Source organism: Vigna unguiculata, chromosome 6 (assembly GCF_004118075.2).
Source record: "Vigna unguiculata cultivar IT97K-499-35 chromosome 6, ASM411807v1, whole genome shotgun sequence".
Classification (NCBI taxonomy): domain Eukaryota; kingdom Viridiplantae; phylum Streptophyta; class Magnoliopsida; order Fabales; family Fabaceae; genus Vigna; species Vigna unguiculata.
In genome coordinates, this window is record NC_040284.1 from 9,830,218 (window position 1) to 9,974,396 (window position 144,179).

The following is a 144,179-nucleotide window of genomic DNA, read 5'->3' on the forward strand; positions in this document are numbered from 1 at the left end:
ATACTCCTTACCATATCCTTAAGAGTATGGTTTCGTCTCTCAACTACACCATTCATATTGGGTGATCCCAGCATGGTGTACTGTGGGACAATTTCACACTCCTCTAGGTACCTGGCAAAAGGTCCTAGACGTTGTTCACCTGATCCATCATATCTGCCAAGTACTCACTACCACGGTCAGATCCAACAGACTTAATTCTTTTGTTGAGTTGATTTTCAACTTTAACTTTAAAAGATTTGAACACATCCAAAGACTGTGACTTTTCATGTATAAGAAATAAGTATGCATATCTTGAGTAATCGTTTATGAATGATATAAAGTATTGTTGACCATTCCATGAAGGTGTAGGAAATGGCCCACAAATATCCGTATGAATTAACTTTAAGACGTCTGAAGCTCTATATGCACATAATCTCTTCGCTTTGGTCTGTTTGCCCTTAATGCATTCAACACAAACATCAAAATTTGTGAAGTCAATGGACTCTAAGATTCCATTTGACACAATTCGTTCAACTCTACTTTTAGAGATGTGATCTAAGCGCTTATGCCATAATGCTCCTGATTGAGTATTGTCAATTTTACGTTTAGTACCATAAGATTCTGTATTGAGGGTTTCATTATAGGTGGTCACAGTATCAAGCAAATATAGATTATCATAAGCCAAAAGTGAACCAGTTCCAACAATATTTGAATTAAAAGACAAACTAAATTCATTGTTTCCAAATGAACAAGAATAACCAGATTTGTTCAAATAAGAAACTAAAATTAAATTCCGTCTAAATGACGGTACAACAAAAGTGTCTTTCAAATCCAAATAAAAACCAGTACATAACAATAATCTAAAATGCCCAATAGCCTCCACCTCCACCAATTTGCCATCTCCAACATATATCCATCTTTCAGAATTAGTTGGCTTCCGATAGTTTAGGCAACCGTTCATAGAAACACCGATGTTAGTAGTAGCACCTGAGTCTAACCACCAAGTGTTACTAGGTTCTAACGCTAAATTGACCTCTGAACAGACTAAAGTAAGAACATACCTTTCTTTGCATGCCAAGCATGATATTTGGCACATTTCTTCTTTATGTGTCCAGTCTTATTGCAAAAGAAACATTTGCTTTCCTGATATTGTTTCTTTTGTTCTTGACCCTTAGCAGCTTCCTTCTTGGGATCCTCTGATCTCTTTCTTTTGTCCTTAGCCTTTGATGTGCTTGCAAAATGAGCACTTTCCGTCTTGTCTTGCTTTAGTCTTTCCTCTTCTTGCACACAATATGAAATGAGCTCATTAAGAGACCATTTATCCTTCTGACAGTTATAAAATACTTTAAACTGATTAAACTGTGCAGGAAGAGAAATCAACACCAAATGAATGAGTAAGTCTTTTGAGATTTCAAGCTTTAGTGCCTTGAGTTTGAAAACAATATTAGACATGCTCATAATGTATTTCTTGATATTTCCTTTGCCTTGATATTTCACGGAGATCAAGTTCTGAAGAAGAGTGTTTGCCTCCGCCTTATCGCTTTTTGCAAAGCGCTTCTCAATCTCAGCAAGGAATTCTTTGGCAGTTGTAATGTCTTCAGAAACAGTGCCCCTAAACACCTCTGGGATGCCACGCTTAATGATCATTATGCTCATGCAGTTTGAGCAAACCCACTTCCCAAGATCCCTCTTGTCTTCAGGAGTACTAGACACCGTAGGATTAGGGGGTTGCTCAGTCTTTAACGCAAGATCCAAGAAGGAATTCTTTGGCAGTTGTAATGTCTTCAAAAACAGTGCCCCTAAACACCTTTGGGATGCCGCGCTTAATGATCATTATGCTCATGCAGTTTGAGTAAACCCACTCAGCAAGGAATTCTTTGGCAGTTGTAATGTCTTCAGAAACAGTGCCCCCAAAAACCTCTGGGATGCCGCGCTTAATGATCATTATGCTCATGCAGTTTGAGCAAACCCACTTCTCATGATCCCTCCTGTCTTCAAGAGTACTAGACACCGTAGGAGTAGGGGGTTGCTCAGTCTTTAACGCAAGATCCAGATCCATACAGCCAAGGATAATTTCAATGTTCTCCTTCCAATCCTTAAAATTTGTTCCATTGAGGATCGGAACAGAATTCACATTGGCAGATACAGAAGCAATTGTAGCTGAATTTAAAACAAGAGGAATTAACTTATTATGCTCACATAATAAAATAAATCATTATAAATATATATTCAAATAATGATTTAACCCATCCCACAACACCCAATGACCATTAATATCAAGTCTTTGGACAATAATATCAACTGCTAGGGGTATCTTGTTGTAATGATCAAATATTGATAATAAAGCATGTCCAACAACAAACCAATCTTTTGATTAATTTATCATCGACAAAGCAAATCCTTATAATTATCACATGTTTATCATCACATGTGTGTATGCAATCCGGCCAAATATTAATCTTCCTTTGGGCCGATCAATACCTACACGAACGTACATAAACACCAACATTTAACATTTTTCACGAACCATCTACTCAAGAGAGGTCACTTTGGTGACCTCTTGATTCAATTAACTCATTTCAAATGTTAAATAAAACCAAAATTTGATTATTTATTTATTCCAAAACCAAATATATTTATTTTATATATTAAACAACCAAAATTGAATAAATATTTTATATATTTTGACTATTTATAGCGTTTTTATAAACTTTAAAGTGTTAAAATTTTTGCATTTTTAAGAAATGGTTTGATAATAAAGGAGGTATATTTATTCCAATACTTGTTATTTTCCTTTTTTTTAAGTAATATCCTACCGGAATGTTACAAGTAGAGTTGTGTAATATGCATTAATAAACTCATATAATATGTGTATAAAATGTATAGTGCTAGACTCATTTAATTAGTATATGGACAAACTCATCTAATGTGTGTTGCAAGACTCGTTTTATTTGTGTATGATGGCCCACCTAGTGTGCATTCCTAGACGCACCATTTCTTAAATTGAATAGGATATTACTTAAAACAAAGGAAAATAACAAGTATTGGAATAAATATACCTCCTTTATTATCAAACCATTTCTTAAAAATGCAGAAATTTTAACACTTTAAAGTTTATAAAAATGCTATAAATAGTCAAAATATCCATAATTCACTTTTACAGTTTAAAAGTCCAAAACAGTAAAGCCAGTAATTAAATTACATGAAAAAAAACAAATAAAAAGTCTTTATAATTTCCCATGTACTTTGCACCCACTCTCCGCCACTAAGCAACTCCCTGCCCACCTGTAATATCATTTGCTCCTAGATAACAAGTTACCCGATCATCACCACACACAAACAGATAGGGTGAGCTATGCACATAGATATAAATAAATATGAAATAAACCCACCCGACAAGTCATAAACATGTATCTATTTATAATAAACACCCACTTTCCACACTCATAACCATTATGAGTTCATGCATGCACTCTTAAATCTTGGGACTTCATGTTGATGAAGGATTGACCCCAACCAAGGATGGAGGCACATGCTTAAGAAGACTAAGCATGTTTAGAAAGGAAGTTCACTAATCCTTCATCCCTTTCATTTGTGTTTGTTATTTTTTATTCCCTAAGTTGACTTAGTTGAATCAACTTTAGTTAACTTGTTGACCTTTGACTAGGTTTGACTTGTTGACTATAGTTGACGTGGAGGAGAGAGTAAAGCAAAGGCATAAAGCATAAAGAAAAAGGCATAAAGCAAGTGTACCTATGTACCTTTGGTCTCCTTTGAATTTAGCACACTTTGGCCACTTTTTGGATACATATGAGACACATTCTTTGTCTCCTTTTATGCTAGAACGAAATTAGCCTTGCACACACCATAGTTGGCTCTTTTGTCTCTCATTTTTAGAAACCTTATTTGACCTAGTTTCTAGAAGCTAGGGTTAGGTTTTTGTAGAGACATCCTTAGGTATCTTTTATTTGCTTAGAGACCCCTAAACTCTTCTATATAAGGGGTGCTCCTAGACATGTAAAAGGGTTGAACATTTTGAAGTAAAAACACTCTTGTGTCTCAACCATTTGTGAGAGTTTCCTCCCTTGGGAGTGAATACTTTTAATCCTTATCTTGCATAGCAAGTGGCGGCACACATCCACTCATCTTCAAGGTTGCCATGGCTTCTAGTCTAGCCTTGTAGTGGCGTGCTTCTCACATTTTTTTACCATTTCTTTCCTTTCCATTTTATGTTTTCTTCTTCCTTTAATTGTTCTTGGTTTTCTATGGTTTATGTGCTTTCCATTTCCTTTTTGTTTTTGAATCAATCCATCATCTTCTTCTCTTGAGCTTAGTGAAAGGAACCTTCACATCTAGATAGCTTGCTATCTTAATGTCCAGTGGGGATTTCACTTAGCTTTCTTAATCAACTCACACCATATTCAATAATCTTAAAAGAAAACAACATAATCCTTCATCACATGTGCTTCCACGACCCTCCTCGCTCGTACTTCACGGACTCCCTCGTCCATCATCCAAACTCCTCGCTCGGACCCGGATCCGCATACCCGTCTTTCCTACTATGAACTCCCTTGCTCATAGCATTCTCAAGTTTGAGCATGAAGTGAACTCCCTCGCTCACTCATCCCAAACAAGAGTACCTCCGATGAACTAAACCGTTCATGTTCTACATGCGGTCCAACCATCATGAACTCCTAGCTCGTGACTCAAGCCAAGCACATCCCAGATTCTATGGACTTAGTCCTTAGAGCCCAACATCACAAAACACATGGATATAATTCTCGTAATTTCGGAAATATAAAACAATCTGCTCAAACAATACACGGAACATGAAACTTCACTATTCTCGCTTAGGCTAGGAGTCTTCGCTCAAGCGAGTGTATTTGTCTCGCTCAAGCTAGACCCCCTCGCCTAAGCGAGTGTGATACAATGGCTCTCCACGAGCTCTCGCTTAGGCGAGACCTTCTCGCCTGAGCGTGACCCTTATTCACCCAAACCCACAATCCCTCGCCTAGACGAGGATTCAAACGAAAAATGTGACATGTTTCATCGTGACCTCGCTTAGGCGAGCCATTCTTGCCTGAGCGAGTTAACGTGTCGCTCAACACCAAAATTGGTCGCCTAAGTGACACTCGTGAATAAAAACCCAAGATGAGATTCTGTGATTTTCGCTTAGGCGAGAGTGACTCGCTTGGGCGAAAATTATAGAAGTTCTCCCTTGTTCACACACAAAATCAACCAAAGTCATACCAAAACACAGCCTAATCAGTACCATGCATTCCATATCAACAAGCAACTCACACGAACATGTTTATATCCATTTGAACCACCAAAACTCGAGATTTAATCAACAATAATTATTCAATTACCAAAACCCTCATCCTAATAATATAAGGCATAAAAGGCCTTTGCAGACAACATCAAACAAATCAATTCTCAATCTCATCACACATAACACGAAATTCCCAACACATAGGAACCAAATTGAGAAGAGCAAAAACGCAAAAATCACAACCCATTTAATTTACACACACATGGACAACTTTCTCTAACGTAGAATCCTTGCACAAAACTTGTAGCCTTTGAGGGTTCTTCTCCAATTCACCATTTCGCCTAGTTCTTCCTCTCAAGTCCACTCTCAATGACATTCAATTCTCTCCTCACACTCTCAGAATTCATGCTCTGGTTTCTATGCCACAAAGATAGCCCCAAAACAACCTTTTCTCTCCCTTCCTTAATCACTAAATATGGCCTTAATGAGAGGTAAATGGAGCAAAAGGAAAATTTACCTTTTATACCTACTTAATGGTCATTGAATTAAGGTTTTGTACTATTTTTGTAGCCCCACCCCCCTTTGGGGTTCCTTACACTAGGTTTTGTTTTCCCTTGCCCTTTCATATTCATGCCCAAAGCTGATTCTAACATAAAAAATAAGGTTTAATTCATGTCTATCAAGGTTCGAACACACAACCACCAAATCATCAATCCAATGTACAACCATTTAACCAATTCATGTTTCGTGATAATTAATATAATCCTATGATTATACTATCACTCAACATGCTAAAGTATATTATCAAAAATAATAATAATACTTTTCCATACCAAGGACTTGAACCCAAGTCGTCTCAAACAATCAAAGTACTCTCAACCACCTAACGTAATACTTTTCCACACCATGATAATCAATATTTAATGCCATAAAGGCTCCCACTACCCGCATTTATTAATTAATTAATTATTTATTTAATTAAATTTCACGGGTCTTATACTATCCATTTCCTGATTAGACATACACATTAGATGAGTCTGTATGCACCAAACATTAGACCAAATTTCCATACACTGATTTGTATTTATAATGAATATTTTTGTATAGTTTATCCTTTGTATTTTCAGAGTGTTTATTCCATAATTTTTAACATGTTATATCTTTTTTTTATTTTTAAATAATCTACCCTTTACTTTTTTACATATATATTGACTTTCTAAACGTATTATGAATAGTTTTCAAATAAAAAGAAACATAAAAATGGAGATGCGGGGTATCGATCCCCGTACCTCTCGCATGCTAAGCGAGCGCTCTACCATCTGAGCTACATCCCCACATGTCCATTTTTTGAAGTTATTTAATCCTCTAATCTTCAATCCTCCCAAGAAGCATATCATACGTAAGATTTTCTCGTATTTGTACTATATTAGGTTATATAACATGAAGAAGGTCATGAAAGACATTTTTGAAGGATTTGGAGGCAAAGCAATTTGGTATGCAATAAAATCAATATGTTTAAGGATTCAACAAGGGTAAATGAATTTGTGTTAAAGTTTTCTAGATTTGAGAGCTCCACCAATCCTAGTTACAGGTGTAAATTTCAAGAAAACATTATCCATTCTTCAAGCTCATGGGATTTCTTTTATTTGTTGTTGTAACTTTTCTACCTATCTTAAGAAGTTTTCATTTTTTTTCCTAACCATTTTAATTATTTCTGAATCCAAAATTAATGAATTTTCATTCTCATACCAAAAACATAGGTGTTTCACATTCTACCTCATAAAGCTTTGTATGGATTCATTGTTATGCTTGAGTGGAAACCAATTTTGTAAATAAACTCTATCAATGGTATAAAATTATCTCAACTTCCAACATGTTCTAAGATACCAACTCTCAACAAGTCATCTCTACAAATTTGATAGTCCTTTTAGATTGTCCATCAGTTTGAGGGTAATAAGCAAAACTAAGCCTAACTTTTGATCATAATTTTGTAAACTATCACAAAATCTAGAGGTAAAACAAGGGTATCTATAACTTACGAAGTTCATTAGACTTAGCTTTTATATGACCATTAAAATATAAGCTTAATCAAGGTTGAACATACATCATATTAGGGGTGGCAAAACGAATCAGTTCGACTCATTTTTGGCCAATGAAAAATGGGGTGGGATAGGCCAGCCCGTTTTGATGAAGGATTGACCCCAACCAAGGATGGAGGCAAATGCTTAAAAAGACTTAGCAAGTTTAGAAAGGAAGTTCACTAATCCTTCATCCCTTTCATTTGTGTTTGCTATTTTTAATTCCCTAAGTTGACTTAGTTGAATCAACTTTAGTTGACTTGCTGACCTTTGACTAGGTTTGACTTGTTGACTATAGTTGACTTGACTTAAGCCAACATGCTAATCTCTGTTTATTTGCTTTGTAGGTTAATTAGGAGTAAGAAAGCAATGCTAGGTGGCACATGGTGATTGGGGAGCATAAATGATGTGGATGAGAGAGTAAAGCAAAGGCATAAAGCATAAAGTAAAAGGCATAAAACAAGTGTACCTATGTACCTTTGGTCTCCTTTGTTTTTAGCACACTTTGGCCATTTTTTGGAGACATATGAGACACATTTTTTGTCTCCTTTTGTGCTAGAACGAAATTAGCCTTGCACACACCATAGTTGGCTCTTTTGTCTCTCATTTTTGAAACCTTATTTGACCTAGTTTCTAGAAGCTAGGGTTAGGTTTTTGTAGAGACATCCTTAGGTATCTTTTATTTGCTTAGAGGCCCCTAAACTCTTCTATATAAGGGGTGCTCCTAGACATGTAAAAGGGTTGAACATTTTGAAGTTAAAAAACACTCTTGTGTCTCAACCATTTGTGAGAGTTTCCTCCCTTGGGAGTGAATACTTTTAAGCCTTATCTTGCATAGCAAGTGGCGGCACACATCCACTCATCTTCAAGGTTGCCATGGCTTCTAGCCTAGCCCTGTAGTGGCGTGCTTCTCACATTTTTACCATTTCTTTCCTTTCCATTTTATGTTTTCTTCTTCCTTTAATTGTTCTTGGTTTTCTATGGTTTATGTGCTTTCCATTTCCGTTTTGTTTTGAATCAATCCATCATCTTCTTCTCTTGAGCTTTGTGAAAGGAACCTTCACATCTAGATAGCTTGCTATCTTAATGTCCAGTGGGGATTTCACTTAGCTTTCTTAATTAACTCACACCATATTCAATAATCTTAAAAAGGAACAAGATAATCCTTCATCATTTGGTATCAGAGCTTTGGTTGTCCTTGAATATGGTGTTTTCATGTTCTAACCTTGTCTTGTGTAGCTATCTTTGAATGGTCCACATAAAAACAGTGCTGGCAACAACGTGTGCGTTTTTGAAAAAAATACTGCAGCTATCTCAGTGGTCCAAAAGTAACGTTCTTTATATCAAAAGAAAGCTCCGTGAGTCTAGTAACACATTTGGAGTTCTGTGGAGTGAGTTATGATCAAATGAGTGAGCAAAGGTCAGAGCTGCCGAGAATACGAAAAACACCGTTTTCAGGTTATGTTGTGGCAATTTTGGCTTCGGTTTTGTGACTCTTTTGCTCCTAAATGTGGTTGGATAACATGTCTTTTGATGCTTACTCTTTGAGTCTCAAATCCATGAGTTTAAATGCATGATAGCTACGTGTTTGTGTCTTTGTGTATGTCATGTTGAGTCTTTAAATGTGTCTAACTTTTTCTTGAGTCTCTTGTCATATGCTTCTTTGAGTTTTCTTGTTCATGTTTCTAAGTTTTTAAACTATTGCATGAGATCTATGCCTTGTGTTGTTGTATGCTCCTTGAAATTGATTTTGACCTAATTTTAAGGAACTAAGTGTTCAAGACACCCTAAAACATCCTTCTCATCATTTTAAGTACCTAGTTTTGAAAAGAAAAAGTGTTTTCAAGACCAAAAACAGTTTGGCCGAGAGCTTTTACAATGCTTGGTGAATCCATTTGGCCATTTTTACTAGGTGTTATGCTACCAAAATTTATACTTGGATTTTGGGTGATATTGGCAAATTAGTTCCATGCTTTGACTTGGTTATGATCTTTCATGGTGTATGCATAATTTGAAGTATAATCTTGGCTTGTTCAAATGCTTTCCATAGAGTCCTTAAAAGTCTTTTTCATTGTTTTAGTCTTGTTCAAGTTTTGTCTTTAAAAACAAGTTTCCTTAGAAGTTAAACTTTCTTGTTTTTGTGCTTTTCTTGCTTGTCACTAGGTGTTCTTTGTTGTGTCTTAGTAGTTTTCTTTTCTTGAAACTCTTGGGATGTTGTGGCCGAATCACTTGTCTTGCATTTGAAAGGTTTTGAACAATTTTTTAAAAGTGTTTGCTTCATTCCTTTGGTGGATTTTGAGTGCTAGCCTTGCCTTGTTACTTTGGGAGAGTGATCTAAACACTTGGGTTACAATTTGGGTTGGATTTGGTCTCGATTTTCATGTTGTCTAACCCCTAATCCATTTATTTTGTCTCGGATTTGAGTGTTTTTGTTGTAGGAATCATGGCAAGTTCATCAAATGCACCTACACCAAACAAAAACAATACATTGATGAGATTGCTTCGGGATTTGGAGTTGTCCAGGAAGGAGGCCTTTGAACAATTAAGAAAAGACAAGGAGCAAAGTGACCTAAGAATCCAAGAGCACATTCAAAGGCTTGAAGCTAAAGAGCAAGAAAGAGAGGCTAGGAAAAGAGGGCATTCTAGGCGCAACCCATCACAAGAGAAGCAAACTCCAAAGATTCCTAAGTTCTATGGAGGAAGTGATCCCAAAGTCTTCCTTGATTGGGAAGCTAAAGTTGATCAAATTTTCAATGAAAATCATGTAAAGGATCAAACACAAGTTGATCTAGTAGTTTTAGGATTTTTGGAGTATGCCAATACTTGGTGGCATAAAGTTTGTAAGAATTATGACCAAGGGCCACCCGCGGCTTCTTGGATGGACATTAAAACTCTTATGCGCGCTAGATTTGTTCCTCCCTCCTATAGGAAGGAACTTCTTTTGAAGCTCCAAAGGCTTCACCAAGGTTCTATGAGTGTGAGTGAGTACTTTAAAGAATTAGAGTCTCAAATGCGTAGGGTTCAAATAAAAGAGACTAACAAAGAGAAAATAAAAAGATTTGTGAGTGGTCTTAGGAGAGACATACAAGACCAAGTAGGGTTGTATGAGTACTCCACTCTTGAAAATGTTTTCACACTTGCCCTTGGGATTGAAATTCAATTGAAAAGAAAAAGAAGGGCAAGGAAGAGTTACTCACCCAACCACTACTTTAGTCACTCATGGAAGGGAAAGGATAAAAAGAAACATGATAAGTTCCCTTCTAACTCTCATCAAGAACCACCAAGTAAAAGTAAGTCACCAAGTGATCACATTCAACATTCCACTTCTCAAAGATCAAGTTCCATTAAATGTTTTAAATGTTTGGGTTATAATCACATTGCTTTAAATTGCCCAACCAAAAGGACCATGATCTTAAAGAAGAGTAATGATGTTGAAAGTGAACACTCATCTCCCCATTCTCTTTCAAAAGAATCTTCTTCCTCTAGTAAATCTAAAATTTTTAAGAAAGACCCTATGTTATTAAGGCGCATGATAGGTCAAGATCAAAGTGAGCTTGAGCCAACTCAAAGAGAAAACATTTTTTAATCTAGGTGCAAAATTAACAAAAGGGTTTGCTCTCTAATTATTGATGGAGGAAGTAGTACCAATGTAGCTAGCACAAGGTTGGTGGAAAAGCTTAGCTTGAAAACTATCCCTCATGCCAAGCCCTACAAGCTATCATGCCTTAAGGAAGAAGACATTAAAGTAACTCAACAAGTCCTCATTAACTTTTCAATTGGAAATTTTAAAGATGAGGTGTTATGTGATGTCATGCCTATGGAAGAAACTCATATTTTGTTAGGTAGGTCATGGCAATTTGATAGAAAAGTCTTTTATGATGGCCATGCTAACACCTATGCTTTCTCCTTCCAAGGCAAGAAGTTCACACTCCTACCTCTCTCACCCAATCAAGCAAATGAGGACCAAAATAAAGTAAAAGATAAGAGAAAAGATGAAAAAGAAAAAAAGCAAGTTACCTCCAAAGTGTTACTTGCCTCTAAAAAAAGACTTCCAAAGCAAGATGTGCATCACTCTTCCTTCTCTTCCCATGCCAAAAAGGAAGGCCCAAAGCATAAGCCAGAGAGGAAGAGTAGTCTAGAAAATAAAGATGGCTTAACAAAAGCTAGGGGTAATACCCTTAGAAAGGATGGAACAAAAGCTCATAAAAGGAAGGCGCAAATCCTCCCCCAAATCAAGTCAAGTTCCATCCACAAAGGCTTCAAGAATTTGTGGTCAAATTCTCTCCAAGAAGGGGAGGATGATGAAGTATTGACCCCAACCAAGGATGGAGGCAAATGCTTAAGAAGACTTAGCATGTTTAGAAAGGAAGTTCACTAATCCTTCATCCCTTTCATTTGCGTTTGCTATTTTTGATTCCCTAAGTTGACTTAGTTGAATCAACTTTAGTTGACTTGTTGACCTTTGACTAGGTTTGACTTGTTGACTATAGTTGACTTGACTTAAGCCAACATGCTAATCTCTGTTTATTTGCTTTGTAGGTTAATTAGGAGTAAGAAAGCAATGCTAGGTGGCGCATGGTGATTGGGGAGCATAAATGATGTGGATGAGAGAGTAAAGCAAAGGCATAAAGCATAAAGTAAAAGGCATAAAACAAGTGTACCTATGTACCTTTGGTCTCCTTTGTTTTTAGCACACTTTGGCCACTTTTTGGAGACATATGAGACACATTCTTTGTCTCCTTTTGTGCTAGAACGAAATTAGCCTTGTACACACCATAGTTGGCTCTTTTGTCTCTCATTTTTGAAACCTTATTTGACCTAGTTTCTAGAAGCTAGGGTTAGGTTTTTGTAGAGACATCCTTAGGTATCTTTTATTTGCTTAGAGGCCCCTAAACTCTTCTATATAAGGGGTGCTCCTAGACATGTAAAAGTATTGAACATTTTGAAGTTAAAACACTCTTGTGTCTCAACCATTTGTGAGAGTTTCCTCCCTTGGGAGTGAATACTTTTAAGCCTTATCTTGCATAGCAAGTGGCGGCACACATCCACTCATCTACAAGGTTGCCATGGCTTCTAGCCTAGCCTTGTAGTGGCGTGCTTCTCACATTTTTACCATTTCTTTCCTTTCCATTTTATGTTTTCTTCTTCCTTTAATTGTTCTTGGTTTTCTATGGTTTATGTGCTTTCCATTTCCTTTTTGTTTTGAATCAATCCATCATCTTCTTCTCTTGAGCTTTGTGAAAGGAACCTTCACATTTAGATTGCTTGCTATCTTAATGTCCAGTGGGGATTTCACTTAGCTTTCTTAATTAACTCACACCATATTCAATAATCTTAAAAAGGAACAAGATAATCCTTCATCACGTTTGAACAATACGGGTCTGAAAACACAAATCGTCTCGTCCTATGACGAGCTAACGGGCCAACTCGTCCTTTTTTCTTAAAAAAAATTATGTTTTTTTTCTAACTCATGTTCCTCTTGTTCCAGTGATCCGAACAAACAAATTTCTTCTTGACTGAGGGGAAATGATGCAAAATAATTTTTCTAACTCATTACATAAGTTCTTATAAATATTTTTCCATCTTTCCAAACATAAAAATAAAATTAAAATACATGTAATCCTTTTCCAAAATCAAATTAAAAATATCTATAATTCTCTGCCACTCAAAATCCCATATAACATCTATACCGAAAGTCATATAAAGCAACAAAAACATTATGCAATCAAAGTTTTATTTTCCAGAATTCACCAGCATGACGATGTTCATCATGTGCAACATCCCAATAACTCTGAAATCCAAGCATTATGAGACCATCATGTTCATCCTTATTATAACTGCACCTAGAAAAATGAATAAGCAGTAAGAAAAGGCAGTATGCATCACTAAATTCAAAAACACGGTTCATTCATACAAACACCCTTTTCCAACTATAAATCCTCAAAGAAAACCTCAAATTCCAAAAATCTACATGGTTACAACGATTCAGATCAAATACATAAACTATCAACAAACATCAAATATAAACCATTGTCACTCCCCTGAAATCAAATGCCAAAAGTTGGGGACCAACGATTCGATTAGAGAAAAAAAGGGGAAAAGTTCCACAATTGTAAATGGACATGGGTCTTCGTCAGTGACCATCAGTGGTCGCAACTCCTTCTTCCTTCTGGGTTAGGACACTTTGTGGGTTGTATTGCATTGTGTTTTTTAGTTTCTCTGTGCTGTGAGAGAAAAAGAAAGAGGTGATGCAATGCAACAAAACTTCTGAAATATTAAAACGAGCCAGCCTTTTTGAATTGATTAAATGGGTTACTAGCCAGCCTGTGGCTAAGCCATCCTGCAACCCAATAGGCTGACATGTTAGATGTGTAACACCCTAGAGATGCCACAAGTAATTTTTCTTTCCAAAACCTAAAACACACCCTCTGATACTATCCTATTAAATATGAACTTCACAATTATTTATTCTCAAAATGACATATGTCAGATTAGTTATATGAAACAACTTTATTCATTAAAATAAAACATCTTTCACAAACCAACTGGTTTAGATCGTCAAATTGAAAGTGCCACAAAATCCTTCAAGTCAAATGTAACACAAAAACCACTAAACTATTATATTTCATTCAAAAGGACATTTTCAAATGTCTTAAAACTCCCAAAAGCTTCTCCAACAGTATCTATATCAATATCTACTCTCGTATAACATAGGTCATACGATCATTGTAGGTGGAAAGCACAACCATAAATATGCAAGGGTGAGCTAAACATGTATCTCATCACATAACATGCATATCAACATACAATCACCTAGCATTATCATAATGTAACATAAACTCATTCATAATATCCACCATGTCAACATCACAACATGAACCCATCAACATATTACCATAAAGTAATACCAAACAGTATGATATTCTCTCATAGCCAACCATTATACCTTCCTGGCACCAACGCCTTCTGGAAAAGTTTCTTCCCCTGCTTTCCATAGACTTACTAGCAACAACTTCATCTACTCGACAAAGCCTTAGGTGGGAGCACTCTTGCTAAACTCATGGTAAAGACTTACGGAGGAACAAAACCCTTTTACCTTGACTCGATAAAGCCCTTTGGGGTAAAAGAACCATCCTGGCTTTACAGCTATCAAAAAATTCATATTGTCCCACCGCAGACGTATACTCATTCATGCAACATCTCATCTCATCATCCCATATCATACCATTCCATACATATGCTCATATAATTCTCATGATGACACGATTATACGCATTCATGATCGATAACATGTACACACATCAAGGCCTCATCATCACCTCTATCACAACACATTGACATCATACAATCCTCATCATTGTATTTAACATACATCAATCATTAGGTCCCACATTCAATATACTACAAACAGATCCTATCACAATTTATCACAACAAAATATCAACACAATGCAACCATGAAAAACCAACAATCATGGGTAACATAATCTCTAACTACAGACCTACAAACTAAGATCACATCGTTCAAACTAAAGAACAATATGTTATGAACCATTTGTCAAAATTGTAGCTCAATCAAATGATTAATGAATTAGGAAAAGAAATTTTACGAAAAAAAGGGCTAGAATAAAGGGCTAATGAGAGGTTGGATCAAAGAGTGTTACTCCTGATTAGGCTTATGTGTGGATTAAAGAGTTAGAGAAAATCTTTGAGGCTATCTAATGCCCCAAGGATAGGAAGTTGATGTGTTGCCTACCTTTTGGCTAAAGAGACCGAGTTTTGGTTCTTAGGATTAAAGCAGATGTTGAAGTCTAGAAGGGAGGCCTTGAACTGGTTAGGTTTCACGATAAGGTTTCTAGAGAAGTATTTTATAGATAAAGCAAGGTTTGTCGAGGCGGCTAAGTTAATAAGGTTGGTGCAAGGAGATATGTTGGTTCATGCATATGCTTGAAGGTTTGATTTGTCAAGGTTCTATACACAAGCTACTTCTATAGCTTGAAGACGTAGAAAGTTTGTGGAGGGCTTGAGGATTGAGTTTTAAAAGGGTAGTGGCCCCTATGTTTTTGGAGGAGTTCCACATTTTGGTGGAGAGGGCTAAGATGATGGAAGACCTTAAGCACTAGCCAAGTATGGTGGTGTGTCAAGAAAGAGGAGGCTCATCGGTTGGAATAGGTAAGGTGTCTTAGAATCCTTATGACAGGCCCCTTAAGTAGAAGAGGGTAGTTGGATCTTCGCAACAACAATGCTCGGGGAAAGGCAGGTGTTTCAAGTATGAAGGTCCAAATTGGAAGAACGATAATCCTCAGGATGAGTTTAAATGTCTTAAGTCCCATAAGGAATGACATATTGCTAAGAATTGTCCTCAAGACGAAGGGCAAGCTAGTGCTGCCATAACACAACATAGGAAGGAAAGAGGTGGAAAACCTTAAGTAGTTCAAAAAGTGCTTGTGATGACTGTTGTTAAAGTTGCTAACACATGTAATCTTATTCACGGTATATGTTACATAATTGTAGTTATGTTAGAGTGTTGTTTGTATTGAATGACACATTCCTTTTGTGTCACACACTTGTATGGATAGGTTAGGGTTGCCTTTGAGAGAGTTGGAGTTTGAGTTGGGGGTTTCTAATCCAGCTTCAAGTCTAGTGAGGACTGCCTTTGTGCACATGGCATGTTCAATGGAGGTCAAGGGGTGCATATTCAAAGTCAATTTGGTTTGCCTTCCTTTGCATGGGAGAGATTGTTGTCATTGTTACCGAAGGAAAACACTTTGTCTAGGGTTTCGATGCGTGTGAGGTGGAGGAAGGGAGTGGAGACAACAGAGGGGAGATCGTGATGGAGGGGGTTGCTAATGTGGTTAAGGCGATAGAGGATGGTGCGGAGGGAAGGGTTGCAGTCAATGAAGGTGCCTGACTTTTAGTTCTTATTTTGGGTTTTTGAAGAGCTAAGTTTTTAGCTTCACGTGTGTTAATAGATTTAGGGAGAACAACATCAAAGCATTTTTTAAAATCTTAATTTATTTCTATTTAATCTATGGAGTAAATAATATTACCCATGGATTTTATTTTTCCCACCCATCATTCACTTGGATCCATCTTTTTATTCGTGGGAAAATTCTGTAGATAATAAATATTTACATACAGATTTTATTCTATGGGTAATTTAAGTTTTTCATATAATGATAAGCCTGGTGGTTTGTTGCAACAATTGGAGGTTCCAATTTGGAAGTGGGATAACATCATTATGGATTTTGTTACCCAATTATGAAGGTCAGCGAGAGGACACGATGATATATGGGTGGTGGTGTATAGGTTGACCAAGAGGGTCCACTTCTTGCTAGTGAACCAAAAGCTACATGTGGCTAAGTTCGTTGAGTTGTATATCAAGGAGATCGTAAGGATGCATGGTGTAACATCCCGACCGGATATTACTTAATTAAAATTAAAATAATAGAAATAATAATAAACCGCATTTATTACTGAAATACTTTCCCAAAATGCGGGAAAATTTAAACTTTATTACAAGCGTCAAAATTCCAAAATCCCTAAATTTGTACGCCACATTCCAAAATTATTAAAAATAAGTCACTTATTACAAAAACATCACAAGGATGAATTCTTGAAATTTCCCCATGTTGGCCCCTCTCTGGCTCTAAGCATCCACATGCTCACCTACAACAACATTTTCTCCCTTGTAACAAGTTACATGATCATCGCCAAACACACATAGATAGGGTGAGCTCAAAATAAAATTATACACCACAAGGTACATTATGACAACAAATTAAAATCCCTAACACTTCTGCTACACTCTAATCTCAAAGTCAAACATTCACATCTTCCTATGATGCCTTTTGATTCTACACCCTTTGATGATTACATTGATCGATCCTTGCTGCCACGAGTGTCTACTCGCCCCTCCAACTACAGGCCACCACCTACAGTCCAAACGTGGGCTCTAAGCATCCACATGCTCACCTACAACAACATTTTCTCCCTTGTAACAAGTTACATGATCATCGCCAAACACACATAGATAGGGTGAGCTCAAAATAAAATTATACACCACAAGGTACATTATGACAACAAATTAAAATCCCTAACACTTCTGCTACACTCTAATCTCAAAGTCAAACATTCACATCTTCCTATGATGCCTTTTGATTCTACACCCTTTGATGATTACATTGATCGATCCTTGCTGCCACGAGTGTCTACTCGCCCCTCCAACTACAGGCCACCACCTACAGTCCAAACGTGGGAATGATCTTGTCACGACCACAATCCGCAACACCAAATGGAGTTCCCTAATATGAACTACAGTCCGTATTTGTTCCAAGACTACCAAACTTATCGGATAACATCGAGGGCAATCTTCTGAAACCCATCCATACGAGCCACGATCTCGCACACTCCACTAAACTTCCAAAACCACCAGGCTACAACCTTGAGTGGCCATGTGTTACCCCAATACAAGCTACACTCGTAATTGTGCCCCCAACAAAGCATCGCATCAAAACCTCCATCCAAAGCTGTGTAGAATCCTCCACGCAATCCAACTTTGCACCTGAAATCGTTTGGCGCTTAACGCACGTCGCCAGGCGGAAACTGGTTCTAGACTGCCTGACAGACACCTCATGCCGTCAGGTCTTTTCTGCCTGGCGGGATCACCCTTTTCGCCAGGCACCATGCATTGCAGGCTTCTCTGGTTTTCCCTTGTCGCCTTCCAGCACACCCCAAGCCGTCAGGCGCCACACCAGTAGTGTCACTGCTACTGGTTTTTGGCACCTTGGAACAAGTTCTAAAGAACCCCAAACACTTAACATACAATCCATAACATCAAACATGATTATCCAGTCATAATCACATGACTAAATCACAGACCAACACAATCATAAACAACCAAACAATATACAAAACCAAGAAGAACACATAATCATTGTCCCAAAATATCGCACGGGTAATAAAACAATAATAGTGGTAACAATAAAAATAACAAGAACAACAAGAACAATAATAATAATAATAATAATAATAATAATAATAATAATAATAATAATAATAACAATAAAACAAAAACAATAAAAATCAAAATAATAATAAAATGAAATAAAATGAAATAATAATAAAACAATAATACTAATAAGATAAAACAATAATAGCAAAATAATAATAATAACAATAATAATAAAACAATAATAATGATAATAAAATTATAAATAAAACAAAAAATGATAATAATAATAATAATAATAATAAAAGAATAGTAAAATAAAATAATAATAATAATAACAATAATAGTAATAATAATAATAATAAAATAATAATAAAATAATAATAAAATAATAATAATAATAGTAATAATAATAAAAATAAAAATAATAATGATATAATAAATAATAATATCAATATAAATAATAATAATAATAATAAAATTAATAAAATTAATAATAATAGTAAAATAAAATAATAAAATAATAATAATAGTAGTAGTAATAATGAAAATAACAATAAAAATAAAAATAATAATAATTGTGCCGCATTTAGAAGAAAAACTCTAAATATCACGACAAGTCAAAAAAGAAAGAATCATAATAAAATCATTAAAACAGGAAATGGAGCGTAAAAAGGACTATTTCACACTAGTCAAGGTTTGAACTCAAATCCACCTAATTATTAAGCATATGCACAACCATCAAGCCTATATATGTTTCTTGAGATATCATGCACACATATACTCATAAAATCATGTCACGAGTTCATATATACACCCATGATAAATTAAATAATTAAAACATCACAATTATAACATACTCAAATGCACTAAGCGTGTTTAACCACTTGAGCTACCATTGCTCCTTTCTCATAATTCTCTGCATTAATTACTTTATAGATTCTTTCCCTCACATTTATTAAATAAATATTTATTTATTTACTTAATTTTCCCGGGTCTTACACATGGGGGCTAACTAGCATAGTGTTAAATAGACACTAGAGGTTTACCTCTAGATTTTGGCAACATTGTAGGAGGCAATGGGAAGTAGTTTGAGGTTAAGTTCGACTTATCATCCTCAAATTTATGGTCAATCCAAGAGGATCATCTAGACTCTAGAGTATATGTTGAGGGCGTGTGTCTTGGACCATCTAGGGAGTTTGGATGAAGTGTTGTCTTTAGTGAAGGTCATAATGTCTGACGCTCACCACACACACAAACACACACACACACACACACACACACACACACACACACACACACACACACACACACACTAACTCAGACATGTTTGTTAGCCCCAAGGCACCTCATTGTTTGATGCCACACTCGTCTAATACTCCATTAGATGAATCCACCTTGTCTTGTCCTCCATTAGGAAATTCTATTCCCTTTGGTCCTTACATTGTCTCTAATGATACATTATATTCCAGGATGTAATTTTTCTCACCAGATACAATTTTATCTTAAAAAATTTTCTTATTTTCAAGATGTGAACATTAAAATCTTATTTTAATTTCAAAAAGTGCTCAGATATATAGAGTTGCAACTTGTGATAGGTTCCTTACATGAGAAAGTACTCTCATATTAATAATCATATGATGAACATGAAGAGTCAAAGACTAAGGTAGACTCAAAGGTAGACTTAGGGTTTGCATCTATTCCAATCCCAACTATTTCACATAGATTAGTCTTGTCTTCATATGATGCATATCTAGAGCTTAAGTCTAACTCATCCTTAGTTATTTCAATATATTTCTCTTTAAGGAATTCTATATCTCCTTAATTGATTTTAGTATGTAGGTTTCATTTAACTCTTCTTTTGGTAAATCATATATTATAATATACTTAGCTTTTTCATTTAGTTCCCTCTAATTGAACTCAACTTATGTCTAGTCTTCCATTGGAGTCATTATCTTTATGCCTCCTTTTGTTATGATGTACCATAATTGACACTGAGTGGATTAGATGTACATCTTCATTTTATCCTTCCAATAGTATTCTCTGGATAAAAATAGACATTGTGTAATGGATGTTCCCTCTACTATCATCAGTTGTGTCATCCTTGTTGTGTTGAATATGTTTCTCTAAATGCTAGCAATGGCCTAAATCTTTAGAGGTTGAGCTCTGAAACTAACTATAAAAACAGGGAAAACACAAGAAGGTAAGATTGAATTGTGATTTTAAAATCTTTTACACACCTTTCGCAAATATCATTTAATAAAGAATATTTAAAAATTAGTGAATGACAAATGCTTTTGATGAAGTACATCAGTTGAAGCTTTGATGCATAATTGATTTACTTGATTAAAAGTGTCATGATTATTCTTGGTCATACAATGAGTCTCCTCCTACGTTAATGCAGATAGATATAGCACACAAAGTAAAAAGATAGAAAAAATAGATCATACACATTGTATTTTTATAGTGGTACATCTAACCATGCAAATAGATATAGCACACAAAGTAAAAAGATAGAAAAAATAGATCATACACATTGTATTTTTAGTGGTACATCTAACCATGCAAACTACATCCAGTTCTCAATCAATTTATTGAGTTTTACTATGCTAAATAATATTGTGAAGTACAATCTCTGTATTTTTTCACAAGTCATTCTTGACTTGAACATGTATTCTTTCAAACAAACTACTTCTAGTTTAATGACTATTGTTTTTTATAATTAAAATAGACACGTTAAAATAATTGTAAGGATTTTACTAAATATTTCTATGCATGATAGATGATTATTTATTATATCATAAAAAGATATATTTTCATTCATATTAAATTAGTATTTTATTATAATAATTAAATTAATTTGGTAAGTGATAAAAAGCTCAATATAAACAAAAATTACAAAAGTTTAGATTGTTTGTAAGAACTTACCATTGAAGACAACCTTATGAAAAAAAAAAGGAAAAAAGGCAACGTTAGTTGCTAATGAGTGATGAGAAATGGTGGGATTCCTTTAAAGTTATTAAAGAACATTTAAGAATTATTTATGAGAAAAAAATAGAATCCATTATTTTGTCTACTATTTATATAAGAAACAATTGATATGAATTTTTTTTCCACTTGTTATTTTTATTATCCTTATATTAAACTCAAAACACAAATGCAAAAATTAATCGCCAAGCATCCACACTTCAAGATATAATTTTCAAGTACTTCAATCACATCAAATACCCATTACAATATTCATAATTACGAAAATGGTATTTGGACAAAACTTTTTGACTTATTTTTTACAATATTGACGTGGTAAGGGATTTTAAAATTTTTTATTGCAAATGCATTAATGAGATAAACCATTACACATGCGGGAACATTTCTTAGGCAAAGTGATGAAGGATTATGTTGTTCCTTTTTAAGATTATTGAATATGGTGTGAGTTGATTAAGAAAGCTAAATGAAATCCCCACTGGACATTAAGATAGCAAGCTATCTAGATGTGAAGGTTCCTTTCACAAAGCTCAAGAGCAGAAGATGATGAATTGATTCAAAACAAAAAGGAAATGGAAAGCACATAAACCATAGAAAACCAAGAATAATTAAAGGAAGAAGAAAACATAAAATGGAAAGGAAAGAAATGGTAAAAAATGTGAGAAGCACGCCACTACAAGGCTAGGCTAGAAGCCATGGCAACCTTGAAGATGAGTGGATGTGTGTCGCCACTTGCTATGCAAGATAAGGCTTAAAAGTATTCACTCCCAAGGGAGGAAACTCTCACAAATGGTTGAGACACAAGAGTGTTTTTACTTCAAAATGCTCAACCCTTTTACATGTCTAAGAGCACCCTTTATATAGAAGAGTTTAGGGGCCTCTAAGCAAATAAAAGATACCTAAGGATGTCTCTACAAAAACCTAACCCTAGCTTTTGAAAATAGGTCAAATAAGGTTACAAACACAAGAGACAAAAGAGCTAACTATGGTGTGTGCAAGGCTAATTTCGTTCTAGCACAAAAGGAGACCAAGAATGTGTCTCATATGTCTCAAAAAAGTGGCCATAATGTGCTAAAAACAAAGGAGACCAAAGGTACATAGGTACACTTGCTTTATGCCTTTTTCTTTATGCTTTATGTCTTTGCTTTACTCTCTCATCCACATCATTTATGCTCCCCAATCACCATGCGCCACCTAGCATTGCTTTCTTACTCCAAATTAACCTACAAAGCAAATAAACATAGATTAGCATGTTGGCTTAAGTCAAGTCAACTATAGTTAAAAGTCAAACCTAGTCAAAGGTCAACAAGTCAACTAAAGTTGATTCAACTAAGTCAACTTAGGGAATCAAAAATAACAAACATAAATGAAAGGGATGAAGGATTAGTGAACTTCCTTTCTAAACATGCTTAGTCTTCTTAAGCATATGCCTCTATCCTTGGTTGGGGTCAATCCTTCATCATCCTCCCCTCCTTGAAGAGAATTTGACCACAAATTCTTTAAGCCTTTGTAGATGGAGCTTGACTTGATTTGGGAGAGGATTTGCGCCTCCCTTTTATGAGCTGTTGTTCCATCCTTTCTAAGGGTATTACCTCTAGCTTTGGTTAGGCCATCTTTATTTTCTAGACTACTCTTCCTCTCTTGCTTGTGCTTTGGGCCTTCCTTTTTGGCTTGGGAAGAGAAGGAAGGGTGATGTACAACTTACTTTGGAAGAATTTTTTTGTAGGAAAGTAATACCTTAGTGAAAGCTTGCTCCTTTTCTTTTTCTTCGTTATCTTTTCTTATTATATTTCTATCCTTATTAACTTCTTGAGGTGATAGAGGTTGTAAAGTGGTCTTTTTCCCATTTATGAAGAAAATGTATTGGTTGGTATGACCATCATGTAAAGTTTATTTATCAAATTGCCATGGCCTACCTAGTAAGATATGTGTGACTTCCATGGGAACAACATCACATAGCACCTCATCTTTGTAGCTTCCTATAGAGAAGTTAATTAGGACTTGTTTGTTGACATCTATTTCTCCCTCTTTACTTATCCAAGCAAGCTTGTAGGGCTTAGCATGAGGAATGGTCTCTAAGTTAAGCTTTTCCACCAACCTTATGCTAGCTACATTGGTACTACTTCCTCCATCAATAATTAGAGAGCAAACCCATTTGTTAATTTTGCATCTAGATTGAAAAATGTTTTCTCTTTGAGTTGGCTCAAGTTCACTTTGATCTTGACCTATCATGCGCCTTAATAACATAGGGTCTTTCTTAAAAATTTTAGATTTACTAGAGGAAGAAGATTCTTTTGAAAGAGAATGGGGAGATGAGTGTTCACTTTCAACATCATTACTCTTCTTTAAGACCATGGTCCTCTTGGTTGGGCAATTTAAAGCAATGTGATTATAACCCAAACATTTAAAACATTTAATGGAACTTGATCTTTGAGAAGTGGAATGGTGAATGTGATCACTTGGTCACTTACTTTTACTTGGTGGTTCTTGATGAGAGTTAGAAGGGAACTTATCATGTTTCTTTTTATCGTTTCCCTTCCATGAGTGACTAAAGTAGTGGTTGGGTGAGTAACTCTTCCTTGCCCTTCTTTTTCTTTTCAATTGAATTTCAATCCCAAGGGAAAGTGTGAAAACATTTTCAAGAGTGGAGTACTCATACAACTCTACTTGGTCTTGTATGTCTCTCCTAAGACCACTCATAAATCTTTTTATTTTCTCTTTGTTAGTTTCTTTTATTTCAATCCTACACATTTGAGACTCTAATTCTTTAAAGTACTCACTCACACTCATAGGACCTTGGTGAAGCCTTTGGAGATTCAAAAGAAGTTCCTTCCTATAGGAGGGAGGAACAAATCTAGCGCGCATAAGAGTTTTAATGTTCATCCAAGAAGCCGCGGGTGGCCCTTGGTCATAATTCTTACAAACTTTATGCCACCAAGTATTGGCATACTCCAAAAATCCTAAAACTACTAGATCAACTTGTGCTTGATCCTTTACATGATTTTCAATGAAAATTTGATCAACTTTAGCTTCCCAATCAAGGAAGATTTTGGGATCACTTCCACCATAGAACTTAGGAATCTTTGGATTTTGCTTCTCTTGTGATGGGTTGCGTTTAGAATGCCCTATTTTCCTAGCCTCTCTTTCTCGCTCCCTAGCTTCAAGCCTTTGAATGTGTTCTTGGATTCTTAGGTCACTTTGCTCCTTGTCTTTTCTCAATTGTTCAAAGGCCTCCTTCCTAGACAACTCCAATCCCAAAGTAATCTCATTAATGTATTGTTTTTGTTTGGTGTAGGTGCATTTGATGAACTTGCCATGATTCCTACAACAAAAACAATCAAATCTGAGACAAAATAAATGGATTAGAGGTTAGACAACATGAAACCCGAGACCAAATCCAACCCAAAATGTAACCCAAGTGTTTAGATCACTCTCCCAAAGTAGCAAGGCAAGGCTAGCACTCAAAATCCACCAAAGGAGTGAAGCAAACACTTTTAAAAACTTGCTCAAAACCTTTCAAATGCAAGACAAGTGATTCAGCCACAACATCCCAAGAGTTTCAAGAAATGAAAACTACTAAGACAAAACAAAGAACACCTAATGATAAGAACATTTTAAAGACTCTATCGAAAGTACTTGACAAACATTTTCAAGTCTTAAATCATGCATACACCAAGAAAGATCATAACCAAGTTAAAGCATGGAACTAATTAGCCAATATCACCCAATTCTCAAGTATGAAAACTAGTAGCATAACACCTAGTGAAAAACACACTTTTAGTTCACCAAGGAGCAAGGTTGCTCTCAGTTTTTAGGCAAAAATTGGTGCAAAATTTTCTTCTTTCATAACTAGTTTCATAAAATGGTGAGAAAGAGTTTTAGGTGGCTTGGACACTTAGTTCCTCAAGTTTTAGGCCAAAATCAATTTCATGGAGCTTACATCAAGCAAGACATAAAGTGCAAGCAATATTCAAATACTTGGAAAAACAAGAATCAGAAAACTTTAAGTTAACATATGACATATGACTCAAGCAAAAGTTAGGCACATTTAAAGACTCAACATGACATACACAAAGACACAAACATGTAGCTATCATGCATTTAAACTCATGGATTTGAGGCTCAAAGACTAAGCATCCAAAGACATGTTATCCAACCACATTTAGGAGCTTAAAGAGGTGCAAAAACTGTAGCCAAACTGCCACAACAAAACCTGAAAACGCTGATTCACGTATTTTTGGCAGATCTGACATTTGCTCACATTTTTTATCATAACTTTCTCCATAGAACTCCAAATGCGTTGGTTCTTTTTTTTCTGGAAACTAGACTCAAAGAGCTTTCTTCTGACACCAAAAACGTAATTTTTGGACCACTAAGATGGTGTAGTTTAATGTTTTAAAATCGTCACGTTTTCTGCCAGCACTATTTTTGTATGTAATGGAAGTGGATTTGAACCATACAAAGATAGTTACAACAAGACAAGGTTAGCACATGAAAAACACCATATTCAAGATAACCTAGGCTCTAGATACCAAATGATGAAGGATTATGTTGTTCCTTTTTAAGATTATTGAATATGGTTTGAGTTGATTAAGAAAGCTAAGTGAAATCCCCACTGGACATTAAGATAGCAAGCTATCTAGATGTGAAGGTTCCTTTCACAAAGCTCAGGAGAAGAAGATGATGAATTGATACAAAACAAAAAGAAAATGGAAAGCACATAAACCATAGAAAACCAAGAATAATTAAGGAAGAAGAAAACATAAAATGGAAAGGAAAGAAATGGTAAAAAATGTGAGAAGCACGCCACTACAAGGCTAGGCTAGAAGCCATGGCAACCTTGAAGATGAGTGGATGTGTGCCGCCACTTGCTATGCAAGATAAGGCTTAAAAGTATTCATTCCTAAGGGAGGAAACTCTCACAAATGGTTGAGACACAAGAGTGTTTTTACTTCAAAATGCTCAACCCTTTTACATGTCTAGGAACACCCTTTATATAGAACAGTTTAGGGGCCTCTAAGCAAATAAACCTAACCCTAGCTTTAGAAACTAGGAACACCCTTTATACCTAAGGATGTCTCTAAAAAAACCTAACCCTAGTTTTAGAAACTAGGTCAAATAAGGTTACAGACATGAGAGACAAAAGAGCTAATTATGGTGTGTGCAAGGCTAATTTCGTTCTAGCACAAAAGGAGACCAAGAATGTGTCTCATATGTCTCCAAAAAGTGTCCATAATGTGATAAAAACAAAGGAGACCAAAGGTACATAGGTACACTTGCTTTATGCCTTTTTCTTTATGCTTTATGTCTTTGCTTTACTCTCTCCTCGATATCATTTATGCTCCCCAATCACCATGCGCCACCTAGCATTGCTTTCTTACTCCTAATTAACCTACAAAGCAAATAAACATAGATTAGTATGTTGGCTTAAGTCAAGTCAACTATAGTCAACAAGTCAAACTAGTCAAAGGTCAACAAGTCAACTAAAGTTGATTCAACTAAGTCAACTTAGGGAATCAAAAATAACAAACACAAATGAAAGGGATGAAGGATTAGTGAACTTCCTTTCTAAACATGCTTAGTCTTCTTAAGCATGTGCCTCCATCCTTGGTTGGGGTCAATCCTTCATCACAAAGTGAAAGAGAGTGAGAATGAAATACAAAGAAAGAAGGAAGTGGTGCAAAGGAAGAAGCATTGCAGCCCTCTCTTTGGGTAACAGGAGATAGCGGCCAACTGAAGTGCTCGCCGGCAACCATTTGTTAGTCCACAAGGAGGCCACTTCCACTATTCCCATTCAATAACATTCATCGAGACCACTGCATTGTGACTTCGCTGTGATTTTCTAGCAGTGTTGCGGAGACTACGGTGATTTTCTAGAGTTGTGGCTCTTTGGAATATATGAAGAAAGCACATTTGGGGATATCCATATTTGTGTGCTTGTAGTGGTCTTAATTAATTTGAGCGAAGTGTGATATTTTGGTAAAGTTATTTGTTTTGTTGAGTAAAAACATATGGTAGATCCCCTGATTTGTTTATAATTGGTGCCCACATAAAGGACATAGGTGTTATTGAAGTTCTGCTGAATATTAATTTAGAACTCTGTTGTTCATTTATATGTTGACAGTTTTTATAAATCTGCAACTGCAGTGTAGAAATTGCAACAATACTCCCCACATTTTAATGCTTAAGTCCCCACTTACTTAAGCTTTGACGTAATTTATAATTGAAAAGGACCAATAGCACCCACGTTAGTCAATATACATGTTCAGGTTATGGAAATTGTATGATGTAAAATGTGTGTAAGTGAATGCATTGTGTGATCACAAAACCTAGCCTTGTAGTGGCGTGCTTCTCACATTTCTTACCATTTGTTTCCTTTCCATTTTATGTTTTCTTCTTCTTTTAATTATTCTTGGTTTTCTATGGTTTATGTGCTTTCCATTTCCTTTTTGTTTTGAATCAATCCATCATCTTCTTCTCTTGAGCTTTGTGAAAGGAACCTTCACATCTACATAGCTTGCTATCTTAATGTCCAGTGGGGATTTCACTTAGCTTTCATAATCAACTCACACCATATTCAATAATCTTAAAAAGAAAACAACATAATGCTTCATCAAGTAGCTCCCCCGTATCCCACCTGTTGGATAAATATTTTCCCCGTACCCGTACCCATATCTGTCGGGTATCCGTTATGCGGGTACCCACCTATTTTTTTCATATCCGCGAGTATCCATGGGTACCCGCGGGTATTTACAAAATTATAAATTCAAATAAAATAAAATACATCATTGTCATAAATTTTAAATAAAGTCCAAATAAACTCAAGTTCAAACAATTCCAAATAATTATAAAAGTAAATATAAAATGATGTTCAACAAAATGAATATTCTTTAATTAGTGTTTAGATCAAAAAGTCCAATTTTTCCAATTGATTTCTAAAAAATAAACAAAATAAACAAATAATAAACCTCAATTGTCACGTGCCAAGTATTCTTATTTTGATTCCATCATTTGACAACAAGCATACCATAAATGTCATTGTCTATATTGGATTTGATGTATATGCCCAATTTCAAATAAAGAAAAGAGAAGAATGTCAAGGGTGTACTTGGAAGAAGACAACATACCAATACTTGAAGTTTGAAGAATGAAGACAGAAGACAAGATGTGCAACTTAGAAAAAATTAGGCCAGAATGTTTTTTACTAATATATATATATATATATATATATATATATATATATATATATATATATATATATATATATATATATATATATATATATAAGGGTACTTTTGTGAATTAAAGTTTAGTGGGTACGAGTATCCACGGGTACGGATACTATGATACCCGTATCTGCCCCGTTAACATGCGAGTATCTAAAATACTTGTACCCGCGGGTAGCGGGTTTCCATTTTCTACCCGTTACGGGTTTTATCCGTAGATACCCGCGAGTACGGGTTTTTTTGACATCCCTAGATGAGACCAAAGGATGGAGTTCCTTTAATGTGTGTGTTTTGTTATATAAATTGTTGCATAGGTTTATATTCCTTTAGCTCACCCTATCTGTGTGTTTGGCAATGATCCTGTACGCGGTACACGGGAGTAGATGATGTTGCATGTGGTACTGGTGGAGCGTAGAGCCGGAGCGTGGGCGAGTTGGGAAACTTTATGGCAACATTTTATCATTCTTATAAGTTTTAAGGATTTTCTTGTAATCATTTGAATTACAGAACTTGGCTTTATAATGAGACTGAGTTGATAATGTATTGTGTTTAATAAATATTTGGATTGGATTTGGTTTTATTAGTGTAATAAATTTTTAAATTCCCGCGGTTTTTGGGAAATAATTTATAATAAATGAAGTATTATTATTATGTTTTTGTTTTATTATTTAAATTCGTAATATCCGGACGGGATGTTGCAAAAAGCATCCACGTCAGTGAATGAAAATTGGATGATTGAAAATTTGTTTAAGTCAGTGAATTGTGTGATCTCAATATGATATTTAAATTAGTTTTATAAAGATCTGCAACCTCGAAACATAATGTTCAATTTAACTCCCCAAATATTAGTGCTTGACTTCCCACTTACGTATGACTTGAGTATTTTGTCAATTATGAAGTAAGAAAACACCTCCGTCAGTGAATGGAAATTGGATGATGGAAAATTTGTTTTAGTCGGTGAATTGTGTGATCCCAATACGATATATAAATTAGTTTTATAAAAATCTACAACCTCGAAACGTAATGTTCAACTTAACTCCCCACATATTAAAGCTTGACTCCCCACTTACGTATGACTTGAGTATTTTGTCAATTGTGAAGTAAGAAAGCACCCACGTCAGTGAATGGAAATTGGATGATGGAAACTTTGTTTACGTTGATGAATTGTGTGATCTCAATACGATATTTAAATTAGTTTTATAAAAATCTGTAACCTTGAAACATAATGTTCAACTTAACTCCCCACATATTAATTTCTGACTCCTCACTTACGTATGACTTGAGTATTTTGTCAATTGTGAAGTAAGAAAACACCCACGTCAGTGAATGGAAATTGGATGATGAAAAATTTGTTTAAGTCAGTGAATTGTGTGATCCTAATACGATATTTAAATTAGTTTTATAAAAATCTGCAACCTCGAAACATAATGTTTAACTTAACTCCCCACATATTAATTCCTGACTCCCCAGTTACGTAGGACTTGAATATTTTGTCAATTGTAAAATAAGAAAGCACCCATGTCAGTGAATGGAAATTGGATGATGGAAAATTTGTTTAAGTCGGTGAATTGTGTGATCCCAATACAATATTTAAATTAGTTTTATAAAAATCTGCAACCTCGAAACTTAATGTTCAACATAACTCCCCACATATTAAAGCTTGACTCCCATTTAAGTATGACTTGAGTATTTTGTCAATTGTGAAGTAAGAAAGCACCCACGTCAGTGAATGGAGATTGGATGATAGAAAATTTGTTTAAGCGGGTGAATTGTGTGATCCTAATACGATATTTAAATTAGTTTTCAAAAAATCTGCAACCTCCAAACATAATGTCCTACTTAACTCCCCACATATTAATGTTTGACTCCTCACTAACGTATGATATGGGTATTTTGGCAATTGTCAAGTATAAAAGCACTCACGTCAGTCAATTGAAATTAGAAGATGGAAAATTTGTTTAGATGAGTGAATAATGTGAAACGAATACCATATTTAAATTTTTTTAAAAAAAATCTGCAATCTCGAAACATAATATCCAACTTCACTGCCACATATTAATGTTTGACTCCCCACTTACGGATGACATGTGGATTTTGATAATTTTAAAAAACCACAAATACCCACCATGGTCAATATTCGGTGTTTTGGTGACTGCATGGTGTGATCAAATTACTGCAATTATATTTCTTTACAACCTATAAGTGCAGTCCACATTTTTCACCTGTACTCCCCACATGCTAATGCTTTAGTCCCCAAATATGGAAGATTTGATGAATTGAAAGAGCCACAAACACCCATAATGGTGAATATTCAGTGTTTATTAAATGGACCTTGTATGGTGCAAAATTTGTGTAAGTGACTGCATTCTATTATCACAAAACCATATTTCAGTTCTTGTAAAATCTGCAACTTTGCTCCACAATTTGTAACTTGACTCCCCACACATGTAGTCTTTACTCCCCACTTACGGATGACATGACAAATATAACAATTTGAAACTGCCACAGACATCCAGTTTACTCAACAACCTATTCAAATATGAAATGACATACAATAGCAATAAACAAACTTTTGCATGTTCAAATTTTGGGTCCTCTGTTCCAAAAAATAAAACAGACAAAATAAGGGTTTTTTTAGGAATACCTTTCGACGAATACGTAAGGGGAAATAGGTGTAATAAACTCACAACAACGGTTCAATGCTACGGTGGGGACGATGAGATGGTTGCCATCAAGGACTTTCGGTAACTGTTGTCTCCGCTAACCCACACACACGGGTGCAATGCTTCACACTTTCCGGCACTTCTCTCTTTGTATGTCTGCAATGCTTCACTTTTCTCTCTCTCTCTCTCTCCAATGGTTCTTCCTTTCCACCACTTCCTTCTTTCTTTGTATTTCATTCTCTCTCTCTTTTGCTTTGTCTAATGTGGATTTGTCTCATTAATGCATTTGCAATAAAAAAAATTTAAAATCCCTTACCACGTCAATATTGTAAAAAACGAGTCAAAACGTTTTGTCGAAATATATTTTCCTAATAATTAAAACAAGTGCACACACTCATACCAACCAAACTCAACTCTTCACCAATCATACGATGATACAGACATGCTTAGTAGTAAAGTTCGGAAAGAAGGGGAGAGATTGATCGTTCAATTCTATCTACTAACATTTATAAGTTATAAGATTGATTTAAATAATTTGAAAGAGAGTAAAAAAGTTGTAAGTTCAACTTCTTTGTTAACAAAATAGTATATACTAACAAATACCCATAAAAATAAAATAAAATCGACCAGTACAAATATTCTGAAACTATGATTAGCACTTGTCAAAAATCAACAACTTCCCGAGCTTATAGGAGTAATATGCATCAACACAAGCATACTGCACTTGGCCAGAAGAGAGATACTTGAGTTCCCAGTTACTCAAGGTAACATTCTTTGGCTTCTCAATTTCCTCTCCAATGAGATTCTCCACCAAAGTCTTCAACCCTGCTCTTTTGAACTCCTTGTGACCAAACTCCTCAGCCGCCATAGCAGCAACATCAGTGCAATGTGCAACCTCAAGCCCATAATCTTCCTTCAGCCGTTTTGCATCACCAGATATCTTCACCCCACTGAACATTATGTTGGGGTTGCAGAGGGCTTTGTAGAGAGACCTTGGGATGGAAGAAGCTTGGTAGAGTTGGAAGATGAGGCAACGGTGTTTGATGCAAAGTTGTAAGATGGCAACAGGGTTCTGAACCCCTCTTCTGAAACTTGGACGCCATTCAATGTCGAGCCCAACCACCTTCTTGTGGAGGTTGCATGGCGCTTGAAGATGGCATTTGATCCATGAAGAAACCACTTTTGGACATGAGGTGACCATGGTTGTGATCACACGCCTGTGAATGGTTACTCTATAGAGGGATACTGATCTTTTTCGATTGTGCAGTTTCTCAATGCAGATTCCCATTGCTGGTGTAGGTAAAAGATGATACAAGATGTTTATAGGAAACTTTGCAGGGATTTTTTGTTGATGGTGGTGAACGTTTGAAGAATTGGGAAAGTTATATATATTGATCAATAATTTGTCCAGATACGGATAAACACAAAGATACACTTAAATTAAAAAAATATAGAATACGAAGACACGATTTATATATATATATATATATATATATATATATATATATATATATATATATATATATATATATATATATATATATATATATATATTAGTTTGAAATTATGAACTAATATATTATCAACTAATAAAAAATAATTTAATTTATTTATATTTAATATTCAAAAAGCAAAAATAGTAATTATATATAATATTTATTCTTTATTTTAATAATTTGTTAAAGACAAAAAGAATTATATTTTAAATTAGACAAAAAAATTTCTTACAAATATTGTATGAATATCAATGTCATTTGATACATATTTATTATTACAGTATTATAGTTACTGATGGTGAAGAAGAAATTATGGATAAGAACATGTGGACCATATTTAACTAGTCACAGTGTAGGAGCCTATAAGATGAAGCAGCTTCTCCTCTAAGGAGATTAAAAAGATGATTGTGACTCTGCTAAAGTGAACAAATTAGTTCAGGAAATAAAGTGAGTTTAGTTGTTTTTATTAAATCTTGAATGTGTAAACATATTAACTGTTGATTTTTCTTTTTTCATTTTAGAGAAATTAGTCCTAAATTGGGAAGTGTTTGCTTAGTTAATTACTTCAGTTCATATTTGATGACAATCAATATGAGGAATAAACTGACTAATGTTATTCAAAAATGTTTTGTAGAAAAAAGGGGATTCATTCTGGGTGAGCTGAGTGTTGAACAGGTATTTGAAGGAAAAAGCGGTGAATAGTTACATTGTCAATAATTTGTAAAGGTAAAGTTGGATAAGAAGAAGGTGGGGCATAAATTATCACGCGATAGCTATAAAGCCTGTGAAACTTCTCCCCTAAGGCGGAGAAAATAAAAATTGTAAAGTGTTTCTTTAGTTAATTCTAAAGATGGTAATGCTTCAAATTTTTAAAGTTGTGGTGGTAAAATTAAATTTATGATATTGGTTTAAAAATAAAAATAATTATATAAAAACAATTGAAATGGTTATCTACATTATAAAAATAAACAACAAATAATAAAATATTAAAAAACATTGAAAATAATGAAATGTGTCTTAAAAATATTTGTTATACTATTTAACAAAATCACAATAGTTTTTTTCAAATGAAACAAAGACTAAGAATCAAAGAGAATAAAAAGACAATTTTTACTTGGGCAAGGATAATAATAGGAGTGAATATTTTACTAAGCATAACACAAAAATAAATAACTTTATAAACTAAAATTAGTTTTTGATAAAAAATAATTCTGAATACAACTCTATTAGAAAAAACTAAGCTTGTATATAAATTATTTTTAACTCACTTTTTTCTTATTTTTCTATTCTGTAAGTATTCTTAAAAAGGTTTCTCCTCCTAAATCTCGTACAAAAAATATAGATAAGGCAGAAAAAGAAAAAGTTGCTTGGCAGCTTTGAAATTCATTATAGAGCCCTAAGGCCCACATACCATGATACCAACTCAAATTACTGCAAGAAAATACAATTATCTTCATTATTACCTATTGAATAGTCACATTTCAATAGACTAGAAAGGGAATAACAATCCCTGAAAATCAGTAACAGAATATAGTGTCAGTTACAGCAGACATGTCCGTTTATTTGGGGAACAAATCAAATCATGCTAATTATTGGCAGCAAATCCTTGGAATTCAAATCAGAAATAATTCCCAAAACTTTGATTCTAACTCTAAACAGATTCTCTGACAAAAACAACAGCCAAAATTTCAGTGCATCTATTATATATTAGACTGGTATAACTAAAAAACAATTCAATTTTTCCTCAGTTCTTGTTTTTCTTTCTTCCTTTCACTTGTTTCTCTAAACGTTTTAGTCTTTGATTGACATCAGAAGATGTCTTTCTCTGTTGATGTTTTGATGGTTCAACAGGCAATGACTTTGGTGCAATTCTTGCTGCTGTAGCTTGTTTCAGTGCTGGAAATATAGAAGAGGGAGATTGTGCACCACTGGTGGCTGCTGCTTCCTGTATTATGGGGATACCCAAAGCTTTCTTTACACCAGGAGCTTTAAGAACTACAAAAAATTAAAAATAAAAAAGATAAATCAAAGGAGTTTATGGCTATTAAAAAATAAAGACTACATTTAACAGAAGTTCACTTTAGGTTTTGTAGCATAAAGTTAAAAATGGAAACTAAGGCTTTTGACACAGAATAAGAAACTTAGACAGAGAGAAACAAATGTTTTATATATAAGAAATAAATATATATTGAATTATAAAGAAGCCAATGACTTAGATGCAGACTGTGAATAATGTAGGCAATGCATTCACAATGACAACCAACAAAAACACGGAATGTATATGGATTTTGGTGTTATGGATCATCATACACTTGTATGATAATAGTAAATACCAAAATGCTTAGTGCACTATCCATCATCCTAGGCAAATACCACTATTAATCTCGTGGAGGAATCAAAGAATTACTGCCCCCAGATGATATGTACTTTGTGAAAAAAATAATCCATTTTCTGCTTATTGAAATGGAAAATGGTGAAAAAAGACAAAGTAATATTGCATATGAAAAACTTAAAAAATGAATTGCCTTACCGAGTCCATATCCAAGTGAAAACAAATTTGATGTAATCCAGTAACAAAATATAGCCTGCACAGTTATAAAAATACAAAAAGTTAAAACTGTATAGAATGATAAAACAAAAGTAAATAGGCAAATCAACTAATCCATTCACAATCATATATATATATATATATATATATATATATATATATATATATATATATGTTAAATATGTTTTTTTTCTCTTAACTTAGCCAAAATTGAAATTAGTACCCCCTCTTTAAAATGGGTTAGATTTAGACTTTTTAACCAAATTTTATTAACTTTAGTTGACATTTTAAACGTGTTTCTTAGCAAACATTGAAGCAAGAATGAGTTAAACAGTATAAACAACTCAAATATTATCATGAAACACGTTTGAAATGTCAAATAAACTTAAAAAAATTTGGTTAAAATAACTAAATACATGCATTTCTAAAGTTGAGGAATTAAATTAGTCCAAAGTTTCGAAGAAATTCAATTTTCACTTAAAGTTAAGGAAACAAAAACATATTTAACTCTACATGTATATTTGTTTAACGTATATGTCCTATACCAATAATTTAGGATACTTCATCAATCAATACTTTAGGATACATGAGGTCTCATTAATAGAATTAGTTTGTAAAATTTATAAAGCCTTTATATCCAATCAAATAAAACTACAAAAAAGAAAAACACATTGGTATGTCTAAGTGATGAAGGATTGACCCCAACCAAGGATGAAGGCACATGCTTAAGAAGACTAAGCATGTTTAGAAAGGAAGTTCACTAATCCTTCATCCCTTTCATTTGTGTTTGTTATTTTTGATTCCCTAAGTTGACTTAGTTGAATCAACTTTAGTTGACTTGTTGACCTTTGACTAGGTTTGACTTGTTGACTATAGTTAACTTGACTTAAGCCAACATGCTAATCTATGTTTATTTGCTTTGTAGGTTAATTAGGAGTAAGAAAACAATGCTAGGTGGCGCATGGTGATTGGGGAGCATAAATGATGTGGATGAGAGAGTAAAGCAAAGGCATAAAGCATAAAGTAAAAGGCATAAAACAAGTGTACCTATGTACATTTGGTCTCCTTTGTTTTTAGCACACTTTGGCCACTTTTTTGAGACATATGAGACATTCTTTGTCTCCTTTTGTGCTAGAACGAAATTAGCCTTACACACACCATAGTTGGCTCTTTTGTCTCTCATTTTTGTAATCTTATTTGACCTAGTTTCTAGAAGCTAGGGTTAGGTTTTTGTAAAGACATCCTTAGGTATCTTTTATTTTCTTAGAGGCCCTTAAACTCTTCTATATAAAGGGTTGAACATTTTGAAGTAAAAACACTCTTGTGTCTCAACCATTTGTGAGAGTTTCCTCCCTTGGGAGTGAATACTTTTAAGCCTTATCTTGCATAGCAAGTGGCGGCACACATCCACTCATCTTCAAGGTTGTCATGGCTTCTAGCCTAGCCTTGTAGTGGCGTGCTTCTCACATTTTTACCATTTCTTTCCTTTCCATTTTATGTTTTCTTCTTCCTTTAATTGTTCTTGGTTTTATATGCTTTATTTGCTTTCCATTTCCTTTTCATTTTGAATCAATCCATCATCTTCTTCTCTTGAGTTTTGAGAAAGGAACCTTCACATCTAGATAGCTTGCTATCTTAATGTCCAGTGGGGATTTCACTTAGCTTTCTTAATCAACTCACACCATATTCAATAATCTTAAAAAGAAACAAGATAATCCTTCATCACTAAGTCTAATTTCTACATAGAAATGTCTCTTCATAAACCAAAGATGGAGATTTTTGTTTTAATGTTCAACATTTCTCATATTACTAAAATAATGAAAATGAAACCAAGCTAGCTACATCATGGGAGGACCAAACAAAAGCCCATGTAAATCAACAAAATCTAAACTCTAGGAAACCACCGACCAAAACAATTCCTCCATAACACCAAGTATTTGGCTAAACAACAAGACCCAACCCGACCCAAAAACAAAATTCAACTAGGTATCACCCTTTTGTTCCTCTAGGGTTCCCAACCATCGCAGAAATCAGAACTGAAGGAGACTCACTGACAACAAACTTTACTAGATAGAACTATTAGACACTCATATCTCCCCACTTTTTTTCTTTTCTAAGTTTATACAATAAATTATTTTACATGCTGCCAAGATGGAAAGCAAAGAGAACTTGTTCCTTGTCAAACAAGATAAGGAAAACCCTACCTTCGGAAATCCCATTGTGAAAGGAACTGTAAGGATTGCAATAACCCTCGAGAATTTTTTCATGGTGGCAGCAGCTGGATTTCCTTCCAAGCCTTCTTGCATATTGCACTGGAAATAATGTGAAATCAATGAATATAAATTGGGTAAAAAAAACTAACAGATAACACCACTCTTTCCTCTTCAATTGAGACTAGGCTTTTCAGGTATTATAAGCAGCTATTCTTTTTAGTGCTTTGGTAGGATAAATTCATAACAGAAAACTGAGGTCACACGTACAAAGTGAACTGAAATGAAAGGTTTTGAAAAGAAAATGGTCACCTCTACTGTTATTAAGAATGTCAATGCAGTCAGAACTGGCAAAATGTACAAGGCATCTGGAGTAGTAAGATCAACAAACCAGTAGGCTCCCCCATGCTTGAATGATGGCATCTTTTCAGCCATGTTTCTTATCTATTGTCAAAACAAAAAAATAATTATAATGAATTGAAACAATATATAGGTTCCTCAGACTCCTAAAGTTAGAGAAAATACAAAATTAAAAGCCAGCTTACCGCAAGGAAAAAACTAATAAAGACAGGACCTTGAATAAAGAGCCCCTTCAATGGAGTAAATGGACTTGCACCATATCTAGATTATCAAACAAGTGAGGAAATTAACAGCTAGTGAAAGAAAAGATCCATGAAATTTGAATAGTGAAAGAAAAGAAAAAGATCCAAGAAGTTTAAATTAGTACCTAAAACACTATGGTTCGTGTGACATGCAGGCCAGTTATGTCAGTTTTTAAATATTAGCAATAACTAGTCTTAGTACAAAAACCTTAATTCCATTAATTTTGTTTGAATTCCATTAATGATTAAGTAATTGAACATGTCTTAGGTCTTTAGTAATTGTCATGTGTATTTATTAAAGGAAAAATATAACATTAATATGCAATTAACCTTGAAAGGAGTCTTTTACCCTTTCCTTTCTCGTTTTGTAAAAAATCCTTAGTGGTTCCTTGATAGTTATTAAAAACCAAACATGTGCTCAATTATACTAACCACTCAGAGAGTTCAAACAAAACTAATAAAATTAAAGTTGTTGTATTAAGATTGTAGTTTTTATCTTATTGTACTAAAAAACGAAATATGTCAATATTTGTTACATTGAACTGACTATTTACCCTATTTGTTTGTCCTGTTTATCTTCTACTCTCATTCCTAAGTCTACAGGTGAGGCGTTATCTCAATAGAGGAACAACAAGCAATTATTGATGACACGTATGGCCCCTCAAAGTAATGGTGCATGGCAGTTAATTCCTCTTCCAGTTGACAAATAAATTGTTGGGTGTCGATGTTGTACACTCTTAAAATAGAACTAATGGTATTCACAACTAAACTTTGTTTCAACTTTGACACTAAAAATGCATTTCTACATGGTGATCTTGATCAAGAAGTCTACATGCAACAACTATTTATTTTGTTGTTGAGGAGGAGTCTAAGATGGTATATCCTCAATGTAGGTCCCTATTTGGCCTCAAGGAATCACGCCATGGATGGTTTGGGCTTTTAAAGAGTGTTATACAATAGTTTGAAATGACACAAAGTGATGTTGATTATTCTCTGGTTTATAGTCATTATCCTAAAGATATATCTATCTCCTTGTATAAGTGAACAACATTGTTATTACAGGAACTCATAAGGAGGGTATTGTACAACTCAAATGCACCTTATATGTGTCAAGCAGACAACATTACACATTGCCTTTAATCCTATCTTTCATGAGAGGACCAAACATATTAAGGTTCTAGTCTCCCTCTTTCCTACAGTCTAACAAGAGTGTTGTAGTCCCTGACAACCTATAAACAATTATGTAAGTTGGTTACTAACATCTAACTACTTTCCAACTCCTATGCAATGTCATACCCTTTTTATTACTCCTAACATACCTATCTAACAAGTGGCATGATATAAAAAATTTCCATTTAATAAAGAAAAGAGTCATTATACCACTCCATATTAGTTAACAAAAGGGAATTTTACTGATTTCAGTTAAGTCTATCACAACTCAAATAAAAGATTGCTCCTCTAATACATCATATCACCAAACAAAGTAATTACATCAATAGGAGGATCAAACATGACTAGTACCAGCTAAAGCCTAAAAAAGGCCAAGAAAATTGAAAAACAACTTACTCCTTAAATAGCATCTTCATTTTTTTCTGACCTTCAGCAACAGCAATGGGATCCATAGCCTGAAAGATGAATCAATGATGTGATTATAGAAAATGTGGTTTCTGGTACAACAATCTATAACATACATGTAAGAAAATCCAAAACTTCAAATTTCAATAAATTAGGAAAATACCAACAATCCCAACAGGCACAAGGAATTCACATCCAGCAACTAAAGTGATTGTTTTGAAATACAAGTAGTGTATAACAATTGAATGATAAGGTCACCTATAGATTTTTCTGCAGAACAGAAGATAAGACCACACTAGAAAAAAAATTGGAAGTTAAGTTTAGGCATTAGTTTATGCAGTACAAATCATGTCATAATCTTGATGAAACCACAATTATACAATATCTTTCAAGAATATGGTACTGAGGGGCAACAAAACCATGCATACACCATATGTAGGGAAATTTTAGGCCTAATTATATTTTCTCCCTTGATAAATTAGTCAATTTTTGGCTATTAGTCCATACAAAAAAACCATGCATACACCATATGTAGGGAAATTTAAGGCTTAATTATATTTTCTCCCTTGATAAATTAGTCAATTTGGCTATTAGTCCATACAAAAAAATATTCCATTTTATATCCAATTTTGTGAAAATACATGGTTGTAATTCTTATCATTATTTTTTTTCTCTATTAAGAGATGACTTGGTAAACATATCAACAATGTCTGGCATAAACTGACTCTGCCACTATTACCAATTGCACAGCATATATCCACTATTCCAATAGTTAAAACAGTCTCAACAGGAAAAAACAAATGACTGGAAGATGTATATCTGTATTACCTTATCTTCCATCTCTTCCTTTATTTTTTCCATGTGAGGCCTCATCAGCTGCAACACACATGAAATAGAATATAGAAAAAGTTATAATCTATTAACAACTACAAGCTTGAGGACCTTCACAGGTAAAGGGGCAAGAGTGATAGGGAGAGTACAGCTGAGAACTAATTAACTAACTTGTGTTAAAAATATCAGAAGTCAAAGCGAGGAGAGGGGACAGAGAAGAAACAGTTACATCCGAATGTTTAACATTTACCCCCTCCAACCAAGACATATGTGAAAGAAAGGCAAAAGAAACACAAAAAAACGATTGCAAATACATTAATTTAGCAAGAAAAAGTGATGAAGCTACAGGCCGCAAACATACTGTAAGCTTAGAAGTGGCCTTAAGTTGATTTATTAAGAGTGGAACTGTTGCGCTTCGAATCAAGAGAGTTGTTAGAACTATGGCTGCCCACCTGAAACAATCAAGTAATACAGTGATGTGCTTTCTTGGATTTGTACCATATGCCACCTATCTTTGTTGAAATGTGAAGACACAGATCACCAGATTTGGACCCAGAACATGAATTTTGCATGGTACCAATCCAAAAACAACCTTGCTAGCATAATCCCAAAACCCCTTAATTATCAATAAGCTTTGAAATGTTATGAAAGAAATGTATTTCGATTTAAAATGGCATTCAGTATTTTAAGATGACGGAACAACCTATATGGATACACATACCATGTACTTACAAAGGAAGAAAAATTACACATAAAGTAACTGTGTACTCTCATAAAAGAGTACTTTTTAGGCATACAAGGAATCTTGAAAATTAATATTTGGGGCAAATCTTTTGCTTTAGTACTTATTATGCATGGTAAATCAAACTTAGTAACTGAGAAACCACAGAAGCTGATAATTAAAATCAAAAACCCACAATCTCCTAAAAGCAAACCATCCGCCAATGACAACTTGACATGCATGCAATTCTGTAATATTGTGGACATTCCTCAGAATTAAAGCAGATTTTAGAAATGAGAATTTACTTCATATCCCTTGCTGAAATTATAGAGGTAAGTATAAACTTACCAGTTCAATCCAGTGCAGGAATGCATGGCATCTATAATGTACTGCAAGGCCTTCACAGGTAAAACAGAATCAGCAGAGGCAATTGCAACTTCTTTAAGAATAGGAGCCTGAGAATTCACAGCATCGATTGCTTTGTCTTTGAGAACATCTGCTATGTCAGTCACTATTTCAATATTATCGGAACCCGGATTAGCTGTTGACATATGTCGACATAAATTATATCCAGAGCTCGGAAAAAGGAATCTGTTTGAATACATTCTATGTTCAGTGTAGGCAAAACACCTCACTGGTCCATCAACTGAGTTCCCAAACATCCTTTTTTGGATAGAATTACTAATCCCCGCTGAAGACGACTTTTCACTAGTGCATTCACGTTCCCCTTCATCACTATGGAGAACATAACCGAAAGACGGGTAGCACTTTCGATTCATGAGGTTCCCTCTTATCAAGAGGCAACGCCTGTGGGCCATTTGTATTATTTGAAATTTCTGTCAAGCAACAAAAAGTAACCAAAATTACAAGTGCAATCAAGGAATATCATGCCACGTCAAGAAACAGCATTTTTGAGAAGTTTTGTTGGTTTACAATTCTGATACCAAGAGAAAGCTAGAACATCTTATTTTCACTATTTTCCTATTTTCTACCCTTAGACCCACTGGACTTATAACTAACAAGCATGACTACAATTTCCTAGGTTGGTGTGGACGATGAACACTCTTTCAACTGGACACTCTGAGCCTTGGATAATTCACTATTAGTGTGCGTGGTGTTTTTTTAACAATTGGGTGGTGCACTGAACAAGAATTGCCTAAAACCTAAAATCCTTTTTTTTTTCATTTATTTTACAGAACTCTAAACAACCGAACAAGGAGCTATGAAACGAATAGGTCCCCATCTACTTCATCGGATGTAAACTCAGAAAAGATAAATGGGCTAACCCCATAAAACCTAGATCAAAAGAAACAACACATAAGAATGCAGCAATAAGAAAAATAAGAAACAACACATAAGAATGCAGCAACAAGAAAAATAAAAATACACACTTTATTTATCAGGGCTCTGATTCGTGGACGAAGAAACAAAGCACAAACTCTATAAGGCAGAAGACAACATAGTAAGAAAAACCAGACAACACAAAGGATGAACCAACAGACCTGGCGACTGGTGAGTTATTGATGCTTCTGCTGTAGAGACTTCAAAAGAAAAAAACGAAAAACTGTGAACTCTGTTTTGTTTGTCCAATGGAACTTGAGATTTATATAAAAAAATAATAATAATAAAAAATAAAAACATTAAAATGTTGAATATAATTAGGACTTCATTTAAAAACGCTATTCTTAAGCTTTTACTCAGTTATATATTATTATGTATAATAATAATTTGTGTTAATTTTAACACCGTTGTTATATAATTTTTCTTTATAATTTTTTAACCAGTAATTATTGATTATGTATATGAAAATTGTTTTATATTGGTAGTATATTCAAATTAAAAGAATTATAATAAAGATCATAATTCTAATCATATACAATACTCTGTGATGAGAAATTACTTTTACGTTGGTAGTATATTTTAACTATTATTTTTATAGTTAATATCAATTTATAAAAATTATTTCAAATATATTTTTATCTCCAAAAATACTAAATATAAAAATCTAAGACCTACATATCACTTCCAATGATATGATTTTTTTTTTTGTTTATTTAAATTGAATTTGTTTAATTATCTAACTAATGATTCAAATATATATAATTAGCAAGGTTACCAAATAAATAAATACGCCTATCTGATTTGCACTCAAGTTAGGATATAAAAAGAGTTTTGTCCAATGTTTCATACTTTGAATTTTATACTGCAAAAAACAAAAGTACTTAAATTTTAGCCCGTTATTCTAGTATATTTTGTCAAAGTAGTTATTATACTTTTCCACTTTCTAATATTTTGGAGATATATAAGTATATGAATTAAAATAAATCGATAATTGTTAAACAAAATAGTTATATAAGTTCGATTATTATTATTATTATTATAGGTTTAATTATTCGGATATGTGTCAATCTGGTCTCTACTTTTAAAAAAATGTCAATGGCATCCCAACTTTTAAAAAAGTGTCTCAATTATGAACAGTAGCAAATTTATAAAGATGTTACTTGGTAATAAAAATTATAATGGGATAATTTCTTTCTTATGTAACTTAAAACTAAAAAAATAGAACATTACATTATAGTATTCAAAATAGGTAATTCAATGTATAAAAGTCATATAAAAGATATGACTATAAAAATATCTTATTTATACACTCAAACTAAACCAACAAGCTTTATGCAAAACTAACCATTTACTAAAAATTCCATGAGACCTCCACTAGTCTAATTGATGGCTTATCATCTTTTAGAGGTGCCTCTATACCTGCAACTTCATTTGCTCACAATACAAGACAACCAAGAAAACAAACAGGGTAAGCTAGTTGAACAAAGGACATAGATAAATTTTAAACATTTCATATATATATATATATATATATATATATATATATATATATATATATATATATATATATATATATATATATATATATATATAAGTTTCATGTTGAATATAAAACACAACTACTCAACATATCACATTATCAACCAAATTCTTCTAGACTTGATATTATCTGGATTCATCACTTGATTCAAACCTATGAAGCCGAGCATTTATGGTGATATAAATTGCTCTACCGAGCTACTACACACAAGGTTAATCCCTATTATAGTCATAAGAATAATTGAATTACCCTTATGACAGAACCTCCTACTACTCTCATCATTTAACCATTTTTCTCCACATGAGTATGAATAGCTAGTAGACTTCAGGATAGCCTAACAAAATGACACAGTCATAACCTCAAGGCACACCCTAGTAAAACACATCACCCATGGGATTTCCTCCTCGGGAAATACCCTACAACAACTCAAACATACCTATGTTTCATGATATAGATCAATCATAGAACTGCACAAGAACGAAACTAATAACACTGAATGGTATCATAATAACACCCAACGGTATCATAACAGTGCCCAATGCTGATGTTCTAAGGGCTTGGCGCTCAGTGGTGACGTCCAGTGCAATTCTTCTCGCAAAAGGTGGCGTTCAGCGTTCAACCTCTCATAAAAAGTGGCACTCGGCGTCATTACCAGCACCTAACGATCTAGAGTTAAAATTTCTCCCAAACCTGCTCAACACAATCAACGCCCAACGCCACCCTACTACGTTATACCAATTCTGAGAGACTTAGGACCTAGTTAATTTCTCAATTTGGTACTTCTCTTTCAATATTATAGCTCATAAGAGTTTCATCAGGAAGGAGTAAGTACAACCTTGTTCAGTTATTGAAAGTTTGCTCAGCTCAATCACAGATCAAAAGCAAACAATCAACTAAAAATTATCAACTAGTCACACAGAAGCAATCTAGTCATACTCACATCAAAATCAGATTCATAAATTCGATTCAGGACCAATATCATAAACAATCAACGACACAAGATCAAAGCTAGTTTCCTTTACCTAAGAAGATGGCTCAAGAGACCCAAATAGCTCTAGGAACTCCAAACTACCCCCAACCACACAGAATGCTCTATCTACACTAAAAAAACATCGCAAGAATGATCAAGACCTACTGTTATGATCATTTATCAAGAGAGACTCATATTCATGATTAAAATCTCACATGCAACCAGAAGAAGGGTCACATGCAAGCCATGTCAGAAAGACCCACAAGAAAAATGGGCAAAAAACAACTTACACTTGAAACTAATTACTATGGTTCATTTGAAGTACACATTAGATGGTGTGTGTATTTTCCAAGTTTTTAAAATCTTGTTCAAAAAGTCCTTTGCAGTTGCCCACTTATTTGCACTGGGCTTCCTACACATGTTTGATAGCAACTGCAGTGGAATGTTTTTTTTGAGACAACAGTGAAGGCACTTCATACTTTGGGTTTATAAACACTTCAAATTAATTATTATTACCAATAACAAAGTAATTTAAGTTGGTGTTGTGACATTATTTTAAGATAGAAGGCAAGGCACATCAACGAAAAATCGAAAGAGAAATATTAACCAATGATATAGTGCACACATAAAACATCCACGAAAAAATGAACGAGAAATGCGAAGAAGGAGATGAAACCCACACTCAAACAACGGGCAATGCTTCCAATTTCGCGATGAACTCGATAACCTAGAACAACCCATACTCAAAAACGGTCGAAGGCCCTACCATGAAGGAATACGAAGACATTACATGAACCACCAATGGAAGAAGTGTGAATGGTTGTAGGAAGTGAAGGAAGGAATGCCCTAGATAAGACGAAGGAATGCCCTACTTTTCACCGTTTTGAAAAATGTATTCTCTCCCAAATATGAAAACTTTTGGCCCCAATACCACACATGTGAGCATTGAAAAAAAAAATTGGAAAATCAAATTCATAAATGACACGTAGGCATAATAAAAAAATGAGCAAAAAAATTGTGTCAAAGTATTGTTTTCGTAAAACTTATCCTACACATGTAGAGAAAGAACCATTCATAGAATAAAATGTCGATATTTCAACACATAAACATTAATAAGTTGCAAGCAAAAATATTCTCTAACATGGAGAAACATAAAGCCATGTAATCAAATTTGTTCCTAGTGCGAAAACGATATTTTGACAACTTATTTCTCTTATAACTTTTGACAACCTTACATGGCATATTACATGGCATTAGTTTTTTTATTTTTTAAAGTTGAATTTTTTATTCCACGCTAACCGCACTTGGGAAGGGGTTCAAAAACATTTTTCACAAACTGTATTTAGGGAAGAAGTCCTGTCTCACGCTGCTTGCGTTTTCTTTGGTTGTGCTTGCGTTTTTGCTCGACCATGGTTCCAACCGGTTCCAACCGAAGGTGGTACATTTTCATTTTTCAATCCTTCGGCGTCCACCCTTGCTTGGATGAGGTGATGGTAATGTTTATAGAATTTTTAGTTTGTGGTCTAGAGTTTCACGATTTGTATTACTTTTTGTTGTGTTCAAATTTGATATTTGGGCTTTGGATTTTGGGGTTAGCATATTTCCCCCATTTAGGATTTGAAGTACTCTTGGTGTGTTGTGTTGGATAATTTATTTGGTTTGTATGAGGTGAGTGTGGGTTTTCCCTTTTTGATTATATGGTTTCTTGCATTTTGGGTTTAGTTCATTATTACCTCTATTTTTGATTGGTTGGGCGGTGTTCATGCATTTTTTATTTTTTTATTTTTATGGTTTGAGTTTGACTATCACAATTTGTTATTGATCCATGTTTAGAATCATGAGTAAGTGTAATGAAGTTAGATATTGTAGTAGTTCCACTAAGGTATGGATGTTTGTACTGTACAATTTATGTGATTTAAAATTTTAAAAAGTGCCATATTTGTAACTATTGTATGATGTTTGTAGATTTCTTTTAGGCATCCATGCCAAACGAAATTAGTTGGTTCCTTGAATAAGAACTTAACACGAGAGGAGAAGTTGTGTACTGAAGGGACACCATTTAAGTGGTTCACTATGTTCAAGGACTCACTGAAGATATGAAAAAACCTTGTTAGTGAGTTGTGTAGTCAATGGATGGAAAGGAATGGGGTTTTTACTAGGGTAAAACTACAAGTGTACTAAAAAAAAAAACTCCAAATGACCTAAGATTTTGTAGGAAGCACCCTAAAATCATGAAAGACTAACACAAAAATTTCCAGCTCAAAACTCAAAGTCTAACTATATCGCATATTTTTGCAAAAGTTGAAAACACAAGAAAAACAACAAAATAAATTGTCGAAAAATAGGAAATGGCCACTTCTTTGGAAAATATAGAACAAATAGTTGTCAGTGTAGGCTATCAAGGGTCTTGGAAATGTTTTTCTACCCCAAAGCGATATATAATTATAGCAAAACTACAAATCAGAGCACAAGTTATGGTTGTTTGAAGTTTTACTAAACTTGAGTTTCAAAATAATTTTTAAACTTCAAACAGAGTCAAACTAAGTTCTCTTGGGGTTTTTCTTACAAAATATGGGTTCAAAGGAATGACCACACAATTTTTTAAGCAAAAATAATAACCATAGCTATCAAAATCAAAAATTTCAACTAAATAGGCAAAAATTGAAACTATTCACTACTACTAGAACACTATTCATGCGACGAAAACACTATTCACTACCACACACTATCAACCAACACACATACTACACAGAACACACACTACCACTACCACAATTCACATACCCAGCATATAACACAACACATCATAGAACAATTGATGTAGGTTCATTTTAGTTTTGTGAAATATGGTGCTTGATTTGTTAAGAAAACCTAGAGAAGATCCTTACTGGACATTAAGATAGCCATAAAAGGAGAAGCCGAGAGACAAGCGGAAGAGAAGTGGTCTTAGAGATTTTAGGGTCCTATAAGAACAATATTGTTAAAAGAGTATTGATATAGCATATTTATACTGACATATGGTAAATTATTTTTCTTTTTCTTTTCTTTATCTTATTATGGGCTTAGGTGTTTTCTTCATTTCTTGTTAATGTCTCACTACAATTGTATTGTTTGAGGGTTGCAAAATTAATGTAATTTTCTTGTGAGAGCATGAGCTTTAGGATCGTAAATGTTGGGAAATGATTATGATGTTATCTGAACTACAATATTAGAATTATGAAATTTTGTATGTAAAATTAGTTGGATGTGTATACTTGAATAATTCTTGTCACCCAATCCAAATTTGTCTCCACCACTACACTACAATAACATGCAACTTAATTAATAAATAAAATATTTAACTTTTATTATAACATAATAACTAATTCAAAATACATTAGATTGTTTCTAAAAAATAATTTTATAAAACTAAATTTATTTTATCTATCAACTCAATTAAATCTACCACAAGATTTTCATTTTTTTTTCTTGGTTTATTTTCTTTTCCACTCACCCAACAATGTTTCCTACTACAATTAAGACAAGTATAGCAAACAAGTATAGCTATTACTTGTATCTATCTCGACATCATCCCTGATATTATCATAATCATTACCCAATATACATTATAATTACACAAAATCACAATAAGTAAATAAATCACTTATCATAACATATAAAATAAAATAGACATCAAATTCAACTATTTAATTAATTATGAATTTCTCCAAAATAAATACTATTGTAATATGTAACGCCCCAATTAAATAGGTAAATTCAATTTAATAAAGCGTCACACATATATAAATATCAAAAGTGCAGAAATTGGATAAGAAGATACACAATACCCCAACAATGTTCATAACAAAAGAGAGGAGGCACTACACTGCCTAACCTAATCAAAATGTATCAACAACAACACAAGTTCTTGTACAGAAAAATAAATCTAGATAATAAAACTTCTTCCGCTGAGGGCCCTATAATGAGCCCCATACCCGTCCTTAACCATGAAGCTGTAGCATCCCTATTGCCATTACCACTGTCACGGGTTCTCACATCTTCTCACATCAATAGAGTTGATGATCATTGCAAAGGAGGAAAACCACACACACAACCATACAAACAAGCAAAAGGGTAAGCTGGTGCACAAAATTCATACATCATAATAATCATCATTCAATCATACAATCAGGCATATATACTGAGAAGCCACACATGACATACCAAACCCTCGAAACTACAAGACCTGACTATCCGGATACGCATAATGAGGCACCACCACAAGACAGTGGAATTAAGTCCTAACAGTGAGGCATCACCACGAGGCCTTCGCGAAATTACACCCTTACAAGAGGCACCACCACGTGGCCTACGTGGAATTACGTCCTGACCTTGAGGCACCACCATGATACTCGCGTGGAATTACGCCCTTATGTTGAGGCACCACCATGAACTCTCACCACGAGGTTCATGGAATTAAGTTCACTAGGTGAGGCACAACCAAGCACTCCCATTAGGAAGGTCCATGGGATTACGTCCAACAGATGGGGCGCCACCAAGAGCTCTCCGTACAAGAGCTATGGAATTATGCCCTACCACACTTAGTTCATGTTTCACCAACCAATCAGAAAGTTCTCGAAATACTAACATCATGTATAGACAACCAATCATACAACTCATGCTTTCCAACTCATACAAAATGAAGCAACATATCATTTCCACCTCAATCTTATATATATATATATATATATATATATATATATATATATATATATATATATATATATATATATATATATATATATATATATATATATATATATATCATGGCATCATCCCTCCAACCCTCCTAGTAAGGTATTTAGATCAGGCAAGAAATCCACACATCAGTAAACCACTCAATGATAATGCCAAACCTGCCCGCAGTCTCGCTCAAGCTAACAGGGCTCGCTCAGGCGAGAGAGGCTCTCTCGCTCAGACGAAACCCTTCTCGCCTAGGCGAGAGCACGAAAGGGGAGCAGTGGATTCTGCGAGGTCTCGCTCAGGCGAGCCCCTTCTCGCCTAGGCGAGACCACTCATCGCTCAAAAAGAACGCACGTCGCCTAGGCAACAATTCGAGTGGCAGATTCTGGGCGAGCATATGATAATCTCGCTTAGGCAAGTCTAGCTCGCTTGGAAGGTTGACGGCAAAACCCTAGCAGAGCGTCGTAGCTGCTTAAGGAGGCAAGGAAGCATTGTTTCTAAAAGTGAGGGGAATGGAAACGTTAGGACAGATGGGATCTGTTTTTACTCCTTGGGCTAACCCTTAGGCCCATTAGGCTAAGGGCAGCCCTTAAAACATTAAGGCAGAAAATTGGGCCTTACATAATATACAATCACTTTTATTACTTATGCATTCACCCAAATATATTTATAATGATTAAAATTTATAAAATAAAAAATCATTTCGTATAACTCTACTAAAATAATAAAAAAATTCATATAATTTTACCAATGTTACGAAAATAATTTTATATAAATTTACCAAATTATATAACATTATCGTATTTAAAAGGGGCATTTGCATTATTTTCAAATATATTATTATAACTATAAAAGTATTTAACAAAAATAAATAAATCACTTGTCATATTATATCAAAGAAAAATCATTAAAATAAAATTATTTAGTTGAATAATTTAATCAGAATATATACTTAGTTATGATGACGCGTAATAGAAATTATGTTATTATGAATTGAAAAAAAAATGATTACTTTTAGACTACAGGTCAAAGTGAGTCAATTTAACTCACAGATTGGTTCATCACAACTTAAACTAGAAAATGGTCAACTCAACCTATCTCACTATTTAATGAGTCACAAATTTTGTAATCCGGTCTGACCCACCACAGATTGGTGAGTTAGTGGGTTAATGGGTTAGCTCACTTATGAATGTTTTTTTATAATTTATTTTATATATTTATTATATTACAATGAAAGTGAATTGACTTAATTTATTTTTTATGTATTCACTTGATTCCTGATTCTCGAAATATTATTACAAAGATAATAGTTAAAGATTAAAGTATTAACGTGTTGACAAACAAATTGATTAAACATTCAAATTATTCAAATGTTATTGAGCAATATTCGAGCATTTAAAAATATGAAAATGTGAACCTATATAATTAAAAATAATAAATAATTATAACAAAAAAAATTGAAAAAAAATATTGGTGGGTTAAATGGATCAACCCACCTTCAATCCAACTCGAACCTGTTTAACTCAGGTTAAGTGAGTTGAGTTCAGTTCAACCCACTTTTTTTAAAAAAAAAATTGAATTTGACTCCACCCAACTCGACTTGAATCCGTGGTGAGTCGGGTTGGCTCACGAGTTAAAACCCATTTTGACATCTCTAATTTAGACATAATAAAGTCAATGTCACAAAACATTTGTCCAAGTTGTATAAATATTCTTTTATAAATTAAATATATTAAAACCAAATATAAAGTGAATTTGATTTCAAAATAAGAGACACCTAATTATAAAACATAAGTTGATTATTAATTGTCCACCTGCAGGTTTTTTTACAATTTTGATGCAATTTACTTTTTAAATTTGCAAAAGTGGTGCAAGTTTTTAAAAAAATTCCATAAAGGGAAAGTCGTGCCAAAATGGTACGACTTCACTATCAAATTTGAAGTCATGCCAAAATAGCAAGACTTTCATGTAAAAGTAAAGTCGTGTCATTATCTTACAACTTTAATTAACTTCTTAAGCAAAGTCGTGCCATTTTGTCTTGTAATTTTAAAGAAGAAGTCGTCTAAAGACGAAACGACTTGAGTGCCAACATAGTAAATTGTAAAAATGATTTTTTTATTTATTTAAATAATAAAAATGAAATAATAAAGCATAGTAACTAAATCTGAAATATAATTAGCGAAAATATTTTATTAAGATTTATTCATCATAAAATGGTGTAAACGTTATCTATGGGACCCCGTGCCACAAGGAGGTCTTCTTCTTTGTCGTCTAGTTCTAATCTAAGGGGGTTGAGGTGGATCGCCATCAACATTATCTTCATGTTGTTGTGTTTGGTTAACATCTTCCAACATTTGTGGTGACATTGTAGGCCGATAATATTACTGAAAGAATGTGGGAGATGCAAATGGAGATGTTGATGATGAAGTTCCAAATTGAGTAGACTCCCAATTACAACAAAAATATGAGCCCATGCATGTTGGAAAACAACCTCATCAGTTGCATCTTGTGGTAGTTCTTGAAACATGTTGTTTAACCAAAAAAAAATTATTGACTTCCCTTTTAGGGATTGGGCAGGGGGGGTGTTATCAACCCCAACAACAATCCCACCCATGGTATCAAGTTCGCAGGTGATGTTTCACCAGTAACAAGTTCACCATCGGAAGACCCAATTGCAAAGCAACATCGTGTAATTAATTGTGGTTTCTCCATGCAGTAGATGAATCGTATGACTCTCTATTCTTCACCTCTCAACTAATGTAGTTATTAAGTGACAATTGATGTCCATGTTAGAAAATGGCAGTAACTGACCAAATCTGGCAAAATTCATTATTGTCTTAACTTGTGGATGAATTAAGTCAACATGGGCTGTAGCCCAAATATAGTATTTTCTTAATCGTTGCAGTATATCATTACTTGCCCAAATTGCTTTAGTAACATGTCTCTCTTACAATTGTAACACATACATATCACGACGAGGGAGCCTTTGGTTATGAACCATTGCTTTTATGAATACCTACAATAACCCAAATAAGTCACCAAATTAACAATAAAATGATAAAGCGATTTTTTTAATAATGTGAACATCCCGTGCCACTTCACAAATCATAATTTGTCAAATGTGTTAATATCAACATTGGTTAATGCATACTTTGCATTTATTGTAACATGTATAAAACTATATATGACAATTTTAATGCAGAAATCCATTAAGTATCAATATATTACCAAATAAAATTTATAATCTAAATCCAAAATATCTATGCACTATAAAACCTATTTCCTTATATCCTATTTTATCTTTCAAATCTATACAATAAATAAATTTTCTAGGTTATAATAATTTGAAGTTTTTTATTTATGCTCACTTCCGTTATTAAATCATAACATATACTCACTACATATACAAACGTTTATGTATATATAAATATATAATTAATAAAAAATAATTAATGGTATCTAAAATTTTAAAAATAGAGAGGACCTATCCGTATACATCTTACAAAGGGTTTTATGGTCTTTTAAGCCATGTATTGATGGATTCAACTATTACAAGCCAGTAGTGCAAGTTGATGGAACTTTTTGATGGGAAGATACAATGGTACATTATCGACAACAATTGGTCAAGATGGAAACCGCAACATCTTTTCATTAGCCTTTGCTATTGTTGAACGTGAAACAAAGGAAACTATGATCTTGTTCTTCCAACTATGACACCTCAACCAAATATATGTCTGATCACTAATAGAGGCACAACCATACCTTCAGCACTACAATCCCTAGAAGTTGCTTGGGAAGGAAATGGACTCACATCCATTTATTACATTTGCCATGTTTCCTCTAATTTCAATAAACAGTTCAAAAATGCAGAATTGAAGACACATCTACTAAACATGGGTACCTACATTAATTATTTTCAATTTTCTAATGCAATAAAACACTGTTATTTTCTAATATCGAATTTGTCACAGGTTATGAAATGAAACAACCTACACTTCAAGCAAAGATATCTACTATGAAAGTCGAATTTCAACAAGCAACTTCTTGGATAGACCAAATATCATTGGAAAAATGGACCTAAGCTTATAATGGGAAAAAAGATATGGCCACATGACAAAAACTTTAGCCGAATTTATGAACTTCTTTTTGAAGAGAGCAAGATCATTGCCAATTTGTGCTCTTGTTAAATTATTTTTTGAAAGAACAAAAAATGGTTCATGGAATGAGGGACAAAGATTGAATGCATGTTACGAGCTGGCTACCAATATCCAGAGGATATTTATGCTTTGTTAAGAAAAAATGAACAACAATATGTCATGTGTCATGATTGCCATAATTCAGTCTTCGATGTTCGGGAGATTTCCACTCCTCAACTTGGACGTCATCCAGTGTCATACATTTGTTAAGTTAAATAATTGGTGGTGTGATTGTGGGAAGTTTCAAGCTCTTCACATACCTTACTCTCATGTAATGGTTGTTTGCTCAACCTCCCATTTAGAGCCTATTACATTTGTGGATCCTATTTGTAGCCTCCAAAGTATTTTCATAGCTTATGAGGTGCAATTTTAGCCTGTTCAAAATAAAGATTATTGGTCTACTTATATTGGTCCAAATTTAATTCCCAAACCTCACATGCAACGCAAACAATTAGGAAGACCAAGTACAAGTTGTATCCATAATGAAAAGGATTAGTCAATTCTAGACAAACCAAACAAATGTTCGTTTTGCAAAAATATTGATCATAACAAAAGAAATTGCCCAAATAGACATTGTTCATTTTGTGTAACTCTTGTCACTACATTGCATCAATTTTGTTTATTTTAATTTCAATATATGTCACCCACTAATTATTAAGATGTTTCATTTCATGTACTTTTTATTAAGGAAATCTTCCTTTTTCTTTTTTCATGTGCGTTTTTACTTTATTCTCCTATTAATTACTCAATTAAATTTTTAATTTTTTAAAAATTTTAATAGAAACAATTGAGAATGCAAAAAAAAAATAAAGAATAAAAAAGTTCATTGAAGCTATGTCGTCTTCAGACGACTTCTTCATTAAAATTACAAGACTAAAGTCATGCCAATATGACACACTTTGCTTAAGCAGTTAATTAAAGTTGTATGATAATGGCAGGACTTTACTTTTAAAGGGAAATTTTGCCATTTTGGCACGACTTCAAGTCTGATTAACAAAAGTCTTCTTATTTTGGCACGACTTCTTCATGGTGAAGTCATACTATCTTGGCACAACTTTCCCTTTGTAGCAATTTTTTAAAAACTTGCACCATTCTTGGAATTACAAAACTAAATTGCACCAGAATTGTGAAAAAACCTCTGACTGTTTTCCAACTACTCGACTAATAAAGAAAATAGCCATGTTACTACTGGGAAATGAATGTTTACTGATTTCACAAGTCAACTCAAACTTCAAAGATTGCTCCACTACTACATTATATAACCAAACAAAGTAATTCCATCAATTGGAGGGTATATCCTTTACAAGCAAATTGAAAAACACTTACTCCTTGATGCATCTTCAGTTTTTCTCTGACCTTCAGCAACAGCGATGGAATCTATAGCCTGAAAAATGAATTCATGTTGTGATTACAGAAAATATGGTTGCTGACACAACAATCTATAACATACACAAATACACGAACATCCAAAACTTTCAAATTTCAATAAGCCAGGAAAATACCACCAATCTCATCAGACACAAGGAAAACACATCCAGCAACCAAAGTAATTGTTTTGTACAAATACAGGTATTGTATAATCAATGAACGACAAAGTCACCTGTATATTTATTCGGAACAGAAGATAATATCATCAAATCTAAACCTTACACACTATAAACTAAATTGTGTTTTGAGTTATGCATTAGTTCATGTAGTACAGCTCATGTTATAATCTTCTTGATGAAACCACAACTAGGCAATATTTTTCAGGAATATGGTACTGAGGGACTACAGACCATGGATCCACCATATATAGGCAAGATTTTAGGCTTAATCATATTTTTTGACCCTGAAAAAATAGTCAACTTAGCTTTTAGTCCCAATTCTGTGAAAATATATGGTTGTAAACAGATCAACAATGTCTGGTATAGCCTGATTGTGCCACTATTACCAATTGCACAGCATATGTCCACTATTTCAATAATTAAAACTAACTTCAAAGGAAAAAGATACAGAGACTGGAAAATATATAACTGTATTACCTTATCTTCCATCTCCTCCTATATTTTTTTCATGTGACGCCTCATTAGCTGCAACACACATGAAATAGTTAGGTAACAGGGCAGAATACAGAAAAAAGTTCTTATTAATTAGTAACTACAACAAGATTGAGGACCTTCACAGATAAAGGGGCAAGAGAGATAGGGGGAGAGTACAGCTAGAAACTAATCCACTAACTTGTGTTAGGAATATCTCAAGTCAAAGAGAGGAAAAGGGGCAGAGAAGAAACAGTTTCCTTCAAATGTTTGACATTTATCCCTTCCAGCCAATACATATGTGAATGAAAGGCAAAATAAACACGAAGAAAAATTATTGCATATATATTAATTTAGCAAGAAAAGGTGATGAAGCTAAAAGCTGCAAACACACTACAGGCTTAGAAGTGGCCTTAAGTTGATTTATTAAGAATGGAATGTTGCACTTCGAGTCAAATGATCCGGAAAAATGGTTAAGAAAAAAACAACTTTCAAATTGTACAATACGGAAGTCATTTGGCTTTGCACAATCCAAAAGTCATTTTTGGCTTCCAAATTGTACAATTTAGAAGTCACTTTCGACTACCAGTTTCTAGAATCTGGAGAGAAAAAAAATGAGAATTTCTTAATATGGAGTGCAGGGGAAAATATATAGAGGTGCAGGAAGAATCGGCCCATGCATGGTACCAATCCAAGAAAAATCTTGCTATCATAAGCCAAAAACCCTTAATTATCAATAATCTTTGAAACGTTATGAAAGGAGTTGACATGCCAATATCTCACTAACACTGAAAAATAAATGTATTTCCATTTAAAATGGCATTAACTATTTTAAGATGAAGAAACAACCTATATGGATGGATATGCATACCATGGAGTTATCATTGAAGAATTTTTTTACCGAAATTATAAAAAATATTATCATAGTTATAAGGAACATTAACATTACTATTAAATATATTATTATAAGTATAAAAGTATTTCAAAAACTTAAATAAATCACTTATCATATCATATCATATAAAATAAAAATTCCTATAAAATATAATTATTTAATTGATTAAATTGATCAAATATACATAATTGACATTAGTCTTGGCTACCTTGATCATCAACCCGAACCTTAGTCCCACAGCAAGCCTTTTTGGTCTGCTCTTTAATTACTACCTTTTTCCCGCAGCAACCTGCATCATTGTTACCAAGTTCGGACCTCCTCTCTAGGAACTCACTGTTCTCCTTCCAAACCTCCCCATTTGAATAGACCTCTTTTTTCCAAATAGGAACTTTGGCTTTTATCTCATCTATCAAAAATCTACATGCCTCCAGTGCATCTGCCCTGTGGACAGATGAGACAGCTATGAAGACACTTGTTTCACCCACAGGCACTGTTCCTATACGATGAGCAACAGCAATGGAATGTAGGTTCCAGGATGCTCTAGCAGATGAACAGATCAAGTTAATACAACGTATTGCCATTGGAACATAAGCTTCATATCTCAACTCCAAGACTGTTTTCCCTTCAAAAGTGTCGCGAGTTGTGCCAGCAAATGTTGCTATAGCACCAGCTTGTGGAGCACTAACAAAATTCATGTATTTAGCAACATCTACTGGATTCAGGTTTTCCAAGATTTCAATAAGATTTTTATCATCTTCGGCAGCCATTTCCACAAGTTCAGACACAATGATGATGGAACAAAATTCCAATGTGATCTGTACACTTTCTTCCTTCGAAAATTAAAGTAGACAAGTCCAGCAGTTCAACCTTCAAACTGATTATAGCCGCTCATAGTTCCCAAAGACCTGGTGAAAAGCTTCTATAATATTAGGTTATAATGTCAACATCAAATGACATATGACATATAAATAACATTTAAACGAGCAAATTCCATATATATGTAACTTGTTTCCTAGGAACTTTGAAGGCTAGAAAGAAACCTTGGTAATTACAAAATATTAATAAAGTAATAGTATTAATAGTAAAATATGATGGACTCGGCTTCCTATAAACTTCACCAAATGGAAACAATCAAAAAGAAAATAGCAGCAATGCTAGTTTCTAGAGTTGATGTAGGGAATCACGATGATTGATTAATTGAATATTGAAATTGAATATTGAAAATCAGAGATATTTGTATGCAGTTAAGGGGTGAAAGTACTTGAATTGTAAATACAGGAAGAGGAAAATGGAAAGGTAATACATTTCATGAAGTGATTTGAGAGAATGATCTTTCTTCATCCACACTGGTTAAGATTTACGAAATTAGTAGTTCTACTTCTGCAATAACACCAATTTCCATTCTTTTATTCTGATCTAGTTTCAATCTGAAATCCAACTAGTTGTCTAACTTTCAGAATTTTGCTACAGAGTCTATTAAATATGAATGGAGTGGGAAATTTTAAAAATTATACTAAAAAAGGCACAATTTAGATTTCACGTGGGGTTCTACTGCTTTGTGTCTAAGTGATAGTCTTGACCTACCTAGCTGCTATCTTCACAGTGTTACATTCTCTCACATTAAAAGACAGTGATACTTCAAATAAATTTCGCTCCCTTTCCAAGTTAGTTTAAATCGGCTTGAGGGAGGAAGGAAATATTTTTCAAAGACATCAATACCAATATTCAAACTTAGCCTAATATATGACAGCATACAATCTTCAGTAGGAAGACCATGCATCTCTTTCTAAAACTAGTTTTAAAATTTTAATAGTTTTAGAGATTAAAAAAATGAGATTGTACTACAATTTCGAGCATATCAATCAACCTACCCGTTTGTGTAACGTAGGATATCCATTGCTTCCACGGATGAACTCCCTTTTTCATCTTCTTCCAATTTGCAACCTCACCACCTGCAAACACATTTTATCAAACATTTTTCAGGAAAAGGTCAGATAATTGAAATTCATTGTCAAATTTGAGCACAAATCAATGTAAAATAGACAATAACTTGCAGAGTTAAGCAACAGAAATCTAAAAAATTAGCAAATTTTTTGGCAACCATCAACCCCTTAAAATTTAAAAATAGAATTTTTGCCTTTTCATGTAGAATTTCAATTAAACAAAAAACTGATCTTTCAAGTGAATTTAGAGAAAAAGTTTCTGCACTTACTGGAGGTAAATTATGTTCAATCCAATTGCTGAGCTTCGACGCTAGTTGGATTCAATTCAGTGATTCAGTCGCAGAAAGAAAGAAGAAGGGGCTTTTAGGTTTAGGTTGAAGCTGCTGCTGCAATGATTAGGACCAAATAAAACTAACTAACTGATGTCATCTCGTAGGTCATCTCTTTCTTTCTGCAACCCATAAGCGTCAGCACCACCGATGGGGTGGTTAAAAGATTGGACTGTTCCTTTACTGTTTTTAAAAAAATATTTTAAATTGTTTAATAATAACAAAATTATTTGATAACTAGCGTAACACAGGCGCTATCGCGCCTGTGTGTATGTACTTTTTAAATATGCGTGATATTATATTAGTATGTGATAATATTATAATGTTATTAAGTTAAAAATAAAGAAGAAATATATCAGAACAAATAAAAATAAAGTGAAATATATCAGAACAGATAAAAGAATAACCATTGATAAATAAAGAAGAAGAGAAGAAGCATAGACATCCAATTTTATAAAAAATTTGTAAAAGTAACGATCAATTTTTAAAAATTTAATAAATTATTATATTTAAAGGATAAAATCGGTATTTTGAAAAGTGGACGATGATAGAGAGTTGGCCGAAATGCGCACTAAAAACTTTTCGGGAAATCTCCTCTAAATCATTAGTATGGCTATCAAAATCATGAGCGTCAGCATGTAGGTTCCAGATCCAAGTAGTAGTATCTGGTCCCTTAGCTATTGTTCTTGAGAAATGACCAGGTTTTGCCCATTCCTCAAAAGAAGTTTTTATAGGATCCCTTTATAACAATATATAAAGGGGAATCCCCTTTATATATTGTTATAGATAAAAATAAAAAATTTAAGTTATAATTTAAATTAATCCTTTAATTTAATATTTTAAATATGAATTTGTTTAGATGTATTAGAAATTTTGTTTCCTGAACTAAGATAATTTAAATTGAATTTAAAATAAATACTAAAATATCATTTATAAAAAAAATCACAAATTCAAATTAGGAAAAAAAATACAACGATAAATAAATTTAAAATTAATTAATAATAAAGACACATTGATTATTTAATTAATGTTAATTATTTATTAGTTTATATAAATTTTATTGACATTTAATAGTTTATATAAATTACTCTATATGTAAAATTATTGTAACTCTAATATAAATATATGTAAAATTTATTCTTTTCATATAGTAAATTACTTTATGTAATGTCCCATTTAATTAATATGTATAATTAAAAGAAACGCCACGTATAAATATTATAACAACGTAGTCCTGGGATCCTTAACGCCACCCCTACAAAACTAGGCACACCATGGTGCCAACAGAAACATGATAACGATTTTACGAAAAATATATAAATCTAAGAACAACAAATACATGGGCCATAGCCCTAAAGAAAGCCCAAAAGAAACTAAAGTCAAAATAAATAAAAGATTAATATAAAACTCATGAGCTTATCAAGATTAATATATAAGAGCTTAACCTCACTCCCCCTTACCTGATTAGTTGGAGGGACACACTAGTAATACTTCTAGAAGACCAAGATCTCTTTCAAATCTTTTGCTCTAATTCTTTCTTTCTCACTTAACTCACCTTTCCTTTAATTCTTTCTACATTTTTCTCTTTCATGCCATCCTTTTATAAGCAAACCATGTGCAACTTCATTAATGCAAAGATTCTCTTCATTAATGAAGAGATAAGCTTCATGCTTTCCTTATTTCTCTTACGTAATCACCCTTCCATCATTTCTTCCATGTATTTACATATTAAGATAAGATTCCTTTCATTAATGAAAGGTAATCCAAAACTTTCCAAGTAATCCATGTAATACATGTGGATGATGTAATCTTAGGTCATCTTTCTTTCATCATTCATTTCTTTCATCCATTTACAAGCCATGCATGTGCCAACTTGCCAAGTAATGAATGGATGCATTAAATGTAAGGTTATCACTTCTAATTATTCTTATCTTCCATGTATTTAGATATAACTCCTTTAAATCTCCTTATCTTCTTTCTTTTTCTTTTATTTCTTTTCTTTTCTTTGTTTTTCTTTTTCTTTTCCTTTTCTATTTTTTTTTCTTTTAGAAGATTCTTTATTATTATTATTTTTTTTACACACACCTATTTAATTAAAATATTTTTACCTAATATATATATTATATTTGTTCTGTTTTGTTCTTATTGTTATTTTCAATAAGTAAAAATTACATCATGATAAAATATATTTTTAATGTTTAAACTACATCATAATAAAATACGAAACATTAGTAAACATAGAAGATTTTCTAAGTGTTTTATTTAAAATAAATAATACAGTTTGTTAAAAATAGGGATGTTACAGATCTCGCTTAGGCGAGACCCCTCTCGCCTGGGCGAGTTGTTCGCTCGCTCAAAATAATGAGCTGGCCGCCTGGGCGACCTTTGGCGAAAAAGGTTTGGGTGAGCCTCCGCCAGACTTGCTTAGGCGAGTCCGACTCGCCTGGGTGAGATTACCAGTTCTCGCCCTGGTCTCAACTGCAGCAGATGCGTTTTCCAAACCAACCATTCATACCAAGCATTCCACGCACAACCAAATAGTGATCAATCCATACAAACATAAAGCAAACTCAAGGACAAGCTACTAGCAACATACACTCGAATCTCTAACTTCCCGTACCTGAAAAGGGTTAACAGAACCTTGACAACACGAACGCGAGCACTGTAGCTCTAGGAACGAACTAATGAGCTGAAAATAGAAGGTACACAGAACAAAGGGGCGGATTAATACGAAACCCTAATTGTGAAATACAAAGGAAAAGCAATGGAACTCATACGATCTAGAAAGGGGCACTTACATGGAGTAGGAACTGGTTCAGAGCTAGTTCGAGAAGGCTTGGGACAAAACCCTAGCAGAACGTCCTGTGAGAGCAAGGGGGATGACGACTGGTTTCTGAAAGAGTGAAAGCGTACACATTAGGGCATACTAGGATGAGTTTTATCCTTTGGACCAGCTCTTAGGCCCATCAGATTTGGAGCAGCCCTTTATGTTAAAGGCAGAAAAAGAACAGGGCCTTACACTTTATAATAACAATATTAATTTGTAAGTGATAATAATTAATTAAATTAAAATATTATAAATATGCACATATTTCAAGTAATATAATGTGTATGAATTAATTTTTTAAATTATCTTTATTTAATTTTTAATTTTAAAAAAATGATGGCCAATCACGTTACATTCTAATTTTTTTGTATGTTAATTTGACAAATTAGATAAAATTAGATAAAATGACAAATTAGATAAAATTAGATAAAATGAGTCGAATTGAATTCACATGATAATTACATATTTTGAGTATGAAGTGTACTAAAAAAAACTTTATAACTTAACTAATTTATATTCAAAGTGTTTATATATATATATATATATATATATATATATATTATGAATTAACTTAAATTTTATATGTTAATCGTATGAACTTAATCATGTTTTTTTAGACAAAAATAGAGATTATCTATATTGTGTCATATGTCAGATGAAACTTTTGTTCAATACTAAATCAAAATTATGGATTATTGAATTTTTTTTTTCTAACACATTATTTAGTGGGATGTTCATAATTTGATGTTATTTTATTACTTTATGTTTCTTCATTAATAATGGTATATTAATATTCCATTAATAATAATTTAGAGTGATGTGTTCCATAAATTAATTTAGAATACAAATGTGTAGATGATAAATGAAGATAAACTATATTTATATTTAGAAATGGGATAATTGTTAGTTATATGTAACTTATTATGGTGATAATTCTTAGTGCATTCAAAAGAACAGTAATAATAAAATTAATTTAAAAAATAATAATAGAAATAATAATAATATTGAAATAAATATTGGAAATGAACTATAGTTAAAAGTTTGACTTTTGAAAGAGTAAATATTAATTAAGATGAAATAGTATCTTTCTTATTAATAATAAAACTCATTTATTTCTACTAGTTATTTAAAAAAATCAAATATTTTAAACATAAAAATAAAAACAATTATGTATAAATAAAAATATGAATGATATATGTAACGTCCCATTTAATTAATAAACGTAATTAAAAAAAACGCCACACACAAATAGTACGATCGTGCAGTCCTGGGGTCCTTAACCTAACCCCTACAAAGCTAGGCACACCACGATGTCAAAAGAAAAACAGTTGAAAGGTCTAACAAATACAGGTAGAGTAATAAAGCATATAGCAATACATGGGACAAAGTCCTATAGAAAGCCCAAAGAAACTAAGATCCAGTCCATGCAGATTATGCAGCGAAACCATCATCTCCCTATTGCCTGCGGGTGTTCCTCACATCTGCTCACACCAACAAGTTGATGATCATCGCAAAAGAGAGTACCACACAACAGAACACACAACAAAGAAAGTAGAGTAAGCCAGAGCACAAAAGAATTCATCTATACAATCCACTATATATATATATATATATATATATATATATATATATATATATATATATATATATATTCACCATACCATACCCACATATCAACCAAGTATGTTATGACTTCTCAAACAATACACGACTCGACTCATCCAGATACATATAACTTGGTCGGATTCAACGGATGCTCACACTTGTGGTGGATACCTCTGCTCACCCCCGAGCTGCTCACCCCCAAGCTATGTGTTACAAGTGTTACAATGAATCAATTTCCCTCACCACAAGGTTAGCCCTTAATGAATTTCAGGCCTCCTGCTACTCTCACCACAGGAGTCAGTCCGCTCTAGGTGAGACTAACTGACTCTTTAGAGTGTCAGGATGCAACCTTACCTTGAATCCTTACCTATTTATACAAATGGGGCACCACCATAGACACCCACTAACAGGGGCCATGGAATTACGTCCCGACCATTGAAGCGCGACCCCGAAAGTCTCACCTAGAGACTCCAAGGATTTATGCATTGACATGGACTAAACATGCTCAACCAATCAAGAAAGATTCATCATACAGATTTATACATACACATCGCATACTAGTTCTTCATAGTCCATCCCTTTCATTTTCCAATGAATCCATACTAGTTCATCATTCTCATCCAACATAGTGGAATTTCATCTCATGCCAACCATGTCAATTTAATACCAACCACCCCATTCCTTTCACATGCGAAGGTTCACGCCCAAACCATCATTTATAATTCATGGATCACATCACTCATGCATATTGATTTGTCTCATGCATTTAACATAATAATCAACACCCAAACAAGCATAAACCATTTCAGAATTTTAGAAATAACCACACAATGCACTGTCTCGCCCAGCTCCTCGCTTAGGCTGAAGGCTCCGCTCAGGCGAGAGGCTCTCGCTCAAGCGAGACCCCTCTCGCTTGAGCGAGATGCTCGCTCACTCAAAAGTTGAGCTGGTCGCCTGAGCGACCTTTCGCGTAAAAAGGTTCTGGGGAGTCCTTGTCCATCTCGCCTAGGCGAGACTGGCTCGCTTGGGTGAGATTATCAGGCCTCGCCACTGTTTTCCTACAACAACCACACCCACCAGTCCAAACAACATATTCATGCGTTCACAACTAACATAACATCACACCAACCACATAATCTCGAAATAACAGCCGAACAACATGGAAAAACGGGATATATGAGTAAGCCTTAGCTTCCCTACCTGGAAATGGCTAGCACGAGACCTCGACCCTAAACAGCGGAAAGCGACAGCTCAAGGAGCGACTTAAGGTGCTGGAAAGAAATGAGAAACAGCGGGAAATGAGTTACCCATCGTAACAGTAGCAGAACTATGAGCACAAATGAAAGGATACTTACGTAGAGGAAGAGAGCTGGTTTGAACTTACGTGCCTGCGGTGGTACCAAACCCTAGCAGAGATTGAGAGGCAGTTGCGGCTCTAGGACAAGGAACAATTTGCTGAAAAGTGAGAGGGAGAGTTAGGGTTAGGGCAATCTTAGGGTCTGAATTCGTTTTGGGCTAGTCCTTGGGCCCATTCGATTTGGGGCAGTCCTTACAAAAACAAGGCAACAGAAAATTGGGCCTTACATTCTGCCCAACAAGAATATTTTCGTCCTTGAAAATAAAAACTTACTAAGTAAAAAGGATGCGGGTGCGATTTCCTCATATCTTCCTTCAACTCCCAAGTTGTGTCACCTGTCCTCCGATCCCAAATGACTTTAACAAGGCAGGCTGTCTTTCCTCAGCGTTCCTCAACTTTGATGTCCTCTAACGCAATGGGTGGCACCTCTACAATGAGATCCTCTCTGATCTATATATCCTCAGCTTCCAACACATGAGATGGGTCGAAAACATATTTCCTCAACTGTGACACATGGAATACCGGGTGAAGATTCGCCAACTGAGGGGGGCAACACTATCTCGTATGCCACTAGTCCAATCCTCCTCATGATTTGATATGGGCCAAGGAACTTAGGAGAGAGTTTCCTTGAGCGGAGAGCCCTTCCCACACCAGTGGTTCAAGTCACCCTCAAGAACACATGATCGCTCGTCGCAAACTCTAAGGGTCTCCTTCTGTAATTTGCATAAGCTTTATGCCTACTCTGAGAGGCCTGCATCCTATCTCTCACCATCCTGACTTTCTCAGTAGTTTGCTCTAACAATTCTGGCCCGACAAGCATTGCTTCCCCATCTTGATACCAACATAGGGGAGTCCTACACTTCCTACCATAAAGAGCCTCATATGGCGTCATGCCAATGCTCACATGAAAGCTGTTGTTGTAGGTAAACTCGATCAAGGGCAACACCTCATCCCAAGCTCACAGGTGATCCAATATACACGTCTGCAATAAGTCCTCAAGTGATTGGATGGTCCTCTCTGATTGGCCATCAGTCTGGGGATGGTAGGTTGAGCTCATAGTCAACTTGGTCCCCAAAGCCTCTTGTAAGGTTTGCCAAAACTGGGATGTAAACCGTGGGTCTCTGTCAGAAACTATGCTCGAAGGTACTCCATGCAACCTCACGATCTCCTTAATGTATAACTGGGCTAAGTTGGCTATGGACATCCTCAAGTTCATCGCCAAGAAGTGGGCACTCTTGGTCAACTGATCCACTATAACCCAGATGGTGTCATGTCCTTTAAAAGTCCGTGGCAAATGGGTCACAAAGTCCATCGAGATGTTGTCCCATTTCCACACTGGTATCTCTAAAGGTTGTAGAATCCCACCAGGCCTCTGGTGCTCCACCTTCGTCTTCTGACAGGTCAGACAGGCTGGTACAAATAGGGCCACATCTTTCTTCATCCCCTGCCACCAGAAGGTCTCCTTGAGGTCCTGATACATCTTAGTCATGTCAGGATGCAAGCTAAGACGACTTTTGTGTCCTTCCTCAAGGATCAACTTCCTCACCTCGGCATCATCAGGTACACAGATTCTACCCTGAAACCTCAGTATACCATCATTACCCAAGGCAAAGTCTCTAGCCTCATCCGACCCAAGTTGTTCTCTGATTCTATTTAGACTGGCATCCAACAATTGTCTCTCTCTGACTGAGTCCAAAAAGTCACTAGATATAGTAAGGGCACTACACTTAATGGACTCGGACCCCAACTCCACCTGTAGCCTCATGTCTCTGAACTTCTCCAATAGTTCCACCTCTTTAATCATAAGGTGTGCAGTATGCATTATCTTCCTACTCAAGGCATCTGCCACTACATTCGCCTTCCCTGGATGATATAGGAGCTCGAAGTCATAATCCTTCAAGAATTCCATCGATCTTCTCTGTCTCATGTTCAGCTCCTTCTGGTCAAACAAATACTTGAGGCTCTTATGATCGCTGAACACGCGGAACTAAGCACCATAAAGATAATGCCTCCAAATCTTCAAGGCAAACACTATGGCTGCTAACTTAAAGTCATGAGTGGGATAGTTTCTCTCATGAACCTTAAATTGCCTTGAAGCATAGACCACCGTCTTCTTTTCCAGCATTAACACACAACTAAGCCCTAGATGGGATGCGTCACAATAGACCTCGAAAGGCTTCCCTATGTCTAGGATCACTAGTATCGGCGCACTGGTCAATCTCCTCTTCAACTCCTGGAAACTTTCATCACACTTATCCGTCTAGGTGAAGGGTTGGTCCTTCCGAGTCAGTAGTGTTAGAGGTGCCACTATCTGGGAGAATCCCTCTATGAATCTCCTATAGTAGCCCGACAACCCCACAAAACTCCTGATCTTTGTGGCAGACTTAGGACTTTCCCACTTAACCACCGCCTTAACCTTCGCTGGATCCACAACTGGTAGCATCTATTGGTGAACTAGAGGTGTTAAAGGTCAGGTTGGGGGTTCGATTCCCACTGGCAACAACCCACCAGTATGAATGGACGGAGAAGGGTGATGGGTTGGAGTGCATTGGGCTGTAGTAATCTGACAGCCTCTAGGGCCCGAGGAGGGGTAGCCAGGGATGTTACAAACAGCACAACTGGTAGTATCTGCTGGTGAGTCAGAGGTGTTAAAGGTCAGGTTGGGGGTTCGATTCCCACTGGCAACAACCCACCCAGTATGAATGGACGGAGAAGGGTGATAGGTTGGGGTGCATTGGGCTGTAGTAACCTAACAGCCTCTGGGGCCCGAGGAGGGGTAGCCAGGGATGTTACACTGTTCATGTAGTCCATGAACACTACCGGAACATTGGTCACACCGAAAGGCATAAAAGGCGTATTATGGACAAAGAGGTAGTGAACATGGGAAGAAACAGAAAAGGGGGAAAATTTGATATCGTTGTCGTTAGGCGATCAAATTACCACTACTTTAGCAACTTCAGTATTGCCAATTAGTAGTGAACAAAATAGTTAGGGTTAAGATAACCCTGAGTCGTCTCACAACGAATACGGAATTGATCTCAAATATTTGATTCTTAAAAATGCAATTAAAACTAGCAATTATAAAAATATGGGGGTTTTGATATGCAAAGAAAATGACACGGAAGATTGTAAACACAGTAATAGTAAATAGGTCAATTCCACTGCTTTTTCTAAATCAGATTCTTCATTGGTTATCTAGAGATTATTGTTAAATTAATTATTATTGTTGATTTACAAATAAATCAATGTAAAGACTCAATTCATTTGTTGGCATCCTCACTTTTAATCAAAGTACAGTCTCAATTAAAAGTGAGAATTATTAGATTGTCCATAGTAAATTTAATCAAAGTACAGTCTCAATTAATTTTACTATGCCTAATCATGTCTATTCCTTTGTTTCTTTACCAAATAGAAAACTTAATTAATCAAAGTAAAGTCTTGACTAATTTAGTTAAAGTAATTACCTTTAATCAAATTAAAGTCTCAATTATTGGCAAAAACTTATTTAATCAAATGAAAGTTTCTAAACAAAATCAAAGTAAAGTCTCAATTTTATTTAAAAACCTCTTAACTCATATGATTAGCATGCATGTAGATTTAAAATCATTATTTTCTATTCAATTAAGAAGCAAAGGACATAGATAAACAAAAACCACAACAATAATCAAAATAACAAAACATATAAATTCATCTAACCTCAGAATCCATTTAAGAAATTACAGTGGAATCAACCCTAAAAGCTTAGCCCTCCATGGCTTTGATGGAATACATGATGATATGAAGGAAAGAAAATAAAAGAAAGAATGAGAGATGTGGTGGAGACGGTATCTGCCAAAACCAGAGAGTTCTAAGTGTCTAAGCTGTAAGTGGTAAATTGTAAGTTCCCCCTTTCTGCTCCCTTAAGTATCTTTATATAGGCTTCCACTGGACTTTGGGCTTTATCTGTCAGTTGCTAAAATCTTTTATTTTTATTTAATTAATTAGCAACTTAATTCCTGTCCAATTTCCAATTCTGCCCCTCTCATTTAACCATATTTGCAGTTTTGACCAGTTTGACTGTCCTATCAGATGCTGACACGTGGCGCAGAGTACTCTCTCTCCAGAATTAGGGTTTGCTGCTCCTTCCTCCCTTGGCTCTACGTGACGGCGCGGCTGACGGCAATGGCGGCTGCTCCGGCTTCTTCTCCGGCGAGGTGTAATGCAGATCCTAGTGTTGTTCCGTCTTCTTCTCGTTTCACGGTGTTGCAGCAACGAAGTGATGCCAGTTCCGCAGCTGCAATGGTTCGAAGAGGTGCACGATGGAGAAGGTGGTGCGGTGGTTCTGCAGGAGATGGTGGCAGTTTCCGCTGCTGCTGCTGCGCGGAACGCGGGTGCAGGGAAGAAGAAGAACTCGCGCTTTGATGGAGGAAGATGGTGGCGGAACAAGGTTCGCGCAGATGCAGGTTCGTGGTGGTGTTGGTGCGCGGAGCTGCGATGGAGGCGAGAACGATGCAGGCGCTGCCATAGAGTGAGCGCGATGGTGGTCGGAAAAGGTGCTGGAACGTCAATGGTGGCTGCCGACGTTGCAGGTGAAGGTGGTGTGTGTGACGGCGCTGTTGGACGCGAGAAGAAGATGGTGGCTGGCGAGACGTGAAGGTGCGGTGGAGATGGCGATGGCGCGAAGGAGAAAGATGGTTGCGCCGCCGTTGCTGCAGATTGGTGGTGCTGTCGCTGCTGGTGCGTCGCCGGCAATGGTGTGATGGTGATAAAGTGGTGGCCGGCGAGGTGAGGAGGTGCGGCGGCGGCTGCCATGGTGGTGGAAGGAGAGAAGAAAATTAGGGTTAGGGTTTCATGAGTGAGATGGAGGAGATGATGACATGGCAGAATCTGAGTGGTCAATTTGGTGAGTGGAGGATTATGACACGTGGCAGCTTATGGTTGGCTAATTTTAAAAGGTGGGGATTGCCACATGGCATGATCTGGTTGAGTGGAGTTTAAGTGGTAGGAGGGGTGCAACTTAGTGAAAACTGGGGGTGCAGAACAGGTTTTTGTGGTCCACTTGAGGGAGGAGTGTGCAAATAAAATCTGGGGGTGCATTTAGCTCATGATTTATTCTTTTCCAGAATTTCTTGATTTTGGACTTATTTTGTAACTTTGAATATTTCAAAATCACACTATTAATTGACCAAAAATAAATTCCAGCTGCATTAACAAACGTTAGAATATCCAATAATATTTTATGCAACTAAAATCAATTTTTACGCCACTTTTACCAAACTTACTCAATAAATCCAATAATCACAAATCCTAATTAAATAAATCTTTAAGCACAGAAAATTCAATTAAATCCCCAAATTTAAATATTAAATGAGGGCAAAAATTTGAACTCATCAGGTGCATTGGGCTGTAGTAACCTAACAGCCTCTGGGGCCCGAGGAAGGGTAGCCAGGGATGTTACACTGTTCATGTAGTCCATGAACACTACCGGAGCATTGGTCACACCGAAAGGCATAACCACGTACTCGTAGTGTCCATACCGGGACTTGAAGGCCGTTTTCTGTACATCATCATCCTTGACCAATATCTAGTGGTATCCTGACCGTAGATCAATCTTCGAGAATACTAACAATCCATGCAATTGATCCATCAAGTCGTCGATTCTCGGGAGATGGTACTTATTCTTGATCGTCATTTTGTTTGACTGCCCGTAGTCTACACACAGACGTGAACTCCCATCTTTCTTCTTCACCAACAGCACTGGTGCTCCCCAAGGCGAAGTGTTGGGTCGGATAAACTGTTTCGCCATCAGCTCCTCTGATGAAGGATTATCTTTTTCCTTTTTAAGATAATTGAATATGGTGTGAGTTGATTAAGAAAGCTAAGTGAAATCCCCACTGGACATTAAGATAGCAAGCTATCTAGATGTGAAGGTTCCTTTCACAAAGCTCAAGAGAAGAAGATGATGGATTGATTCAAAACAAAAAGGAAATGGAAAGCACATAAACCATAGAAAACCAAGAACAATTAAAGGAAGAAGAAAACATAAAATGGAAAGGAAAGAAATGGTAAAAATGTGAGAAGCACGCCACTACAAGGCTAGGCTAGAAGCCATGACAACCTTGAAGATGAGTGGATGTGTGCCGCCACTTGCTATGCAAGATAAGGCTTAAAAGTATTCACTCCCAAGGGAGGAAACTCTCACAAATGGTTGAGACACAAGAGTGTTTTTACTTCAAAAATGTTCAACCCCTTTTACATGTCTAGGAGCACCCCTTATATAGAAGAGTTTAGCGGTCTCTAAGCAAATAAAAGATACCTAAGGATGTCTCTACAAAAACCTAACCCTAGCTTCTAGAAACTAGGTCAAATAAGGTTACAAAAATGAGAGACAAAAGAGCTAACTATGGTGTGTGCAAGGCTAATTTCGTTCTAGCACAAAAGGAGACAAAGAATGTGTCTCATATGTCTCCAGAAAATGGTCAAAGTGTGCTAAAAACAAAGGAGACCAAAGGTACATAGGTACACTTACTTCATGCCTTTTACTTTATGCTTTATGCCTTTGCTTTACTCTCTCCTCCACATCATTTATGCTCCCTAATCACCATGCGCCACCTAGCATTGCTTTCTTACTCCTAATTAACCTACAAAGCAAATAAACATAGATTAGCATGTTGGCTTAAGTCAAGTCAACTATAGTCAACAAGTCAAACCTAGTCAAAGGTCAACAAGTCAACTAAAGTTGATTCAACTAAGTCAACTTAGGGAATCAAAAATAACAAACATAAATGAAAGGGATGAAGGATTAGTGTACTTCCTTTCTAAACATGCTTAGTCTTCTTAAGCATGTGCCTTCATCCTTGGTTGGGGTCAATCCTTCATCATCCTCCCCTTCTTGGAGAGAATTTGACCACAAATTCTTTAAGCCTTTGTTGATGGAGCTTGACTTGATTTGGGGGAGGTTTTGCGACTCCCTTTTATGAGCTCTTGTTCCATCTTTTCTAAGGGTACTACCCCTAGCTTTGGTTAGGCCATCCCTCTTTTCTAGACCACTATTCTTCTCATGCTTGCGCATTGGGTCTTCCTTTTGAGCCTTGCAAGAGAAGAAAGAATGGTGATGTCCATCTTGCTTTGAAAATATTTTTTTATAGGCAAGTAACACTTTGGAGGTAACTTGCTCTTTTTCTTTTTCATCTTTTCTCTTATCTTTCACTTTATTTTGGTCCTCATTTGCTTGATTGGGTGAAAGAGGTAGGAGTGTGAACTTCTTACCTTGGAAGGAGAAAGCATAGGTTTTAGCATGGCCATCATAAAAGACTTTTCTATCAAATTTCGATGGCCTACCTAACAAAATATGAGTTTCTTCCATAAGCACAACATCACATAACACCTCATCTTTAAAATTTCCAATTGAAAAGTTAATGAGGACTTGTTGAGTTACTTTAATGTCTTCTTTCTTAAGCCATGATAGCTTGTAGGGCTTGGCATGAGGGATAGTTTTCAAGCCAAGCTTGTCCACAACCCTTGTGCTAGCCACATTTACACAACTTCCATTATCTATGAGGAGGGGACATAGTTTGTCTTTGATATAACACCTTGAATGAAAAAGGTTTTGTCTTTGAGAAGGGTCAAGTTCCTTGGAAACTTGTCTTAGTTGGTGCCTTATCATTAACAATCCACCTTCAAGGGGTTTAATCCTTTCAATTGAAGAAGAAGTGTGAGAAAAAGTACTTTTGGGGGAAGGGGGAAAAGAATGTTCACTCTCTACTTCTTTTTTAAGGTTTAAGGCCATGGTTCTTTTGGTGGGACAATTTGAAGCTATGTGCCCATATCCCAAACACTTAAAACATTTTATAGAACTTGTCCTTGTACCTTGAGAAGAATTAGGAGTTTCATTAGAAGGCCTAGACGAATTAGTCCTAGGAGGTGGGTCTTTGGAACTCTTGAGTGGTGATTTACCATGTTTTCTTTCTTTATCTTTCCAAGTACTAGAATAGTAGTCATTGTATGAACCACTCCTCTTGGCCTCTTTTTTCTTTTGCAATTGAGTTTCAACTTTGATGGCCAAATGTAAAACTTTGTCAAGAGAGGAGTACTCATATAACTCTACTAAATCTTGTATGTCCCTCCTTAACCCACTCACAAATCTAGCTACATTTTCCTCTTCACTTTCAAATTGGAGTCCTACTTTTAGAAGCATGGACTCCATTAACTTGTAATATTCATCCACACACATGGACCCTTGTTGAAGCCTTTGGAGCTTCAAAAGAGTCTCCCTCCTATAGTAGGAAGGAACAAATCTAGCGCGCATCAAATTTTTAAGGTCCATCCAAGAAGTCACGAGTGACTCTTGGTTAATATTGTCCATACATAATTGATGCCACCAAGTCATGGCATAATCCTCAAACTCTAAGACTACCAAATCTACTTGCTTTTGATGACTAACTACATGAATGGTAAAAATTTGGTCCACTTTTTGTTCCCACTCAATGTAGATGTTTGGGTCATTTTCTCCTTTGAACTTAGGAATCTTTGGAGTTTGCTTCTCTTGTGATGGTTTGCGCCTAGAATGCCCTCTTTTCCTAGCCTCTCTTTCTTGCTCCTTAGCTTCAAGCCTTTGAATGTGCTATTGGATTCTTAGGTCACTTTGCTCCTTGTCCTTTCTCAATTGTTCAAAGGCCTCCTTCCTAGACAACTCCAAATCCCGAAGCAATCTCATGAATGTATTGTTTTTGTTTGGTGTAGGTGCATTTGATGAACTTACCATGATTCCTACAACAAAAACACTCAAATCCGAGACAAAATAAATGGATTAGGGGTTAGACAACATGAAAATCGAGACCAAATCCAACCCAAAATGCAACCCAAGTGTTTAGATCACACTCCCAAAGTAACAAGGCAAGGCTAGCACTCAAAATCCACCAAAGGAGTGAAGCAAACACTTTTAAAAACTTGTGCAAAACCTTTCAAATGCAAGACAAGTGATTCGGCCACAACATACCAAGAGTTTCAAGAAAAGAAAACTACTATGACACAACAAAGAACACCTAGTGACAAGCAAGAAAAACACAAAAAAAAGAAAGTTTAACTTCTAAGGAAATTTTGTTTTAAAGACAAAACTTGAACAAGACTAAAGCAATGAAAAACACTTTTAAAGACTCTATGGAAAGCATTTGAACAAGCCATGATTATACCTCAAATTATGCATACACCAAGAAAGATCATAACCAAGTTAAAGCATGGAACTAATTTGCCAATATCACCCAAAATCTAAGTATAAAATTTGGTAGCATAACACCTAGTAAAAATGGCCAAATGGATTCACCAAGCAACACATTAGCTCTCGGCCAAACTGTTTTTGGTCATGAAAATAATTTTTCTTTTCAAAACTAGGTACTTAAGATGATGAGAAGGATATTTTAGGGTGTCTTGAACACTTAGTTCCTTAAAAATTAGGTCAAAATCAATTTCAAGGAGCATGCTACAACAAAAGGCATAGATCTCATGCAATAGCTCAAATACTTAGAAACAAGAATAAGAAAACTCAAAGAAGCATATGACATATGACTCAAGCAAAAGTTAGACACATTTAAAGACTCAACATGACATACACAAAGACATAAACATGTAGCTATCATGCATTTAAACTCATGGATTTGAGGCTCAAAGACTAAGCATCCAAAGACATGTTATCCAACCACATTTAGGAGTAAGAAGAGTAACAAAAACTGTAGCCAAAACTGCCCAACATAACCTGAAAAACGTTGATTCGCGGTGATCTTGGCAGCTCTGACCTTTGCTCACTATTTCAATCATAACTCTCTCCACAGAACTCCAAATTCATTGGTTCTTTTTTTTTGCTAGAAACTAGACTCACAGAGCTTTCTTTTGACATCAAGAACGTAATTTTTGGACCACTGAGCAGGTGCAGTTTAATCTTTTAAAATCGTGAACAGTTTCTGCCAGCATTGTTTTTATGTGGACCATTCAAAGATAGCTACACAAGACAAGGTTAGAACATGAAAAACACCATATTCAAGATAACCCAGGCTCTAGATACCAAATGATAAAGGATTATCTTGTTCCTTTTTAAGATAATTGAATATGGTGTGAGTTGATTAAGAAAGCTAAGTGAAATCCCCACTGGACATTAAGATAGCAAGCTATCTAGATGTGAAGGTTCCTTTCACAAAGCTCAAGAGAAGAAGATGATGGATCGATTCAAAACAAAAAGGAAATGGAAAGCACATAAACCATAGAAAACCAAGAACAATTAAAGGAAGAAGAAAACATAAAATGGAAAGGAAAGAAATGGTAAAAATGTGAGAAGCACGCCACTACAAGGCTAGGCTATAAGCCATGGCAACCTTGAAGATGAGTGGATGTGTGCCGCCACTTGCTATGCAAGATAAGGCTTAAAAGTATTCACTCCCAAGGGAGGAAACTCTCACAAATGGTTGAGACACAAGAGTGTTTTTACTTCAAAATGTTCAACCCTTTTACATGTCTAGGAGCACCCCTTATATAGAAGAGTTTAGGGGCTTCTAAGCAAATAAAAGATACCTAAGGATGTCTTTACAAAAACCTAACCCTAGCTTCTAGAAACTAGGTCAAATAAGGTTACAAAAATGAGAGACAAAAGAGCTAACTATGGTGTGTGCAAGGCTAATTTCGATCTAGCACAAAAGGAGACAAAGAATGTGTCTCATATGTCTCCAAAAAGTGGTCAAAGTGTGCTAAAAACAAAGGAGACCAAAGGTACATAGGTACACTTGTTTCATGCCTTTTACTTTATGCTTTATGCCTTTGCTTTACTCTCTCCTACACATCATTTATGCTCCCCAATCACCATGCGCCACCTAGCATTGCTTTCTTACTCCTAATTAACCTACAAAGCAAATAAACATAGATTAGCATGTTGGCTTAAGTCAAGTCAACTATAGTCAACAAGTCAAACCTAGTCAAAGGTCAACAAGTCAACTAAAGTTGATTTAACTAAGTCAACTCAGGGAATCAAAAATAACAAACACAAATGAAAGGAATGAAGGATTAGTGAACTTCCTTTCTAAACATGCTTAGTCTTCTAAAGCATGTGCCTCTATCCTTTGTTGGGGTCAATCCTTCATCAAACAAGTTGATGATTATCGCAAAAGAGAGTACCACACAGCAGAACACACAACAAAGAAAGTAGGGTAAGCTAGAGCACAAAAGAATTCATCGATACAATCCAATATATATATTCACCATACCATACCCACATATCAACTAAGCATGTTATCACTTCTCAAACAATACACTAAGACACGACTCGACTCATCCGGATACATATAACTTGGTCGGATTCAACGGATGCACGCACTTGTGGTGGATACATCTGCTCACCCCCGAGCTGCTCACCCCGAGCTATGTGTTACAAGTGTTACAATGAATCAATTTCCCTCACCACAAGGTTAGCCCTTAATGAATTTCAGGCCTCCTGCTACTCTCACCACAGGAGTCAGTCCGCTCTAGGTGAGACTAACTGACTCCTTAGAGTGTCAGGATGCAACCTTACCTTGAATCCTTACCTAGTTATACAGATAGGGCACCACCATAGACACCCACTAACATGGGCCATGGAATTATGTCCCGACCACTGAAGCGCGACCCTGAAAGTCTCACCTAGAGACTCCAAGGATTTACGCACTGACACAGACTAAACATGCTCAACCAATCAAGAAAGATTCATCATACAGATTTATACATACACATCGCATACTAGTTCTTCATAGTCCACCCCTTTCATTTTCCAGTGAATCCATACCAGTTTATCATTCTCAGCCAACATAGTGGAATTTCATCTCATGCCAACCATGTCAATTTAATACCAAGCACCCCATTCCTTTCACATGCGAAGGTTAATGCCCAAACCATCATTTATAATTCATGGATCACATCACTCATGCATATTGATTTGTCTCATGCATTTAACATAATAATCAACACCCAAACAAGCATAAACCATTTCGGAATTTCAGAAATAACCACACAAACGCACTGTCTCGCCCAGCTCCTCGCTCAGGCTGAAGGGTCCGCTCAGGCGAGAGGCTCTCGCTCAAGCGAGCCCCCTTCGCCTAGGCAAGGGCTCTAAAAAGGAAGCAGGACCTCACGCGGGATCTCGCTTAAGCGAGACCCCTCTCGCCTGAGCGAGATGCTCGCTCAAAAGGTGAGTTGGTCGCTTGAGCGACCTTTCGCGTAAAAAGGTTCTGGGCGAGTCCCTGTCCATCTCGCCTAGGCGAGTCTGGCTCGCTTGGGCGAGATTATCAGGTCTCGCCACTGTATTCTTGCAACAGCCACACCCACCAGTCCAAAATACAGATTCATGCGTTCACAACTAACATATACCAACCACATAATCTCGAAATAACAGCCAAACAACATGGAGAAACGTGATATATGAGTAAGCCTTAGCTTCCCTACCTGGAAATGGCTAGCACGAGACCTCAACCCTAAACAGCGGAAAGCAGCAGCTCAAGGAGCGACTTAAGGTGCTGGAAAGAAATGAGAAACAGTGGGAAATGAGTTACCTAGTGTAATAGTAGCATAACTATGAGCACTGATGAAAGGATACTTACGTAAAGGAAGAGAGCTGGTTCGAACTTACGTGCCTGCGGTGGTACCAAACCCTAGCAGAGATTGAGAGGCAACTACGACTCTAGGACAAGGAACAATTTTCTGAAAGGTGAGAGGGAGAGTTAGGGTTAGGGCAGTCTTAGGATCTGAATTCGTTTTGGGCCAGCCCTTGGGCCCATTCAATTTGGGGCAGTCCTTACAAAAACAAGGCAGCAAAAAATTGGGCCTTACAATATATATATATAATTTAATTTATTTACATATTCATTGTTCTTAATTTTTCTATTTATCGTTGTCTTGTATGAAATAAAATGGAAATCAACTTCTCTGGTAGCAAAAATCAAGACAGTTAATGTTTAGTGACCAGTTTCCTTTGGTAGCTAAATTTTAGAAACCAATTTAGAGCCCCATTATAATTTTTCATTCTTAATAATGACTATTTTAGTAGCCAATAATTTTTTTTGTAAATTGGTAATTAAATTGGTCACTTTAGTGACTAACAACTTTTAATCACTAAAATTGCTTACTAATGAAGCATTTTCTTGTAGTGTAAGTGATGTAGTTATGCATATTAGTGATTCTGTTGTAGGGATCTAAGGATCCGAAAGTGGGCCTTATTTATCAAGAGGTCTTCTTGAGCATAGTATCATTCAATTCACCAATTAGGAGTGGATATTGGTTCAAAGATTGCCTCTTAACTAACTTTTCATTAGGTTTTTGTTTTCACTTTTTTCATTTTTTTCAACATTTTAATTTCTCTAGTTTTGATTTCTCGTGCATAAATCTAGTTGTCTTTAATGATTATACTGCGTTCTTAGTTTTAATGTGTGTCATTAAAATTTTGTTTTCTGTTTGGACATTCTGGTTCACAATAAACTAGTGGTGTTATGTTCTGTTTTGTTGTTGTTATATAGGTTTCATGTAGCTTTAGCGATGTTCATGGGTTTTGCTCATTCATCACCATCATTATAGACTATTCTAAATCATCTTTGCATCCATATTCCATCCCCAATCTATTTAGTTTAGGTTCTCATGCATTGCATTGACATATTTTTTAGAGTTTAGCCTATATTATTTAAACTTTTTTGGTTCAATGTACATCTCTGAGTTGTGGATATCAGTGGCACATTTTAAATGCGTAGTTGGGCTTGTCTTGACCTGTCATGTTTTGTTTTGAGCTTGTTTACATCATGGTAGTACAATTCATGGAAGACCATGGAGTATAATTCACAAGTTAGGAGCTCAGTTTGCATTTTTCTAGTATGCCATTAAAATTCTATGTAAATTTGATTCTACTGTGCTTAAATCGTGCACTATGTCCAAGCTCTTGCATCATTCTCAGCCTACCCATAACTTTTAAGACTTGAATTCACATCTTATGAGCAAATTACTATCATGCTTTTGGTGTCAATGTTAGATTTAGCTATGTAGGTTTAGTTCTTCCTTCCATTTATCATTTTAAATTTGCACATGCATTTATCATTCATCTAGATTTTTCTCTTTAAATTCAATTCATTATTCCTTTAGATTCTACACATGAATTGCATTCATACATATTAAAATTCAACTTTAGATATTATAACTTGTGCATTTAAGTTGTAAACTCTATAGTGTTGTTGTCATTCTATCATTCCATTTCATGCATTTAGGTTAGTTTAGGTTTAGATAATTATGGATTTGTTTATATTTTATTTCATTTTCCCCCTTTTGGATTGTTTTTATTTTTTTAGCAAGGTTCAATTATATAATCTAAGCTTAATACGCACCACTTCCACGGATTTGACATGAGTCTTCTTTCCTATATAGTAAACATTCGCTTAAGTCTGCATTTTGATCTTGGAAGTTTGATACAAACTTTATTGGGATGCAGACTTATAAAATTTCATGAGTCATATTACAATATGAAATATTAGGGGTCATATGATTACAATATCAAATATTATGGTGTCAGAAATTTGTAAGGATTGTGAAAATATGAGAAATTTGAGATATAAAAATATACAATTCACATATGTTGTCAAATCCAAGAATTTGGGACCTAAGCTTGGCTAAGAGAGTATATCTCCTTGATAGTGCATCAGCCACCACATTAGCTTTTCCTTTCTTGTACTTGATAACATAAGGGAATTGTTCCAAGTACTCAACCCACTTTGTATGCCTTTTATTCAATTTGTGTTGGCTCTTCAAATACTTGAGAGTTTCATGATCACTATGGATAATAAACTCTTTTGTCATAAGATAATGTTTCCAAGTATGAAGAGCTCACATAAGAGCATATAGCTCTTTGTCATAGGTGGGATAGTTACGAGAAGGACCATTTAGTTTTTCACTAAAATAGACAATTGGATGGCCTTCTTGTAACAAAATCGCACCTATTCCCACCAAAAGCATCACATTCTAGCTCAAAAGTTTTCTCAAAGTTTGGAAGAGCAAGAATGGGAGCTTGGGTGAGCCTAGTCTTGATATCATCAAAAGCCTTTTGTTGTCTTTCACCCCACTTAAAAGATATGTCTTTCTTAACAAGTTCATTGAGGGGTGAAGCAATGGTGGAGAAGTTGGGGACAAATCTTCTATAAAAACTTGTTAATCCATGAAAACTTCTAATGTCCCCAACATTCTTTGGCACATGCCATTTTTGGATGGCCTTGATTTTTGCAGGGTCAACATGCACCCTACTCTTATTGACCACAAATCCCAAAAAGATGACACTCTCTACACAGAAAGTGCACTTGTCAATGTTAGCATAGAGTTGGTGGTCTCGGAGAAGAGATAACACAACTCTAAGATGACCCACATGAAGCTTAGAGCTTGTACTATACACCAAGATGTCATCAAAATAGACAACAACAAACTTGCCTATACAATCTCGGAAGACATGATTCATTAGGCGTATGAATGTACTAGGAGCATTGGTTAGACCAAAGGGCATGACTAACCATTCATATAGACCAAATTTTGTTTTGAAAGTAGTTTTCCACTCATCACCTTTTTGAATACGAATTTGGTGATAACCACTTTTGAGGTCTATTTTTGAAAATATTTGTGCTCCATGTAATTCATCCAACATATCATCTAGTCTTGGGATTGGGTGCCTATATTTTATGGTGATGTTGTTGATAGCCCTACAATCACAGCACATACGCCACTTTCCATCTTTCTTGGGCACCAACAACATAGGCACAACACAAGGACATAAACTTTTTTGAACCCATCCCTTGTCTAGCAACTCATTCACTTGAGTTTCTATCTCCTTGGTCTCAATTGGGTTTGTCCTATAGGCGGGTCTATTAGGAAGACTTGCCCTTGGGACAAAATCAATTTGGTCCTCAATCCCTCTAAAAGGTGGGAGACCATGAGGGCCATCCTTTGGAAAAATATCTTGAAATTCATGAAGGAGAGCACGAATGGAAGGAGGTAGATCCTTAAGAGAAGGGTGTTCAAGACAAGTAAGGATTGCTTGACAAAGTAAGAGGAAGGGAGGTTGCTCATTATGAAGAGTGTGCAAAAGAGTTTTATGAGTTAAAAGAACTTCATGAGCAACATCCTTAGAAGAAGAAACTTCCTCTACCTTTGTCTTGTCCTTAGAATCTTTAGAAGCATTAGAGTTCTTGGAACTCTCTTCCTCTCTCCTAGCTCGCATTTGAACATGATCACTAGCAACTTGGTTAGGAGTGAGGGGATGCAACACAAAAGTTTTTGAATGATGTTGGAGGGTGATCTCATTGGTGTGGCCATTGTGTAAGGTTTTATGATCAAATTGCCAAGGCCTCCCCAAGAGAATATGGCAAGCTTCCATTGGGATTACATCACATAAAACTTTATCTTTAAATTTCCCAATGGAGAACTTGACTTTTACTTGATGTTCAACTTTGAGATCCCCATCTTCATTAAGCCAATGAAGTTTGTAAGGTTTGGGATGGGGTAACAAAGTCAAATTCAACTTCTCAACCAATCTTGTGCTACAACAATTGCAACAAGACCCACTATCAATGATTAAAGAACAAGTGTTTTTCAAAACCTCACATCTTGTGTGGAAAATATTTTCTCTTTGATCATTGAGAGGAATGCTAGGTTGGTTTTAAAAGATATGTTACGAGAGAAACTTGTTATTTTATGTTATTCATATGACTGAGTTGAAAAATTCTCCTTATTTATCATCAGATCAGTTATGTCGCAACCGAGATCGCGATGGGACGACGAAATTAATTTAAAATAGAGGAGTCGCCACCATAGTTTATTATGGAAAACTATAGAAAAACATTAAAAAATAATGGTCTTCGAAACCAAATTTGGATTCGGGAGTCGGTTACGCGTGGGGAAGGTATTAGCACCCCCATAACGCCCGTCTTAAGATGATTCCTCTTTAATTAAGTGTGCAAGATAGAATTTAATTTTTAAAATATTCGTTGTTCCCCAAAAAAATCAAACAAAATAAAAAAGCACATACAAAAATAATAAAGATTAAAAACAATTTTTTTTATTTTTTTGGCCCGACGAGGATTGTACCTCGCTCCTACGTATTTCCATCTGAAAAATCAGGGATAACGTAGTTCTTTATAAAAATATTTGTTGTTTGATATTATTTTTATTTCTATAAATTTTAGATTTTAATATATATATATATATATATATATATATATATATATATATTTATATATTATTAATATCAAAAGAACACAAGATTCTACATAATAAAAGATTTAGTTATCAAGCAAATCCGAGATTTGACCTGATATTTAAAAATGATTTTTGATTTTTATTATTATTTTTCTTTTAAATTAAAAGCCTATGAATGAATATTTTGATTATCAAGCAAGTCCGATACTTGACATGATATTCAATACTTATATAAAAGAAATAATATAATTTTTTATTTCCTATTTTTATTTATTATTATCTTTTTTAGAGAGAATTAAAGCCTACGAAAGAAACATTTTTAATTATCAAGATAAAATGGCATTCCAAATAAAATGAAAGAGAAGGTTGAGTATATGGATGGCAACGGGTCGGGTCGGGCACGGATAGTGCCTACCCGCAACCCGACCCGCCAAAAAAAAATCTGCCTGCTACCCGCCCGTTTACCTGCCGGGTATCCGCTTAAAAAATATCTGCGGATATTTTTAAAACCTGCGGGTACCCGTGGATACCCGATACCCGCAAATATTTTAAAAATTATATATTTTAAAATTTTTTTAATATAAAATTATAAAAATAAAATTTAAATTAAATTTTAATTGTAATTAAATTTGACATAATAAAATATACCGTTAATTTTAATTTTAGTTAAATTTAACTTAATAAAATATAAATTAAATTTTAATTTTAATTTTTTGCGGGTAACGGGTACCTGTGGGTATGGATAGTATGATACCCGTACCTGACCCGTTTATAAGCGGGTATTAAAATACCCGCTACCCACTACCCGTAGGTAGTAACTATCCGCCGCGGATTTTATCCGCGGATATCCGCGGGCGCGGGTTTTTTTGCTATCCCTAGTTGAGCATATCAATGACAAACCCAAAATCATCTAACGTGCAAACCCCAAACACATTTAATCATACAACAGGTCAATCGATCATACATTTGATATTATAAGAGAATCACATGCTTACTTCATCTTTACTAAATGCATACACCTTTTAGGGAGATATTTATTGGAAAGAATGAAGCATCTACTTCACTATATGTTATATGGGCCAGTTGGGATTGGGATTCTTAGTGCTTTTCTATTTCTTTGATTTTCCTTCTCATTTCCCTTTCGCTCTTTCTGGTGATTGGATTGGCTAATTGATCTAAACTCTCTCTTTGTCGATGCTCGTGCAGTGGAAGGACTGCTTCCTTCTTTTCTTCGCTCCAAACGAACCTTGCCTTGCTAACGTTCGCTAGCGGTACATGAATAACATTAGGAGCAAAGAGAGTTTACCTTCCAGGGACACAAACAGAGCACAATTGATTGAAAGATAGTAAGGTGACCCCCTTTTGCGTGTGTGCTCTGATAATAAAAAAGAAGAGGGGGTTTTCAATTTTTTTTTTTTTTGTGTCTTGCATTGGAGAAATTTTGTGCTTATATAGGCACCTTGGGGTACCCCTGAAATCCTAGTCTTTAATCATAATAAAATATATGAGGAAGGAATTGGTCATGATGAAACATATTATAGAAATTAAATAGTCGCATAATATCTACGGTGTTGATTATAATTATTAACGAAATATTTTTTGTAATTACTATAATCATATTTTTCGTCACATAAAGATCGTGATCAAATCATAACATATTATTCATACAATTGATTCTAATTATTACCAAGAATATTTTTAACTATTAAAATCGTAACATTCTCTAAAAGCATTATTATCGGGAATATTTGCTTCTATTTTTTTAAAATATCTTTTTTTGACTAACAAATCAATGAGACACATCACATAAGCGTAAATGCAAGATATTTATTCAAAATATTGCTCCTAATATTATACCTTTCTCTACAAATAGAAATCATAAAATGTTCTTTTTTGACATGTCATGTGAAGAGTGTAAATAGCAAACAGTGAGGGTGAAAATATGTATAAAACATTTGGGCTCATGAAAAGGGTGTGATAATTAAAAACAAATTAGATTCTCCCTTCTTTTCCTTTTTTTCCCTTTTTTTTTCTTTTCTTCATGGTAGAATTAAAATTAAAAACCTAACATATTTTTATTTTATTTTTTTATTTTTTATTTAACAAAACAAATGCATTCACTCGGACGAAATTGGGTGTTGACAAGTTAAATCAAGCTAAGAGTGTGTTCTTCACCCTTCGTCGCATCTTACACAATGGTTAATTAACAACCATATGTGAACGAATTGAAAATAATTGTCAAATAACTTTATGTGATCTTTTCTGAAAATAAAGTCATAAAATTATTGATCCGAGAATTTTCTCTATCCAAATGCAGATTTAGGCAGGATGCAAACTTAAGCGAATGTTTGTTGTACTACATTAGGGGGAAACTTTGCTTTGTTGGCCCTTAATGCGACTAGAGGCGAGTCTAACAATATGTTAAAGGTTGTGATGTTTGCTTGAAAACCAACATGGGAGTGTAGTTATTACTCAAAGGAGTCAAACATGCTTCAAATGTTCTCTTTAATCTAATATATGTGCATTTACTTGATAATAGTGGTTATGGCAATCACTTTAGTTTTGGTAAATCGAAGCTCACTAAAGGTAACTTGGTTATGGCTAGAGGGGAGAAATACTCTAAATTGTATTGGACTAAAGCTTTGGTTGCTAAAGACAATGTGAATTCTATCTATATGAAGACATCTTTGTGGCACTAGTGGCTTTGTCATATAAGTGAGAAATGGCTTAAATGCTTAGCTAAAAATGACATGATTTTGGGATTAAAAAGTGAAGAGCTAGAGAAATTTTCTCATTGCATGGCTGGTAAACAAACTAGAGTATCCTTTAAGAAGTATCCTCCCTCAAGGAAGTCATGCTGGCTTGAATGGTGCATTATGATGTTTGTGGCCCATTGAAGGTAAAGTCTTTTAACGGTGCACTTTACTTTGCTACCTTTATATTGCTGATTTTTTTCAGGAAACTATAGGTCTATACTTTACCAAGAAAAGACTAAGTTTTGGAAAAGTTCAAAGAATTTCACGCCTTTATCGAAAGACAGTCAGGAAAAAAGCTAAAACACATTTGTACTGACAACGATGATGAGTATTGTGGACCCTTTTATGCTTATTGTAAAAAACATGGTATTGCACATGAGGAGACTCCTCCTAAAACTCCTTAACTAAATGGTTTAGTTGAAAGGATGAACATGACATTACTTGAGAGGGTGAGATGTATGCTCACAATTGCTAAATTACCCAAGCATTTCTAGGGTGAGGCACTATACATGGCGCTACACATTACTAATCTCACTCCTACTGTTATTCTAGACAATAAGAGGGGAGTTTGAAGTTTGTTGTAAAATCGTCGGTTTGAATACTATTTCCACATAGTTGTGAGGGGGAGATTTGTTGGGTACTGTGCTCCCTTTCCATGTGGAAAAAAGACTCAAATTTTGAGAAACCCACTTGATGTCTCTCTTAACCTAGTGGAGAGGGGGTTGAAAAAAAAAAGATAGAGAAAAGAAAGGAAAAGTCACAATTCACATAGAACACCAACACTTTGAGAGAGAGAGAGAGAGAAAGAGGAAAACTATTCACGTTTTTCATAAAGTTGCGACTGTAAAATCGATATATTAGATTCATTAACCATTTGATCAGACCGAAAATTTGACAATAAGTCTGAGATATCCTATTCTTCATTTTGATCGATTGGATAGTTGATAAGAGGTCTTATCAATGATCAAAAGTATGCAATAAACATCTAGATACAAAACTAAGTACAATTGAAAGAGGTTTCCAACACACTAGTGCCTAATCTATACTTAATAATTACTCTAACATACTTAGATTTAATAATTACTCTAATATATATAATTCTGTCTTATTTTTTATCTTATAAATCGTAGGAAATGAACATGCATAAAAAAAGTTTAGAACATTTTCACTTCTTAATATATCGAAATAGAATCCAATTAATGATCACAAAATATTGAAAAAGTTGTCACATTCATAGAAGAGAAAACTATTTCAATAAGTTTCTCGTTTAATCCTCAAATCATAACTTAAGTGAAAAACATAGTTGCTCGAACAACAATACTTGGTGCAAAGCTAGTCACCAGTTCAACGTTGTTTCAATGCTAAAGTGAAATATGATGAAAACTAGAACACAATAATGCATGATAGATTTAGCAAACCATCTCAACCAATTATAAGTCTCCTAACATGTTTTAAAGGTCGAAAACATGTCTTCCATACTATCTTGTGTATTAGAGAAATTCAAACCAAGAATAGTTAGTCCAAATCCAAATAGAATTCAATATAGCTATTTTTTTTTTTTTCACCACAATTCCATCAAATTCCATTTCATGGAATCTTAACATTATTCTACAACATTTATTCCATTCACAACACATCTAAGTTAAACAAATTAAACAAATACATTTTAATTAATTTTCCTTATTTAAAGGTAACTTGTAATGCAAGAAAAACTACTTCTAGAATCTAAAAGACATTTAAGAGAGCAGATAGCATTTTCAAAACTTTAACATATGTACCAACACCTCTCCTTGATTAACTTACCACTTCGCTCCCTTTCTCAATTGATAAAAGAACTAGAATGTACAACTTCCTAATCTCAGCATAAGAAAAAAAGGGAATGAAACAATAACAAAGGAATTGATGACTTACCATGATTTCAATTTGTCTATTTTTATTTATTCACTACTATCTCCTCAATGGTATAATTAATTAGAGGAAAAAATGACTCCACGATATAATTTTTTTTACATAGAATTAAAATAATTAAAATATTTAAAAATATAATGTTTTGAGTGGTTTATATTGTTTTTTTTAAAAAAAAAACATTTTTTCATTCTTTATTTTATAATTGGAATAGAAAAAAAATACACCTTTTCTATACTTTTTAATACTATTTTTTTCATACACTTTCATAGTATTTTCAACAAAACCATTCTATTTTAATTTCTAGTGAAAAAGAGTGACCACTTTAACAATTGCCCATTACATTTATACTTTGTTGTTTTGCAATAAAAAACTTAATTAATTAGATAGTACTTACTTTTGTATATATTATTTATACGTATCAATTTGATATTCTCTTTTGAAATGTGTTAATTAAATTTTAAATAATATATCAATTAAGTCATTTTAACACAACAATTATTAATATCATTAACATAATCGATAATTATATTAAAATTTAGTTATAAAAATTACGAATAAAGTTAATAATATTAATAATTTCTTTTAAAGAACTTTAAATTAAATATTTCAATAGTTAGAATTTGATTAACTTACTTTTAAAAACATATCAAACTAATACTTTTGAACAAATTTGAACAAAATTAAAATCAAGTAACATCGGACTAACTGGTTATTCAACCCGAAACTAAGCTCTCATAGATTGAGGAGTTGTTCTGACGCAGGTACGCACGCGTACCAGTAAAAAAAAAAAAAAGTGAAATCTTGGCGGCTCCCATGTAAACGGAAGAACACGTATCCCGATTCCCAAGAGAGTGACTCCGCCATTCAAACGGAATTCTCACCGGAAAACAAGTTCCGCCCACCATGACAGGTAACTCCCTTCTTCAATTTCGATTGCCGTGTACCAAGTGAAGTTTTACTCACCACCAAAATTCACTTTCCGAAGAACTCGCATTTGGGGTTTTCTTATTATTTTTCTAGTTTTTGTAAAGTTTGATTGTTTATTGAGTTTTTTTTTTTATGTTTATATTTCATTCTTTTTATGGTCCTTTGAGTTTGAGTGCTCCCACTTAATCTGAACTGAAAGTAGTTTTTTTTTTTTTTTTTCTCTCTTCTGGGTGCAGTATTTCTGGTCTTGATACAAATTGCTGTTTTTTCTTTAAGATTTTCTCTTTATTATTATTGTTGTTGTGTATATGGATTTATGATAATTATTGTATGATTTAGGGACATCATGTTACATGTATCCATGATGTTAGTCAATTTCCATTTCCTCATAATATTTAGGAGTTTGAACAACTTTTTCTTGTAAATTCTCGGGATTTCAGGCTCCACTTAGCTGTGCTTTGTTCTGTACGTGTAAACCACTAGATTTACTACATCTGTAGTTAAATATTAAATTTTTTAAATGATGCCGTTTTTTAAAGCTATTTTTCTACTATTTTTATGTTATAGGAAAGTTCAGATTAGGGGAGAGTTTACTTCCATGTAAGGTTGAAGAAGACCATCAACCTCAGCGAGGATTTATGGCAGGTATAAATGTCACTTATCAACCAGTTGTTCTGGAAGCGAACCAAAGACCTGGGCTTGCCAGAGCAGAAGGTCCACCAGGTGAGTTAACTACCTGTTGGGCACTCAAAACCTGTTTCGGAAGCTGGAAAAATATAAGTGATTATTTTCTAAGATGCCAAACTTGATTGATTATATTGTTGGTCTTGAACCTATTTGTTAGAAGGGTTGAAAATTTGCAGTAGTTGGTTCTATGCTATGTTAATATGTTCCTTAATGTGATCAAATTTTCAACTAAAGAGACAAAGATTGTTATAAAGAATTTGAAAGCTCCTTTTCATCTTAATGTGGCGTGGTTTTGTGACTTGGAGCTTCACTTAGGTTAATTTATGAATGTCACACTGGCTTCATACTTTACTGTGGCATAGCATTTGATTTTTTCATGTTGTCAAGCAGGTGAAATGTGTTATCATACTCCTGCTGTGAATGATACCTGGTAAAAAATTATCAACATAATTGTCTATTATGTTGGAATTCTATGTTTTTGCAGATATTAGAGTAAATATTTAATGAATCTAATGGTTAATTAAAAGTGGAAATTTCCTTCCTTAAGTCTATCCTGTTTTGATTATACTAATGATTATAATCGTGACAGCATTTTGTTTTCTTCAAAATGATAAGCTTTCATAACCCTTTTGAATCTATATGCTGTACTTTAAACTTAAATGTTTATATATACATCTGAAAATCGATAGTTGTTCAATTATCCATGTTTATAAATGTAGTTGTCGGTGATGCACTATGGAAGAGAGGCAATACCAGTTTTCAGTAGAGGTCGTATTGGCTGCAATGATTGCCAAAAACAGCACCTTATAGTGCACTGTAGCAGTGCTACCATGATATAGGCTTCAAAAACCCATTTTTCCCATGGAATATCATTGTTTGTGTTTTTTATTTTGGGTAAAATAATCCACAAAAGTTACCTCCATATTGACCTCCATTCCTTCACACTTTATAGGACTATTTTTTTATCTTGTGTTTTTTTCTCTCTTCTTCCTGTAGACTTCCCGATTCACATTCTTCAAATTTTTCTAATCTAATTTATGGTACATTTTCCATTAATTTCATAACTATCTTTTTTCACTTCATTATTGTGATTTTGATGCTCCTAATAGTGATTGTGTGAATAAATTATGACCTATTATTTATCATGAATTTCTTTAATTTTGGGGTTTTGTTTAGTTTTGAGTATTTCATATCGTATAAATTAATTATTTTATATTATAATATTAAAAGTAGTGACCATTCTGTTTAGTACTATTTCTGTATAGCATTTTTAGAGTTAGCTGCTGTATCTTTGTATAGCTATGTAGTGTCAGATACACAAAGTTCATTGTGTACAAGTTTTCAGCTTCTGATATGACACGACTTTATAGGATTCAGTGCATTTTTCTTTTCCTACCTTTTCACAATTGTGTGGGGGTAAGGTGGGGTTTAACCAAGTTCTTTTCTTGTCTTAATTGATTGAGCTCTATTTTTGAGGCTGAATTTGCATCCTTGTTGCTATGATGTTCTTTTCCCTTACACAAAATCCTGAAGAAAACAGTATAATCGTGTGTTATGCGGATTTTCAGGGATGCCTTCTAAGGTATACCAGACTCGTTGTTCTAGTGACAAGGAGAAACCAAAGTACATGGTTTGGACAAATAAAATGGACAAGTGCCTCACTGAGGTACTTGCTGAGCAAGTGAAAAAGGGGAACAAAATGGATAACATGTTTACGCCAGCAGCATTTTCAGGTGCACTAAAAGCACTGAACGAAAAGTATGATATGTATGTCACAAAAGGACAGATAAAAAATCGACTGAAGACATTGAAGAAACAGTTTGGGGTTTTGAAGGAACTCCTAGCTCAAAGGGGATTTATGTGGGATGACACAAAAAAGATGGTTGTTGCAGATAACTCTGTTTGGAATGACTACATCAAGGTAATTTTCTTACATGTATTACAGTATTCATTTCATAAGTTTGTAGTTTTATGTTGATTGTCGATATTCTTATGTTACCTGCAGATGCACCCTGATGCAAGGATTTTTCGGGCAAAATCTATAGAAAACTATGACCAATTATGTGTTATCCTTGGAAAGGAACAAGTAATTGCAAGCCTTTCAGATAATGTTATAGACACAGATGTAAACTTTGCTGTTGATAAGAGGGATCCAGATCTTGCCCTTGTATCTGAAGTACATCATGATGGAAACCAGACAAAAAGCCTCAGGTGGACAGTTGAAATGGACCATTGGCTTGGAAAGATTCTTGTTGACCAAGTGAAGAAAGGCCTTAAAGTAGATAAAGTTTTGCTGACAGAAGCATATGAATCCGCTGTTTCAGTAGTAAATGCAAAATTTGGGCTTCATCTGGAAAAATTCAATATTAAAAATCGTCTTAAAACTTGGAAGAAACAGTATGAACAGTTAAAGGAAATTCTGTCTCATACTGGATTTCAGTGGGATAAAATAAAGAAAATGATCATTGCAAATGATTCTACATGGAATGACTATATTCGGGTATGTTGTCTCCTTTGGAACTGTTAGATAGCAATCACTATCTGCCCCCCCCCATCCCCATGTTGAGTAAACCTTTCATATATTGCAAAAATGATTTGTTTTTTTTTAATAAATTCTTCCCAAACTCATCGACCATTGTCTTTATAGGTAACATGTGGAAACAGCCTCTAGAGCTGCTGTTTGTCCACATTTTGTTTTATGAAAATAATTTTTTTTAATACAATTAAACTTTTTGATATAACTATTATTACAATGAAAAATAATTGCCAAAATGTAAAAAAAAGTAAAATTGTAATAAAATACATACAAAACGTTATAAAGATATTTTTTTATTAGTTAATATAATTATACTATAAAAACACTTTCAACCTTTTATCAGGACTGTTCATTATGGGTAGTTTCTTCTAAATAATGAAAACTACAAAGTTAATTAGAAGACAAGGATAGGAAAGGTAAAAGAGGTAAAACAATGTGTACACAAAATAATAGCTACAGAAACCAATCTTCACTATTAATTGTGTTAGATATTGTTTGATATTGTTAAACACAATATCAAGCAATATCTTCTATTTACTCTATTTTTTAGTTACTCTTTTTAGTTGTATCTCTCTCTATTATAAATAGATTACCTATGTGTGGTTTATACATAAGGGAGATTAATCTCAAACCCTATTTTCTCTATATTCAACCTAGTATCAAGAGCCCTAAACGATCCATGATTGAGAAGGGATCATTGCAGTACTTCCTTTTTCCTAAATCCTAAGTCCTAAGCCTCAAGCCTCTCGCAATTTTTCAGATTTCACGTGATTGCAATTTTGCAATTGTTTTATGCTTTGAGGCGTTTTTGGAGGTTCTGCCATGTTCTTTATGCCATTTTAAGGAATTTGCAATCGTCTAATATTGGGATCTGTTTTGTTCATTGCTTTCGTTGTGTGATTCGCATTTTTGTTTTGTATCCAATTTATTATGGTATCCCACCGTGATAACTGGACTTGCCCTTAGGGAAAAGGGCGTCCTAAGTGTGAACATTGTGACAAGCTAGGTCACAAGATTGACAAGTGTTATGCATTACATGGTCGTCCTTGATCTGCTGCAGTTGTTCAGACCGATCTTTCCCCACCTTCGTTTCCTAGGGATCTTCCTTCTTCTGTTTCATCCGATACACTTTCTATGTTCAACAAATTTCTCAAATGGTATAAGGATCAATAGTCTTCTAGTTCCACTGCATCTGTTGCTCACACAGGTACATCGTTTGTTGGTCTGACTCAATCTTCTTCTCCTGGTCCTTGGGTTTTTGATTCAGGAGCCACTGATCATATTATTGGTAACAAATCTTTGTTCTCTTCTTTATCCTTTCCTAATCCTTTACCTTTTGTTACACTGGCTGATGGCTTTAGAGTATTATCTCATGGTGTTGGCACGGTTAAACTTTTCCCTTCTTTAACCATTGATAATGTTCTTTATGTCCTTGGGTCTCCTTTAACCTATTGTCCATCAATCGTCTAACTCGTTCTCTTGATTGTGTTGTTTCTTTTACTAATAATTCTGTGTTTACAAGACCCGAGTTCGAAATAGGTGATTGACACAGGATGTGAGTCTCATGGTCTTTATTATCTCCATCCCTCTACACATGTTGGTGTAGTTATGGAGTCTCCCTCTCTTCTTCATGCTCAGTTAGGTCATCCCAGCCTTGCCAAGTTATAGCAGCTTATCCCTGCCTTGTCTAAGTTGTCTCGTTTGGTGTGAGTCATGTCAATTAGGCAAGCATAGTCGTACTTGCTTTCCTCGTAGTGTCACACACGGTGCTTCATCCCCTTTTGTTGTGGTTCACTCTGACATTTGGGGACCTAGCCGTGTTAAGTCTACATTAGGTTTTCAATACTTTGTTACTTTCATCGATGATTATTCCAGATATACTTGATTATTTTTTATAAAAAATCGTTCTAAATTATTTCATCCTTCAAACCTTTTTTTAATGAAATTAAAACTCAGTTCGATGTTTCTATTAGAGTTTTGCGCAGTGATAATGGCTGTGAATATCTTTCTCATTCATTTAAACAATTGATGGCTTCTCACGGTATTCTACATCAAACTTCTTGTCCTTATACATCTCAACAAAGTGGTGTAGCTGAACGTAAAAATAAACATCTATTGAAACAACTCACACTCTTTTAATTCATGGAGAGGTTCCTGAATATTTTTGGGGTGATGCTATTCTTACTGCATGTTATCTCATTAATCGCATGCCTTATTTGATTTTAGATAATAACATACATCATTCAATTTTATTCCCTCATGAACCTCTTCATCCCTTATCTCTAAGAGTTTTCAGGTCTACATGTTTTGTTCATAATTTCAGTCCTGGTCTTGACAATCTCCTAGATCACTTAAGTGTGTTTTCTTAGGGTTTACAAGATCACAAAAAGGATACAAATGTTTTTCTCTTTCTCTTAACCATTATTTTGTGTTTGCAGATGTTACCTTTAATGAGTTCTCCCTTTATTTTAAGAGTCAATATTCACTTCTGTCTCCATCCAATTCTGTCATTCAACAAATTGTTATAGATTAATTGTTTATAGCATGAAATAGTTGTACTTTCTGACAGCTGCTTTTTTCTAGAAGGTTTTTAGTAATTATTTCTTATAAACTCATGTTAGGCATCACTATGTACCTTGATATCTAAGCTTACACCCCAGAGTACTCCAATCATTTTCCATCATAGTAAATTGAGCTTCAAGTTATTGAAATAAAGGATAGTGTTGAGAGTGAAATCATAAGATCATATTGTAATAAATTTAGTTTATAGTCGTGCATCACTAAACATAGTCATTTTAGTGTTTTTGATATGTTGTTTTACTATACTCAAATGTTTAGTGTCTTTGGTATCAGATTCATTGTTAGAGCCTATCATAGTGGAATTTCTTGGGTCTGTTGTTCCACTTGCTATCGGGCCACTATCGGACCACCTATTATGTCTTGTCTCACGCACGAGATGTATATACCTCGGCGTGAGGGGGGTGTGTTGGAAGTCCCACATTGACTAGAGATAAGGTCAATTTAAAGTATATATGTGGATGCAAATCTCACCTTACAAGCCGGTTTTGTGAGGTTGAATTAGGCTTAAAGTCCTCTTCTTAACAAAGTAAACTCTTACGAGTCTACTAGTAGAATCTACAAAACTCCCATGAATTTGGTTTGACTTTTGAGTTTGATAACCATTGGTGTATAGTCTTGCTCTACACTAATGTATATTTATTTATGCAAGTATGAATAATTCAAAATACTCTGAGAAATTAAAGACAAAGGCTACAACCTATGACATACTAAATACAAAAGCAACTCTATAAAAGCTATACATCAAAAGATAATCATCATTATTCAAAATATGCATAGAAAAATCCTACCCAATCAACATCACAATATCTAGAAACTTGGTTGTCCCCCTTATCCTGCCTTATCCTCATATAATAATCCTTGGCAAGAGCCTTTTTTGATATATCTAAAAATTTGTATGACAACTTTCCTATGATCAATATGAGGATTATGCATGAATTGACTAAAAGTGCCAATTGCAAAAGAAAGATTAGGTTTGGTGATTGAGGAAAATGAGCTTCTGCACTAATCTCCTATATCTCAAGATCTGAGAATGATTCACCTTGATCAACCTGTAGCTTTTGATTTGTATCCCTGAGACGATCAACAGGTCTCCATTTAGTTGTGCCTTATTCCTCCAAAGTTTTCTTACCACATTTTTTCTATGATACCACAATGCCTTGCTTTGATCGGAATCCTCAATACCAAGAAAGTATTTTAAACAACTAAGATCTTTGACTTGAAAGTGACAAAAATAAGTGTTTCTTCACCTAGGAGATTTTAGCTGCATCATTTCTTATAACAACAATATCATCAACATAGACAATTAAGTAAACACATTTCAGTTCTTTTCAGCCCAGATTTCAATATCGCATGACTAAATTTCTCAAAGCAAGGTCTATGAGATTTTTTGAGACCATATAGAGATCTCTGCAATTTGTAGAGTAAACCAAACTTCCACACAGAAAAAAAATTCAAGAGTATGCACGATATAGATCTCCTCATTTAGATCACCATGATGAAAGACATGTTTTAATGCCTTGTTGATGGGATGACCAACGGTGAATGACAACCATACCAAGAAAAATCTGAACTATTGTGATTTTTGCCACATGAGACAGGGTATCACCATATATCCAACCTATAATGTATCCCTCAGTCACTAATTTGGTTTTGAGACAATCAATTTCATCATTGGCTCGGAATTAATGGCATGAACCCATCTGCAACCAATTGGTTTCTTTATAGGAAAAAGAGGAACCAACTCCCATGTTTCACTATTCAAGAGACTACATTTCAACAATCATAATTCGTCGCCATCCAAGATGAGAAAGTGCTTCTTGAACATTTTTTGGAATAGTAAATGAATAATACAAAGGTAAAAGATTGGGTTCTGAGTAGACCGAATACCTTTTCTAATTGTGATATACTAGCCTAAATTATCATCATTAGGATCCGTAGTAGGAATATTTGACGCCAAAGGGCATTAAACCAGTTACAGGACAATAATTCAGAATGATTTATCATTCTTGCATCATATTTCAATATTTCGACTGCAGTGTGTCTGTCTGAATGTTTGCATTTTATTGCCTCCATCTGGTATAATTCGTGATGTTAATGAAAATAGAAATAATCTCTAGTTTTCTCTTAAACCTGTCGAGAATAAAGAAAATAGGGATTGAGATTAATCTCCCTTGTGTATAAACCACACATAGGGTAATCTATTTATAATAAAGAGAGGTACAATTAAAAAGAGTAACTGAAAATAAATAGAGTAAATAGAAGATATTGTTTGATATTGTGATTAACAATATCTAACAATATCTTAATAATATCAAACAATATCTAACACTCCCCCTCAAGCTGGAGCATACAAATTGTATGTGCCAAGCTTGTTACAAATATAATCAATTCTAGGCCCCCGTAAAGACTTAGTAAAAATATCTGCTAACTGATCACTTGAGTTAACAAACTCAGTCTTGATGTCTCCAGACATGATCTTTTCCCGAATGAAATGACAATCAATCTCAATGTGTTTGGTCCTCTCATGAAAGACATGATTAGAGCTAATATGAAGAGCAACCTGATTGTCACACACAAGTGTCATTTGGGTAACATCTCCAAATTGTAACTCTTTAAGTAATTGTTTGAGCCAAACAAGTTCACAGGCAGTTGAGGCCATAGCTCTATATTCTGCTTCTACACTGGATCTTGCTACAACACTCTGTTTCTTACTTTTCCATGAGATCAAGTTACTACCAATGGAGACACAATACCCAGATGTAGATCTTCTATCAGAAGGAGATCCTGCCCAATCAGCATCTGAATAGCAAACAACTCTTGTATAGTTATTAGAACCATATAACAATCCTTTTCCAGGGGATTTTTTAATACACTTCAAGATGCGAATGACTGCATTCTAATGATCTTCACATGGAGAATTAAGAAATTGGCTTACCACACTAACTGCAAAGGAAATGTCAGGACGAGTAACGGTAAGATAATTCAATTTTTCAACCAATCTTCTATACTGCTCAGGATCATATATAGGCTCCCCCTGATTTGGTAGAAGTTTAGTATTGGGATCCATGGGTGTATCAACAGACTTTGAACTCATCAACCCAGTTTCCTCCAGAATATCCATGGCATACTTTCTCTGAGATATAACAATACCATCATTGGATTGTGCCACCTCAATACCCAAGAAATATCTGAGTTTGCCAAGATCTTTGGTCTGAAAATGTTGACAGAGATATTGTTTCAACTGAGAGATGCCATGGTTGTTACTCCTTGTAAGAACGATGTCATCAACATATACTATCAAGTAAACACATCCAGCACTCGAGTGTTGATAAAAGACAGAATGATCTGCTTCACACCGAGTCATACCAAATTGCTGAACAACATTGCTAAACTTTCCAAACCAGACCCTAGGAGATTGTTTTAGGCCATATAGGGATTTGTGAAGATGACATACCATCCCAGAAGACTCCCCCTGAGCAACAAATCCAGGAGGTTGCTCCATATAGATTTCTTCTTGTAAATCACCATTGAGGAAAGAATTTTTAACATCTAGTTGATAAAGAGGCTATTGTTGAAGAACAACCATGACGATAAATAAACGAACAGAAGCCATCTTTGCCACGGGGAAAAAGGTATATCCATAATCCAACCCAAAAATTTGAGTATAACCTTTGGCCACAAAACGAGCTTTGAGGCGATCCATAGTACCATCAAGTCCAACTTTGATAGCAAACACCCACCTGCAACCAACAACAGATTTCCCAGACGGCAACAGACCAATTCCCAAGTTCCACTGTTATGAAGCGCACTTAATTCATCTGTCATGGCCTGACGCCAACCAGGATGGGCTAAAGCGTCACAGACAGTTTTTGGAATGGTCACAAAAGAAAGAAAGGAAAGACATGTATAAAAAGGTAATGACAATCGATGATAACTCAAAGCAATATAATGGGGAGAGGATTACGGATAGAATGCATACCTTTTCGGAGGGCAATGGGAAGGTCAGACTCAGGTGTCAGAGCCGGAGGAGACAGAGTAGTTGGCACTTGAGTGGAGTCACATGGTGGTGGTTGTGATCGATTACGACGACTATAAACCTGAAGAGGTGGTGGAGGAGTGGAGCAGGAACTGAGGGTGAAGAAGATACATCAAGAGGGTCACAAACAATAGGAACAAACTGTTGTAACTTGGCAAGGCTTGGATGACCTAACTGAGCATGAATAAGAGAGGGAGACTCCATAACTGCACCAACGTGTGTAGACGGACGAAGATGATAAAGACCATGAGACTTATATTTTGTGCCAATCACCTGTTTCGAACTCCGATCCTGTAAACAGACGGAATTGTTGGTAAAAGAACCAACACAATCAAGAGAACGAGTTAGACGATTGATGGACAACAGGTTAAAAGGAGACCCAGGGACATAAAGAACATTATTAATGGTTAAAGAAGGGAAAAATTTAACAGTGCCAACACCATGAGATGAGACTTAGAACCATCAGCCAGTGTAACAGAAGGTAAGGATTAGTAGAGGATAAAGAAGAGAACAAAGATTTGTTACCAGTAATATGATCAGTGGCTCCTGAATCAAAAACCCAAGGACTAGGAGAAGAAGATTGAGTCAGACCAACAAAAGATGTACCTTTGTGAGCAACAAATACAGTGGAACTAGAAGACTGTTGATCCTTATACCATTTGAGAAATTTGTTGAACATAACAAGTATATCAGATGAAACAGAAGAGATTTCAGAACTGGAAGAGGCAGCGGAAGACGCCATGGAGGAACTGGAAGAGGAGCGGCTTCGAATGGCGCATGAGGGACGATCAAAATCGTATGGTCGCCTGTCGGAACTAACACTCCGACAGTGCCGGCGGCTCCGGTGGCAGCAGCGGCGGTGTTGGCAGACGCGGAGGCAACGGCAGCGAAAAAAAAAAACCTTAAGCTCTAGATACCATGTTAAGAATAAAGAAAATAGGGATCGAGATTAATCTCCCTTGTGTATAAACCACATATAGGGCAATCTATTTATAATAGAGAGAGGTACAATTAAAAAGAGTAACTGAAAATAAATAAAGTAAATAGAAGATATTGTTTGATATTGTGATTAACAATATCTAACAATATCTTAATAATATCAAACAATATCTAAACAATATCTAACAAAACCGATCTTAATCTGTTGATGGCATCTCACTTTAATGTTAAAGTTTCTTGATATCTAGAAATTTAATTTATATCTTCAACATTCATTCTTTATTTTTTGTGTATTCAGATATATATTTAAGTAGTGTATTTTAGATCAGATTTGGTTTAAGAATTACATATGTATAATTATTAATTATTTTAACTTGAGATTATGATGCTTAAGAATATGTAAGTATTTTGATGTTGATGACTTCATGATACTCATTCTTCCTATAATGCCAGACGCATCTGGATGCAAGAACTTTCCGTGGTAGAGTTTTTGAGAATTATGATCAATTCTGCATTATCTTCGGCAATGAACCCTTGGATTGGGATGAATCTGAGCCTTGTGATGCAGTTAACTATGATATCAATGTTAGAGATCCAGGAAGGCAAATGAGGTGGACAAGTGACATGGACAGCTGTTTAAGTGCAATCCTTGTGCAGCAAATAAAACAAGGCAACAGAAGCGAATTTGACTACAAATGGAGGCCTGCTGCATTGGAAGCATCTGTGTTGGCTATTAATGAAAAGTTTCAGCTGTATTTGACGAAAGATCATGTGAAAAATCGTCTAAAAACATGGAAAAGACAGTATGATATTCTGAAGGAACTTATGAACCAGAGCGGATTTGAATGGGATGAAAAGCGAAAAATTGTCATAGCAAAGGATTCTGTATGGAATGAATATATTAAGGTACTTATAAGCCTACTTTTAGTTTCTGTATGACATTTTTTACTGCATAAGGATACTTTTTCTGCAACTTGTAACAAGGGTACCTTTTTGGAACAGAAAAACCCTGATGCTCGGCTCCTTAAAGGACGAGTTATCAGAAACTACAATGAATTGTGCATAATTATAGGTCATTGTGATCCACATGATAGTCCCATGAGTGGTGCTTGTGCTAATATGGGTATGACTACAGACAATGGTGTTATGGAGGTTCAAGAGACAAGTTGCCGTAGAACCAACTACGCAAAAGAAAAAGGAAATACTGTGACATGGACAGATGAGATGGATCATTACTTGACAGAGTTGCTAGTCAATCAAGTATTGTTGGGAAACAAACTAGAGAAAAATTTCAAGACCTCAGCATATATAGCTGTTCTAACTGCTCTAAATGAGAGATTTGGCCTAAACATAACTAAAGAAAACATTATAAGCCGATTGAACACATGGAGAAAACAGTATGGCCTTTTGAAAGAAATGCTCTCTCAAGGGAGTTTTGAGTGGGATGAGGAATGTAAGATGATTGTTGCAACCGACATAGAATGGAATGAATACATTAAGGTATATTTAGTTTTGGTTAGTATTTAATTAGTGTCGAAGTTATTTTTTATTATATTTATTTGCTATTGCAATACTTAAGCTCCTAATTGCTTATCAAGTTTAGGCCAATAAATCCAGTGATATGGTGATAATCTTCAATTGTTACCCCACCTAGTTACTTCTAGCTATTTAAATTTAACCAGAGACCCATCATAATAATAACTACAAAATACATCCACATTGCCTACGTGTCATGTATTGTTTGCTTGCATTATTAGTGGTTGGTTTCATTTGCTAGCTACTACAACCACAATCTCAACTGCATATTTGGCACCTTTATCCCGTTGCACTGCTGAACAATGTTTTCTGATTCATGTTTGACCTGGTTATTCAGAAACATCCGGATGCCAGGCATTTGAGAGACCGGCACATAGAGAACTACCATGAATTAGGTATGATTGTTGGTAATGAGCAAGGAATTGGAAATTGGTCGGAAAACTCTGAGAGGTTTGATGTAAATATTACACCTAACTATGAAGAGCATGCAGAAACTCCAGCACTGGTGTTGGCTAATGCAGATATGAGCCGTGATGATGATGCAAGTGATGAAGTGCAGGGCTCATCTGAGCAAACAAGAGCGAGACCTTCATCATCACAATCACATTCGAAGCAACCGTCAAAACGAAGGCGCACTTGTGATGTTTTGCTACAAATGATGAGTGTTATGGCCGCAGATATAAGTCGGATAGCTGATGCATTAACTGAAACTAACAACAGAGTGTGCTTAGAGGAAGTGGTGGAAAAGGTACAAAATATGCCTGACTTTGATGATGATCTCATCATCGAAGCTTGTGAGTATTTATGTTTTGATGAGAAGAGGGCATTGTTGTTTTTGAAATTAGAAGACAGATTAAGGAAAAAGTGGTTGTTGAAACGATTGCGAGGTCAATAAGGTAGTTACATAGATTTCTTTTTTTTTTTTTTTTTTTGTGTATGTAAGTTGTTAAAAGAAAATGGATGCTTGAAGATGTGTTTATGAATTTCTTCTTGGCCTGTTACATTCTCTAGGTACACCCTAGTTTAGGTTGTTACTTATGTTATAAGAAAACTAACGTTAAGGGGGAAGTGGGAAAAAGTTATGGAATGACAAGGTGCTTCAACTTTCCTTCTTCTGATGTTTGTTTATTGCCTTGCACTTTCTTGGGCAACAACTTATCATCATTGTTATTACTATGGGGTCTGATTTTGTGTTGAGTAATTTCCCTTATACAGCTTTGCACTCGCCCTATGATGAATGTAAAAATATCAATGCAAAATTTTCAATGAGAGTAAGTTGAATTCTTAAACAGGCCACCAAGTTTGTGTTTGAATACATTTTTCAGAGAAACCAGTTTGAGGCACAGATGGTAGGTGCCTGTTTAGCTCATTTCATGTAAGGTTTATTACCATTTTACGCACGACTTCAATGTAGAAAAAAGTTGTTGATCAGTTAAAATCATTTTAAAGTTAAGACTTTTAAAATAGTTAGATTGAGAGCTAGACCAAAAGTTATAATCAATAATTAAGGTATACATGTTTTTTTTACTTAATAGTATAGTAGTCCAGGTATTACAATTTAATTGTTATTTGACTCACCTTGTCTATACCATTAGACAATTGATATCACCTAAAATAAATTGTGATATTCCTTATATTAAAGTAAATGGATGATGCCTACGCATGGGTTAAAGTTAATTTGATGATGCAACTAGAGGTAGCGTAGGGCATTATGCTAGTAGTGATGGTTGAAATATGATTCTTCCGTAATTTGTGAAGTCTTTAATAATTCTTCTATGTTGCTCCAACTTCCCAAATCACGATTCAATAAGAAAACTTGTATTATTATTGATTTTAAAGTTTCTTATATTGTTTTGGAAGATATTAAATATGTTGACCTTATGATTAAGAATTGATAATAAATTTAACTTTGTTTGTTTTGATTATCTACTCACGCTAATAAATACCAAATTATTTAATAATTATTTTAATATTCCAAAATTTTGATTTTTTTAGCATTTTGAAATAACATTCTTTTTCTTTTGGAGGTTTAGTCTCACCTTCTATGTTTTTTTTTTCTTTTCTTTTTATGAAAATTCATTTGATAATAAATGATTATTGAGATTTTTTCACTATTTTAATATAATTTCATTTTAGAAATTACATAATGGTATAAGTTAAAAAAATAAATTGCACATGAACAAACGTGCCAAGCTGGCACAACTTCATAACGAATAAGTCGTATCAAGCTGAAGTGACTTCACTACAAATGACCTTAAGTGTGTCAAATAATAACGATTTCTCTAATAAAACTATCTAAAATTGAAGTTGTCTCACAACTTGAAACGATTTCAGTTTTGGAATGAAATGAACTGAACTCGTGTCTTATGGGACCACTTCAGTTCTAAATTTAGGTTATGTCATTTATAATTGAAGTCGTCACAACATAGCACGACTTCAATTTATTTCATTCATAATTGAAGTCGTCACAAAATGACAATACTTCAATTCATTTCATTTTAGAACTTAGGTTGTGCCAACATGACATGACTTTAATTTTAGATCATTTTTTGTTGTTGTGAAAGTCGTCATAATTTGACACGACTTCAATCATCTGCAGTGAAGTCACTTAAGTTTGACACAGTTTCTTTGTTACAAAGTCGTGCCAAGTTGGCACGAATTATCTGATTTTTTTTTTTAATTTGCACCATTATAGTAATTTCAAAATGAAAAACCAATTATTGAAGTTCTAGAATAGCAATTTAGTTTAGATAACTTGATAACTATACCTAACATAATATATATATATATATATATATATATATATATATATATATATATTTATATATATATATATATATATATATATATTTACAATTTCAAATGTAACTAATGCCATTTTTTTGAACTAATAGTATTAATTTTTTCTAAAATACCAAATTAATGTCATTTTTCTCAACAGATATATTAAATTCATATTAATATTCAAGTTAAAAATGTCATTCAATAAAAGAAGTCAAACAAAAAAAATCTAAATAAATAAACTAAATTGGTAATTTAATATAAGAAGAATGATATATCGTATTAGTAATTTTTTGTCTTTGTCTCTCTTTCCATTGTATGTATTGCATTCCTTGTTTATATATATATATATATATATATATATATATATATATATATATATATATATATATATATATATTTTTTTTTTTCTCTTCTATCTTTCTCTCGTTGGTCTCTATCAGGGTAATGTGAATCATCTTCGTTTAATTATAGGGATTTTTCTCAAACAAGAGAGCAAAGATTCTATGATGCAGAAGCTGATACAGATGACAGAGTGAGACATAACATTGTTGCATGTTCTTTGCCTTGTTGGTTGATCACTGAGACCAACATCAAAAGTAACATTGTTCCATGATATTCCATTCTCATGTTCCTCTTCAATTCAAACACAAACTCAAACTCCCCTCATTAACAACACTCACCAAAACCACCCGTTTTTCTTCACTCGTTTCCACTTCTCTTCAAAGTTTCAACCACACAAACCTTCTCCAACTCTGCACCCTTTGCCACACCCTTTCCCAAATCAAGCAAGTCCACGCCTTTGCCGTCTTCCATGGCTTCCTTCCTCGCAGTGTCTCCCTATGTGCCTCTCTCATTCTCCGATATGCCTCCTTTGGGCACCCCACAGCCGCCCATATTCTCTTCCAACACAGTGTTGCGTATTCCCGTAGTGCTTTCTTGTGGAACACCATTATCCGTGCCAATTCCATTGCTGGTTTCTTTGATGGATATAGCAACTATAACGCCATGGTTCGTGCTGGTGTTAAGCCTGATGAGTGCACCTACCCTTTTGTGCTGAAGGTGTGTTCTGATTTTGTGGAGGTTCATAAGGGTAGGGAGGTTCATGGGGTTGTGTTTAAGCTTGGATTTGATGGGGATGTCTTTGTAGGGAATACCCTTTCCGCCTTTTACGGGAATTGTGGGCTTCTTGACGATGCAACGAAAGTGTTTGATGAAATGCCGGAAAGGGATAAGGTGTCGTGGAATACTGTTATTGGTTTGTGTTCTCTTTATGGGTTTTACAAGAAGGCGCTCAGGTTTTTTAAGGAGATGGCTGTGGCCGTGCCGCGGATTCAACCGGATTTGGTTACCGTTGTGAGTGTGTTGCCAGTGTGTGCGGAAACTGAGGATGAGGTGATGGCGACAAACGTGCACTGTTATGCAATGAAGGTTGGCTTGTTGAGTAATGTAAAGGTTGGAAATGCGTTGGTTGATGTATATGGGAAATGTGGGAATGAGAAGGCTTCCAGAAAAGTTTTTGATGAAATTGATGAGAGGAATGTGGTTTCCTGGAATGCGATCATTACTAGTTTTTCTTTTAGAGGGAAATATATAGATGCTTTCGATGTATTTAGGTTGATGATTGGTGCAGGTGTGACACCGAACTCTGTCACCATTTCTAGTATGCTACCTGTATTAGGAGAATTAGGACTTTTCAAGTTGGGAATGGAAGTTCATGGGTTTAGTTTAAGAATGAATATTGACTCTGACGTTTTTATTGCTAATGCGTTGATAGATATGTACGCAAAATCAGGATATTCAAGAATAGCATCTACTATATTCAATAAAATGGGAGGAAGAAACATTGTATCATGGAATGTTATGATTGCCAATTTTGCTCAGAACAAGCTTGAGTTTGAAGCTGTAGAATTAGTGAGGCAAATGCAAGATAAGGGAGAAATCCTCAACAATGTAACCTTCACAAATGTTCTTCCAGCTTGTGCAAGACTTGGTTTCCTGAATGTTGGAAAAGAAATTCATGCCAGGATTATTCGAGTTGGATCTTCCCTCGATTTGTTTGTCTCTAATGCTCTGACAGATATGTATTCAAAATGTGGATGCTTAAACCTTGCTCAAAATGTCTTCAATATTTCGGTCAGGGATGAAGTTTCCTACAACATACTAATTATAGGCTATTCTCGAACAAATGAATGCTCAGAGTCTATAAGTTTATTTTCAGAAATGATACTCTTGGGCATGGCTCCTGATATTGTTTCTTTCATGGGTGTAATATCAGCTTGTGCAAATCTAGCTTCCGTAAGACAAGGTAAAGAGATCCACGGTCTGCTGGTGAGAAAGCTTTTTCACTCTCATCTTTTTGCGGCGAATTCACTCTTGGATTTGTATACCAGGTGTGGACGAATAGATCTGGCTACAAAGGTCTTTGACACTATACCCAACAAGGATGTGGCCTCTTGGAATACTATGATTTTGGGGTATGGTATGAGGGGTGAGTTGGGCACTGCAATGAACCTTTTTGAAGCAATGAAGGAAGATGGTGTGGAATATGATTCAGTTTCATTCATTGCTGTTTTGACTGTGTGTAGCCATGGAGGGCTGATTGAGAAGGGGAGAAAATACTTTAAGATGATGAGTGATCTTAATATTGAACCAATGCATACACACTATGCATGTATGGTTGATCTCCTAGGTAGGGCTGGTCTAATGCAAGAAGCTTTAGACCTTATCAGAGGCCTTTCTATTGTACCAGATACTAATATATGGGGTGCACTTCTTGGAGCATGTAGGATACATGGGAACATAGAATTAGGGCACTTGGCAGCTGAACATTTGTTTAAATTAAAGCCTCAGCACTGTGGATACTATATTCTCCTTTCAAATATGTATGCAGAAGCTGAAAGATGGGAGGAGGCAAACAAGGTTAGGGAGTTGATGAGGACAAGGGGAGCTAAGAAAAATCCTGGTTGCAGTTGGGTTCAAATTGGAGATCAGGTGCATGCATTTCTTGTTGGTGAGAAAATTGATAGCTTGGATAATGACTTTTGGATATCAGATTGTTGTTAATTTTGTTTTGTAGAAGCCTGTAGTAATATCTTGAGGATTATATGGTGAATCTAGGAAATTGTTGAAGTTGCAAGACAGTAATGTTGGAGGCATTTTCTGCTTGCATATTGGTCATTTTGTCCTTTATGGTTTAACCTCATGAATAATTTTAATGGAATGTTCTCTACCAGTTTGTAAATGGGAGAGGAACAAATATCATATTGGCCTCCACAAGTACGCATTTACTAAATGTTCTTCTGCTATTGTACTAGTAAAGCATCCTTGCGTAGGCATGGTGATACCGATAGTTACCTTGCACAATAAAATTAGATAATGTATGTGTGTATATACTTTTTAATATGTTGATATTAATTTTAATCAATTTTTTTATTGAAAATATATAGAATGATATTATAATATAATACATTTCAGTAAAATGATTAGTGCGATAAATTTAGTTTGTAAACTTTGTTTTGTAACATCAAATTAAAATATTTGACTGCTGCAACAGATAAATTAATGTATTTTTAAACTAAGTGATTAATTGTTTAATTTGATGAGCGTATACCTAGATATTTTTATAATGTATGAAAATAGTCATTCCAATACAATGTGTTTGAGAAGAGGACTCTAAAAGCAGAATGAAAAAAATGTAAGGATGTGTGTAGGATTTGGATTTCGAGATGGGAAATGAAAAACTAAAAATTTGATGATCGTTGTTATTTGACTTATATTAGAGTATTTGATTATTGTCCAAGTGAAATAAAAATTGATTTTAAATTAAAAGAATAGTGATTTTTAAAATTGATATTAAACTTTGTAAACGACTTTTAGTTAGAATTTTGAGATATTATGATATTGAAATATTGCATTTTAGTTTTTACATTAGAAATATATATTGTAAAGGGATACCCATGGTAGCGGGTACATGTATTTTTTATACCCACATGTTAACGACGCGAGTATGGGTATTATAGTATCCGTACCAATGGATACCCGTATCCGCTATACTCTAATTTAAATTAAAAAAAAAACGTGATTAATACATTAACACATTGATTTTGAATGAATTATTTTTTATCAATTGGTTTCAAAATATCTTCATTTTTTATCAATTGTCGTTCAATGCTATTTAAGTGGGTTATTTGTACTTTCTATGAAATTTATGAATGTTATGCATTGTATTTTTATTTGAATTTATGGGTAAAATATGTTTTAAATATTAAATTTTTCTTTTGTAAATACCCGCGGGTACCCGTGGATATCCGTGGATATTAAAAAAATATGCGAGTACCCGCATAACGGATACCTGCACGAATATGAGTATGAGTACATGGCAGATATTTATCTAGTGAGTAGGGTACGGGAGAGCTACTACCTGTACCCTACCCACCCCGTTGACATCCCTAAGTGTGATTGAGATCACATAAATGTCACACTCATTAATATAAATATTTGTGCCTTTGCATTTGAGGTTAGCCCACTCGGGTGTGGCTTAGCCCATTGAATTAGAGGTTTACCTATATGGGGTGTGAGTGAGCCTATAGAGGCATGCTAGGTATGCTATTATAGAAATTGAATAAATAATGACTTTCTAAATTGACATTGAACTTTGTAAATGATATTTTGTTAGGATTTTTAGATTTTATGATGTTGGTATAATACATTATAGTTTTTACATTAGAGATTTGATTATAGAAGTGTGGTAAGATTACATAGGTGTAAGAGGCTAACTAATTGATAATGCTGTCGTTGACACGATCAAATTAATACTACTTATCTATAACAACTTCAGTATTGTTAAGAAAGTAGCCAATAAAATAGTAAGGGTAAAGTAACCCAAAATCGTCTCCCAACGAACACGAAATTGATTATTAACAAATTAGTTCTTATAAAACTATACAAAAGAGTTAGTTAAATAAAATAATAAAAATATGGGTTAATTATGTTTTTCGTCCCCCTACTATTAGTGTTTTTTGGTTTTAGTCCCCCATCTAACAATTGATCCATTTCAGTCCCTCACCTTTTAAATTGCATGGAATTGGTCCCTGATTTTAAACTCCGTTAGATTGAATTGACACCTGGCTAACGGATGGCCACGTAAGGATCCCGTTTAAGGCTTTCTCTTCAATTACAATATTATGCACGTTTGGGGGTATGTTATGAAACCCTAAAATTGGATAAATTTGAGAAACAGCGGATTGCACGTAGAGGATTGGAAATCGCATCGAACGTGTGTGGGTGTGGGGAGAATAGCGGATTGCACCCTAAAACAGTGATGAATAGCGGAACCAAAGGATTTGATTGTACGCAGAGGAGTAGTGGTTCGAAAATATGGCGAAGTTGTGCGTCCTCTTCAGAAATGGCATCGAAAGTGTGTGGGTGTGGGGAGAAATTGTTGCTTCTAAAGGCAAGTACTGTGAAGAACAAAGGCAGATTATTTTGGAGGTGTAGGAATTGGGCTGTAAGTGAGAAATTCCTTAAGTTATTTTTGACCTTCATTTGCTTTTCTTTGTAATCGTTTCCTTTTCTGTGCAGTCGAATTCCAATTGTAATTATTTTGAATGGGTTAATGAGTCGGAATCAACGTTTGAAGGGAAAGACTCTGAACTGGAATCGAGCGGAGGAAAAACTGTTGAAGAAGACAAAGTTTGTTGCTTAGAAAAGGAGGAAAAGGACAAAGTGATAATGGAGTTGATAAAGAAAAATGACAAGCTGAAGAAGAAATTGCAACAAGAGCAGAACATTGGAAAATTTCTTCAACTTTTATTCGTTTTTTCGTGGGTTGCAACTGTTGTTGTGGTTATTATGGTGTTGTTGAAGGTTAATTGTAATTAGGAATGTATTAGGTATTTGTAGCAGTGATTAGGAATTTATTAAAGTTGGTGGTTAATGTTGTGTTAGGCATGTTTGGTGTATTAAACTTGGAATGTATTAAGCTTGGTGGTTACAATATCAGAATATTACTCCAATTTGTCATGCGTGATGTTATTTGACACTATGACAGTGGGTTTTACCAATTCCTGTTTGCTCAATTTTCCTATTTTCGTGATTAAAAGAATATGAAAGTACGAAACGGTGTCCCCAATTTTCTCCAACTTTGTGTTTTACCAATTCTCATAGTATGACAATTAAATTTGGAATGAATAAACAGTAATCCTACGCGTTTCATTGATCAATAATGGCAGACAAGTGGTCCAAAACAACAAGGACAGTGTTTGCTTTGATTGAATACAATAATGCAAAATAATGCAAAAAGAGGTCTAGGCATGTGGTCCATAACTTTAACTACAATAGCACTTCTCCAAAACAAAATATTGGTCCACTATCACTATGCCCAACGTTATAGCTGTCTTGATTAATTACAGATGCATTTAAAAAAGCAAGAAAAAGTTGGAATCTTCATTCATTTTCACGTGGGTTGTGCACAAGTTGTACTACTACTAGCTTGAGACCCTAATGGTTGTGCTGCCCTGCTCCTTTGTGCTGCCCTGCTCCTTCGCTGTGTTCTTGGTGCTCTTTCACCTTCATTCACGTTTGCAGCAACTATGGGTGTGGATGTCCTTCTACTGCAGCTTTGGTTTGATGGTCCAGCAACGTTGGTAGCTGCAGTGGCAGTTGGAGTGCGTTGTGTGTTTCCCTGTCCATTCAGTATGTTTTTAAATTTCAGATCTATAATTTCCAAAACAGAAATCAATAAGAAGTAAAGAACATTACTCAATTACCTTTCTGAATCTCATCCCCCTTCTACAGCTTTTGATATTATGTCCTATTTGGTTGCATCTACTACACTTCATGATCAGATTCTTCTTTGAAAGTTTTGAATGACTCACATTTTCATCTGCTTCCCTTCTTCTAAGTTTTTTTGGCCTGCCAGGTGGTGTTTTGTATATGGGTGGGAACAATTCAGGTTCATTGCTTCTGGGCCATAGTTGTTGTCCATTTATAGGGGTGATTTCTGGGCTATAGCAAGCATGATAAGCTTGTCTTTTGTAGCATGGATGCACGTATGCCTCAGGATTTTCTATCTTATAGTTAATAGCAGCCACAGCATGTCTACAAGGAATACCTACCAAATCCCAAAAGTAACAAGTGCAGCTATGCTTACTTAGATCAACTACAAATTTCTCCATAGTGAACCCCTGAGTGACTTCAAACTTAGAACCCCCTGCCCATACTGGAAGCCAGTTCCCACTTTTTTCCACCTCCCTATCAAGTCTTTTTTGAGGCTTAGGCATTACATTACCATTATATGCATTCAGCTTTTCCCTAAGTGTAGCAAATCTACTCATTGTGTATGATCTAATCCATTCCATCATACTAATGATTGGTTTATCTCTAGCCAATAAAATTGTACTGTTGAATGATTCAGACAAGTTATTCATTAAAACATCACATCTAGGGTAAATGCTGAATGCATGTTTACACCATGAACTTCTAGGAATGGCAACTAACCAATTATATGCTTCAGGGTTGATGTTTCTTAACTCACCCATTTTTTTCTCCCAGGCTGCGTAAAAAGTAGCCTTTGCTGCCCCCATCATAAGATCTCTGATTACCACCCCACCACCAAATTTCTTCTTGAAATTGCTGTACAGGTGCCTCAAACAGAAACGGTGCTCTACACCATTCAAAATTTCATCAAACACAGACATAAGTCCCTGCAAAATACAATAGTTATTAATCAGAGGGAAATAGTCAATTAATTGTGTGTGTCTAAAGGAAAATTTTATGTTATCTAAATTACCTTCTGTTGGTCTGAGATGAATACCCAACGATGATCTGCAACATCTCCAATATCCTCCAGCAATAGTGTTAGGAACCATCTCCATGTCTCTTTACATTCATTCTCAACTGCAGCAAACGCTAATGGATAGTATTGGTCATTGGGGTCCCTGCCCACTGCAACCAAAAGTTGACCACCATATGCTGTTTTCAAGTGGCAACCATCAACACCTATGAAAGGCCTACACCCAGCCAAGAAACCAGTCTTACAGCCAGCTAAGCACATGTAAAAACAGCCAAATCTTGGTGGCAGACTTGGTTGGGGTTGATTGATCTTGATCTTGACAGTTCCAGCCTTGACCCTGACTAATTCAGCAATATAATCATGTAGTCTACCATATTGACGTTGTCCATCCCCCACCAAACAGTCCATTGCAATTTGTTTTGCCTTTCCAGCCCTCCATGGAGTAATGCCTACACTATATGTCTTCTTGATTTCATCAATTATTTGACTCACTGTCATGACACCTACGTTCATGTATCTATCTATTAGAACCTGCGCAATCCAGTCCTTATTTGCATTTTTATTTCCAAACACCCTCCCACACCTGTGACGCCCAACCAATGTCTTAACTTGAAATGTTTCCCTACCTCCAACCTTACTCACCATGATTAAAAAACCACATTTTTTTTACATACAGCCCTGACTCTCCTCTGATCATTCTTCACAAATTGTACTTCTTTCCCATTCAAAACACTATGCTCCATCAATGCTTGTTTAAACTCCTTCAAAGAACGAAATTCCATTCCCAATTTGAACTTGAAGTCTTTAGTCATATCTTCTGCTCTGTACTTCGAAAATTTGGGCCCATCACGAACCATACCATTCTCACTATCCACATCAGACTCTAACTCATCAGTATCGTACTCCTCACTTATGTCATGTACTCCAATTTCAGCATTAGTGACAAATGAACCTTCTCCAACATCCTTTTTAGTCCTCACTGTGCTTGGATTGCGTTTCATTGCTTTCCACCTATCCAAAACAGCTCCAAGTTTTCTCACGGGTGGCTGAATATCTACACCAAATCCATCATCATCATCTGCCACCCTTTCTTCTTCACTATCATCCAGTTTGTCTGCACCAGCCCCTTCATCATTTTCAGACTCAACCTCTTCACATATAACATCCTCCTCACCCCTAACTTCTGCCTCAACCACCCGTTCTGCCACCCCTCCCAATTCTGCCTCAGGATCCACATGAGCCTCATCCTCCATTTGGACCTCAGTCACCACATCACCCTGACCCATCACTTCTGCCTCACCCATCACTTCTGCCTGAACCCCTACAGCTGCCTCACTCACCAAACTAGGCTCACCAGCAACATCAACCTCAACCCCTACAGCTGCCTCACTCACCAAACTAGGCTCACCAACAACATCAACCTCAACCACTTTAGGTGCCTCATCCACTACAACTGCATCAGGAACCACATCTTGTTCACCCCCCACGTTTGGCTGACTGAATTCTTCATCCAATTCAGGACCAGTTATAAAATGCACCACTTCGGCCTGACAAGGAATGTGTTGAACATATATATCCACCTCTTCGTTCCTTTCCTCTGCATACTTAACCAAAGCTAATGCCTCCTTATCATCACTCAATAATCTTAGATTGTTTAACAACTTCTCTTTGGAACCCTTCCACCACAGTTTAACATCGCCAGCGTATTTAAACTCCTTCACGATGCCTAATGCTTCAAAGAAAGACCAAAAATCTGGATCGATCCCTTTCACAACGTGGATTTCACCGCCAACATATTTCAATCCCCTATTCCTTTCAAACCTACCCATATGATGAAATGCCACCGCAAACCCCATTTGCAACCCTACATTTCAAATAAAGCACAAACCCAACAAAAACAACAACAATCGAACTTTAATAACAGCAAAACCAGAGTAAATCGAACAATGAACGAAACAAAATTTGTAAACAATACAACTTAACTTACCTCAGTTCACCAATGTTGATTTCGTCGTTCAAATATCACCACAAAACCACTTTGATTTCGCTCTGTCAATGAAGTTTCTGTATCCTTCGCTGAGTGCAACCCACTTCGACTTCGTCGTTCACCACCTCAAGTTTAGGGTTTTTAGCAAAAAACCCTTTCTAATTTCAAAGGTTATGCTTACTTTCGCAGAATGTTAGCTGAAAACATTACTAACTTAACCATACTTCTTTAATTAATGAACATGTGACTGAAAACATTACTACTATAACAACACTTCTTTAATTAATTAACACATGAGCTGAAAGCATTATTACAGTCTAACCAAAACGTGCATAATATTGTAATTGAAGAGAAAGCCTTAAACGGGATCCTTACGTGGCCATCCGTTAGCCAGGTGTCAATTCAATTTAACGGAGTTTAAAATCGGGGACCAATTCCATGCAATTTAAAAGGTGAGGGACTGAAATGGATCAATCGTTAGATGGGGGACTAAAACCAAAAACCACTAATAGTAGGGGGACGAAAAACATAATTAACCCTAAAAATATTGGAGGATTAAGATAAAAAAAGAAAGAAATAAAATTTAAAAGATAAAAAGAAATAAAAACAATAGTAAAGAAAATAGATTGATTCCATTGCTTTTTCAAAATAGATTCATTATCGGTTATCTAAAGATTATTGCTCAATTAATTATTGTTATAGATTTACAAATTAATCAATGTAAAGTCTCAATTAATTTGTTGGCGTTCTCACTTTTAACCAAAGTATAGTCTCAATTAAAAGTGAGAACTTTTAGATTATCCACAGTAAATTCAACCAAAGTACAGTCTCAATCAAATTTAATATGCCTAATCATGTCTATTCTTTTATCTCCTCACCAAATAAAAAGCTTAATTAATCAAAGTAAAGTCTCAATTAATTGTAGTTAGAGTAAATACCTTTAACCAAAGTAAAGTCTCAATTATTGGTAAAAACTCATTTAATCATATGAAAGTTTTTAAATAAAATCAAAGTAAAGTCTCAATTAAATTTAAAAACCCTTGAACTCATATGATCAACATGCATATAGATTTAAAATCATTACTTTTTACGTGATTCAAAGATAAAAGACATAGATGAATGAAAATCTCATCAATAATAAAAAGAACAAAGAAATTATTTCATTCTAACCTCAGAATCCATAATGAAATTACAATGGAATCAACCCAAGAAGTTTAGCACTCCATGAAACACACAATAAAATAAAGATAGAAGAATGGAGAAAAAGAAAGAAAGGAAATTAGGCCCCCCTAAGGGTTCCAAAACTCCGAAGTCCCGAACTTGTTCCTTCTGCTTCTCCCTTGGTGTCTTTATATAAGAATTGGACTAGGCTTTTCTGTTGCTAAAATCTCTCAAATATCTTTTAAAATAAAGATAAAGATAAATATTTAAAGATACTTAGAAAGATATAAACTATTTGACAAATATAGTTGGTTAATAATTTATGATATAATTAAATAAATTAATTATTTATAGATATCTGATAAATTATCACCAAATAATATTTATATTAATTTTCTAAATAATCCATTTTCAATCCTGTAGTCCAATTTTGCAGAGACATCCAAAAATATCAATATTTGCAAATAAACCCCTCTCATTTGATCAGTCTTTGACTTTTTTACCAGATTTGACCAACTTTGACCATTCCAGTGTCCATTGAGACGCTGACATGTGGCAACCTTCTTCTCTCTCCCAAACTAGGGTTTCTTCCTCCTTCCTCCCTTGCTGTTTCAGCCGTGACTGTAGTGTGTTCGTGAACGACGGAACGCGTCACTGTGCGTGGTGGCTGCCATGCTGCGTGATTCTTCTTCTTCTTTTCCAACGAAGGCTGCACGACGGTTGTAGATGGGTGCTGCTGCAGATCGAACAAGTGCAGGGAGGCTCGCTGTTGCTCGCGGTGGCGTGGTGCAGGTGCATTCGTGAATGAAGATGGTGTTTGTTGTAGATCGAACATGTGCAGGGTACGCTGGCGTGGAGCTGCTTCGACGAACAATGACGGTGCGCAAGGATGGAGGCGCTGTTGCAGTGCAAAAATGGTGGCTGCGCTGCTGCGACGTGAAGGTGCAGATTCGTTCACGGTGTGCGAGAAGATGAAGCTGTCTCGCGTCTGCAATGGTTGACGCGAACTGGTGCAGGTTCGTGGTGGTGGTTCTTGCTCGCGTTTCCGGCGTGATTGGTGGCGAAGATTGAAGATGGTGGTGGTTCTTGCTGGTGCGGCGTGAGGTGCGGCGTGAGGTGCAGTTGTGATGGTGGCGCTGCTGGAATTACAGATCTACGGACGGTGATGGTGCCGCTGGTGTCTGCCGGCGAGGTCCGTGAATGGTGGCCGGCGGCTGCCATAGTGATGGTAGGAGAGGAGGAAAATTAGGGTTAGGGTTCCATTTTTGGGAGATGGAGGAAGATGATGACGTGACAGTAAGGATTAATGCCACATGGCTTGTTCTGGTTGGCTAATTTTAAAAGTTGAGGATTGCCACATGGTAATATCTGGTTGCATTTAGTTTAAGTGGTAAGAGGGGGTGTAAATAGACATATTAGGGGGTGCATAATAGGTTTTTGGTGAGACCTATTTAGAAAGAGGGGAGTGTATGAGTAAAAACTAGGGTGCAGAAGTGATTTTTCCAGAACTTGCTAATTTTAGCTTTATTTAAAGGTGTTTTGTAATTTCAATCAATTTATTTTCCCACCTTTAAATAAGCTTAATCTTAACTTCAGCTGCATCAACAAACGTTAAAATATCCAAAAATAATTTATGCAGCTAAAAATCACTTTTTAAGACATTTTTATCACACAAGCTCAAACAGCCTAATTATCAGAATTATCAATTAAATCACTCTTTAAGCACATAAATTCAATTAAATAACCAAAATTAAATACTGAATGAGGACAAAAATACATACTCATCACTAATGTAGATATTTGCAATAGAGGTTTACTCACAAGAATATAGCTAAGATTATAGAGGTGTGAAAGATTAGTTAATGGTATTTGAATGAGGTTAGCCTACTTGGCAAACAAAATGTGTGGGAAGGTCATCAATAAATTATAGTTTTTATATTAAGTGTGTTAAGATTACATAGGTGTAAAAGGATAACTAATGTAGATATTTGCAATAAAGGTTTACTCACGAGAATGTAGCTAAGACTATAGAGGTGTGAAAGATTAATTAATGTAGGTATTTGAATGAGGTTAACCTACTTGGCCAACAAAATGTGTGGGAAGGTCATTAATGGAAGTATATGAATTAAAGGTTCATTATAGGAGGTGTGAGTGAGCCTATATAGCTACATGAGGCTTGCTAATATATATCTAGAGGTTCACTCACAAGGTTGTGCCTAACCCACATAGCTATGGCTAAACCCACAAAGGTATGAGAGACTTATTGATGTAGATATGTATCAAAGGTTTGTCTACATAATTGTGGTGTTTATCATACAAATGTGAGACTTAATGATGTATAATTTTGTATTAGATGTTTGTCAACATGGGTGAGGTTGAACACAAAGGTGTGAAAGGTTGGCGACTACCATAGAGGTGTGTGAGACTCATGTTGTATTAGATGTTTGTCCACATGAGAGAGATGAGCCCACCAAGGTGTGAAAGGCTCACTGATGTATATATTTGAATGAGGTTCACCTACAAAAGTGTAGTTCGACTCACATAAATATGAGAGGCTTGTTAATTTAGATATTTTGCATTAAAGGTTCATCCACAAAGTTGTGGCTGAGCTCATAAGAGTTGATAGACTTATTGGTGTATATATTTGAAAGATAAGGCCAACTTCAAAAAGCGGGTTAAATACTTAAAATCATTTTAGAAAACTTTTCACAATAAATTATATTAAATGTTGTAGATAGGGTCATCTAACCATTTGTAAACAAGACTAAAATATATTCACAAATGACTTAAAATAGACAAACAATAGAGAAAGTAAACATATAATAGATAATAATAGAGAATACACAAATTTGTACTAGTTCACCCCAAACTCGAGTTACATCCAATTCTCCTTAGTTAATCACTAATAGTTCTAGTAACAAAACAATAATACAAGTTTATCAATGTCATTTCTAGCTTACCACGAGTGCATAAACTCACTCGTGACTCTTTGAGTGTACATAATACCTCTCTAGGCTTCGTATACAATATCTCAATGCCAATGTTATTGATATTGAATAATGAAAATATTGACGACCCCAAATCTCCTTATGAAAACATATTGGATGCCATAATAAATATAGTGGAAGCATATACAATAGATAATTAAAAAAATGCAAAAAAATATAATTTTAATGCAAAATAATGATATACAACCATAATTGATAATAATACCATGTTTAGACATTCAAATAACAATAAAATCAAATTAAAACGCCACAGGTTTCAAGTTCAAGACTTCAAATAACAATACACAACAAAAGATAGGATGTCCTAAATTTCTAATTATTTTAATGTTCTTTAATCCCAACATAATTTATCTTCAATATTATCCAATGAGGCGTATTCTTCCTCCTTTCCCCCATTTAAAGAAGGTCGTTTCAAAGTTAAATTATTCTCCAAACTTGAATTTAGAGTTTCCAAATGCAATTAGTGTCTCAACTCCAGATTGAATTCTCACTTTATCCCTCATTCCTATTAGGGTTAAAGTTTCACCTGAACCTTACAATAAGCTATATACCTAATATTGTATCTTTGAACAAATTGTTTGTTATATTTTATGTAAACCATATCATGCAATTTTTTTGTGATCAAGCCTTTTTGAATGACTATGTATTATGAATAATTAAAATTTAATTTTTTATTTCTTAAATTCAACAAAAAAATAATAACAAAATAAGTCATATCATGAACAATAATTATTACTTGCTCACATCTTGACGAGCTATTTGTCAAGCTAAACTCTTGATTTTTAGCCTTTTTCAAGTTATAAATTTTAGTGTTAATAATTCTTCCATCTTTGAGCTATGAAAGTAAAGAAAGTAACTTCAAATGTAAAAATTATATATTAACGAAATTTGAAAGTATTAAGTATCTAATCTTGGGTTGTGGTCTTCCTTGATTCTTTGACAAAATCATCACAAAATATTTCACTTCCACTCTTACAAAGGGACAACTCAATTAAAATTATTTGTTGTACATTTACTTGCCCCCAACCATTTGATGAAATAATACAACCATTTGTAACCTTCAAATTATCTTTCATTTCCAAGTTGGATTACAACTTTGAGTTCAAAAAGTGACCATCCACATGCAAGGATGATGAAGTTGGTCTATTTATTATCAACTTTATGTACATCTTTGTATTTGCTTTCAATGTTACTGAAAAACTTCATTATTGTTTTTCATTCAACATCCATAAGACAAAAGCACATAAAGAAGACGAGTCATGACTTTGAGAGTAAAATGTACATGATTCCAAAATGATGGTGTACAAACAATTTAAGTAACTTCCCCACCTTAGCTTCTGTAGACAACTTGATCTCACTCCATTTATTTGATGTTATAATATTTCTCAAATTTCATTTCTCTTGATACAACTTTTGTAATGATAAATAATAGGTAACAATTCTTGTAACCACATATCTTATCAATTCTCTCTTACTCGTAAATTGTCTCAACAAACTCAAAGAACCATAAGGATATGGATGAAGTAAAAAAGACTAAACCTATTTGAATTTGTCTTTTTTATCAAAGAAATATTTCCAATGTCTTCAAGCATCAAGTTTATGCAATGAACAACAGAAAAAATTCATCTTCTTTACTCCAACAACTTAACACATAATTATTTTCATTATTTGTGATAGTTTGAACACCATTTTTTTCTTCAATCTCCTATGCAAGGGTATCAAACATCTCAATTAGTTCCCCCCTATTTTCACAAACTTAGAACCATCGATGGACTTGACAAACATTTTCCTTATAGGGGAGTTTACTAAAAAGTTAAGCAAACATTGTTGCTTTTGGTTAGTCTATGCATCTAATATAATATAATAATCATATTTGACCATTGTGACTTTTAGTGATATAAATATTTATCACTAAAATCTATAAATATGTCACTATTAATGACTTGAAATTAATTGAATTGTTACGAGTAGTTTTGTTACTATTTATATTTGTGACCATATCACTAAAATTAAACTATATTACAACAAAAATAATCATCACTAGTAATTTTCTATAACAATGATAAAGATACGCTATCAGTAAAATTAAACTATATTGTTACAAAAATAATTGTCACTATTAATTTTGTATAATAGTGACAAGAATACATTATCACACATTATAAGGTGATAATGATAAATTAGTAGACACTGATATACTATATATAATAACAACATTAATTAATTATCGCACTTCACTATTATATTTGCGACAATATTTTAAAATCTCATATTATCATTTTAAATATTTTAGGATAATTATTAATTATTTTTTATAATTATCGTTAGAAATTGTCCTCATATCTAATTGGCACATTTTTTTCGTACCATAACAAATAGACAAGTTATTGAAAAATGTTAAAGTAAATATGAACAAAAATAATTGAACATCAAATATAAATATTACAATACAAAACATCTATTACATTTAAATGACAGAAGAAAACTCACGCACTATAAAATCTACAAATGACTTAAAATATTTTATATATATATATATATATATATATATATATATATATATATATATATATATATAATCACTTATAACTTTAAATCATGTACTTTATGCATCCTCAACTTGACTTTGAACAAATTATTTCTCCACATTCTTTTTTGTCTTTGATATATTATTTATACCGTATGAATGTTTTGGTTATATTCCAAACCAAATACAAAGTGATTTATCCATTGGATAAGTTCTTTTTCTTTTCCATGTACATCTAAATTCTTCAAATTATCCTGTAAAATATGTCTACAACATCAAACATAATAGTAAAAAACAAAATCAGTTTTAATCAATTCTAAACTCACCTACAATAGTGATGGTGGTGGTGAATGGTGAAAAGAGGAAGAAGGGCAATGGACTTTTCAAGAGAATTAGAAATTGACAAGGGCATAGAGTCATCTTCAAGTATGATATTATTGGTTTATTTAATTATTCCACGAGAGAAAAGTGAAATTAAGAAGGAAACTTTTATACTATTTATTTATTTTTTGGTAATTATAAAATTTCTCCTACAATGAACATTTCTCAACTTAAAATGTAATACTCACAAATTGATGTTGTAACATATTCATTGTATGACACATGTATTTGGTTTTGCTAGGTGATGACATTGTGGAACATCATGCATATAGGGACAACCTTTTAGACTAGGTAACAATAGAATAATATAATAATTACATTTTCATAAATAAAATTCAAGGCTAAAATTCTGCCATATATGGAGGCTAGTGCAATGTATAGAATCAGTGGAATATATTGAACACAAAAGCTATTATTAGTGTAAAAGAAAAAAATGCATATTTAACATTGAAAGGAATATCATATTAGATCCTTATGGTATAGAATTATCTTAAACTCATACACCTAAATGCATACGCTTGTCACTTCTTTGCATAACAAGCATATAGAACATAAAGGTTGACGTACTTGAGTGGAAGTAACTATGAAAACAATCCACTAAAGCATAATATTAACATCTAGTGGAAAGAAATTAAAATTGCATATTAATTCTTTTTATAAATTCCTAATTATAGTCATTATATTATTTTTGAACATGGTAAATTGTGTAAAAAATATTAGTCCTGCAACAGAGAATTATCCATCAAATACTACATGTAGGAGGAGTACACAGTTTCCTTACAAACATAAAATTAAAATTTGAAACTAAGATAAAATTGATACAAAATACAATTTCACATAAATAATTGATGTTTCACAAAATTTTTGTAAAATAAAAGTATAGAATGATTCTTATAATTCTTCCCTAATTAATACTCATATAAGTATTATTGTGACATTTTTTAATTTTATCACTATTATGATTAATATTTGTGATAAATAAAAAATTAGTCACGAATAGTGTATATATAATGACAAAATTTATATTTATAAATGTTTGTCACAAAAAATAATTTTTGTTGTATCTCCTTGATCATGAGAAAAAAAATTATATTTATGATAAATAAAAGCTGTTAACTTTTTCCCATAAATGCCAATAACACCAATTGTATCTTGAAAGTTCTTCAATTTACAAGGTTAAGTCCCAAGTTTGCATGGTACCAAAATCAAGTAATATATTAATAAATTGATGTCATCAAATTTTTCTTACATGCCTTCTTGACAATATATTGTCTTAGTTTCTCCTTTGTTTTTCTCTTTTGTATTGTAGTAGTTAGATTTCTACAACACATATCTATTAACCCTTTTATTCCACTAGTATTTTTCCCTTTGTCTTTACTAGATGTTATAATCTAAACTTTATCTTCATTCTCATTATTATCCTCAATTACACTATGTATATGATTGAATGAGGTGGTAACTTTTTCCTTTAAATAATTTCCAAAGCTCTTCTCTTACACATTTTGGAGTTTTGGTGCAAGTTGCAACATTGTCTTCTTTTCCATTAGATATTCTTTGGCTATAGTAGTTTCTCCTTTCATATTTTTTCCATAATAATTACAAACAATTTTACTCATGTTTGATTCATCCATTGGATGATAATGTTTCCAACCTAAGCCATTTATGTGGGACCTTCATGAATGGCCCTATTTAGTTGCCATTGTGGTTGTTGGAAAATAAGTGATAAAATATTTCAAAAAAAATATATAGAATAATTATTAAGTGCACAAGAAGAAGAAAAAAATTTTGCGAGGGTGGGTGTCTTTAAATGAAAAACATTAAAGTATTGTGGTAGTGAAAAGATGAGAGCACAATAACACATGCAAATATCGTTGTAACATGTTGGATACAACTGGGTAATAACAGGTGCACGAAAATAACCACAAATGATTACAAGACAACAACAATGATATTATACAATGAGAAAAATGGTTGTGTGCAATGGTGACAACACGCGAGAGGAGGCTAGGGTAAGGTGGTGAGATGGCTAGGTGGGGGAGTCTTAGTTTTTGTGTTAGTTGTTCGATTTGTTGGTTGAGTTGTAAGATCCAATCAATTTTTGTAGAAAAAAAACTTTGGGGTTAATAATATATGTAACTAACCAAAAAAAGAAGAGAGAAAAGTATATGACTTTTAATGTCTCGAGTTAGATTGTTGAGCCATGGAAAAATATATTTCACCATGCACAATGAAACTACCATGAGCCACCATACATAATCTGATTTACCATATCTTGACAACCAATGGAAAGTCTTCCACCAATACCCACCATGGGCTTCTTTTGATAACTTTACTTTAGACTACATACTAAACTCCCCTTTAATTTAAGAACGAGTACAAATTCTCTTAAGTACACTAAGTCTTTTTAAGTTATATACATGGTTTACTCTCAAGTAAGAGGATATGAGCTAAACATTCTTTGCTCTAGAAACATAACTTAACAACAATGTACAATATACAAATGAAGATCTCTCTCTACTCTAAGTTGTATAGAAGATAAACTTTATCACTAGTGTAAAAATCATTATCCACAATGTTAATTAATGATACTTTTAGGACCACCATGATAAAAAAAAAGACATGGTGGCAATATTATAATTATTGTGAAGTTTTTAACAACAGTTCCCCAATCATCCATTGTTAAAAGTATTGACAATACATACGATGATGATTCTATTGAGAACTATTGTTAAAAGTCTTACATACAACAATGCTTCTGTGGCTAATCGCCATTAAAAGTCCCATTTAAAAAAAGAAAACTTGCTTTTTTCACTTTTCTAATTGCGTTGTGTTTTTTCTCGCGTAATTTCTTCCTTTTCTTCTTTCCCATTTTCTCTCCCTACATGTTGCCCCTTCAAGCTTCCCGCACGTCACACCTTCAAGCTTGTCGATTGTCATACCATTGAAGCACTTTGGTCACCTTTTTGCCAATGTTATTGCTTTTCTACGTGGGCTCACTTTGCATTTGCATTGAGTCATTTCCTCCTTCATCAGTCTTTGTGGCATCGTCGTTGAAGCTCGTAGTCATTAACCCATTCAGAGTCGCTGCTACTAGTCATCGTCGTTGGTTGCTCACCAAACCACCAACATTAAAAAGAACTATTAAACGATGTCATCGTTGGTTGTTACCGTTGCTAGTTTGATACCAAATGATGACGTTTTGTCATCTAACCATCATAAAAAGGCAAACTTATGATGACAGTTTCTCCCGTCGTCAATTAACTCCCGTCATCAATTACTTGAACTTATAATGATGACTTAATTGACGACGATTCTAGAACCATCTTTGAAAGTATTTTTTAACCGTTGTTAAAAATTTTATCTATACTAGTGTATCCTAAACACTTGAAGTCTTTTTACAGTGCATGTATAGGTTAGAAGTTTTTAGTGTAGTCCTTATTCTTTTCTACATGATAAGACTTCCTTTTATATATGTACATAAAGGACCATTATAAGGTATGTGCTTCATATGATCTTGTATTAGAACTTTATCAAAACTTCAAATATTTGTTGACGCTTTTGTAGTTGTGTTGTTCACTATGCTTTATCTTTGTTGTGTTTCAAATTCAATTGACAATACCATTTTGAGCATTAAAGATTTATGAGTCTTTTTTGAAACGTTTTCTTGGTTAACATGTAGATATTAGATAATGTTGTATTTTACAGATAAGTTTAGGGCTAAACACTTGAAAATTGACAAGTCAGGTAGTCGTGTTGAATTTTGGGTTTGGACAAAATCTAGTGAGCTGGCGCTTGGCGATGTGGGTGTTGTGCTAGGCAGTCTGCATTACGTTTCGCTTAGCAATGCGGGTGTTGAGCCAAACAATATTTCATGTACTTGTGAAATTTTTTGGGTGTTTTACACGATTGGTGGTGATGACTGATGAAGGATTATCTTGTTCCTTTTTAAGATTATTGAATATGGTGTGAGTTGATTAAGAAAACAAAGGAAATCCCCACTGGACATTAAGATAGCAAGCTATCTAGATGTGAAGGTTCCTTTCCAAGGTTCTAGAGAGGAGGAGAATGGATTGATGGGGAGTAAGAAATCAAAAGGAAAAACATATAATAGAAACAATATAAACCAAGAAGAGTAAAGAAACATAAAATGAAAAGCAAGGGAAATGGGAGGAATGGAGGATTCACGCCACTACAAGGCTAGGCTAGAAGAAGCCATGGCAACCTTGAAGATGAGTGGTGTATGCCGCCACTTGCCAAGGCAAGATAAGGCTTGAAAGAACTCCACTCCCTAAGGAGGAATGCTCTCACAAAAGGTTGAAACACAAAGTGTATAATTTCTCCAAAATGTTCAACCCTTGTACAAGTGTTAGAGGTCCCCTTAAATAGACAAGTCTAGGGGGCCCTTAGCAAAACAACTAAGTTAAAGGATTACAAAAGAAACCTAGCATGTTCTAGAAAGTAGGTTATCCTAGGGTGCACATGGGTGAATTTTCGTCCAAGCCATCTAGGTGGCAAGTCTTCATGGCCAAGGCTCCCAAAGGAAGGTTCTAGAACATTCTAGAAGACTTGGTGTCCAAGGCATGTGGGCCTCCCCTTTCTAGATGCTTCTAGAAAGTCTTATTCCTTCTCTCTCTTCCTTAGGACGCCAAGTGTCTCCTATGTGGTCCTCCTCCTTTCTTATTCCTACAAAAGCAAATTAAGGAATTTATTAGCATGTTGGTTTAAGGTTAAGATAATCTTTTGAGTCAACAAGTCAACCCAAAGTCAAGGTCAACAAGTCAACTCAAAAATAGTCAACCAAGCCAACTTAAAGGAATTTTAAACTAAAGAAAATAAAAGCAAAGGAAGGGATCAAGGAACTCCCTTTCTTCTAAGCATGTGCCATGGGCCATCATCCTTAATAGGGATCAATCCTTTATCATTCTCCCCTTGTTGGAGAGAATTTGACCTCAAATTCTTGAAGTCTTTGTTGATGGAGCTTGACTTGAGTTGATGAAAACTTTCTTCATCTTTAATGATTTGATCCCTAGTCTTGGAGGTGCCCTCTTTCTTTTTAATGCCACTCTCCTTTTCTTGCTTGTGTTTTTGTTCATCTCTCTTTGTTTGGGAAGAAAATGAAGAGTGGTGTTGCACCTCTTGCTTTGAAAAACTCTTTTTGTAGGCAAGTAACTCCTTGGTGAAAGCTTGCTCCTTTTCTTTTTCTTTTTCATCTTTTATTTTATTTTTGTTTGGTGTAGGTGCATTTGATGAACTTGCCATGATTCCTACAACAAAAACACTCAAATCCGAGACAAAATAAATGGATTAGGGGTTAGACAACATGAAAACCGAGACCAAATCCAACCCAAAATGTAACCCAAGTGTTTAGATCACTCTCCCAAAGTAACAAGGCAAGGCTAGCACTCAAAATCCACCAAAGGAGTGAAGCAAACACTTTTCAAAACTTGTTCAAAACCTTTCAAATGCAATACAAGTGATTCGGCCACAACATCCTAAGAGTTTCAAGAAAAGAAAACTACTAAGACACAACAAAGAACACCTAGTGACAAGCAAGAAAAACACAAAAACAAGAAAGTTTAACGTCTAAGGAAATTTTGTTTTAAAGACAAAACTTGAACAAGACTAAAGCAATGAAAAACACTTTTAAAGACTCTATGGAAAGCATTTGAACAAGCCAAGATTATACCTCAAATTATGCATACACCAAGAAAGATCATAACCAAGTTAAAGCATGGAACTAATTTGCCAATATCACCCAAAATCCAAGTATAAAATTTGGTAGCATAACACCTAGTAAAAATGGCCAAATGGATTTACCAAGCAACACATTAGCTCTCGGTCAAACTGTTTTTGGTATTGAAAACACTTTTTCTTTTCAAAACTAGGTACTTAAAATGATTAGAAGGATGTTTTAGGGTGTCTTGAACACTTAGTTCCTTAAAATTAGGTCAAAATCAATTTCAAGGAGCACGCTACAACAAAAGGCATATATCTCATGCAATAGCTCAAATACTTAGAAATAAGAATAAGAAAACTCAAAGAAGCATATGACATATGACTCAAGCAAAAGTTAGACACATTTAAAGACTCAACATGACATACACAAAGACACAAACATGTAGCTATCATGCATTTAAACTCATGGATTTGAGGCTCAAAGACTAAGCATCAAAGACATGTTATCCAACCAGATTTAGGAGTTAAAGCATCACAAAACCGAAGCAAAAATTGCCACAACATAACCTGAAAACGTTGTTTTTCGTATTCTCGGCAGCTCTGACCTTTACTCACTCATTTGATCATAACTCTCTCCACAGAACTCCAAATGCATTGGTTCTTTTTTTGTTAGAAACTAGACTAACAGAGCTTTCTTTTGACACCAAGAACGTAATTTTTGGATCACTGAGCAGGTGCAGTTTAATCTTTTAAAATCGTGAACAGTTTCTGCCAGCATTGTTTTTGTGTGCAATGGAAGTGGATTTGAACCATACAAAGATAGCTACAACAAGACAAGATTAGCACATGAAAAACACCATATTCAAGGACAACCAGGCTCTGATACCAAATGATGAAGGATTATCTTGTTCCTTTTTAAGATTATTGAATATGGTGTGAGTTGATTAAGAAAACCAAGGAAATCCCCACTGGACATTAAGATAGCAAGCTATCTAGATGTGAAGGTTCCTTTCCAAGGTTCTAGAGAGGAGGAGAATGGATTGATGGGGAGTAAGAAATCAAAAGGAAAAACATATAATAGAAACAATATAAACCAAGAAGAGTAAAGAAACATAAAATGAAAAGCAAGGGAAATGGGAGGAATGGAGGATTCACGCCACTACAAGGCTAGGCTAGAAGAAGCCATGGCAACCTTGAAGATGAGTGGTGTATGCCGCCACTTGCCAAGGCAAGATAAGGCTTGAAAGAACTCCACTCCCTAAGGAGGAATGCTCTCACAAAAGGTTGAAACACAAAGTGTATAATTTCTCCAAAATGTTCAACCCTTGTACAAGTGTTAGAGGTCCCCTTAAATAGACAAGTCTAGGGGGCCCTTAGCAAAACAACTAAGTTAAAGGATTACAAAAGAAACCTAGCATGTTCTAGAAAGTAGGTTATCCTAGGGTGCACATGGGTGAATTTTCGTCCAAGCCATCTAGGTGGCAAGTCTTCATGGCCAAGGCTCCCAAAGGAAGGTTCTAGAACATTCTAGAAGACTTGGTGTCCAAGGCATGTGGGCCTCCCCTTTCTAGATGCTTCTAGAAAGTCTTATTCCTTCTCTCTCTTCCTTAGGACGCCAAGTGTCTCCTATGTGGTCCTCCTCCTTTCTTATTCCTACAAAAGCAAATTAAGGAATTTATTAGCATGTTGGTTTAAGGTTAAGATAATCTTTTGAGTCAACAAGTCAACCCAAAGTCAAGGTCAACAAGTCAACTCAAAAATAGTCAACCAAGCCAACTTAAAGGAATTTTAAACTAAAGAAAATAAAAGCAAAGGAAGGGATCAAGGAACTCCCTTTCTTCTAAGCATGTGCCATGGGCCATCATCCTTGATAGGGATCAATCCTTTATCATTGACTTTGAGTATGGGACATGTTGAGACTCATTTACGAGTGATGGCTCGTAATGGATTGTAAACACGTGGCAATCATTGGTGGTTGGCCAGTGATGTTGGAAATCCACTGAGCATACGAGTTGGAGGCTCGTATTGACTATCTCCACTTGATTACCACTCACGGGTGGTAGGCCGGTGATGTTGGTAGTTCTGTGTGAGAATACGGATGGTGGTTCATATAGACTAGCTCCACTTGATTGTCACTCACGGGTGGTAGGCCGGTGATGTTGGAAAAACTGTGTGAGAATATGGATGATGGTTCGTATTGGTTAGCTCCACTTAGTTGTTACAAATGGTGGTTCATAACATGATATTTCCACGCGTGTTGGTCTACAAGTGGGAGGCTGGTAGAAGTTGGACCATGGGTGGTAGGCTCATGTCAACATGTGTTAACTTTAAGGTCATTGTCAAGGTGTGTAAAATCTGGATGAACATGGTTGAAGGCCATGATTTCTAGTGCATGAGGGTGAAGGTTCATATGAGGGGTGTTGGGTTAAGTTAATCAGATAGGGTGTGGGTTTAAGTTATGATGTTTATGCATGCTCACCCTTTCTACTTGTGCTTGGCGATTATTGTGTGGCATGACACACAGGAGCAAACGTTATTTCAGGTGAAGTTGATGTCGATGCTTAGTGTCGGAGAGAGGATACCATGGGGAATGTTTTAAAAAACATTTTATAATTCTGTAATCAATTTAATTATGGATGGAACTTTAGATTTTGTAATACTTAATTCTTGATTGATGGATTTTGATTTCAGCGTGTTTAATAAACTTTAAATTTTTCATGTTTTATGAAAGACTTTTAACTGCTGAATTATTAAGATTATTATTGTGTTTTATTTAATCAGTAATATCTGCCTAGGATGCTACACCTGTGGTGTCGAGTCAGCTCCACCCCAATAGTTGGGGCTTTTAAAGTCATTTAGGGTCATTTGTGATCAACTCGGTCTTACCCCCACTACTTTAATGTTTATGCATTTTTACCAGACGAAGCACGAGGTTAATATCAACTGGATATCTTTAAATGGTGCAACACATGTTCCTTGTTCATCGTGTATTCCCAATCTCTTAAAAACTTTAAAGACAATTTCTTTAAGCTAAAAGATTCTTCTTCTATTTAAGGTTAAATACTTTTTGCATTTGGGTTCCCAAAAACTGAGGTTTCCTTTGTGTTGGTCTTATCTTGAGAAGTTTACCTCAGTGCTAGAGGATGTCCTATGTGTTAAGGAGGAGAGGGTAATTGAGCTCATCAAGAAACTTCCTCGGCCCATTATGTACAGGGACATATTACACGTCCATCTCACTCAAGACCCCAAAGCATATTTCGAGGGTAAGGTTGATAGTTTTATCGTTGGTTGGATTAATAGGTTATTTGAACCCTTTCCTGTTTTCATGAAGAGATTATGTCATTCGGGGAGGGGGGTCTTTGAAGTCATGGAAGGCAGCCTATATGAAGAAGTAGAAGGCCAAGACTATTCGGTCTTCCATGATGACTCCTCCTACGACCAAGAAATAAAAGGTTGGCATGCCAACCCTGTGGACGAGTGGAAGAAAGCGACTTTGATGGCGTCTTACCGCCCAAATTTGATGTCTTCTACCTAAGTGTCGACTTTGGTAGTTGGTGATGCATCTAGTGAACCTGCGTAGGGTGGCTTGAGCTAGGATCCAACAGTTGAATGGACTTCTGAGGAGCTCGTCACTTAAGGTGGGGCCTTTTCCAATGGTCCCTATATTATGCCCCCTTTGATTTCGAGGAATGTTTTTGGCTTCTCCTACAGAGGGTCGTACTTGGAGCACGCTTTTGCCACCATGCCCAACGTTGATTCTCTGTGACATTTGGATACGTTTATGCGATCAAATTAATATTAATTATCAATAACAACTTGAGTATTGTTAAGAAAGTAGTCAACAAAATAGAAAGGGTAAAGTAACCCAAAGTCGTCTCCCAACGAACACGAAATTGCTTTCTAACAAATTATTTATTATAAAAACTAAACAAAAGAGTTAGTCAAATTATAAAAGGATTAAGATAAATGAAAGAAAGAAAGAGAATTGAAAAGAGATAAAAACAATAGTAGAGAAAAATAGGTTGATCCCACTACTTTTTCAAAATAGGATTCATCATTGGTTTTTCACATATTATTATTATTGATTTCTTGTCTAAGATTTCAAATTAATCAATTTAATTTCTCAATTAATTTGTTAGCGTCCTCACTTTTAACCGAAGTAACTTCTTAATCAAAAGCAAGAACTTTATAGATTAATCATAGTAAATTTAACCAAAGTAACTTCTCAATTAAATATTACTAGGCCTATTCATGTCTATTCTTTTACCTCTTGTATCTTGTAAAAAGCTAATTAACCAAAGTAACTTTTTGATTAATTCTAATCAAAGTTTTCACCTTTAATCAAAGTAACTTCTCAATTATTAGCAAAAACTCATTCAATCATATGAAAATTTCTAATTTAACCAAAATAACTTCTCAATTAAAATTTAAAAACCCATGGACTCATATAGTCGTTATGTTATGTAGATTTAACATTGTACTAACTTGCTACAATGTAATCATAACAAGAATCAAAAGAACAAACAAATTATTCATCTAACCTCATAATTCAATTAAGAAATTATAGTGGAACTAATGTTTGAACCTTAGCCCTCCATGCAATGTGATAAGTATGAAAAATACTTATTATTCTTATTTTAATGGACCTCTTTATTGTATTCCATCATGTGTTTTGTGGGAAGTTTTAAGTTGTTTTTAGGTTTCTTTTAGGTTAGATATATTTTGTGTTTTCTTGGAGATTATTGTATAGGAAAGTGAAGGATTGGAGAAGAAATGAGGTTATTTTGTCAGGACCTTGTCGACCAGCGAGAGTGCTCGGTCGCCCAACGAGTAATCACCAGTCGCCAAGCGAGTAAGTCATCTTGCCCAACGAGAGGACGGTTTTCTGAAGTGGTTATAATTTCGAAAGTTACACGAAACTGCTGTGCTGAAGTGTGGGAACGCGACAGGACCAGGAAAGATACGAAAAAATGCCATTCTAGGGCAAGGAGACTTCACATCAATTCATCCATTCCATCAATTTCATCCATCCTTTGTTCTCTAAATGCCTAGGAGTGACTAAACTCCTCTTTCATTGGGGTTGGATGTAATGAACCTATACTCTTTGTAATTTTCCTATACAATGTTATATCTTTCGTTGTTCATATGTTCTATCTCAATTATAAATGTGCTTGATGGAAATCTTTGCTATTTGGTTGTATCTAATTATTGGAAAATGAATTGGAACTTAACCTTGGATAGAAAAACCATGAGATTGAGTTCTAGGAATAAATGTAATCTCTAGGTCATTCTATACATCAAATCTTAATGCAAGTCATGTGTTAAAATAGTTAAGGAATTAATATTTTGACATATTTGACTTAGAACTTGCTTCTAAGGAATTAGGAGCTAGTAAGCTTATGATGAGGATGTTTGAGCAAGATAGAGCAATTGTGTAGGAAATATTACATTAGTATGGTTCATGAAATCCAACCTTGATGAAGTCTTTCCTAAATTTTTCTATAACTTTAGTGTTTATTAATTTTGCATGTTGTTCTTAAATTAAACCAATCTTATATGTTGACATTATTGCTAAAATTAGTAAATAATCACACTTAGACAAACGAACACAAATCCCTTGGGAAAACGATACTTGGACTTCCATTTTTATGACTTGTAACGAATCGGTACACTTGCCAAAGAGTTAACAAGTTTTTTGCGCCGTCATTGGGGATTTGTTTGTTTTTCATTTGTTTGATTGTGTTATTTACCAGTTTAGGCTTCTACATGCATTTGTACATTCATCTTTGTTTATAGTTTGTATATATTTAGTTTGTATATTATTTGTCTTTTCTAGTGTTTTTGTTTTGTATGAGAAGCAAGACTCGAGCTGATAATCTACTATTTGATCCTGAAATTGAAAGAACAGCTCGTAGGAACAACAGTAGAACACGAAGAAGAAGAAGGCAAATCCAGAAAGTTAAAGAAGAGAAAGAGGCAGCATCTACTTCTGAACAAGCTATCTTCTCCTCAACTGATCAAGAGGAGGAAGAAATGGCTGGTGAAGGACATGGTGAAAGGCATGTTCAGCGTACTCTGGAAGACTATGCTTCATTCTCTAATCCTCTTAATTTCAGCAGCATCGCACGACCTGCGGTGAATGCCGCCAACATGGAGATGAAGCCAACTTTGATTCATTTAGTCAAGAGTAACCAGTTTCATGGCCATTCACATGAGAATTCGTATACACATTTGGCTACTTTCTTGGAAATCTGTAACATAGTGAAGATTCACCAAGTGCTAGTTGAGGCCATCAAATTAAGTCTTTTTCCTTTCTCTTTGGATGGGAATGCTAAGGTTTGGTTGAACTCCTTTCCTGAGAATAGTTTGACTGACTGAGAGGATGTTGTAGCCAAATTCTTGAACAAGTACTTTCCACAATCAAAGGTCAATAAAAGGAAGCAAAAACTATCATCCTTTCAACAAGAAGATTCTGAGTCATTGAGCCAAACATGGGATAGGTTCAAAGGCTTGTTACTAAAAACCCCTACTCATGGTTTTGACATGCCTACGCAACTTACTCTCTTCCTTAAAGGATTGCAATCTCATACTAAATTAATGTTGGATGCCTCAGCTGGAGGCAACATCAAGTGGAAGACACCTGAGGAATCCCATGAAATGATTGAGAATATGGCATCTAATGATAATGAAATGCAGAATGAGAGGGCTACTTCACAAAAGAAAGGAGGTATGTTAGAGCTTCAGTCTCAGGATGCAATATTGGCTCAGAACAAAATAATGACTCAACAACTTGAATCAATAATGAAGAAGCTTTCTCAATTGCCTAAGGAACTTCAGAATGTCTCACAGGCTCAACACCAACAAACTATGCAAGGATGTGAGTTGTGTGGTGGAGATCATTCAAATGGGCAGTGTGTCATGAAGACTAATTCTCAAGAAGAGGTTAACTACATGGGTAACCAAGGTCGTTAGGGTAATTATGGTAACTACAACCATGGTTGGAAGCCTCACCCCAGCATGGGCCAACCTGAACCTTCTAATAGACCTTCACCTCAATCCCAACCATCTTTGACTGATAGGACCATTAAACTTGAGGAAGCAATGCAACAGTTCGTGCAAGTGTCTATTTCCAATCAAAAGAGCACGGAGGCATCTCTCCGTAACTTGGAAATGTAAATTAGGCAACTTGCTAAGAAGTTGGAGGACAAGCCAGAGAAGAACTTTGGGACTAATACTGAGGTTAACCCCAAGGAGCAGTGTAAGGCTATTGTTATAAGAAGTGGTAAGGTGTTAGTGGAGAGAGATGTGATAAAAAAAGAGTGAGAAAGAAAAAGGAGAGGCGAGTGGAAAGAAAAGTGAGAATGATGAAAAAGTTGAGGGAAAAGATGAGAAAGAAGTGGATAGAAAAAATAGTGAGAAAAAAGAAATTGTGAAGCCACTTCCTTATCCCCAAACCCACTCTAGAAAAGAAAAGGAGAAACAATTCTCTAGGTTTTTGGATATTTTCAAGAAACTAGAGATTACCATTCCCTTTTCTGAAGCTCTCCAACAAATGCCTTCCTATGCCAAATTTATGAAGAAATTGCTCACCAAAAAGAGGAAGTACATTAAGGAGGAGACAATTGAAGTGCAAGGCAATTGTAGTGCAATTATTCAAAAGCTCTTGCCTCCCAAATTCAAAGATCCAGGTAGTTTCACTATACCATGCACCATTGGGAAATTACCCATTGGAAAGGCATTAATTGATTTGGGAGCAAGTATAAATTTGATGCCTCTTTCCATGATGAGAAGAATTGGAGATTTAGAGGTGAAACCCACGAGGATGACACTTCAATTTGTTGATCAGTCTATTAATTGTCCATATGGTGTTATAGAAGATGTATTGGTGAAAGTTGATAAATTCACTTTTCCAGTGGATTTTGTCATCTTGGATATGGAGGAGGATACTAAGGTCCCTCTCATATTAGGGGGCCCATTCATAAAGACTGTCAGGGTGATTATTGATGTGGATGATGGTCATCTAAAAGTTCGTGTGCAAGATGAAACTATGACTTTTAATGTTATAAGGGCCATGCAACATCCAAGTGATAGTTGCAAATTTTTCAGAGTGGAGGTCCTTGATGAAGTGATTGACACGACTAAGAGTTAGATGCATGTAAAATCCTCTCTTGAGAGAGTTTTGACTGATTCTTGTGATAATTTGACTCTTGAAGAGGAAGTTGAAGTGGAAGAAGTCACTATGCAGTTGGAAAAGACTAGAGAAGTATTTTCCACTCATGCTAAAATGGAGAATTTGACAAAGGAGAAATCTGATGATCAAGGTAAACTTTAGTTGAAAATATTGCCAGATCATCTCAAGTATGCTTTCTTAGAAAAAGATTGTAAAAAACCGGTGATAATTAGCAGTGCACTTTTACAGTTTGAAGAGTATAGGCTTTTGGAGGTTCTCAAGGCAAATCAAGGGGCTAAGGTTGGCATATTTCTGACTTCAAGGGGATAAGCCCAACCTATTGCATGCACAAGATCATGTTGGAGAAGGACTACAAACCCATTGCACAACCACAAAGACGTTTGAATCCCACTTTGAAAGAGGTGGCGAGGAAGGAAGTGCTGAAATTGTTAGAAGCAGGGATGATATATCCAATTTCTGACAGTTCTTGGGTAAGTCTTGTGCACGTTGTGCCAAAGAAAGGGGGAATGACTATCGTCAAGAATGAGAAAAATGAGTTAATTCCAACTCGAATAGTCACTGGGTGGAGGATGTGCATTGATTATAGGATTTAGGGTTCAGGGTTCAGGGTTTAGGGTTTAGGGTTTAGTAATGCACCTGCCACCTTTCAAAGATGCATGCTAGCCATTTTTGCTGATTTGGTTGAGAAGAGTATTAAGGTATTTATGGATGATTTCTCAGTTTTTGGTCCATCTTTTGATTCATGCATTGAGAACTTGGATGTGGTTTTGAAAAGATGCATTGACACAAACCTTGTGCTGAATTGGGAGAAATGTCATTTTATGGTGAGAGAAGGTATTGTGTTGGGCCATAGAGTCTCTTCTAGGGGAATTGGTGTTGATCATGCTAAGGTGGATGTCATTGAGAAATTACCACCTCTAAAAACTGTCAAAGGGGTTAGAAGTTTTCTTGGTCATGCAAGTTTCTATAGAAGATTCATCAAAGATTTCTCCAAGATTGCTAAACCCTTGTGTAATATCCTTGTTAAAGATGCTCCTTTTGAGTTTGATGGTGATTGTTTGCAAGCTTTTAATAGCTTGAAGGAGAAACTAGTTTCTGCCCCAATGATAATTGCACCAATTTGGACTCAAGAATTTGAGTTGATGTGTGATCCTAGCGATTATGCCATTGGGGCTGTTCTTGGCTAGAGAAAAGAGAAAGTTTTTCATGCTATTTACTATGCCAGCAAGGTCTTGAATGGTGCTCAACTTCATTATGCCACAACAGAGAAGGAGTTTTTGGCCATTGTCTATGCATTGGAGAAGTTTAGACCTTACCTTATTGGGTCTAAAGTGATCATATATATAGACCATGCTGCCATAAAGTATTTGTTGTCCAAGCTTGACTCCAAGCCACGGTTGATCAGATGAGTTCTCTTATTACAGGAGTTTAATTTGGAGATTAGGGACAAGAAAGGGAGTGAGAATGCTATTGCAGATCATCTTTCTCGGTTGGTAAATGATGAAGTTACATGCAAAGAGATGGATATTTGTGAGACTTTTTGTGATGAAAGCTTGATGCTCATTGAACAAAGGTCATGGTTTGCAGATATGGCTAATTTCAAAGCTGCAGGTGTTCTCCATGAAGATCTTTCATGGCAGTAGAAGAATTTTTTTTTACATGATGCAAAATAGTACCTTTGGGATGACCCTTTCTTGTTCAAGCTTGGTGTTGACAATCTTTTGAGATGGTGTGTCACTACAGAGGAAGCTGCAAGTATCCTATGGCATTGTCATAATTCGCCATATGGTGGACACTTTAATGGAGAAAGGATAGCCTCCAAGGTGCTCCAATCTGCTTTCTATTGGGCCACTTTATTCAAAGAGGCTCATGCTCATGCTAGGAGTTGTGATAAGTGCCAGAGGATTGGAAGCATTTCAAGAAGAAATGAGATGCCACTACAAGCAATTTTGGAACTGGAGGTGTTTGACTGTTGGGTCATTGATTTTGTTGGTCCCTTACCTTCATCGTATAGTAATGAGTATATATTGGTTGCAGTGGATTATGTCAGCAAATGGGTGGAAGCAACTGTTTGCCAAAAGAATGATGCCAAGACTGTTATCAAGTTCTTGAAGAGACAAATTTTCTCACGGTTTGGAGTTCCTAGGGTCCTCATAAGTGATGGTGGATCCCATTTTTGTAATGCTCAATTAGCCAAGGTTTTGAAACATTATGATGTTAGGCACAAAATAACATCTCCTTATCATCCTCAAACCAATGGCCAAGCTGAAGTGTCCAACCGAGAGATAAAGAGGATTCTTGAGAAGATTGTGGCATCATCAAGAAAGGATTGGTCGGTGAAGCTTGACGATGCTCTTTGGGCATATAGGACAGCCATGAAAACAACCTGTGGGGCTGTCACCGTTCCAATTAGTATATGGAATATCTTGTCATCTGCCAGTGGAGATGGAGCATAAGGCTTATTGGGCCTTAAAATTTCTTAACTTTGATTCATCTTTGTCTGCAGAGAAAAGGAAGTTGCAGTTGCAGGAACTTGAAGAAATGAGATTGACAGCATATGAAAACTCCAAGAGATACAAGAAAAAGGTAAAGCTCTATCATGATAGGAAGCTTTTGAAGAGAGAATTTCACCCAGGCCAGTAAGTGCTACTTTTCAATTCAAGATTCAAGCTCTTTCTTGGCAAGTTGAAATCAAAGTGGTCGGGGCCATTCACCATCAAGGATGTCAAACCATATGGCGCAGTTGAACTAATGGATTCTTCTTCTAGCGATCCAGATAGAAGTTGGATAGTCAATGGTCAGTGCTTGAAGCATTATGTGGGGGTGAGGTTGAACGCCTCACCACTATCATTCATTTTTATGATCCATGAACTGTTACCCGTCAAGCTAGTGACGTTAAAGAAGCGCTAACTGGGAGGCAACCCAGGGTTGTTGTTGTTATCGTTTTTAGAGTAGGTTTGCTTCTATTTATATGTGCTGCTATTCTGTTTTGCTCACCCAGTGAGTGGCAGTCGCCCAGCGAGTCCGGTTCTGTAGAATCTGGTTTTCAAAAATTATGCAGACTCACCCAGCGACCACCCCTCACCCAGCGAATATTTACGTTAATTGGCATTTGGAGCAGTAGCTGGGAGAGCCACTCTCGCCCAGCGAGTCTGGCAATTTGTGACTCGCCCAGCTAGCAGTAGTAGCCTAGCGAATTATTGAAGAAAAATCACTCTAGAACAGTAGCTGGGCGACCGCTACTCGCCCAACAAACAAGCTTCGGGAATAAAAAAAATTGAATTTGAAATTGGAGGGAATTGGGACACTCGCCCAGCGAGCGCACTCATTCGCCCAACGACTGTGACATGCTTTAATGCTGTCAGGTGGTTGTTGGGTCGAATTTGACTTTTCTCAAAACGAGGCTGCTCGCCCAGCGAGGTGTGATGCTCGCCCAACGAGAGCGTCTCGTTGGCCCTAAAAATCATATTTCCCCTCTTTTTCTTTCTCTTTCTCTTCTCGAAAACCCTAGCCGTTTTTAGCTATCCTCCAGTGTGCGAGTCACGCTGCTCTTGTGTGTGCTTGCTCCTTGCCATTGATTCTTCTTGCATTCATCTTCATCCAGGTAAGTATTTCTCATATTCTTTTTCCTTTTTCATTTCAATAATTTAGGGTTTTACTTAGGGTTTTCTTTAGGATTTCTCATTGTTGATTTTGAATCTATGAATGTTTGTATTACTATGTGTTGTTCAAGTTTTGCATATAGAGTGGTATGTGTAAGTATTGTGTTTGCAATCTTGACGGAGTTGCGTTCGCCTAGCGAGCTTGCTCACATTCGTGCTGTGACAGTGTGTTTTCTGCTGCAGATTTAGTCACTCGCCCAGTGAGCTCACTCGTCTAACGAGACTGCTACTGCAGCCTCTGTCGTCGCTGCTCGCCTAACGAGTTGCTCGCCCAGCGAGTTGCTCGCCCAGCGAATGAACCTCTGCAACAATGTTGTGTTTTGTTAAATTTTGTTTGTTGATACTAGCATTGTTGTTTCTAACCTTGTTTTGTTGAATGCTCTATGTGCTGGTTCTGTGACATTAATTTTGCAGATGGCTCCTCCTAAGGCATCTCGGGATTCTAAGAAGCGAAAAGTTACTCGAGGGTGTTCGTCCCGTGCTCCTCCCACTGATTCCATGGATGAAGACACCGAGTTTGAGTATGATCAGCATAAGTTTACATCTGAAGCTGCTGCAAGGAGATTTCTGGAGATCATGCATGTCGGTATCTTACCAGAGAGGCATGTCAACTTGAAGGTGGGGGAATTTGATGATTTCAGGTTGGAGTTAGAGAGAAGACAATGCCATAGAGTGCTGGGAAACCTTCCCAATGAGGTTGATGAGGTCCTTGTTAAGGAGTTTTATGCCAATGCCTACAATTTGGAGGGTTCTTTGCCTCGCCAAGCCAAGGTCCGGGGCAAAATGATCAAGTTTGACCACAAGGCATTAAACACCTTCTTGAGGACTCCTATTTTTCCTGCTGATAGGAACACACCTTATGGAGATTTTCTGAATGAAGATAAGGACTTTAAGGCCATTGCAGCAAGATTGTGCATTCTTGGTGAGTCCTATGTGATTGGTGTTTCTGGCACTCCTATTTGCATTCTGCACAACCATCTGAACTCCTTGGCACAAATGTGGAGTGTTTCCTCATATAAAAACATATCTCCTAATACTCACACCTCCGATATCAATCTTGAGCGATCGTACTTGATTTTTGCGATCATGACCAGAATTGAAATTGATAAGGAGCTGTGATATCACAGGAGATTGCCTTCATTGCGAGTAATGCTACCAAGCTCGGGTTTCCAGCACTCATCACGACCTTATGCAAGGCGAAAGGTGTTGTTTCAGACACACCAATACTGCTTCGTCTCCAACCACCCATCAATAGTCGGTTCATTTTTAAACATTGTATGAACCCAGCAGTTGATCATGTTCCTACACCTAGACCAGTTCCTCGCCCTCGTCCACCGAGTATACCTCGTGCCTTATCTTCTGTTTCTGAAGCTACCTTCCAGTCAGTAAAATGGTTGCAAGGTAGGAGGACATTTGGGATAGCCAGCAAGTAGTTTGGTGTAAGACCCGTGAAAATTAATTAGTTAAATAAGTAATTAATTAATAAATGCGGGTAGAAAGAGCCTTTATGGCATTAATTATTGTTTGATGTGACATGGCAAAGTATTAACTCAAGTGGTTGAGAGTACTTTGATTGTGTGAGAGGACTTGGGTTCGAGTCCTATGTATGCTAATAATTTAATAATATTGTTTTACTATTAATTTTTAGTAATATGTATGAGTATGGAATTGGTAATGTAAGCTTATAATGATTAGAGTGTATCACAAAAACTTGGTTGGGAAAGAAACTAGAACTTTATTTTTTTAAGTGTAGTTTTGGAGGGAATATGAGAGGGCAAAAGAAAACCTAGAAAGGGAAGCTAAGACGGGCTAAAAATCATCCTATAATAATAATTAAATGAGACTTAAACATACCATAAAGCCTAAATTCGTCTCAGCCCTTTTACCCAACCATAAGACACATATAAAAGGCAAATTTGAGGTGGAAATGAGGGTTTCTGCAATTATTTTTGTTTTCGCTTGAGAGGAGAGCAAAAATTGGAGAGTGAGAGGTTGAGTTGGGAGAGAGAGGTGGAAGCAAAGAATTTGGTGAACCAAGGAATCCCTATTCCCTTCTTAATTTCAATCAAGAATTCAGGTTAGGGGAGCTGAATCGTAATTGAATGCTTTTGGTCATATTGCATGCTTGTGTTACTGTTTTGTCATGAATTTTTGTGTTTCACATGAAAGGAATTAGGGGTTGGGTTTTTGGGTACTGTTCTATTGGTGTTTTTACCTAATTGTATGATTATGATGGATGACTGCACTATGTACGCCACTATTGTGCAAATTTGAGGGTTGGGGGATTGTATAGCATTTAAATTATGTCGTATGTTTGCGTGCGTGATCAGTGTAGGAGTCTGCATTTCTCGCTCAGGCGAGCCAGGTTCGCCTAGGCGAGATTAGCAAAGACGCAAAACCCTGTTGTTACGTGAGCTTCTCGCTTAGGCAACGAGGGATGGGGTGAGCGACGGACACTCTCGCTTAGGCGAGAATGGCTCGCCTAAGCGAGGTCGTGAAGAAGTGATGAAGGATTGACCCCAACCAAGGATGGAGGCACATGCTTAAGAAGACTAAGCATGTTTAGAAAGGAAGTTCATTAATCCTTCATCCCTTTCATTTGTGTTTGTTATTTTTGATTCCCTAAGTTGACTTAGTTTAATCAACTTTAGTTGACTTGTTGACCTTTGACTAGGTTTGACTTGCTGACTATAGTTGACTTGACTTAAGCCAAGATGCTAATCTATGTTTATTTGCTTTGTAGGTTAATTAGGAGTAAGAAAGCAATGCTAGGTGGTGCATGGTGATTGGGGAGCATAAATGATGTGGAGGAGAGAGTAAAGCAAAGGCATAAAGCATAAATTAAAGGCCATAAAACAAGTGTACCTATGTACCTTTGGTCTCCTTTGTTTTTAGCACACTTTGGCCACATTTTGGAGACATATGAGACACATTCTTTGTCTCCTTTTGTGCTAGAACGAAATTAGCATGGCACACACCATAGTTAGCTCTTTTGTCTCTCATTTTTTGTAACCTTATTTGACCTAGTTTCTAGAAGCTAGGGTTAGGTTTTTGTAGAGACATCCTTAGGTATCTTTTATTTGCTTAGAGGCCCCTAAACTCTTCTATATAAGGGGTGCTCCTAGACATGTAAAAGGGTTAAACATTTTGAAGTAAAAACACTCTTGTGTCTCAACCATTTGTGAGAGTTTCCTCCCTTGGGAGTGAATACTTCTAAGCCTTATCTTGCATAGCAAGTGGCGGCACATATCCACTCATCTTCAAGGTTGCCATGGCTTCTAGCCTAGCCTTGTAGTGGCGTGCTTCTCACATTTTTACCATTCCTTTCCTTTCCATTTTATGTTTTCTTCTTCCTTTAATTGTTCATGGTTTTCTATGGTTTATGTGCTTTTCATTTCCTTTTTGTTTTGAATCAATCCATCATCTTCTTCTCTTGAGCTTTGTGAAAGGAACCTTCACATCTAGATAGCTTGCTATCTTAATGTCCAGTGGGGATTTCACTTAGTTTTCTTAATCAACTCACACCATATTCAAAAATCTTAAAAAGGAACAAGATAATCCTTCATCAAGAAGTTTGCGCGTGTTGAGCGCGACTTCTCGTCCAGGCGAGGGATTTTTGGGGTTTTGGGCGACATCATTGTTTTAAGCTCTCTCAGGCGAGGTGGACTAGCCTAAGTGAGACTGATGGTTTAGCTTGGGTGAGGGTCCCTGGCTTAAGCGAGAGTATTGCGGATTCTATGTCTTTTGTGTTTTGTTTGAGCTGAATTGCTGGGTATTTCCTAAAGGATAGGAATTATGTATATGTTTGTGGTGTTTGGGCTTGAAGTACTAAGTCTAATAGGGGTCTGGGATGTGCTTGATGGTTGGACGCATGATGGGCATGGAACTTTGTAGTTCCCGTCGCTGCTATTGTGCGAGGAGTCTTTAGCATGGTGATTACATGCGTCGGACGCACGATGGGCAAGGAACTGTTATGTTCCTGTCGGCTGCTATTGGGCGAGGAGTCCATAGTATGGTGATTGCGTGCGTGCCAGGGTCCAAGCTAAGAAGGCTTGGATGTTTTACTACAGACGAAGAGTTTGTAGGGTAGGACTATGAGCAGGATAGGCTCAAAGCGTTGGACCACGAATGGGATTGTTTCATGGTGGCACGGTAAAGTCCCAAGACCTAGTTCATGTATATGACTCATGAAGGACTATGAGATCATGGATGGGTAATTTAAAAACAATAATATATTTAGTCATGTTATTTTGGGATTCGTCGCATATTTATTTCATGTATATTTTTATATATTGTGCATAACTCACCCTTTCTGTGTGTGTGACGATGATCGGATAACTTGTTATCCGGGAGTAGATGATTTGAAAGGTGGGCCAGGAGATGCTTAGAGGCGGAGTGCAGGGGCTACCTGGGTTTTTGAAAGGATTTTCTTATTTAGACTTTTGATGTAAAAATGTATTATGTTGGATTTTGGTGAATTATGTTATATTAAAGTTTAAATTTCCCGCGTTTTTGGGAAATGGTATCATATTAAATGAGGTATTTATTTTTTATTCCTATTTTAGTTATTAAAAATTAGTAATATTCTTTAGGGATGTTACAGTTTGGCGTGGCACACGATGTCTCATGGACAACTTGCATAAGTTGTCTTTGGTTGTTCCAAACACTCCATATGATTATTTGATGACTGGTGCTCAATTTGATGAGTATATTTCTTGGACTCGGGGCAAGCCAGAATCTCAGTGGGGGGTGGTACTGCTGCTGACTCTGCTAACTCTGAGGATGAGGATGATCATGGTGCTGATGATGCTGATGAGGCTGAGAATGTTGTTGAAGAGGAGGTTCCTCCTGATGATGATGCCTAAGATGTGTTGTGTTTAGATGTGTTGTGTTTAAGACTCTGTTTATTTGTTTAGTGATGTGTAGTTTTGTTATGGGTTTAGTACTTTGTTTTGTCTAGATGTTATTGTTTAGTTGTGGAGTTGATATTCGTGCTTATGTTTGTAATGACATTGTGATTTCTGTTCATATAGCCTTGCATGATCTTTTGTTATTTGCTTATAACTTTGAATGATTGATGAAGTGTTGATGTGGTTGCAATGTGATTCAGTCCTTATCCAGAGTGAAATTTGGCTCAATGAATGAGATAGTTGAGTGTTGACATATGTGTTTGGTGAGAATGCTAGGAAGTTATCATTGTTATGAAGTTAATTTTTGCATGATTCTTTGAATGCAATCACACACACTTGGTTAGGGATGAAAAAGGCAATTGTTTGTAATGAAGCTATGCAAACACACACACTTGGTTATGTAATGAAGCTACTTGGCAAAATAGCAAACCTTTGTGCATAATGTGAAACCATTTGTGAACCCTTTTTGAGCCTTGATGTATTGTTTCTCTACCCTAAGCCTTGTAAAATTTTATCTTACCTTACACCATGGAAGAAGAGAAAAAGTTTTGTGTTGTGAACATGGGTATGAATGGAGATTAAGTTTAGGGGAAAGATGTGATTGAGAAATGAGAAATTGTGATGATTGAAAAAAGCTCAACATTCTCAATGAAAAAAAAATGTCAAAGAAAAAAATAAAGGCAAATTAATGAAAAGGTTGGATGAAATGAAATTGTGAGGTTGAGCTATGGAAAGATTATGATGGATTGTATTGTTTGTATATGGGGAGTGAAGATGTTCATGAATGCTTATGGATATAATTGTTCTCCTCTTCCAAGGTGATTTGATTCCATGAAAAACCATAATTCTTTGTAGCCAAGCTAACTTTCAAGCCTAGAAAGACCTTTTGATCTAATTCAATGTGTGTGAAGTGTGTGAATGAGATGATGTGCAAAACTTTGATGGATTAGTTTTATGGTATGCTAGTTGTGAGATTGTGTGACTACCACATGTGTGAGGAAAAACTGACTTTTGTGTGACTTACTGATTCTCATTGTTGATAGTCATATCTAATTCTAGATTGAGGAATTGATTTTCATGGAAGCACCATATCATATCTTCTTGATTTTGAGAAATGCAAGTGAATTGTCTTTGATATGTGTAAAGGGGATTATGTTATGAGATCATATGTCTTTGGTTCATTTTTAAGTAGGGTGTTTTGTTTATGTGTTTGTACAGTTAGGTTTTCTTTTCATGAGGACATGAAAAAGTACAAGTTTGGGGGAGTTTGATAAGTATGAAAAATACTTATTATTCTTATTTTATTGGACCTCTTTATTGTATTCAATCATGTGTTTTATGGGAAGTTTTAGGTTGTTTTTAGGTTTCTTTTAGGTTAGATATATATTGTGTTTTCTTGGAGATTATTGTATAGGAAAGTGAAGGATTGGAGAAGAAGGGAGGTTATTCAGTCAGGACCTTGTCGCCTAACGAGAGTGATCGGTCGCCCAACGAGAGTGCTCTATCGCCTAGCGAGTAATCACCAGTCGCTCAGCGAGTAAGTCATTTCGCCTAGCGAGAGGACGGTTTTCTGAAATGGTTATAGTTTCGAAAGTTACACGAAACTGTTGTGCTGGAGTGTGGGAACGCGACAGGACCAGGAAAGATACGAAAAAATGCCATTCTAGGGCAAGGAGACTTCACATCAATTCATCCATTCCATCAATTTCATCCATCCTTTGTTCTCTAGATGCCTAGGAGTGACTAAACTCTTCTTTCATTGGGGTTGGATGTAATGAACCTATACTCTTTGTAATTTTCCTATGTAATGTAATCTCTATCGTTTTTCATATGTTCTATCTCAATTATAAATGTGTTTGATGGAAATCTTTGCTATTTAGTTGTATCTAATTATTGGAAAATGAATTGGAACTTAACCTTGGATAGAACAACCATGAGATTGGGTTCTAGGAATAGATGTAATCTCTAGTTCATTCTATACATCAAATCTTAATGCAAGTCATGTGTTAAAATAGTTAAGGAATTAATATTTTGACATATTTGACTCATAACTTGCTTCTAAGGAATTAGGGGCTAGTAAGCTTATGATGAGGATGTTTGAGCAAGATAGA

General features: G+C 35.2%; 5 protein-coding genes and 1 non-coding gene across 13 annotated transcripts; 2 read left to right on the forward strand and 4 right to left on the reverse strand.

The window, feature by feature from the left end:
• Positions 1-6,512: 6,512 nt before the first annotated feature.
• On the reverse strand, positions 6,513-6,585 carry TRNAA-AGC. The gene has a single exon. It is a non-coding gene; the product is annotated as a tRNA-Ala (tRNA).
• A 25,220-nt stretch (positions 6,586-31,805) lies between these two features.
• On the reverse strand, positions 31,806-32,441 carry LOC114188385 (Werner Syndrome-like exonuclease). The gene has a single exon (XM_028076974.1). It carries the CDS (start codon positions 32,439-32,441, stop codon positions 31,806-31,808), a length of 636 nt encoding a protein of 211 aa, XP_027932775.1.
• Positions 32,442-34,077: 1,636 nt separating this feature from the next.
• Positions 34,078-42,711, reverse strand: LOC114186649 (mitochondrial inner membrane protein OXA1-like). 2 transcript variants are annotated; one of them, XM_028074618.1, is made up of 10 exons: positions 42,528-42,632; positions 41,485-41,972; positions 40,777-40,867; positions 40,413-40,460; positions 39,576-39,634; positions 37,953-38,028; positions 37,720-37,851; positions 37,402-37,509; positions 35,180-35,234; positions 34,078-34,644 (listed from the first exon to the last, which is right to left on the reverse strand). In XM_028074618.1, exons 2-10 carry the CDS (start codon positions 41,952-41,954, stop codon positions 34,394-34,396), a joined length of 1,290 nt encoding a protein of 429 aa, XP_027930419.1. In that variant the 5' UTR covers positions 41,955-41,972; positions 42,528-42,632; the 3' UTR covers positions 34,078-34,393. The 2 variants fall into 2 exon arrangements, with proteins under 2 accessions (XP_027930419.1, XP_027930417.1); XM_028074616.1 differs by lacking the exon at positions 42,528-42,632 and adding an exon at positions 42,639-42,711 and having other exon boundaries at positions 34,135-34,644.
• A 9,813-nt stretch (positions 42,712-52,524) lies between these two features.
• On the reverse strand, positions 52,525-59,255 carry LOC114188677 (molybdopterin synthase catalytic subunit). 5 transcript variants are annotated; one of them, XR_003605419.1, is made up of 7 exons: positions 59,031-59,255; positions 58,690-58,770; positions 57,027-57,723; positions 55,930-55,977; positions 55,232-55,289; positions 54,166-54,279; positions 52,525-52,725 (listed from the first exon to the last, which is right to left on the reverse strand). XR_003605419.1 is itself a non-coding variant. In XM_028077265.1 (5 exons), the coding sequence occupies exons 3-4, from the start codon at positions 57,583-57,585 to the stop codon at positions 55,931-55,933; spliced, it is 606 nt and encodes a 201-aa protein (XP_027933066.1). In that variant the 5' UTR covers positions 57,586-57,723; positions 58,690-58,770; positions 59,031-59,254; the 3' UTR covers positions 55,034-55,289; position 55,930. The 5 variants fall into 5 exon arrangements, 1 of the variants encoding a protein (XP_027933066.1); XR_003605420.1 differs by lacking the exon at positions 52,525-52,725 and adding an exon at positions 53,219-53,549; XR_003605421.1 differs by lacking the exon at positions 54,166-54,279.
• Positions 59,256-87,433: 28,178 nt separating this feature from the next.
• Positions 87,434-101,103, forward strand: LOC114189010. 3 transcript variants are annotated; one of them, XM_028077706.1, is made up of 7 exons: positions 87,435-87,658; positions 88,243-88,398; positions 89,931-90,283; positions 90,368-90,862; positions 98,907-99,359; positions 99,456-99,953; positions 100,327-101,103. In XM_028077706.1, exons 1-7 carry the CDS (start codon positions 87,652-87,654, stop codon positions 100,882-100,884), a joined length of 2,520 nt encoding a protein of 839 aa, XP_027933507.1. In that variant the 5' UTR covers positions 87,435-87,651; the 3' UTR covers positions 100,885-101,103. The 3 variants fall into 3 exon arrangements, with proteins under 3 accessions (XP_027933509.1, XP_027933507.1, XP_027933508.1); XM_028077707.1 differs by having other exon boundaries at positions 88,253-88,398; XM_028077708.1 differs by lacking the exon at positions 99,456-99,953 and having other exon boundaries at positions 87,434-87,658.
• Positions 101,104-103,209: 2,106 nt separating this feature from the next.
• On the forward strand, positions 103,210-106,140 carry LOC114187285 (putative pentatricopeptide repeat-containing protein At1g69350, mitochondrial). Its single transcript, XM_028075497.1, has one exon. The coding sequence runs from the start codon at positions 103,383-103,385 to the stop codon at positions 105,834-105,836; it is 2,454 nt and encodes an 817-aa protein (XP_027931298.1). The 5' UTR covers positions 103,210-103,382; the 3' UTR covers positions 105,837-106,140.
• The last annotated feature ends 38,039 nt before the right edge of the window (positions 106,141-144,179 follow it).

Coding starts and splice junctions, on each gene's coding strand:
- LOC114188385 (XM_028076974.1), bottom strand. CDS start 32,441: ATGGGAATCTGCATTGAGAAACTGCACAATCGAAAAAGATCAGTATCC.
- LOC114188677 (XM_028077265.1), bottom strand. CDS start 57,585: ATGGCTGCCGAAGATGATAAAAATCTTATTGAAATCTTGGAAAACCTG. Junction 55,978..57,026: donor GGTTCGGGTTGATGATCAAG/GTAGCCAAGACT, acceptor TGTGTGTTGCAG/CTAATGAGGCGTCACATGAA.
- LOC114186649 (XM_028074618.1), bottom strand. CDS start 41,954: ATGGCCCACAGGCGTTGCCTCTTGATAAGAGGGAACCTCATGAATCGA. Junction 40,868..41,484: donor TCCTGCACTGGATTGAACTG/GTAAGTTTATAC, acceptor TGATTGTTTCAG/GTGGGCAGCCATAGTTCTAA. Junction 35,235..37,401: donor TCACAATGGGATTTCCGAAG/GTAGGGTTTTCC, acceptor ATAACTGTGCAG/GCTATATTTTGTTACTGGAT.
- LOC114187285 (XM_028075497.1), top strand. CDS start 103,383: ATGATATTCCATTCTCATGTTCCTCTTCAATTCAAACACAAACTCAAA.
- LOC114189010 (XM_028077706.1), top strand. Junction 90,863..98,906: donor CATGGAATGACTATATTCGG/GTATGTTGTCTC, acceptor CTATAATGCCAG/ACGCATCTGGATGCAAGAAC. Junction 99,360..99,455: donor TATGGAATGAATATATTAAG/GTACTTATAAGC, acceptor TTTTTGGAACAG/AAAAACCCTGATGCTCGGCT.